This window comes from Folsomia candida, unplaced genomic scaffold (genome assembly GCF_002217175.1).
Source record: "Folsomia candida strain VU population unplaced genomic scaffold, ASM221717v1 Fcan01_Sc002, whole genome shotgun sequence".
NCBI lineage: Eukaryota > Metazoa > Arthropoda > Collembola > Entomobryomorpha > Isotomidae > Folsomia > Folsomia candida.
The window spans coordinates 19198968-19343146 of record NW_019091194.1 but is presented as its reverse complement, the minus strand read 5'-3'; the positions used below and the strand labels follow the sequence as shown (position 1 = coordinate 19343146).

General features: G+C 39.0%; 11 protein-coding genes across 12 annotated transcripts in view; 4 read left to right on the top strand and 7 right to left on the bottom strand.

The window, feature by feature from the left end:
• Positions 1-926, bottom strand: part of LOC110843625 — a 1409-nt gene extending 483 nt beyond the window's left edge. The window contains exons 1-2 of the mRNA XM_022089610.2: positions 728-926; positions 1-600 (exon numbers count right to left, since the gene is read on the bottom strand). The exon at positions 1-600 is cut by the window's left edge and continues 483 nt beyond it. Of these exons, the coding sequence (XP_021945302.1) occupies positions 1-598 (598 nt within the window). The 5' untranslated portion in view covers positions 599-600; positions 728-926. The remainder of the gene's footprint in view (positions 601-727) is intronic.
• Positions 1-22428, bottom strand: part of LOC110843569 (protein sickie) — a 163378-nt gene extending 140950 nt beyond the window's left edge. Inside the window, exons 1-2 of the mRNA XM_035848225.1 lie at positions 21969-22428; positions 14010-14445 (exon numbers count right to left, since the gene is read on the bottom strand). Of these exons, the coding sequence (XP_035704118.1) occupies positions 14010-14078 (69 nt within the window). The 5' untranslated portion in view covers positions 14079-14445; positions 21969-22428. The remainder of the gene's footprint in view (positions 1-14009; positions 14446-21968) is intronic.
• A 1996-nt stretch (positions 22429-24424) lies between these two features.
• Positions 24425-28737, bottom strand: LOC110844240 (zinc finger protein 320). Of its 2 annotated transcripts, none has more exons than XM_022090394.2 (10): positions 28387-28737; positions 28266-28314; positions 27845-27995; positions 27520-27763; positions 27353-27436; positions 26952-27272; positions 26417-26884; positions 25815-26348; positions 25529-25741; positions 24425-24980 (listed from the first exon to the last, which is right to left on the bottom strand). In XM_022090394.2, exons 1-10 carry the CDS (start codon positions 28411-28413, stop codon positions 24846-24848), a joined length of 2226 nt encoding a protein of 741 aa, XP_021946086.1. In that variant the 5' UTR covers positions 28414-28737; the 3' UTR covers positions 24425-24845. The 2 variants fall into 2 exon arrangements, with proteins under 2 accessions (XP_021946086.1, XP_035703919.1); XM_035848026.1 differs by having other exon boundaries at positions 27368-27436; positions 28387-28639.
• A 6389-nt stretch (positions 28738-35126) lies between these two features.
• Positions 35127-69969, top strand: LOC118434382. Its single transcript, XM_035847748.1, has 11 exons — positions 35127-35306; positions 35401-36620; positions 36709-36886; positions 57144-57635; positions 57753-59659; positions 60113-60221; positions 60573-60724; positions 64042-64257; positions 64397-64510; positions 66929-67219; positions 69043-69969. The coding sequence occupies exons 4-11, from the start codon at positions 57182-57184 to the stop codon at positions 69292-69294; spliced, it is 3495 nt and encodes a 1164-aa protein (XP_035703641.1). The 5' UTR covers positions 35127-35306; positions 35401-36620; positions 36709-36886; positions 57144-57181; the 3' UTR covers positions 69295-69969.
• On the bottom strand, positions 49136-51114 carry LOC118434383. The gene is made up of 2 exons (XM_035847749.1): positions 50450-51114; positions 49136-50367 (listed from the first exon to the last, which is right to left on the bottom strand). The coding sequence occupies exon 2, from the start codon at positions 50343-50345 to the stop codon at positions 49461-49463; it is 885 nt and encodes a 294-aa protein (XP_035703642.1). The 5' UTR covers positions 50346-50367; positions 50450-51114; the 3' UTR covers positions 49136-49460.
• LOC110843912 (E3 ubiquitin-protein ligase MARCH3) lies at positions 61402-63320 on the bottom strand. The gene is made up of 4 exons (XM_022089970.2): positions 62804-63320; positions 62485-62687; positions 61861-62078; positions 61402-61751 (listed from the first exon to the last, which is right to left on the bottom strand). The coding sequence occupies exons 1-4, from the start codon at positions 63048-63050 to the stop codon at positions 61652-61654; spliced, it is 768 nt and encodes a 255-aa protein (XP_021945662.1). The 5' UTR covers positions 63051-63320; the 3' UTR covers positions 61402-61651.
• A 1453-nt stretch (positions 69970-71422) lies between the features above and the next one.
• Positions 71423-74807, top strand: LOC110843751 (thymidine phosphorylase). Its single transcript, XM_022089782.2, has 8 exons — positions 71423-71697; positions 71819-71899; positions 72591-72667; positions 72871-73144; positions 73239-73357; positions 73688-73850; positions 73968-74189; positions 74282-74807. The coding sequence occupies exons 1-8, from the start codon at positions 71553-71555 to the stop codon at positions 74560-74562; spliced, it is 1362 nt and encodes a 453-aa protein (XP_021945474.1). The 5' UTR covers positions 71423-71552; the 3' UTR covers positions 74563-74807.
• On the bottom strand, positions 74808-123808 carry LOC110843999 (uncharacterized protein DDB_G0283357). Its single transcript, XM_035847396.1, has 11 exons — positions 123670-123808; positions 110062-113277; positions 85075-85266; positions 78908-79114; positions 77749-77973; positions 77397-77661; positions 76912-77014; positions 76620-76794; positions 76286-76531; positions 76085-76205; positions 74808-75968 (listed from the first exon to the last, which is right to left on the bottom strand). Exons 2-11 carry the CDS (start codon positions 113275-113277, stop codon positions 75814-75816), a joined length of 4905 nt encoding a protein of 1634 aa, XP_035703289.1. The 5' UTR covers positions 123670-123808; the 3' UTR covers positions 74808-75813.
• A 2863-nt stretch (positions 123809-126671) lies between these two features.
• On the top strand, positions 126672-127986 carry LOC110844210 (mediator of RNA polymerase II transcription subunit 7). Its single transcript, XM_022090360.2, has 3 exons — positions 126672-127039; positions 127276-127479; positions 127560-127986. Exons 1-3 carry the CDS (start codon positions 126797-126799, stop codon positions 127809-127811), a joined length of 699 nt encoding a protein of 232 aa, XP_021946052.1. The 5' UTR covers positions 126672-126796; the 3' UTR covers positions 127812-127986.
• Positions 127807-131356, bottom strand: LOC110844209 (apoptosis inhibitor 5). Its single transcript, XM_022090359.2, has 10 exons — positions 131208-131356; positions 130855-131021; positions 130541-130702; positions 130280-130445; positions 130033-130193; positions 129749-129946; positions 129463-129663; positions 129117-129377; positions 128724-128997; positions 127807-128637 (listed from the first exon to the last, which is right to left on the bottom strand). Exons 2-10 carry the CDS (start codon positions 130999-131001, stop codon positions 128510-128512), a joined length of 1698 nt encoding a protein of 565 aa, XP_021946051.1. The 5' UTR covers positions 131002-131021; positions 131208-131356; the 3' UTR covers positions 127807-128509.
• Positions 131357-131757: 401 nt separating this feature from the next.
• Positions 131758-133296, top strand: LOC110843831 (extracellular exo-alpha-(1->5)-L-arabinofuranosidase). The gene is made up of 3 exons (XM_022089876.2): positions 131758-132380; positions 132455-132897; positions 132974-133296. The coding sequence occupies exons 1-3, from the start codon at positions 131953-131955 to the stop codon at positions 133138-133140; spliced, it is 1038 nt and encodes a 345-aa protein (XP_021945568.1). The 5' UTR covers positions 131758-131952; the 3' UTR covers positions 133141-133296.
• Positions 133297-144179: the final 10883 nt, after the last annotated feature.

Below are 144179 nucleotides of genomic sequence, written 5' to 3'. Positions count from 1 at the left end.
CAAAATAAAAGCTAGTCGGACAAATCACTCCCCACATGGCGCAATTGTTCTCGTCTCGCACGTAGCTCACTTCCGTGGGCTTCTTGTTGAACTGGTACTTTCTGAAGGAATACAGTACCGTTCCCTTTCCGCCATCTTCCCGGCTCGTCTTGGCAAATCCAACGACTCCAAACATAAGGTCGCCATCTTCCCGAATGTGAACGGTCTGGAATATCTTTTTGTAAAGGTTGGCCGAAGCAACCAGGGTTTTCTGTTCCTCTGCCGAGTCAGATGAAATGACGGAACGTTCGTGCCAATTGTCCACTATCTGCTTCAATTGGTCGGGGGTTGCGTCGCTAATTGCTCCGCTGATGCCGCCATCTGCAGAGTCGGACGATTTGAGAGTTGCGAACAAGTTGGAGCCAGCCGTGACGGCGTCTTGGTCGGATGGCGTCTGGTACTTGGTGAAAGTCTGGATGAACGTACTTGTAATCCACTTTTGAACGGCGACGTTTTGGTAGTTGACTGCATTGTGTCCTTGTGGGGCGGCCCGTCCTCTTGGGAGTAGGATTAGGAGGGAGGACAGAAGTAATGCAGAAAAAGTTAGTGATTTAGCCATTTCTGAAAATTTAAGGAAAGAGTTTTGAAAAATTAAAATCTTGGCATAGAAATTCATGCGTTGGTAAAAATTTAACTGCTAAATATTATTGATTGATATTTGTATAACTATGAATTTTGGTAGACATACCTCTTTATTAGTGGGTGGTGAAATGAAGAAAGCTGTGTTGTGCAGAAGGACTCCAAAGTATTTGAGAAGATTTTCTCTGCGACTGGACAACTGAGAGGTTCAAGCAGGACTGAAGGGATCGAGGGTTTCAAACGAATTATTTAGTTAATTCCAGTGACCTGGACTTTTGTAGCTTTTTACAAAAATAAAGAAGGACCGGACTGCCCCAAGGGTTTGATTATCCTTGAACTTGCCCTATTATCCTTGTTCAGGTAACTGAAGTTGACCTATGACTGGTAACCCCAGTTATATAGTGATGGTTAGTAAGGCAAATTTTATCTAAATACATTGGAAAATACGTCATTCCCATTTGGGTCATTCCAAGAATGGGATCATTTTTCTCATTTGCTTAATATATTTAATATCATTTATGATTATCATGCATTTGTTTGTGCTAAGCATTAACCAAATATCAGAAATTAACCACTCATCCTTAGTTTACAGTCAACCGTGCACGCACTACATGCCCAAACCACAAAAGATTTCTTGTACCATTCCCGAGACGGATTAGACACGAACAAATGACTGGTGGATGTCCATTACATCTCGGTTTTATAACTCTCGAGGGAGCGTTCTTCGCAGTCGCTTGGTTTATGGTCTGTCTACCTGCCTTCCCGAAGGTTCTGCCATTTAACTCATTTCTTAAAAGCAATAATGCCCACCAAGTACATGGATATTTTTGCTCAACTCGTACAAAAATAGGTAGATGATTATCGTCAGATGCAACCCATCAGCACAAACATTGTTATTCCATATTAAAAATTATTTTATTCCGTAAGAACCAGCGAAACTGCAGTCGTCGTCGTGGACTCACTCAGTCACTGCGAAGCTTCCACTTGTCACCAGTGATTAACTCGGTCTCTTAAAATTCTATGACGCTGCAAATGTCTCCCGAAAGACTTGTTTTACGACGAACTAGCATTTTACGGAGTAATTAAATGTGAAGCTCCATTAATCAGAGAGATGGAGAGCAATAGGATAATGCAGTGGGGATGTAATGACTTCTTGCAATAAGAAACTTGCAATTCATTCACCTCCGTGAATAAAATGGAGGGAGACAGCAGCAGAAGAAGAAGAATACGTTTATTTATACCCCCACACTCGCAAAGTGCAATAAATTTTTATCGACTTTTACAAACTTTTAAAGAAAATATTCGCTTAAGTCTTGTAAAAGGACGGCACAAAATATTCGAAAAAGTATGATTTTTTGGGGGGGTGGAAGCCCAGTAAAGATACATATGTCATCTTCATAACGGGTACGAAAGACAAGTCACGTCATACGTACAGGAATGCATACACACTTGTAAGAATAATAATACATATGACCATTTGTCAAGATATTATTAAAGGAAGTACAAAAAATGAAATGGAAAACATGTAATATTTCGAAGTACATACATAAGTACGTTCGTATACCTAAGTTGTGTTTCTGAGATTGAAAACCCATGGAAAATTCCTGCACATTGGTGAACTAAACGGGAGGTTTCTAGTAGGAGAGAAGGAGGGAGAGAGAGAGAGCATCTCAATTTGGGGGAACAAATTAAGTGTGATTTGTACAGGGTACGGGGTGCCTCTGGGGCAAATGAAATTGAAAATTACCTCATTTTCCCTCTGCAAGGATGAAAAGTAGTCGCGAGGGTTAGACCACTTTCGCAAGAATTGCCTCACATTCGGAGAAGGAATAAGATCAAGATTTATACAAAATAAGTTTGTGTAGCCATAAATATTCTGGAAGAAATAGGAGAGATCACTCCATCTTGACGAGGCAATAATACGGCGAGCCTTAACAGGAGCAAATTATCTGGTAGCGTTCATTACATCAAGTATTCTTTCCCAGAGAAAGAGAGCAGCTACACTCGGCTTACCCTTGATCTATACGAATTAAGAAAAGGGATTCATTTCCCGAGGCGTTAATCTCATCTTTTCCCATTTATTCTGAAAGAAAGTGGAAAAGGCGCATCTGCTTTATCCATAATTCACAAACGAACCAAGACGATTTCAAAGAAAAAGAGTGTGCACTCACTCCTTTTAATTTGAACACTGATTCGAAGCAGCAGCTCAAATAGATTCTTCTTGCTTTCACTACATCCATACGTAAAAGAAAAGTGTAGGTATATATAAATACTCGCATTTTCTCAACTTTTCATTTTAAAATCATTTAGGAAATAGGCTTTTGTATTGTTCTTGAGAGACGAAGAGGGGCAAATCCATCTGACAAACACGTTCCTTCGTTCAGCACCATGTTTCCATGAGAGTATCGCCGTAGTGATGCTCGGAACTAATTAATTGATATCTTATTACAATGAAGACGAGACCACCCAGCCACGCACCTCTCGAGGCAGACTTACAACCGAGCAAATTAGTCGGAGAAAGTGGAAGATCAACTCGTTCAGAGGAAAATTTCTGGCGAAGAAAAGAGGGGAGAAAGGAAATGGAGAACTTCTTTCGCCTTTTCTCAGGGTTAATAAGGAGCCAAGATGTGATGGGTGGGTGGGGGAGAAGGCGACGGTGATGCCTAATGCCAAGTATGGATTGCATTGTATTAGAAGTTATGGCATCACTGACATCATCACTTTTCATTAGAAGGAATAAAATAAGATTTTTTGAATCTGAAGGAATTGCAGTTTTGCTGTAGAAAGACTGAAGAAAGTCAAAAGTTGATTGCGAAGTGTGTGAGAAAAAAGTAAATTGAGACGAAGCCGTGTCAATAATATTTGTCTAGTAAAAGTGTGTATGTGTGTGTGTACGGGTGTTGAACTAATAAGAAATTATTATGCCATTTATTTCACCAAGTTCAGATGGGAATACGACGTGTTTACTCCGTTTTATAAAAGAGAACAGTAGATTTTAGCAGAATATCTAATTCAACACTAGTTATTTCCATTAAATAAGTAAATATTTCCCATTTATACACAAGTCCTTAAGCCAAAATCACGTCTGAAATAATTACCCTTACCTTTTCCGCCTGTGTTTCTTCCAACTGGAGAAATTCTCCAATGTTCACTTGAGACTTGCCTGGCTCAGATTCTGGCATCGTAACGGTATCAAATGACATACAACAATCACGGTCACTGTATCTTGTCTCGTGGTAATGACCATCGTTACCAGGAAGCTTATTAACACCAGCATTGCTCACGATGCCGAAATCCCGTTGTTTTCCTCGCCTGGGAGACGAGTGACACTTGGAGCCATGCAAATCTGACATTATGAGGAGAGAATTATTAATCTGGGGATTTGCGTGGGTGTCCGCATTGTGAAACGGACTGGTGGTGAAAGCAGACTCGGGTTCATCCCAAGATCCACATGCACATCCATCGCGGAAGTAATTTAAGCCTGTGTGTGGCGGATCTGTTTGCTCATTAGCGGATATTGAGCAGGAATGAGGAGCAGTGTGAGGAGCGAGATCATGGAGGAAATCATCGCCCAAAATTGAATTAGCATCCACCCCGAATTTTGCATTGGCGTCACCAACTCCTCCATAAACTGAATCATCATCTGTCGCTTTCAAATTGTCCTTTTTGCCCAGACTCGACTCCTCAATATTGTCGGGATTGACGTCTGGAGAAGAATTTGTGATGACTTTTTCATCCACATTTGAAATTGCGTAGAAGCCTGGAGCCGTCATTCTCCTAACGTTTTCATTAAATTGAAGTGGAACAGGCTGCTTGGGCTGGATGTGGTTTTTTTTAATATGCACCTTCACGGGTGGAATTGGTTGAAAAAGCTTTTTCTGAATGGGGCCAACAACTCCAATTTCTTTGGGTCGGCTCAATTTCTTCCTGTGGGAATAAGCCACCCAAGGTTTTGAAGGTGGTGGTGGTGGAATATTTCCTGTGGAAGAACACCAATTTTTAAATCCAGAGAGAGACGAATCTGCCTTTTTCTTCTCTAAAGTTTCGTCAAGGGTTGGAGAAGAAGTGGCGTTGCCCATATTTCTCTTCGCACCGTGCAACTTTTCCGGTCGGATTTCAGCCACGACGGAAGAGAAATGAGCGTCGAAACCCTCATTTTTCGGTGATGTGCTGTCAAAATTGTTTGGTTTGGGGTGTTGCTGCTGAGATCTGTTAACCCCGGAAGAAGAAGAAGTATAGCTGTTGAGGTGTTGCTGTTGATGTTTTTGTTTGTTGGTGGAGGAGGAAGGAGAAGTAGTTTTGGGCTTGTTTTGTGAGGAGACTTGAATGTCATGGTCTCCGTTGATTGTTATTTTTGAAGGTCTCCGTTTCACAGTTCCGGTCTTTCCGGACGGACCATCCCATAAATCGCTGGGTGTTGGGTCGTCTGGTAGTGTAATTAATTTTCTCTCAAGACTTGAACTCTCCGTAATAATTTCCGCTTCTTGGACACTTTTGGTCTGGCAGGGTTGTAAAGCATTGGGCTCGGAAGACTCATTGGGTTGGTGGTTCCGTTCCTCGCAAAATGACCCACGGTGGCAATTATGGGCTTCATCCGGGACTACGTAAATCCTGTTATTGCGTGGACGACTTAGCAAAGGTCTCCTCTTGGAGGAGGAGAAGGTGGAAGTGCCGCTATTAGCAGTGCTGCTCTTGGGTTTCGGCACCGATAAATTCGTGGGGCCAATTACTATCAATGGACGAACTACGACTTGCAGTTGGGAGAGCTGGCTGCTTCCTTTCCCCGTTGGAATTGAAGAGGTTTTGGAACGCGTTCTACTACTTTCTTGAGACATTTTCATTATCTTCGCATCACACTTGAAGGAAAACCACCTTAAATGTTTGTCTTGTTTATTGTTACAAACCTTGCAGGTATCAAGTAACTGCTTTTTGCTTATGTTTGTCAAACATGATAAGTGAGTAGCTCAATTATACAAGTTCAACAAGTCTGGTTTGATTCCGTATTTGAATAAAAGTTCGAGTAGTAGCCACATAACTCATCAGATTTCTAGATTAAGATTATTTCTAGGCACCTGACCGAGCTGGGTTTTTAATCTACCAACAATATCATACATATGTATCAGCTCGCACATAAATCCTGACGCTGGAATGCACTTAGGAAGAAGTCGGGTACATACCATACATAAGCACTAATGCACTCTTAAGTAGAATCTCACCAAGAAATACTTTCTCCGCTCTCCGCAGATAATTTACCAACCCAACTTTCACCACTTTCTTGGAAGATCACACGAACAAAAGAAGCTCGCTCGCGTTGGGGAAGAGTGGTTAAAGTCGTAAATTACACACTCCAATTAAATAACTGCGCCTACTTTCGACCACGCATTGTTTCCTCTCGAGCTAGCTTATCCCTTATTCCTTCCGAGGATGCAATTAAGTTCAAATTAGACAAGAAAAAGTTTAGAGTAATTTACACCTTGCTTTTCTGGCACACTTGATAAATTATTCCAATAAAGTTTACAGGTTCACTTTCTTGCACTTCTGTCTTGGAATGCAGCCACACAGAATTTCCGAGCACGCCAAAAACCACGGAGAATAATGATGTAAATCACTTTATGAGTGCATAGTACTTATTAATTGGTTTTGATTTAAACCTTGTCTGAATTTCACAAATTACATCGGTAAATCGACACGATTCTACATACGACAAAGCCAAGCAAGCCTCTCCTCCAAGCCGACACTAGCGGAGACAAGCCCTGTTTTGCGTCCACTCACTCACGCAGAATGATTCCAAGTGAAATGAATCCAGTTAAAAGAAGATGAAATCCTTAATATGATTCAGACCGCCCAGCCCATAAAACGTATTGATGCTTCTCGCACAGTACGCACCCCCCGAAAAGGAATATTAAGAAGGACGAAACAGGTTACGTCATCGCTTTCAGCAAAACCCATTACATTTCGATACACAAAACTTTCCCCATCGCATTTCTCCTACTCATCATCGTGTGTACCATGTGCCGTGGCGGTGGTGGTGGTGTGACTCGTCATCCCATTCGGAGGAGAGAGCACAATAGTAAAAGCAAGTGTAATCGCTGCTTCCAATAATGGAAAATGAGATCCCCTGCCGAATAAATAACACCACCATTCATTCATTTCACTCCTCTTCTCCCACAACAACCGACACCAGATACCAACCAACCAACCGATGGCAGAAAGCATAAAATTGTAGCAGCAACAGCAGCAGCTACAAGTGCTTCGCCAAACTTGTGTCCACAAGAGTGATCATTGCGTTATGTTATTCGTTTGCTTTCCTTAGGAACCTGGCTTTGTGTGTGAAATATGTGCCCCATTAAGTTTGTCATTGTCAAGAAGAATCTCGTCATGATTTCGGTGAATGCAAGGATGAAATTGATAAGAACATGGAACTTGCTGCACAATGTGTAAGAAGAAGTGTTGGAGGACAACGAACCAATCATTCAAGGGAGAACGACGGAGGGAGAACAAGAAGGAAACTGGGTTGTGTCGAACAATCATGTATGTTAATGTGGCCCCGAAATCGTCCCCTTCTTCATCCCTTTTATTGGTTTCGTTATTTCCAGGATAGGTCGCAATGTCAGAAATCTGATTGCATTACTGTTTCGGTTTGGTGGTGCTTACATACAGCATTGAATTCCAACAGAAAATATAATTTGAAGAAATAATTATTTCAGGATTCAACCAAACTTTTAAACAGTTTGGGATCCCACAGTAAATTTACACGAGTAAATGTGTAGCTGATAATAAGTGTGAGTGAGAAGGAGAATTTTGGAGGGTGCCGTTTTCCAATCTCCGAAAGTAAATGATGAGGAGATGAATGAAATTGTTTAGGGATTTGGCCGGACTATGGAATAAAATCATTATAAACATGGATAAGAATCAACCAAGTCAAAGAAATGGTAAATCATGGTGATTCCCTTCCTCTCTCAGCTACGTACATACTCGTGCCTGATTTTAGAACCCATTTTACCAGCAAAGCCATCTGAATTTTAATGTCCTCCGCTACCAATTTCCTGAAAAGCTTGATTTTGACGTAAAGTGACTCATTTTTAATTTGTATGTTACTCAAATCTATTCTGCTCCATATGTACATGAGACAATAAAATTTTCTAACCCGATTTCTATCCATATTTATTATGGGGCACAATTGAATTTAATTTGATGTATGCAACAATCTGCCCCAATCAAGTCTACGTATGTACGTCCACCTGCCTCATTTCACCGTAATGAAGGCATAAATATGAATAACATTTCCTTAATTGTAGGTTAATAGACGAAACATGGGGGAAGGAAGGCAGAGACACACTCTACAAATGGACATACATACCCAAACCGACAGGAGAGTTACCCTCTCCTACGAATAAATCGTACGTATCACGACCCTTCCACCAGTTCCTGCCCGACATCGTCCCTTCACTCGGTAATTTCCTATTTGCGTTAAACCGGAAAAACAGACAAGGGCAATAATTGCATCAATGAGGAGGAAGGGCTCTACGGACGGAGACTCTGACCTGCCTTTCCCTGTCTCATATCTCATAATTAACCATCCCTTCTCTCTCTCGGACTTGCATTTATTCCCTGTCAACCGAAATTAAGAGCAATTTATTGCAACCAACTCCTCCGTGGCCCCCATGTACACGATGTTTCTGGGGTCCTCCGAATCTCGCTGGATTTCTGTCCTCCACTGCATCTTATAAACCTTTAGTTGGTTTGGTAGTTATCAGAAGTCCTGTTTATCACGGGAAGACAAAGTTAATGGGCGGGGACCATATTTACCTTTCGAGCTCCCCCCATTGATCTTGTGTCTGGTTGGCTCCTTCTTTTCTAATGGAGACATTACAGGTTGAGCTGAAATTGATGCGGCATTTATTAGCGTGTGTGTGTGTAGCCTGGGATGAGATGAGATGAAGAAAGTGAGAGTGCATTAAGACGGTAATGGAATGGAGGAGGGTGCGTGGCTGGTATTGAGCACTTTGACTGCAGAAAGAACGCCGTTTAGACGACCAAACCAAGCCAAGAAGAAGGTATAAGAAGCTGAAATAGTTCCACCAAAATTTCTAAATCGCATTTTACCACGATCAATACTACACCAAGTTTTATCTCATTGTTTTCAAATTGATTCATTTTTTTATCGTGTTGCTATTGATTTCCAACTTATTCAAATTGTTTGAATGCACATTCGACCCCATGGAAAAAGGTTGCTTTACGGGTTAAGGTTACGTATTTACGTAGGTATCTTTATTTCAGGAAGGAAACAGGAAAAGTCGACCTATAAAACTACCCAACAATCCATCTCGATGCACTTTTATCTTTATTCATCCCCTCCACACCACCACCTCATTCGCTCCCTTTGTTTCAGGTGGGTGCAGTTTCCCAACCGAAATAAAAAAACGACTGGTTTGCCGGTCGGGTGCAAAGTTTTTTTTTCTTACTTTGTGTGTGAATAAAAGTTTTTTTTCCTTGGCAGAGAAAAACTGGTCGGGTGGTGGTGGATGATAGTTGATGCTGACTTTTTCCATGCAGCCCCAAGTTCAACTTTGTTTGCCTTTGCCTAGAATTTGTGTCAGGTTGTGCATCCAAATGTGCAGCTGTGGACGCAGTTTGGATGCATTGCCACAAAAAAAGTTGGGGAAAGACAAGTGCAACGGACGGAAGTAGGAACGAACAACTTTCACCAGTTTGGGGAATTTTGTTTACTCGTCGTTGACTCAGCTGTGGTTAAATTGTCAATTTCTTCCTCGCTTTTCTTAACTTTTATGTCTAAACATTTATTTAACCTCGTGTTTACAAGGGGAAGGGGTGGCTCTTTGATTTCCTCGTTTGAATCCATCCACCAGCCAAAGAGGAAGAGTTGGATGGATATGTATTCGAGTGAGTATTTGAGAGAGAAAGTTGGGAATCGGAACTGGAACAGATGCGACCAAAACTTTACTGACTTAAATGGACCGTGAGATTCCACGACACAAAATCACTTTCTCTGAGAATAAAGTGAAACTCGAATATCCAAATATTGGAAATCATCCATCTTACGGAATAAAATGGGAAAGGCAGTAAAAGAAACTTAAATTTACAATGATTCTTTGTCGGGAAAAGCTTCAACTGTTTGCTTTCTGAATTTTGGTCTGCCTTCCGCCATACAAATATGCCTGACAACATCTGTATTTACCAGTTTTCCGAATATCCGTTACATATTCATCGAATTTAAATTAAAGACGGATTGAGATTCAGAGCAGCCACGTGGTTGCATAATAATGCAGCGGTGAAGGAGTGCTTAACAAGTACGTAGGTACGTTTGTAGGTAAGTCGTCGCACTATTCTGGTTGTTGTTATTCTTGTTGTCGCTGAACAACAATAAATAATCAAAATCAAGCCAAGCACTGGTAACAGTCGTCCCACGGGAGGGAAAGTGTTGGGATTCTGCATAAGATATTTGGAATAAGAGAATACCGCCCCCACCTCATCCATGAAACTGTAAAGTGAAAGTCTTGAAATGCAACAACCTCAACATCCTCGTTTTGGTTAAACATGAACGTTACGTCTAACTGCACTTATTTACATGCAACGAGAAGAGCTGGATGAAATGTAAAATTCGGCAATTTTTCTAAAGCCGAAATGGAAGAAGAAAGAGCAAAAGTATTCAAAATTCACATATTTAAGCTCCTTTTTTCTCTCCTCCTTCCAACAAGAGTCACATCCTTCGACGAATACGGAACTTGTTTAAATTGTGTCCACGTTTCCAATATTGCACGGCTCGCATAAAAAGGAAAGTAAAACAGGGAAGAATGCACCGGAAGGAAATGGGATTTGGCAATAGTAATGGCGAGGAGAGAGAGAGAGAGAAAATAAAGAAAGTACTGAGGTGGTCGTGCGTATTTCCTCGTATGCGTCGCATTAGTGTACACGGGGCACACGCAACCTGGGGGGTTATACGCGGATGGGGGCATTTCGTGGCGGAATGGTGTTGCTGGATGGAGAAGTAATGGACATTATTGGTTGTGTGGTCGGTTGGTGGAGAAAGTGCACCCGTAAACGTGTTCTCACTGCTTTCTTTTCCATCCGTCTCAAATATCTCTCTATTTATGACGCTGTAAAGACAAATTTGCTATCTGTCAGTTATTTCCTGCTTTGTATGCAGCCCGTACAGCGCTGTTTTGTCTTCATTCGCAGCTTGACTTGAGTTTGGAGAAATCTGAGAAGAGCAACTGGCTCGAATTTGGTAGCTTGTTTCTGACTGATATATTTTTTAAATTTGATTTTATTTCACCAGTCCAAGTAGGAAGGAGGAATCCCGTTTTTTCTCGGTACATACCTTTCCTTCCTTCCCAAAAGGTCAACTTGTCCATATTTTTTTCCGACTAGGACAGAGATGGTGATTCCATGCAATGCTTCATACTCTTGCAGAATGCGGATGAGAAGGAAGACGAAGGAAAAGGTTGAGTTGGTGTGCTTTATATTTCTCAGGGGAAATTCCTTCCTTGGGCTGAAATAGACGGAGTGACTTTAATGTGCGCGATCTACCTCGCTCGGCTCTCAAGACGTTCTTCCTCCTCCTTGATCTTGAACCTCACCCACAACCGAGAAAAGACGCACAGAATCCACCACGTCCGCCGTCGTCGTCTTCTCTTTCGTGTCTTGTCTTTCTCGGACTGGGTTGACTGAAAATTCGGTGGGGGAGAGCCAGCAGATCTACCTCGTAAGTATGTACGTAGCATTTGGTGTTATGCAACATGGACCAAAATGCAACGAAAGTCAAGACAGATAAATACAAGAATCTGGGAACTACGCAAAATCAGGAGTCAGGAATTTACAATGTTTTAAATGGATACCATGTTACTTTAAATGCAATAAACATATTAATCCTAAGCAGTGCACTGCTCGGGTTAATTTATGTACAATTTCGAAAAAAATAATAGGTTACGTTGTTTTAAGACCAACTCCATCCCCGTCACCCGAAGACGACGAGGATGCGTTGTGGAAAAATTTTTGGTATGTTACACACACCACAATTTCAAGGAAGAAAGAACAAGCACCAACCAACCAAACCGAAGCACCCACAACATTCCAGTACTCAGAGTAACGCATTTTTACATGTGATACAATGTTGGCGAGGGGTAAATATGCATCGTATAGGAAGAAAGGGTTTCCTCTTTCCTTGGGTTATTATTGGTCCTAAAAATAAAATCTGGTGACACGGCGTGTCATGCTTTGTTACAATAGTTAATATCCGTGTCACGACGTATAGAGGATTTTGTACATATGTGTGTTTTAAATCTGAACATGAAATTTCACCCGTGCGTACAAAATCAGTAGTCGCAGAAATAATAATAATTACTCGGCAAGTTTTAAAAAAATGCTGTGCCATTGGATATTTGAAATTTAATAAAGTGCTGACTTGTTCCATTTGTTGCGAATGTTGGCAAGTTTTTTGACTCCTGATAAATGCCGTTTCTTCCTATTCTCCCCTGGTTTGTGCAGGGGAGAAGGAAGGAATGCACTCAAATGCATCTCAACTTGCATATCCATCGCCGTCACAGAACTGATTTGGGATTTCAAAGTCGTCTTTGCCAAAAAGGACTTTTAAACATCCTGTTTACAATTCTGAGCTTGCTCTTTTCTTTACTTTTCCATGCACGTTGCTACAAATATTGCCGTCTCCGTTGTTCCTGTGAGGGTTTACTTTGGATCTCTGATTCAGAATCATAATAAAATTACATTCAAGTTTCTTGGAAAAACATGAATCAACTGGATGCACGTAAATTCAAGGAAATCCGATTCTTCTTAAAAAGAGCATAAATATGCGGCGAATTGGCTCTTATATGAAGGACTTGTCTCATGTTCTTTAACTAATCAGTCAGGGAACCAAATCAAACAGTAAAGTTGATATTGTGCCCGGAAATGAATATTAAATCCGATCTTTGCCATATTTTGTAAACATATCAGCCTTGTTACATGTGAGGAGAGAAAACACAATGCAGGCAGAAACCGATTCAAGTGATTTCTCAACGCATACATCATTTTCAACCCTTTTTTCCCCAGCTTTTTCCGAATCCCTGATCAGATACGTGCCATTGCTTACTTCTGGCTGGCCTTTTCTTCAGGCCATAAATACCCGTAAGCCTGGCCTGTCATTGGACGCCTGAGATAAACTGAGAGCCCGAGTCTATTCATCTCATCACTCGAGTTAATAATTCATCTCTTCTCAGAAAAGAAGCCGCACGGAGGCCAAAATGTTGTAAATCTGTGATATGCGAGCGAGGGCGTGGGGCGAGCTATGTAGTAGCCCAGTTTAAATAAGATGTGCTTTATGTGAAGATTTACAGTTTTTTCTAAGAAATATATAAGCCAGACAGTCCGATAAGTCGGATGAAGAGCGTCGTGGTGAGTTGTGGTGGGAACAAGAATGCTGCGAAAAGTCTCATAAATTATTTCACAAGCTTCTTTATCACGTCTAGAGTAACAAATATATTTCATTCAGGAATAAAGTGCAGGAGGACACCCACAAGGTTGCAGGAGATAAAGAAAGCGTCAATAAATATGAATTTCAACTCGGTCTTAAATTCAACTAGAGCAAAATATTTGGTAGAAAGGGTATGCACATGTATTTACGCACATGTGTAGATGAATTGACCGATTACTGACCAAAGAAGTGACCGATATTACACAGTAGCACATCCCAAATTATCGCAAAACACAAACACGTAAGTAGTATCAGTATGTACAAAAGGCTTATCCTTAGTCCGACATATCGGTCTTTTGCAGAATACATAACGCATAACTCTATCTTTAAGAAATTTATTCCGCAATGTCCAGTTTCGTACTGAAACAATATTTTATTTTTATTTTGCCCATCTTTTTTCGGTAGACTTGAGACCTTTGCGACGTTGCCTACCCTTCATTCAATGTCTGCTAAAGTTGAATTAATAAAGAGAAATAAATATCGTGTAATGGACACTTCGTAAGTGCATTTAATGATAATGCAGCCATCTGTTTCGGGCCATTTCCTCCACACGGTCACATCGTATAACATACATTCACAGCCTCCTCTCCCACACAGGCTCAGTCAAAAAAAACGAAAAATGGAAGGACGGCAGGCAATTTGTTCGGAATGATTCTTGATCTCCAGTCAGTTCAACTTGAACTTGTTTTAGTAAATTGGGTGCAATTTGGTTGGTCCAAAATGTAATTTAAGTAAACTTTGTTTTTTGCATGAGTGTGATAAAAACTAAAACTCAGAGTGCACACACACTCAGTTTTAATGTGCTTCTATGATCACTTTCGAGTCGTCCGATAAGATAATAAGTGGTGGTTTGAGTTATGAAATTACGATGCATGAAATAAAAATTGACATTAAATCTCACCTGTATTGTCTCCTGGGCCGTGTATTTCCGCGAGTGAGTCGCCCCATCTACTTCCGGAGCAAACATCATCTTATTGGTACTCTCTGAATTTAGCTAGCGTTGGTTTCCTCCTATTGTTCCCATTTTCGTTGGAAATTTGCTTTCTGGTTAAGAATTTAGTTTGTTATCTTCCAGCAGACACGTCAGGTTGAGAAAGGGTGATAATTCTTGTCCTTCTTCTCCGTACCCGACACAACTTCAATTCAGAATTTATGGGAGTCTTGTTAGGTTTAGCTTGAGCATTGAACTTGAACAAGATGAGCATGCGGTGGACTTGAACAACAAATTTCTCCCAAGAAAGAACCAACTCGTTTTCCGTTTACTTCCTCTTGTAAATTAACTTAATTGGATTGTCGATCAGAGTGAGAAGAGACGAGGTTAAGCGGGTGTTTGTGACCTGAAATGGAAAACATTAAAGGAAAATGAGAGTTTTTCATTCATACGTAAATTTCATTGCATTTTCAGAATGTGTGTATCTTCCTGGAGGAAGAAAAGGCTTTCACAAAATCCTGGAAGAAGCAGCATTACATTGTCCACACGACGACAAAGTGAAGGCAATCAGATTAACCCGAGTGTGAGTGGGTGCAGGTCCTTTTGTTCCTTTCAACGAGTCTCATTTATCATGGCATCATTTTAGTTGGTGAGAGCTGGTGGCAGCTAAGCTACGGAAATTCCTGGAAGTAGATATGTATAATTTGGGAAGTATGCTGTGTGTCAAGTTGGCCAGGTGTGGTTGTGATGCAAATTACTTGCTATAACTAAATACGTATGGACTCTACTCGGTTTTACACATGTCCGTGAGACGGACTTCACTGATGAGTTTCCAAGATTTTACGAATTGTACTAAAAACTAATGAACCACTAATTTGTACTGAGAGCGGTGTAAATAAGTACGTATCCCCTCCAATTGTCGAAAATTAGTCAGAACCTATAACCGAGAAGAGTTAGATAACTGAACAAATTTGTACTCATACATATTTGTTGACACGATTTGGAAAAAAAAATAGTTTTTTATGTGCACGCCGGGATCTAAAAATAATTTGCCAAAGTAATGACTCGAAGGAAAAGTCATGAATTAAAGAAACGTGCGACACTCCCATCACAAAGCCGACAGTCAGTCAGACCGAACAACAAACAACCGCACATTAAAGCCATTAGATTGCATTAGTAATCTTGGTTTCCCCATTTCCAGGTCTAAAAGAAATCCTGAAATCCAGGTCGTAAATTCGGAAGAGTCGATCTCTGACTCCTCCAAGTCATTCGTTGTAATGATGATCCGTAAAAAAAGTGAGGTGCTCCTTCCTTGCTTTCGTTCATTGGCATATAAACGCGAGTTCGGAAGTAAGGTTCAGAATTGCAGAGTTGTACACTTTTGAGTGTCTCGCAGCCACCGCCATTTTCACCAGTAAAAGTCGAAAGTATTCGTAATGTGCGTTTAAAAGTTGGACGAAAGACAATTCGACACTATGAAACTTCCTAAAATTGAGAAGTAAAACCTCCAACGAGTCAGAAGATTACCCATAACAAAAACCGATGAGAGTGTGATGGGGCTAAAAGCGAACCAGTGTTATTTTCTGGTCGGATATGTAAAACCTATTCGCATTTAGCTGGAATCATAGATCTACATACGTAGGCAGGAAATGTACCTTAAAAAGTGTACTAAACGCACATTGTCGCACATATCTTTGTACATACTTTGTCTATTCAATGAGATCCTCCTCAATGACTACGAAATTAGTGTCTGTTAGCGGTTGTGTAATATGTAACTTTTAATTAAAGAGTAGTTCATTTGTAAATTAACATGAATTGGTGGACAAAATGATACCCAGTGCGTCTATGTAAGTGATACTTTTCCCCCGGAAAATACTTGGTCTAAAATACCAACCACTTTTTTGCCATGTTTATTTCTAAATTTGTGCCACACACAGCAACCGACTCCGGACTCGTGACCCTTGTCCATTCATTACGCCCATGACTTAGGTAAAGTCTCGGAATGACATTTATGAGTTCATTAAATCGAACCCTTCTCTAGTTTCGTACTTTATTGCATACTACGCACTCCCGACCACCACCATAACAAGCCACGGAAGGGATTATCCTGCGACGCGGTGGGGGATGTCACTTTCATGTTTCATCTTCATTTTCTCCAGTTCGAAAAATTCGGGTGGAAATAAACAGAATCTTCTCTTCTTCACCTTTACTACACCACCGAAAAACATGATACTCTGAACGATCCAACCACCCCAAGTTTGGTCGGAAATTGCAATAAATTCGCATTTATAATAATGCACATGGACCTTTCCCTCCTCCTCCTCGAGGAATAATCACACTTTATTTTATTGCGTTCGTAAACATTTCCAAATATAATATTCGTCCCTTTCTTTCTCTCATAAAATAAATCAGGCAGCCCGGTCAGCCAAGTTATTCATACTCCAATCAAACCGTTGGTGTTGATAGCAATATTCATAAAATATACAACTACTTTGCGGATGTGAAACGACGTTGCATGCATATTTCCCATAGAGTTGAACGAGGCCAACCACTTCCGCTCCCCAATCGAGGAAACAATTGGCCAAAATTTATAGAAATTTGTTCAAAAATTATTCTTTACCTACGCCAATTTCATGTCCGGTGGAGGAGGAATAGCTTTGTAAATTAAACCAATATACTTTCAATCGCTCGGCAGCTGCCATCCATCGTCGCGTCGCAATGTCCAAAAACTAGTTTGTAAATACGTAACTAAACGCTACACATGCAAATGTTGCATGCATGATTCGTTGGTTGGTGCGTGTATGTTCACCATCTGCCAATCTGTTGCAAGTTAATTACTCACCAGTGCAAAATTTTCGGCTGTTGCAATTTCATGCATGAGATGACCACATTATTTCCCCACTTGTATGAGCATTTGAGGAAAAATTATATACGGCTACATCTAAATTAATATTTTGTCTTTGTTTGAGCAATAAATAATCCCACCATTTAAAACAATGCGTAAGTACGTCTTTGAGAGTTATACCGCAGAGTGAATTTGTAGGATGGTACATAAAATTTCAAATGGAGCGATCCTCTTCAGATCGAGTTGATGAAATCTGAGAATAAATCATGATAAACATCTCGATTCATGCTCAGCAATGACTTATCGTTTCATTCATGAGAAACACTGGTAGGCTTGTTCGAGCGCAATATGTTTTTTTTCTATTTAAAAAAGCCATTTCTTGCTTTTTGGCTGCTCAATGTCTGTCTCTATCTACAAAATATGTATGTATCGATGCAAGTGTGAGTGCGGCCTTTTAATTTCTTTACATTACATTTATAGAGATGTGCTTGATCTAGGATTTGAATCTTACGTACAGCACATTACTTTCTCCCTTTATGGGTACGGTAATAATCCGCCTTATCAATTTTGTTATCGTTAATGCTGGAATGTAAAGGGAAATATCTATGTAAAATCCGAAATGTAAAGTTTATGGATAAAATTGTTTCAAAATTATTGTCTGACTTATTTAAGTGCGATTTTTTAAAACAAAAAATCTGATCTTGTCACTTGCAAACTTTGTGCATTTTCGGAAATTGAGAAAAACTGCATATTATTTTTGTAACTGGAAATGCCTTATTGCAAATGCCGCTGTTTAAAATTCAGTTATTATCAGTTATCATTAACTGGAGCGTAAGGTGAAATACGTAAAATATAGCATGTAAAATTTATGGAAAAAAAAATTGTTTCAAAAATTATCGTCCGACTTATTTAAGTGTGAGTTTTAAAAAACAAAAACCCAGAACTTGTCACTTGCCAACCTTGTACATTTTCGGGAAGGGAGAAAAGTTGCGTTTTATTTTTGTACACAGTTGGAAAGTGCGTCCCTGGCAAAAGTCGCTGTTTAAAATTCCGCTCACACGGGACAAACGGCACTGTTGCGAGCATCCTCCTCCTCCCTCTTTCGAGTCTGGAGGATCCTTGGTTTTTGGAGAGGCGAGACGAGAGAAAGAAAAGTTTTCAAGGTTATAACAAGAATTAGGAGATGAGATGCGTCGGTGTCCTTGTCAACTAAACTCCTCACCAATCCCCCCAACCAACACTGCACTCTTGCTTCTACAACTTTCCACGGAATTGGTTGACTGGCTGGACGAGCGAGTTAAAAGATTCTCTGGGGACGTGGTCAAAAGACTGACGGAGAGAAAGACGGGGGCTGGTCATGCATACCAAAGTAAATGAAAAGTAAAAGTACTTAGAGGAAGAGTGAAAGTGCGTGTGGATTCATTATTTCCAGTGCAAGATGAGACGGCTCGAAATGCTGGAAGAGCTGACATCACAAGTTGGATATTATTCTCCCGTAAAGAAATTGATCAAGCGGATCGTGGCATTTCTTCAGGTTTGGGTGACAACTTTGTAGATGGTTGGTCCGATTATTCGGTTAATTATTTTCTGAATTTTAACCAGCAGACGAAATGTACGCACTTTATGAGTCGTCATTTAATTACTTAATTTATGACTGACACATTCTTTAAATTTCTGGTAAATCAATACTTTTCAGCATACTTGTATATATGCAGACAGTATTCTTATTCCCCTGCTTATCAAATACGAGTCATCTCAAATTTGGAAGCACTCTAGAATAATTTGCACCTGGACGTACGTTCTCTTTTCATTCACTCCCAGGTGAAACTCTGTCACGAAATAAAAACTTTCATCTCGACATTTCATCCCGGATTAAAAAGATTCTTCTCTTTTTTGTGACAAATGGAAGCGGATAAGTTCACCTCATACTTGGCGAGATTGGAGCATAAAAAGAAAGGAACAACGAGATGAGACCTCGTTGACACTGATGAAGCTCGTGTTTAAACGAGGACGTAATTTTATTACGAGAAAGGCAGAGACACATGCCAATCTGGAGCAAAATATGAAACATGTTAAATCCGATGAGAGTTATGTTGCGTAATCTGTTTGAACTTTACAGAAGGAGAAAAAGTTTGAGGATGTAATCTTATTAAAAACTGAGCTTTTTTCTTCTTCTGCTCGAACAGAGTTGGTTTAAGACTTATTAATGTGGTGCTGCTGGTGCTGTGACAAAGTCCTCATTTTGCATCTTCTTCTTCTCGAGCGAATTCAAGTTCAAGATCGGACGGGAAGCATTTGCACCCACCGTTTTTTTTTGAGACGGTGGATGAAAGAGAACTTTTTTTTATTGGGAGATCTCGCATACGGATTTGTTTAGAGTTGGTTGCAATTTTGACTCGGTTTTGTTGATGTATCGCGTTGCATTGCGCCATTGAGTTTAAAAACGATTTTATAAACTTGTGTATAATACTTTTGGTGAGTAATATCTCGTCGCATTTCATGTGTCGGATAGCCTTGAGTTTTTGAAATATATTTGTGCATGCATGTACAAGAGGTGCATAAGTATACTTACTTACATGTGTATGTTTTATGCAAAGTCAGCATTTTTAAAAAGTTGTACATTTCCCCAGTTTATTTGTACTCTCATCCATCGTGACAACGTAACATAACAAAGTAATGTGTTGGGGTGGGTGCAGGGCGAAAATTAAAGGTTTTATGACCATCCTGCTACCATGCAGGCAGCAGTTCAAAAACTATGCGTATGTAATAAGACAAAGTTGCATAAACAAATAGACGAGCCGAGCCTGCTGCTGCATGTTGGCTAAATGTGCATAATATGCAGCATAAGTATTGCTGCTGTTGTTGGATATAATGCAAGAATTCGAAACGGTGTGTATACCACGAAGCTACATATGTGTTTGTACGGGTTAAAGGAGTTGAATGCTAAAAATAAAATATGGAGAGACTCAACTGCAAAAAGGTTTCACTTTTAGATGAAAACCACGAAAGGAATTGTTCTTCGTTCGTGAAAGAAAACACTTCTTTGAAAATATTGTCACCATTATGTCCCCATGATATTCAGCCAATGAACAAGCAATAAACTAATCACAATAATTGGTTTAAGCCATCCAACCCAAGTACATGTATTGTATTAGAAAGATGAGAATTTGTGCGTGTACTTTTGTATATATTTTTGGACTGACTCTGGTTAAGTATGTATGCATTCCTTTTGTTTGTTATTAGAAAAACACAACAATTAAACCAAACCAAAGACCAAAAGTTGGAACTGAATACCTTTCAAGACTCCAAATAAGCCTGAATAAGTTGCAGATAACAAATTAATACTGTTCAGAATGTAACCAGTAATTCCTCCTTCTCCATTTATGAGACTCCAACCGATAGAAATATTCCCCGTATAGAAATATTCCTCTTCCTCATGGACTTGGACCAAGTAATAAGTTTACATCATATTTTGATTTGAGATTTTCCCCAGTTCGTTTGACATCATCATGACTGGAGGATGAGAGAGAGGCAGAGTTCTCGTACATATAAGGGCATCATGGATGGAGGACTTAACTACTGATTCTTAAGAAGAAGAACAGCAGGTAGCACGTTTAAACCAAGCACAAGAACACAATGAGCTTTTGACTTTTGACTCGCTTTTCATTGTAAAATGTATCCAAGTTTCTTCTCTCTTGTAATAGCTTATCATCACTGCTTTCAAATTAATCTTGGCTTCCTTGCTTGGTGAGTGAGTGCCAGAGTGGAGAAGAATAATATGGCACTGGCTGCTGCAACGTTGCGTGTGTCTACTCGAGGTGCAACTATTTTCAATTTCTTTTATCTTTCTGAGTAGTGAGTGAAGGCTGGTATGGAAATAATCCCGTGATAGCGATGAGGACGATATGTACGCACCAAATATTTCGAGTCAAATATTGTCAACTCCTCGTTTACAGAGACGCACGCACCCATGAGCAAATTCATAAAGTTTTCAAGAAAGACGCGTGTTTTCCTACAAATAAGGCAGCGAGGAATTCGGAGAGATTTATTAAGAAAAGTTGTAATCTCTCTTGAATTTTATGTCCGTACAGGTGTTACGGATGGAGCTCCGAAAAAATTAGTTGAAATCCGATACTAATCCGGCATTGCGTATGAAGAGGGACAGCTAAATATTTTATAAACTGGACCACGTAAAATTGTAAGTTGTCATAAGTCCTTCTTATTTATTGAGTTTATGTACGAGCAGATGATCAGAAGAGGGAACACCCAGCCCAGAGCCATGGGGCAAAATATGTACGAGAGAGAGATTATTGTTCGTCGTCCACCTTCTTTACAAATGAAAAATGATTACTTCATTCCAAGACTAAACACGAGTCTGCTCAAGGGTGTAAGGTTGCAGGTTTTAAACTACAAAGTTTCAAGTTTACATTGTTATGACATGGAAAAAGAAATCGACAGCTTCTGGATACGATCTGTAAAAATAGTTCTTCTTCCGGAGGTTACAGCAAACTCAGTGCCGACTTATTTTGCTGGTCTGTTTAAGGTTTCTGTGTTGTGAGATGACATCATCACATTGGCCAAAGTTTACATATGTGGAAAAGTGCATGAGTTTTTTTTACTTGCAAGCAGTAGTACCAGATTGGTGATCGTTTGCAGTGATTCGTTCATGGTTTTCAGGTTGTTGGATTTCAAGTTAATCTTTATATTTATGACTAAAGATCATTGGAAGCTAGCAATTTTCAAATAAAATCAAGTAGATTATCCCCGAATACTGCAGAGATGTCTGACTATTAATAAATACTTGGTACATAATTGTGAAAGCGTGGTTTAATTAAATTTACTAAATATTTAGCATAATGAACAAAATCAGTGCCAGTCTCACTTAACACAACTAATAATAGCCATTGACTGGAGGAATTTAAATCAGGGGGTTCTCATCTACATAATTTTTCTAGTTCTAGTAATTGGACATTCTTGCCTGTACAAATGATCGCATGCCAATCGTGATCAGTTCAGTCGTCTTGTTAACTAACGAGGCAATAGGTGCTAATTTTTCATGGGCTCAGCATGAAAACGAGACTCACCTTGAACGTGACTGGCACAATTGCTGATGGAGAATTTGAGACTGATTTAGTTCACAAATTACACAGGTTTCTCAAGTCTCACCAGAACTGCGACAAGGTAAACGTATAATATTTCGCTTAATTAGTCCGATTTCACTTGTGGAGTTCCTTATTCCAGATTTTGCTCACATTTCCGAAATGCATGTTAACTATTTCAAAGCTATGTATTCACTCTCTCCAGTAAAATTTCCTTCCGTGGTGGTGGTTAACGTTTTACAATTAAGCTCTGCATGCCCAAGATTCATTCCGACTCCACCCACCCGACCAGAGCACAAAAGAACAATTGAAGTCTACACATTGTTGTTGTTGGTGATAAATGAGAACCACAAAACTCACCCGTTTTGTATAATGGACGACGAGTCTGAGTCTCACTCAGTCCAAATAAAGTATAAAACACAATTTGACCAAATTGACTTTTTACCAGTCCACCACCCGCCCGGAACCTTATCACAAGCACGGACTAAGCAACACTGAATCATAAACTGCATTGCATGGTGGATGCAATTGGATGGTTGAGAGTATTACACTAAAAGTTGACCCAGAGATCAAGTATTGTGGGCGATGAGACGAGACACGCACATATTCACCATTGCTTCGTAGTCCACATGCATACTGCACACCTGGACTGAACCGTATTGGTCGATTATTATTATTGTAAGTTGCCCTCACCGGTGTTATTCGACATTGGTATGAAATATATGCTCACTGCATATGTAACACGAGCGGTTGGCTGACTGGTGATGCTGTTACAGAGAGATTTGAAATTCCGAGAGATATTTGACACTAATAACTTTTGCACTCTTCACGAATTTCATGAAAACTGATATGTAGCCGGCATGAAGTTGAACGAATTTGATTACGGTTGCCGATTGGATTATCTGTAGTCTATGAATTTGTAATATGCACTTCTAATTGTCTTGTGAGTAAGAAACATGTAAAAAAGTAAGTTGTGTATTGGATTCTGGGAAAGGGAGAAATCTTGTGATGTTGGTACAACAAAGCTCAATTTCAGACTAAGAGTTCACGGTGGGAAGACGAAGAAAACAGAAAACCCGGGTGTTGGTTGTTGGTGGTGTAAAAACAAGGAGAGCATGGAGGATTTCATCTTGCTCTAGCCTGACCCAACAATTCTCTATTTCCTTCCTTCCTTCCTACACATAGGTATGAGTTGCATGGTGGATAATTCTTGGCCGAGATGCAACAACTATATCATCCACATTATGAAAGTGTGAGAATTACAAGTGCCAAAAGCGCAACACGTTTCCCAGATTTGACTTATGAGATGGGAGTCGAAATCTTGGAGGTTTTTTTTTGCTCAGCAAAGCACCATCATCAAGACCAACCGCTTTGAAGAGAGGTCCAAGTATGCATGTACACGAATCAGGAACTCTTTTGGTTTAAATAATTGTTATGTATGCCGTTTTTTTTAAATTGAAGGATTTTTTGTACTTTGTAAATATCTTCAAATAGGTGAAGAATAGCACTCAAGGGGAAAAAATATCACTGGCGACCCCACCCAGGTTTAATCTCCAATTAGCAAAAAATATGAAAAGCACGACCAATAAATTTTAATGATATAAGTTAATTTATGTAGAAAAATTGTATTGATTAAAATCATCAAGAATGCCTTGGCTACGCAAAACGAATGGGTATTCCGACCTGGCTTTTAATGGGTTTTAATGGGTTTTAATGGGTTGTAAATGAATAAAACCCACTGGGTTTTACCATGTTAAGTGGGTTTTATTAGGGTTTTAATGGGTTTTATTGGGTTTTAATGGAGTTTTACCTTATAAAACTATATTCTAAAAGTTAAATACATCTCCTATGCGTTAGAAGACGTTATCTCAATTCATTCTAAAGCAGTTTATTTCATTACTATCATAATATATGAAAATTCGGAACAAAGCAACAATTGACTCCATTCTTTAGCATCACAGATTTCAAGTGTTGTAAAACAAAAATAATTTCCGAATAGATACAAATTCCGAATAATTTTTGTTAAATTATTACTTAAAACTATTAAAACCCAATATAACCCATTTAAACCCAATAAAACCCATTAAAACCCAAATAAAACCCAATTAACATGGTAAAACTCATTAAAACCCATTAAAACCCAAATAAAACCCAATTAACATGGTAAAACCCATTAAAACCCATGGGTTTTATAATTTTTGATTAAAACCCTGGGTTTTACCGAACCCTGCGAATGATGTGTCCCCAATGGATTTTATGTGATTAGGGGCCATAATTGGCATAATTGATGGCATTTGTCAATTGTCTCTGGAGTATGTATGACAATTTTTGAGACTCATTACACGAATGGATGGAAAAGAGGTTATTTTTATTTATTTATTTATTCTACTCGTTGGCCCTTTGATTTATTCTATGATGAGCAAGAAATAAGACATCATCCATTTAATTTTTCATTTGAATGCGTTTGGTATATTCGTTTTTTAGATAACAATTACCCATATCACATTTGAAATGGTATGCTAATCGTACATATTAAAATATAAATTTGTGTATAAAGTTGGAAGAAGTCATTATTATGTCAGTTTGTGGACTGTCCGTAAATTGCGTAAAACGTTACGCCTACCTCGAATTACTAAATGTGTACATTATATTGTGTAACGTTTACGGACAGCCAATAGCTTAATATAATTTGAATTTAATTCTACAATAGTGAATTTATAGAAAATGGTAAAATACAGTTGATGTGAAGGCATTATATGTATTTAGCAATAAAGTTAACAAGATCTCAAAATTATTTAACATTAATAACTGTAACTTGGTAGAAGTTGTTTCAAACATTCTTTACTTGATAAGATTTTGTCTTTAATTCATAAATACGGGCCAGACGTACAACGTTCCTGTTGAACTCTCCCGTAAGGTTACCGTTTCCATCTGTCCGTCTCGATTTTGATAAATTACACCTTCCGGTAAATCCTGGAGAGTCGCTACCGCAGCCACCTTCAACGTGCAACACTTTATGAAACATTACCGTTGACCGGAAGACAGGAAAATGTATGTGCAAATAACAAAGTAAATGGGAAATCAACTACATAATTCATTTTACAATAATAATTACAAAGCAGTGTATAGTTTAGTAATCCATTGAAAAAATATACATAAAATGCAAAGAATAAAATAGTAAATAGAATAAATAGCTTAGAACAGAATTAGAAAATATAGCAAAGGCATTTCAAAGAAACTACGTACCAAGTACGATTTTTATCCAAAAGCACATTAAAGCGATAAAGTAAGTAATTTATTCGAAAGATAGAATAATAACATTAAATAAAAACTATGAAACTTAATTACCAAAAATAGAGTAACAAAAGAAAATATGTATGTGTGTAATCTAGTTTTTGAAATCTCTAAACCGCAGTTAAATTTAAAACAGATTAAACTGAACATGAGTAAGAAACAATAGCCCAAAGTTGAAGCAGTGTAGAAAATATATTCTCATAATTTTAGTATTGTGTAACAAATAAAATGTACGTATTTGCATCACTTACGCTGAGATCAGCCGAAGAACCACCTTGGCTCAAAGTTATATTGATTGGAGTTGCATCACCGAGATCTGAATTAATCAGTTCGTCATTGGACTGCTGGACTTCGTATTGAATAATTTGTGTTTGCGAAGGGCCAACAGTACGGATTGTTCCAGAAGAACTCGCATCAACCCCACTTATGGCTAGATGTTGAGTAATTGGGGTCGAGTTTATGATCTAGAATAGAAATTTAATGGTTATCTTTGAATCTTTAAACAGTTGAATTTTTTATGCTCGTATAAAAAAGCACCTGGCCACTTGGAGAATTTGTTCCGACAGCAACTATAGTAGATCCTGCAGGAATGGACGATCTCGATGTTGTAGCAACGGACACGGTAGTGGTCGCAGTAGTAGTCGTAGTATTATTTGATGACGTAGAATTGTTTGTAGAAGAGGATGTAGCTGGAAGATTTGAATTTTCACGATTGTGAGAAGACATGTGGCGTTTCATGTCCGATCGAACTCGAAATGGCTTTCCACAGATATTACAAGAATGTGGTTTCTCTCCCGTATGAATTCTTCTGTGATTCTGGAGATAACTGGCAGCTCGAAATGTCTTATCGCAAAAATCGCATTGGTAATTCCTTTCTCCAGTGTGAATTCTTCGATGGACGATCAAACTGTACTTGCGAGCAAAGTCTTTTCCGCAAAATTCACATTGATATTGTCTTATGTCTGAGTGAATTGAGATAACATGGTATTTGAGATCACCCCATTGCCGGAAACTTCGACCACAGTGCTCACATTTATATGGTTTTTCTCCAGAGTGAAGTCTCATGTGCACCTAATCACACAAAATTTAGCAATTTATAAGGAAAATGCACACAATATATATAGTTAAATTAAGTATACCTTTAAAGCGGAAGTAGCGAAAAAACTTTTTCCACATTGCTCACATTGGTGAGGACGTTCGCCAGTGTGACTTCTCATATGATAAACCATGGAGTTGCGATGATTGAATATTCGATCACAAACGGCACACTTGAGAACTTCCTGTTTCCGCTGACCCGTGGGCGACCTTTTCTTCTTATTTCCACCTTTATTCTCAATTGATGCAAGCTCCATTGCCAAATCAGGATGTAATTTCTTCACGTGTGCTTCCAATTTGGATCTAGTAGCAAATAGCTTATCACAGCTTGGACAAAGATTCTCATCTCCTAAGATATATTCGTCTTCATCATCAAACTCCAATTCTGCATCACTTGGAATAGCAGTGGCTTCCTTTTCGATTTCAATATCTTGGAAAGACTCGTCAAAATATTTCTCAGTCTTTAACACATCCAACTTTATTACAGGTTCATTTCTCTTTTGCTTTTTAGCCTGAAATACCCAGTACAAAAAAATTATAAATGTTGTAAAGTATAAAAATTGTAAGAACTTCACTTACCAAATTTCTTTGGACACAGGCACGTTTTTTTCGAGAACTCGGCTTCTCACAGGGAACTGCAGGGGATGAATGCATAGCTTTGATATGAGCTTCCAACTTTGATATGGTGATGAAATGCTTGTCGCAGTCGGTGCAAATATTTTCATCCTCTGTCAGAGAAGACTTTTCTTCTTCATCCCCGTCAAATTGTACCTCTGTTTCGCTTTCTACAATGGTAGCAAGTGATTTGCTACCAATTTCTAACCCTGGCAGAGATTCTGTTACTGTATTATTCTCAGTCTGTGGAAGGACGTCTTTTTCATTTTTTGGGGGTTTCTTCACCTGGGACGAAAAGAAGAATAGAATAAGCACTTTGAATCCAATTTTAACCCTCATTAAAAATAACAAATAATAATCAATACTTTTCCGTCTTGCACCTTTCCAAGAAAATTTGAGCAAATCTCTTTGAGCAAGTTTCCTAGATCACTACGCACACAGTATAGCTCCTGAAAATCAAAAGAAAACAATGTAATGTAATATGAACAACATCGTATCAGGGCATAATGTTAATTCTGTATATTTAACCCACTGGATTGTACTTCAACGTAGTGACATATATTTTGATAGCTTGATCCATTTCTCCTACAGCGATCAAAGTGCCAGCAAGATTTACGCAGCCATCAATAAACTCTGGTTTTAGTCTGATGGCGTGTCGATAATTTTCTAGGGCTTCTTGTAATTGGCCCTTCTCCCTGTAAACGCTCCCAAGATTTGAATAGGCTTCCGCCAAATGTGGATTCTGCTTTATTGCCATATTACTGTAGGATGCAGACCTGCAAAAAAGAGTATAATCAGCCCTCAGTGTTCGAATGAATACGTAATACTTCATTTTCCCTTTATAAATGTACCCTTACTTGTCTAATCGACGGCACTGGAAATGAATGGAAGATAAAAGGAGAAGCATGGACGTATTTGTCGGCTCTTGTCGCCATAATTCCATACAATGTAGCTCAGCATTTTCGTAATCTCCAGTTTGATACGCACGATGAGCTAATTCCAGCAACCCTGAAATATTCATTTGAAACGACTTTAACCAATTTGCCAAAAACAAAAACTAATATCGTCTAATGCTTGGATTTGACTAAAATTGAATCGAATTTGTGATACGCATTGTCACACAAACAGTTTAGCAGACTAAAGTAGTTAACCTCAATCAATTACATTGTTCTTACTCAACTTCCTGAACAACAATGATGGAAATTAAATATAAAACCTCTACCCACTTCGCACATTCACAAGTTCGATCGTCGTCGACATTACTCTAAATTATCTTACCCAACTTTGCGACAGGGGGCTCGAGCATGTTTATTTGGAGCTGAACATCCTGGAATAAAATAACAATTGAAATTTACACAAATCAAATTCTTCTCACGAAAAATACATAAAAAATAATTACCTTTGCCTGACAAAGGAGTTTCTTCATCTGAACTAAACTTGCACCCCACTTCTATTTTGACCAAATATAAAGGCAACACCACTTCTTAAAACGTACTGTCCACAATTTGTAAGAACTACCATCAGTAATTCACAATTTCAAGGGGGAATTCGTCCTTTAATGACAAAATTTTTGTAGCACAAGCATTATCTTCCTCCCAATTTTTTTGCACCTTCATAATAATTTAATTCTCTTCATTTTAAATTTTGGTGACCTGGAAAAGCCAGAAATAAAAAATTTTGAATTTAATCAGGAATATTGTTATTAATCTATAGTGGTAGTGAGCATAGGTTAGTGGGTGTCGTGTGTTTATTGTTACCAAAAAAAACTACTGTCCAAAGGACTGATACATGGTTTCTCACTCGAGGTTGCCAGTTGGGCGGAAGGGGAGCTTGCGAGAAGTGCCGAGGGTGGGCGAATACTGGCAACTGCGCGCACTGCATTTAGTACATTATTCAGTGGTGCAGGCATTTTCATCGCATGGTTTTCAGGGTTGAGGCCAGACTGCTGAATTTCTGAGCAGTTCAAAACCATTTCCTGGATCGATGTGATTATGGCATGGCACACAAAAAAACGGGTGAAAATGACACCCAAAGACGACTGCAGCGTTTTCATCATCCTTGATTAAATCCTGTTAAATAATGTATTGGTGGAAAATTGTATTTGAACATTGACGACAATGGCGACAGATGAGATTTTACCAAAATATAGACGTCTGAGATTGTTGGAATGGCGCATGGGGTAGGTATTCTCATACCCAGGAGGAATTATGCTTCTGGGGGTTTCAAAGCGTTACCGGTCCCATATAAATATTCTTTGAGAATGGGATTGTTATTCAGGTCCGGTCTGATTGAGGGGGGCGATAAGTTGTGACAAGCCATCCTGTGAGGAATGATTCGTAAATGCTTTTAATAATAAAGTATACAATTAAAACTAATAATAAATAATTGTTTGATTGATAAATTGTTGATGAATCAAACACAGCGCATTAATTATTACTTTCTTCAATACCTTCACCATTCCGTTGACTTAATTGTTGTGGTAAATTACTTGATATTACCCGGAAATTCAAATCTGATCAATTCATATCTTGGCCCTCAGTTCTGTAGTACTCTGCGCCCTCCACCTGTTATGACCATCAAAAGGTTCAACGATTCAACGAATAATTATGATTGAAACCAAAACAAAGTACTTAAATTACTAGAAACCAGTAACCACCTTACCAAATTGCTTGATTATTATTGCTGACAATAAAAGGATTGTCGCGGAAAATAATCGTAAGCATATTTTGCCAAAAAGTTGACCGTCGACGTGGGGTGGATTAAATTTCAAAAACTGACGACTGTTGTTATTTTCCGTAGGCTGCACACACGCACGTGGTGAGTGAGATGAGATTTTACAATTTCGATGCATGACAAACTTCACGCCTTTTTGAATGAAATTTGATATGTGTGAGGCGTACATGAAATGAAATTTAAATAGATTTTTCTGTCCCAGCAAGTTTTCAACTGGAAATAAATTCCTCCACTACCAAATTCATTCAGCTTATTCCTTCCTTCGTCGGTTTGACGCGATGTGTTGAGAGTGAGCGAGTGGTGGCTGAGGATGAGAGCAAGAAGTGTGAATTGAAACTCAGGAGGAGAGGTTCGGAGGTTGGCAATACCCATTTTTATTGTTTTTGAATATTTTCTAAAATTTCCTGACCAGATCTTCGAAAAAATCAAAACTTCTAAAAAGCTGGTTTGATATTGGACATGATAAGCTCATATCTACGATCAAGGAAATACAAAACTTTCAAAATTCGACTAATATTGTTTGGGGAAAAACAAGGCTTTTTCATGTTTTCCGTTCCTTTTAGTGGGTGTGGCTGGCGTAAATTGGGTCATAGAGTAAGATCAGTTTTAGTACATTCATCAGCTAACATATCCAAAGGGCATCAAAATCGGGTATTGTCAACCTCGCAACCTCTCCTCCTCAGCAGCACAAGGCGTCTCAAGTTCTCAAGTTCCATGGTGTTGTCTTGTCCCACCTCGTCTTGAAAAGTGACACTGCTGAAAAGAGATCGATCGGCTTTCTCCTCATCCAACACTACCAGCAACATGGCAATTTCGAACTGCAAAATCATACCATTTTCTATTTCTACTTAACTTTACTACCAAGGAGCAGCACTGCCCCAGGAGAAGGACCACGCATACATGCGGCTTTTGTATTACTCCTCCAAGGTTCAGACCAAATTCTGCTTTCACTAATTTTGACATGTTCCAAAATGCTGAAGGATCAATGTGACTCGCAAGACTCGATCCCTATGTCTTTCATCGATAGACGTATAAATTTCAAAATACTGAGAAGAAGGAGAAAAAAACTGTACTATTTCCAGGACCGTCTGTCATCATCATTCTTGGTTTCTGCTGCAGCTGCCTTTCCCCAGATTTCTTTTTTTCCTTCCCGACAAAAAATCTCGGTATTCCAAATCATATTTGGTTCTTCAAAATGCTTTCACCTCCCATACATTCATGGTGTGATGATGTTAATAATAAAATGCTCCTTATTTTTTTTACACAAGAATGGGTACGAGAAACAAGGCTGGCTGGTGGAGGTGATGATGTAAAAAGGAGTTCGTATGTATGTATGTATGTATGTGCTTAACAGGAGAATAGAAATGGGAGCTCATGCACTTTTCATGAATTTCATCCTCTCTTCTTCTTCGTCGACTAGGTATTTTGGGAAACGTTGAGTTCACTGGGTTTAAACGACAAGGTTTTTTTTGCTCGGATATCCTTTGAAAATCAACATCATCCTTCCTCTCACGATAAGAATGAATTTCTTCAAATATTTAATTCCGTAGATGGATAAACGAAATTATAATCTTTTTTTGTCTTCTAGTTTACGTAACCATGATAAAACTAGGAATAAAACTTTATTTTGAAAAATAAGAGACGAAATAAAACTCCCATTTAAGAAAACATAACGCCTTTTACTCATAAAAAATATATTTCCTTTCACCAAAACAAGAGCTATCTTATACTTTCCCTAATTTAATCGTAAACAGCTCTGACGCATGCAGTGATCAAAGAATAAAATAAATCTCAAGATAAAGAAGGCAGAAAGCGCTTTAACGAACTTTCTTTTTAGGCTTATTACAAAATAGAAATGTTGGTTGTGTGCCATCATTGTGCAATAATTTTGAATGCAGACTTTTGAGTGTGTTTGCATTCGTAGAGTAATTCATTCACACACAAGGAGATATGTACACATGTTGTGTTAGATGAGAAAACTACCCGTACTACATGAAAGGATCTCTCGTTTTATTAAACAAGTAAAAAGCAGTTTACTTTCCACCAGCTAGAACTTGCCTGGATCAGAATCAGACACGTTTTCAATTGAATAATAATAATGCCAACTCAGCCTTGCTTTCACTAAGCAACGTGTCATGTACAGGATTCAGCAACTGGTATTGTTTGGCCGCAATAAATAAGGCTTTATGTATATGTACCTGCATATTCATCCCGTTACAATAAGAAGCAATTTACTACTGATTTCGGTAAAGAAATCAAACCCTGACATTTATTCGGTTACGTCTGAGCTGCTCGGGAGACATGATTGAGTTTGGAAGTATCAACCTCAAGAATAGATTGGCAACTCGCTCGATTGACAAACATATTTCATTCACCAGTTTGCGTAATAATAAGTCTATTTACATTACAATGGGGGCGTTACACGTTGTAAATTGGATTTTACCTTGGGTTGTTGTTGCTTATTTATTATTAGTATACTTTGGAATTGGTGTGGATTTTATCACTTCCACTTCGTACCTGGCTTATTCGTAAGTGAATATGCTATAAAAAGGATTGGGAATTTGGTGATGAATCAATACCATCATCGTTTTCCATTCGAGAACACATTAAATATTTAGAACTGACTGTCAACATTTCCAAATTCGGGATATCGGTGACTCTTGCAGTGTACGAGACATGATGCAAAAACCTATTTCATCCAATTTTCACTTCAAAAGGAAATTCCAATAAATGTTTGCACTCACTAAATTTTGCATTGCATGAATGATAAATTGGAGTGCAAAGCGGCTTCTGCTGCTCTCAATTTTGAATGAGATATCTACAAAAGAATTTTGCAAGTCGGGATTGATTGTGGTGGTGATGGAATATTATTGACCCAGCGGAAATTGACGGGGGAGAAAGCAAGATGATGGTTGACGGTTAAATGGACTATATAATTTCAACCAGCAGGATTTCAACCAACGACATAAGCAGAAGAATGTTTCGCTGATGGCTGAATTATCTATGATAACATCTCCTGGAAACACTGTTATTTTTGCAGGCTTATAACGGAAAATATGTATCTGGGTGATTGACGTTTCAAAATTTGTCGACCTGAGAATACGGATAACACAACCATAATGCTGCAATTCCGCTAAAACTATTGCTAACAGAGGCCGTCTATATTTGGAATTTCTAAAACAAATTCATTAGTGGATTTTCGCAGGATTGAAGCCAAAAGGTGCGAAAGCATTTGTTTATTTATTTGTGCTATGAATATTCCTCATTCAACATTTGTTTGACGTAGCAGCACCGGTTGCACCAGGTTCAATCTCGTGTAAATAAACTTACTGAAAAGTGATCTACGTAAGAAGGCAAGGATTGCAGGCAGCGTTGTGCAAATTAACATTCATTCAGTTCTGTACATACATAGTTAAAAGATTGATCGAGTTTCACCAACAAATTATGAGCATGTACCCACGTTCGTCACCCTGCAAGGATACTGATCAATAATTTATACTTAGGAGTAATGTTTAGTTAGAAAGTTGGATAACGTACATAATTGCTCCTGAATACTTAAACATTTCAGACTCTGAGTGTTTGTTTTTGTGGAAATGTGATGTGGTATGTGTGTTGATGTGGTATGCGGCAGAAAATGAAGTTGCTAGAGGTTAGCAGGCAAAGAGGGTGTAACAAGGTTAATTAAACAACATGACAAACTCGTCGACTGTAAATTCGACTGCGAGACGTGGTAATATTCCAGACGTGCCACACGAACGACAAGAGGAGAGTTTTGATAGTCAAAGAAGAAGAAGACGTGCAAAACTTGGGGTGGTAGTAATGCATAGATTTCACTAGATTATACTCATTTCCTGATATGCAGAGATGAACATCAAAGGAAATGAGCCATTTAAAAAGTTGGGGTTTACACAAAAAGAATGGAAAAGTGTCGGTGACAACAATGGAATTTTTATTCTACGTTTCCTAAATCCTAGTACTGACTGAGCTACATACATTAAGTTTTATTTCAGAAGAAGAGGCATTTGGAAATGTATAGGAAACAGAGAGGGATCAGAAGAAGGTTCCATTACACGAAACCAAAAATGTCCTAAAGCTCTTTGAAATGAGGGAATAAAAGTTTAAAACAAAAAAATAATTGCTATTATTCAATTTGCATAGAATTAGCATTATTTATATAGTGATTTAGTGAATCACGAATAGTGATTAGAACTACGCTACTCCATTATTAATCTCCACCCGTCGAATATTACAAGCTTGTTAACTAATGTAGGGCAACATATATACTCGACATAAGTAAATAATGCTTTCCTATCTACATAATATGTACTCATCTTCATAAATTTTCAAAATAACTTTCCATGCAAGGACCGTGAATTTCTACATAAACTGGGAATATCATCCTTGCATAAGCACATACTTATCTAGTTAGTTAGCAGGGGTGACATGTGAATGTGACATGACATGGGGACAAATAAATTCCGAGTCACAAACTAATCTCATCGTTACATGATGCAGAGAGACGAATTACTCTAAACGACGACGACGACACTCTCAAAATTCGAGACTCACCCACGTGGAGCCGTATGTAGTAAATACAAATACATAACTTGGAGCCGTAGAAAGTAATCGGCAATGACGACGAGGATGGAAACGACCACATAACCACCACCACCACGTCGCAGCAGTGTCAGTACGATGTACGATCAATCAAACCAAAGAGAAGAAGATCTCTCCTGTAATTCTCGTAAAAATATCCACCCAGAAATGAAATTCTGGTCTCAAAGCGTCTCTTGGAATTGGTGATGGCAAATTGCTCCTTTTTACTCCCTCGTTTATAAAGGATGATTTAGACTCCGGGATTACCAAGATGAATGAAAGTAAAACAATTAGTTTGCATCAAAGAGGGAAAATTATACTAATCCGAAGGAAATTATGGATGATTACAGAGCAGTTTTTTTTATACTCTTTCCCCTCTATATCCACACATGCTCGTGTGGTTTGGTTAGTTAGTTTTGTGATCACGTATCAAAGAGAAAGTGCAAAGTTTCACTTGAAAATCCAAAACCAAAGAGAACAAAACAGAGAACGGAACAATCGGGACGGGGTGCGGTGATATCAGAGGAAAAGATATTGAACCACTTTCACCCAGCAGAAAACAGTATGCATTTACATTTTGGGCGGACTGACACATGGCTCTCGCTCTGGATGTACGAGTCTATGTCGTTGTGTTGTAGTTTAGTTGTACACGTTGCTGCATGGGTTGAGTGCTTTCTCTCTCTCTCTTTCGCGTACATAAAATTCTGCAGCGACGTTTGGTGCTTCCTCCTCAGCGGAGAATTGGTATTATATGGTCTGCTGGTTGTTGGCTGGTGGCGATATATAACCCAACCGACTCGTTTTCCCCGACCGGAGTTTCCTTTTGCCTCTTGGTCGACTCACATCTCATCGCTCGTCCTCTCTCAACTTTCTCCGCGATCACCACTTCCAAGCCAGATACGTAATCGTTCCCATTCCAATCGAAAAATAGGCTCTTTACGACGACAAATCTCTCTTCTAAATGTGACATTTTGTGAGTCGCAGTCAGAGGTAAGCATTATTACTTGAATAGTTCCCACATTATGAAAACAAAGACGAGACGAGTTTCTGGTTGACTTATCGCAATTAAACCGTCCCCATCCAGAGTCGACGCTACTTGAGAAAGCGAACCTTTACTTGAACAAGCGACGACGACGACCACGAGTACGAGGTGGTACAATCCGAAAGAATTTGCAGAAAACCAGCCAATAATACAAACACAGCGGTGGAGGAAGTGAGCTCATTAAGGTTTGCGAGGTGGGCAGCAGTACTTTTGTGGAGTCTCAACCTGGATAACTTTCTCCACTTGAGACTAATCATACCAAACCGAACCAAACCAACCAACTAGCCAGTCGACTACCCGGATTTATTCCCTCAACGCTGCTCCTCCTGTATTGTTGTGTGGCGAATTAAGGAAGGCGATCTCAAGGAGGTAAAGTTTCCACTCATCTGCAAAGAAGTCGCATTGATAGCGGTGCTACTCTTCGTAGTGCCACTACCCCACTTTACTTGACACCCTCCTGTTTCGACACCCACCACTTCGAGGACAAAAGACCTCGAGTGATTTGAACAATATCTCGCATTGCGGACGTTAACGAGTAGAGGAGTAGCGTGTGTGACTTGTCAACTTTATCGCGTAAGTGCATCCAAGGAGAGAACATATTCTGCAGGAATACAGTAAGCCACGCTTTCATTATCTTCCATCACGCCTATTAATACCCCACTTCTTCGACGACCACGGTTTCATACATAAATAGTTGAAAAACAGAGTGGATTTTAGCCACTGCACTGGATCACTGCCCGACTAATAAATACGTGAAGAGAAACTCGGACAAACTGCAAACTTTCTCCTCACTCGAGGTGGGTTGGTTTGGTAATCTGCAGAGTTAACTGGGAAACAAAATCTGGGCAAGTTTAAGTCAGTCAGAACTACTCGTACCACGACTCACTCAAGGAACAAAGTATCACAAAGCCAAGCACGCTATCTGTACATCGCCACCAGGCAGGAATACTGTAGCATAATCGCGACAAAGTGGACGGGTGGAGATGAAGGGACAAGAAGAAGTGTGCAAGGCTGCTTTCTGCTAAATAAATAGGCACAATATACATACGGACGTACGTCGTGTGAGTCACAGAACTGAGAAAGAAAGTCTTTTCATGTCAACGAGGACTACTGTATGTGTGCACACTTTTGGAATGGACTCACTCGTGCTGCTGGTCTTGCTTTCGCCTGGTAAAAGATAGGCAGCCAATCTATTGATTTTGAGTGTTTTGAGCAGCAGAAGAAGCAGAAAAAGAAGAAGAGGGAGTCTTATACCTAAAAAAGTAAGTTAGCTTTTTTGACACTGACTGAGCAGCCTTATTGACCGAGTTGGCATTGGATTTCGTCTCACTCAATATTCACTTTTGATAGGAAGAGCAGGACCAAACAGGAAGATTAACATTCACAACTTTGTCTAAACCCAATCCGAACTGGATCTTTATTTCATAGTGGAAAATTCCAAAACGGGAGGAAAGTCCGACAAAACGAGTCCCATTCAATATTTACAAGAGGGGAGCGAGGAGGAAAATGGTCTCGATCTGAATTTAAGGTATGTACAGGTTGTCCATTTTTTCTCTCCGGCATGAAACTGATTTCCTTTCTTCTTGGCTACGCGGAAAGAGATTTGATTCCGTCTACGACTCAGATGTGGTCGCTTCTTAAGTGTTTGGTTGATGCTAAATTGCAAGGGAAGGATAAACTTTATGTGTATGTCCTGCTGCCATTATCCCCGAGTGTTTACTTTATGCTATGCAGCATGAATAAAATTCTAGAAATTGTACGGTTTTCTTCGACGGATCGTAACGAAATGCACTACGCACTCATATCTACTTGAAGCATGGTAATATTATACACACATCGCGTTGGTCGGAACATGCATTAATTTCTCGAGTTTCACGCAAGTTCTTCCCAAGTTGCACATTTCGCAGAGTCCCAAAATATGCTACACATACTTCCACCAACCCACCAACGAACTAGAGGCGAAATCCCATAGCAAAATTTAAGGTGAACGCATTCCAGTCTGCACGTTGGTGGCGGATTTGTATAATGACGAGGCTGGAGAAAGTGAAGTGCAAATGGTAAATAGAGAATGAGTCCGGACACAAACTCGTGATTCCAACTACTGCTCGATATATACGTACCAGCACTTTTGGCGAGGTTGGATTAAATCCAATGTGAAGGTAGAGAAAGTCCCATTTCAAAATCAGTATTATTCCGAGGCCTTGTTTTGCTTTGTTTTATGGTCTCCTTGCAAGGAATGCGTTTTATGGAGGAGAATAAAATGTAAGGGATCGTTGTAATCGTCATTGGACATTGTTATGGTCGATATTGTTACTCAAATTTGCTGACAAATCACAATTTCCTTCCTTTCCTTAAGTCCAACCGGGTAGAAAGCTAGGCTCTTTGGGTGAGCAGACCAATTATTGCGAATTTTTAAGCGCAGTTTTAAATGCCAGACTGCATAACTAAATAGTTCTTAGTCTGTTAAAAATTGGGATGCATTTGATTATTCATTCACCCCAAGTCGGGTTTTCTCGCCCTATTGAACACATATTTTGTGCTGGAGAGAAAGCTGCAAATTGTTCCTGGGAGACTATTACTTTCACTTACCCAAATTTATGAAGAGAAAACTGTGTGCACTGCACTCTTGCACGTCCACCAAAATAGTCTGGAATATGTACATACAGCTTCACTAATAAGTCTGCCAACAGCAGGGTACTCTTGGCGGATTGCTGAGCAATAAATGCAGCAGACGGCAAAAAGAAAAGCATCTTTAGTGTATTTACTTTCTCCCTCTCGTCGTCGGAAGGAATGGCTTGCGTGAAAGTTGTGAACCCATTCATTCACATTTCCTTGTTTCTCTCTGTATACATATATTGGGGATCTATTGATCTTGGGAACAAGTGATTTTTTAGGCTTGATGGGAGGATTGGAATCGGCTTAGATTGAGAGCAGGCTCATTCTTCTCGCTAATGGCAAAAAATGTGAGAATTACTGCGAAGAAATTGCAGCACGACCTCGATTGTCCTTATCTCGAGAGAGTAATGGAAGCAAGCAGTGTGCTTCGTGACGTGGTTCGCTCACTCTGAATGAAATATTCATATTTTCCATATTTCCTCCGGATGATTGCTACTTGTGATAGTTTCTATCCGCAAATGTTGCCCGTTGATATTTTTACACGGCACGGAAGATTTTTTTCTTTACGATGTGATGTGGAAATCTTAAGTGAAACTTGCTGCAAATTTATCAACCATTAAGAATCGCACTTTAGGTAATGTACACTCGGGTGCTTTTATGTAGAATGTTGAGGTGAAAGTGTGTGCATATGTACATCCGCGTCATGTATTTTCTCTCTTCACGACCAGCCAATCAGCCGCCATCCATTCACTTCAAAAGGAGTCTGTAACTAAACTACTGTGTGTCCTGTAACATGTCCAAAAACCACATTAGTCAACAAAGAGAATCACTAAGAGAAGAAGAGAGATTGCTAATTTGGGCCAAGTATGTATAGCAAGGCGACATCTCATTACGTCCGAAGACGCCGGATCTGGTTTAATGACACACTGTTGCCCGTGTAGTCTTCTTTGTGGTGGGTGATGCAGGCTATCGGGTGGTAGTCGTCGTTCCTGGTGTGAATGTGTAATTTGGTTATCTTTATCTTCCACTATAATCTCCGAGAAAAGTGGCCATTCTCCTTAAACTAGACAGCTCGCATAAACAAAAAAAACAGAGAAAGACTGCTTGTTGAGCTGAGAAGGAGGAGGAGGGGAAAAAAAAGAAGGAAAAGGATGTCTGTGCATGTTGTTCATTTTGTTATACAACGTGTTATTTTGTCTCATCATATTATCCACGTGAACAGGATATTCATGTAGAATTTTATTTTACGAGATTGTTCAGATTTGTGTTCAAGACAATGTTTTGTGTGCGTGGAATGACAAATTTATTAAGTTCCTGCCAGTCTCGATACCTTGAGAAATTTATATTCTTTCTATTTCCCGTCTGGTGCGAAAATATGTCAAGTATTCGTTCGTTGAATAAATAATATGTCTACTCAAGGTTATGGATGGCTTATTCTGCTGCTTGCCTTTGAATTGGAAGCCCCTTTCATTATCGGGATAATTTATAACGTGTGCCAAATTTGCAAATACTGTATAATTTACGATACATACATAATCAAACAGAGCTGCGTATGTATGTAAGTAAGTAGCAAGAAGATAGTTATGGAACGTGGTGCTGCACAGATATGTTGGGGCTGATCCTCATTAATTTGTTAATTATGCCTAGATTAGCGAAACCAATACTCATGCAACTCGATTCATTAAAATGTTAGTAGCAAATTGCTGCTTTTTGGCTTGTTTATCCATTTCAATAACTGAGACAGTACGGAATAATGGACTACGGACTTTAACTTTGTTTCTTTGTGTGGAAACGACAGGGGAAATAATTGGAAAAGAAATACTTATTTCTCAGCCCTTGGTTGTTGTCGAGTCCAATTGTAAACGTGTTTTTACCTCGAGAGAGGACTGACTGCGTAACTTCATACTATTTTTACCCGGCGTATGTATTGTCTTCTCGAAATTTAGTAGTGGAATCACAAAAGAAACTTAATCCACCATATTCCTCTTCAGTCAAAAAAAAGGGGAAAAAGTTGCTGGATGTGTATTATGAAGGATGGAGTGAAATGGAATCGCGAATACTTTTGCGAGAGGGATGAGAAGAGGAGAAAATAATGTCTTGCAGAATTTTGCTTCCCGTCCAACTTTCAATTAATGGTTTTATCCCTTGTTTCAGGAAACTCCATTTCCATCCATCCAACTTTCTCACTCGAGTGTTTTTACTTATTTGCAATTTCAGTAAGTAGACCACTTCTTCTTTATTTTTTCTCCATTCTCCAACAAATTTACATCACAACGCACTTGTTCTGCTCGGTGAGTTTTGTTCTGAGAAAAAGGCATATGGATGGAGGGAGGATTGCACACATGTAAGGTCTGCCAACAGGATGGTTATAGTCATATTTTGGGTTCATACATATAAGTAAGAAAGGTGGGATCAACATGTGTAAACTTTTACTAAACGGCTGAATGAATGACTAACTTCTTGGTAAAGAAAATGGGGAAAGTTATTGCTGGCTTGTTCGTCTTCTTGGACGAGGTGTTTAAAAAGTGTTAATTTATTCGACTCCAAGTCAAGTTTTTCTCATATCATGAAATATCTGTGAAATATCGGCTACGTGTATTCATACATTTAGATTTTGCCATTTCATTGGAAATTTATAGACACACGTTTTCCACTAATTATCCAAAAGCACTGCAACGATGTAGATAAGCTTGTCCCGCGAGACATATTTAGCAACTTTGTTTCCGCCATGATCACTTTGCGAGTTGAAAAAATGTTTTCATTTAGAAAAAGCTTTTGCATATAGAGAGCTTTGAACAATGGGATGGATGATGGAAGGCCAGAAAGAAGGCAAGTTTGTATACGTATGTCTGTGCAGGTGTCTATATCAGATATGCTTTCTAATAGTCAAGTTGCGAGGTTTCTGAGAATTGACATTTTCCCATCACCTTTAGCCAGACGAAAAAAAATCCTCTTTTCTCTCATTCTACTTCTCGCTGTATGAGCCATCTTTCAAAGCTCCTCACAGGTTGAGATCTCCTTGTACAACATATTCGCCATTTCTCCAGACACGACCGAGTCAAAATGGCGAAAGGCAAAAAGTGACGAAGAGTCGGATTATAGAGAGCAAAGTTAACTTAAGCAAAGGTTGCGGATTTTAAGGTGAGCCCCAAAAAAGTTGGATGCCTTATCACCACCAAAATATGGACTGGGTTGTGTCCCTCGTCAACCTGTGAATGCGAAAATAATCTTTTTATGATAACAAAAAACATGAACTATACAAGTCTGGCTTTCGTATGGCTCCCTTTTCTTGATGGGTGCTTACCTTACATTACGTGGTTTAAAAGTCGTTAGTCCTTCATGAAAATTTGCGAGGCTTCTTTGTCCGTCATTTAAAAAAGAGTAAGTTTCCAAGTGTGGTGGTTCAAATCCGAATCAAAAAATGTCATCAAAAGTAGGCAAGTAATCCGTCCTTAGCTTGGCAGGTACTAGGTTTTGATGTCTCAATTGTTCGCGAGTTGCAAACTGCCCAGCGATGTGATCACGTTTGAGTTTACGATTCCCAGAGTCAAGCACAATGAAGGGAAAGAAAGGTAAATTTAATACGAGACGGCTTTTGTAAGGAAACTTTACGTCTTCGCCACCACAAGTAAATTTTTCTACCCTTCTTCTTCTTCAGTCAATGTGCGTCATTGAGTGTTGAACAACTTATTACTTTCTCTCTTCTCCGGACTAAAGAGCTACATTTGTACAACTTTAAAATCCTTACGGTTTTATTGAATCCTATCCTGCTTGGTTACCCAATTCTAGTGTTTCTCACGGGTTCGGGTTCTTACTTCGGGTTTCGGGTTCGGATTCGGGTTCGGATTCGGGTTCGGATTCGAAATTTCAGAACCCGAAACTTTCGGGTTCGGGTTCGGGTCCGAAAAATCTGATCCCAAAATTTCGGGTTCGGGTCGGGTTCGGGTTCCGACTAACAACCCGAAACCCGAATCAACAAGAATTTTTTGCCACAACGAACGCGAAAAAGTTAAAAAAGAAAATTAAAGTGTTAACCACACTTGCCAAGACGGTTATGCTGCCGTGATTCAGCAAACAATTCAAATTTTTAATTGTCGTGGCTCATTCCATTGGTAAGCAACACGTTTGATCGAGTCCCAGGAAATAGAGGTGCTAAACCCTGCTCGCTGGTGGTGGTTGCCTGGCCATGTATTTTTCTCTCTTTTGCAAGAGAACACTACACAACTCACACTTTGTCAATGTTCCCGGCCACGTAGGAACACAGAATTATTTACTACTGTCTACACAAGCAGCCCATGTTAATTTTACCTTTTCGAAAAATTGCCAAAACTCCAAGACGGACAAAAATCGCGTGGGGTTTTAAACTTTTTTGTTTCCTCAGGCCCAAAGGCATCGATTGGCTTATCTCTCAATGAGCGATTCCTGTCCGTCTTCTCGATAATCGAGTTTTTAAATGCATTTCAAATTTCAGATTTTTTTGAATTTTTGAATTTTTTAAAATTTTTCATAGCAAAGAATGATCAATGAATGAAATCTGTAAATGTAACCTACCCCTTTGAACCAACACTTTCGTGACGAAAGCATGTTCAATGCATTTACAAATTTTTTTAACTGCTGTATCTTTGCGAAAAAAATTAATTTTCAAATTTTGATTTTTATGATATGTTTTATTTTATATTATGCATCTATGATATGATTGTGGACAAGATACCAAATATGGGTGCGACGACGATCGTGTGGGTTCAGATGGAATGAGCCTCGTAACTTCTTTTCACAAGTGTCTTCAATTAGTGTTATGATTTGAATATTAAAATAAAATATATTTTTTAATAAAAATTTGCTAACTAGTTAGTTTGAGCATACTTTAATATTGGAAACTTGAAACTGAAAATCATTTTCAGTTTTCAACTAATTTACAAATTTCTGAATGTCACGGAAAGCCATTATTAAAGGTCGATTTTTTGAGATTGCATTATTGTGGTCGAGGAATTAAAATTCAGCACATTTTAAAATGCATTATATTTATGCAGAAATGTGCTTAATTATAATTCCTTGGCTATATTTACAGATAGTATTGTTGCTTTGAAAGCTTCCAAAGAATTTTTAGCTAAAAATTCAGCCCACCCATTAAAATTAAAATATATTCGGGTTTTCGGGTTCGGGTTTCGGATTTGATCTGCTAGTTCGGGTTCGGGTTCGGGTCCTTGCAAACGGGTTTCGGGTTCTTCGGGTTCGGGTTGCCCTCGGGTTTCGGATCAGTGGTATCGGGTTCGGGTTTCGGATTTGCAAGAACCCGACCCGTGAGAAACACTACCCAATTCAAGGTTTCAGAATCCGCATTTTTTCGGTTCCCCCGTCATTGTTATCATTCTTGGAAAAAGTACGAGTTATGTTCCCGAGAAAGGAGACGATATTAGATTTTGAGGTGCATGTTCAGGTAATACATACAAGTTTGAGCGAGGATGTGAGAAACCCCTCCTCCTTGTACACACACGTATTATTATTGTGTTACAAGAAAAAAGGTTCAATGCAGGCTGGTTTTGCCGTGAAGAAAGAAAAAGTTTATGTCCCGGCACTCACTCACTCATGCGTAAAGTCATTGTACATACATTGAATTTCTGAAAACGATAAAAGAGAAAGTTGCATGCCTGCCGAAATCTTCACCATGATCGCCACCACCACTACACTTTTGCAAGGCGAGCAAGTTGCTTATCTGCAAGAGTAAATATGCAAGAAGAGTATTACACATTGGGCGGGCATGCAATATGTACAAGGAACCAAGTCGTGCTGCTGTTAGTACAAGAAGAAGGACTGGAAAATTGGAATAAGGAAGGTCGGGAGGAGGAGCTCATATTCGTCAAATAAGTATATTTCTTACTTTATATACTTCACCCGTGTAATAATAACAGCTCCGAACACAATACTCCGACTACGCCCAACAATGCACGCCAAACACAATATGGCGAATGAGTGGCTGCTATAGCGAATAATAAGCAGTATGAGTAATAAGTCGTCGGTACTGGAAAGTGGAAATAAATGCGGAAAAGAGCCATAAAGTGTAGCTATATGGATCATTGCTGCATAATGTAGAAATTTTACCACTTCATAACTTATGGATGTTGCGAACAGGGGCAGGAAGACATTAATAAATGAAGAGATACGCTTGGCGAAAGTTTGTTTACTTTTTTCCCAATCGATGGCAATATATTGTGGATCGTTATGACAGATGGGCGTAAGTTTTTTCCTCTCGGTGCACTACATCAATGGAGAAGTAAAAGTGGTCGAATTCCACTCCACCGTTATTAATGCATGATTTGGCAAGATTGAAAAGTTGTTAAATACTTTCACCTTATCGTTTTGTTCTTGTTTCTTCTTTTCACCGCCCCACCACGACGAGCAGGATGACAGGTATTGATAAGCTGATCACATCTACTTCGGACGAGGCCCAGAGGAGCTTGATCCGATGGAAATCTTAATAAGGGAAGAAGCGCGGACGGAATTATGGGAATGGTGGGAGGAGGAAAGGAAGCAAGAAAGTAATGGGATTTACTCTTCACTCCCAAAACTACGACCAGACTTCTTTGCAACACACAATGACGCAAACAGCAAATTCGTTGGGCAAACCACTACTTAAAACAGTAGTGTTCTTCTGTTCCCATCTCCACCGACGAGATGGGAAGAATGGTGAAGAAATAAATGAATGAAGGCGTCTGTGTGAAGAATAGTTCTTCACTCGAGCAGTTCCCACAGTGCTCGTGGAGAACAACAGATTTTAAATAAACATAATCAGTCTTACGTACGAGTGAACTTTTAAATTTGTATTTATTTTAGATGAAATCTAATTGTGCATTCTGCTTCTCTGGGGACCAGACCGAGCAGCAAATTCCTTCTGGTCCGTCGTCCTTCTCCTAATCGAATGAAGGTGGTACAAGTTTGGAGAAAACACGCAAAGAAGCAGAAGCATGGGGGGCACAACATGGCGTGTAAATAAGCAGGAGAGCTTTATTGGATGAGAAAAAGTGATTCAATTTCGACCAGGAAAGCAGCATCGGACGTGCATGAATTTTTAATAGAGACCAACACAACACTTTTGAATCATACGCATGCTAGAGCGAGATGTGGGGAGGCCGTCGTCGTCCTGGGTGGGAGATGGACTTCCAATAAGGGGAACAAATTGCGAGCGAGTTTCAAAGAGCGGTGCGTGGAGGTATCCAGTTAGTTGGATGGGGATGTGTGGGTGGTGGGTGGGTAGGTGGGAACGGCGACATTATTTATTACTGCCCGACCGACTTCCATCCACTCAATGAATTTGTAGTAAATAATTTAACTCGTGCGACGACGGCATGGGGCTGCGTCGGTGGAGCGGAAAGACAACAATAATGAGTACACAAATAGCTAGAGTAGAAAACCAGGAGTTGAAATTAATCAAGGAGTCGTCTTCTTCACAAAAACTAAATATTTGCTTTATGCCATGTTGCTTTTGCTGGGGAGAAGCAAGCACAAGCCTCGAGGGCGTGTTGGAATTTTGGAATGTGCACGGGCAAAACGTGACCTTTCGTCGGAACGGTGCATTAATTTATTCTCGTCTCCTAAAAGAAAGTACCGCCGCTGTAGCCCAAAGTCTTTTTAAAGTTGAAATAATACCGGTGAAATTAGTCATGAGCAAAAAAAAACAGGGAGGAGAAGGATAGATTATTATGAAAGTTGGAGAGGCAGCTGGGGCAGGTACGTCTCATTATTATTATTAGTCTACCTCCCTCCTACCTGTTTCAGACTCCAATTAATGAAAACCTGGGAAGAAAGTTTGTCGATGCATCAAAAAAGCGAAGGTTTTGTTGTCTTCTTCTTCTTCTCCAGAGTCGGCCACACGTTAGCTGGCTTTTTCTTCTTCCTGTGGAATTATGTAATGCCCGAGAGCTCTTAAAGTCGTGACATATTGAATGGACTTTATGTGCTCACCTCTGTGCTGGTCGTTATCTAGTCGTGTGATGCTTTCCCGTGCTACTTTATCTATGCCGTCTTCTCGAGAGATGTTCCGTGAGGTAAATAAATGTAAGACGGGGAATAAGCTGCACGTTTTCCGAACTACGTACAGTACTTAACGGGCTTGGTATCATGTTGCAATTGCCATAAATATTACAAAACTCGGAGGAACGCTGTTGTGGCATATCACGAAGCACTTTAATTACTCGAATGCACATTCCGGGTGGACGTCTAGGTATTCAAAGTCTGGAAATATTTTTATATTGGAGAAATTATGAAAGTTCAAGAATTTTTTTGGGGAAATATGTATATTGATTCCAAATTAATGTCTGGCAGAATTGACCATAAACATAGTAAAACCGTACTTGCATCAAGCCTTATGTATATGCGTGTGACGTATAAAAATCTAGTAATTCCAAAAATACCAAACATTTAGGTGCTGAATTGAGTTCCTTGTCGTAATCAAGACTTGGCAAGCCATCCGACAACGTGGGCACATTTATTGTGTATGTACATACATTAAAAAATGGTTTTATATAATATCCCACACTCGGAAAGATCCTGTATAACGTTGTCATCGTCAAGTGCATAAATGTTTTGCTGTTACCAAACAAGTTCTGGAACTGTCATCTTGTTAAATTCGGTTTCTGACAGAAATTAGTTATCCTGTCCACTCTCCGACATTCCACTTCAAATTCCAGCCCAACAATGCTGTCAACTAGCCTTTCACAACTTCTAGTGCTTATCTGCATAAGGACATGCATGACAGGCGACTATGAGATTTATGGTTTAAATAGTGACTACATTTTTCCAGAGACAATTGTCAAATTACTGAATTTGCAATAAAAATGTATATTTCGTATTAAAAATACATTAGTTTATAGTATAAGTTGTATAACTTGGTATGTATAACTGCTCGTCAGCACTTTCCTTTCCTGCCGAGGCGATTGTTCGCTATCTTTTTATCCGAAACACAAAATTACTTTTTTTTGGTATATTTCTGATTAACTTAGAAAAGTTTGTTGGTATCTTGCTCCAGGGAGAATTAGTTCTAAATTGAATGTTTTCCGAAAGTTAGTACATACCGAGGCTGAAGCACGTTTCGGCTCTGCGTCCACCAGGAACATTTTACGATTTGCGACCAAAAAGTAGTCCAGAGATTGCACGGTATCCAGATAAATGATGATTTGTCTAGAATTTCCTATGCTGCTGGTCGCAGAGGAAAGAAAGCTGCATGCATTTGATATCAACCAAGTTTTATTTTTGCCTTTCCTTTCCTGGTAGTGACCTTCTTCCCATCGCAATTTGACAAAGGGACTCGGTTTCACTAATGTCTGCCAGTGCCAAAAGTCAATGGGATAACTGCCAAAAAGTATGGAGCCCAAATTTGACTCATGTAGTAAAATGGCAATAAAATTCTACTTAAAACATTACATTTCTCATATAATTTTTCAGTTGGGGATTTATTGCCACTTACGCGCAACACAAGTACATCCTTGATATATAGCTTCGCCAATTTTTGTTTCTTTTTGGACACAGTCATGTCGATTTTATGAGTAGTGGCTAAAAAGCATGGGTTTAGTGTCCGTCTTTTGTCAGTGATGTCTGTATTTGCACCGTTTGTTAAGTACGCCAAGCTGTGCGCTTCAACAGTGAAACATGGGTGATTCAGCTAAACTTGGAAAATTAACATTTACCACTGCAATCTATAAATATGGTGATAACCGTGAAAGTTTAATAAACTGAGTACCAAACGCGTCAGCCAAGACATAATTGCGTCATAATTCTGTTAAGAGGAGTGATGGACAACACATCTTTAAGTGAGGTTACTTATATACAATTTACCATTCCACTTTTCTGGATACCATAAAAATGTAAGGTCGTTTTTGAGTGATACTTTCCACACTAATTTCCCCACTGATGTGATACCCATGTCCGTGATATCTATGTGACAGTGCATATCTGCACCTACTGGTTGACAGTCGTCCGTTTTTTTTTCTCTCCGGAAGACTAAAGACACTTTCTCCATCAGCAGAGGAGACAGAGCAGAAAGGGCTTAGCCATCTAATCGCATATAAATAAATAAACCGTTGTAACCAGTGCTTGATTGCTTGAACCTTTCGACATTTCTTGCAGTAGTGCAAGAAATGCAAGAAATAAGCGTCACCTAATGGCTTACCCTTTGTTCAATAGGGATTATCCTCCAGATGGCCCTTACTTCTCGCATTTCTTGCACTACTGCAAGAAATTATGCCTACAAAAAAAACAATTTCTTGCAGGTGCTTTTTTTCACGCCTCACACTGGTGGTAACTTAAGCTCGGCCCGTACTACTTATTGAGAGAAGAAGGAAATGTTTCTGAATGAGGAGTAAAGTGAACGTGAACTTGATGAGGAAAATCGATACTTATGCTTTGCTGACTACTTTGCCTCCAAGTTTTCCCTTCCTCTGACCTGTTCTGCACCACATCGTGTGTCATAGGGTACTAACCTCCGTGCTACTGCTTCACACGGCACAGCTCGTCTTATTTTTCAGACCTTGTGCGTTAGGATTGGATGCTTTTAGCTCGTTCCTCCTGTTTCATTTCTATTTCCAACTTGTCTGTTTGCTGGTCTCTTCTTCTTGTCCTGGTTACGTACGGCCGTATTCTTCCATGGATGGAGTGAGTGCAAATGTTTTGTGTGTACATGTCTGACTGGCGAGAGTACAAGGGAAGCAGATAAGGCTGTCATCATCACTGCTAAACTCGACACCATCACGTCCAATTTCTAAAGGTGATTGCCAGCGATAAGAGTTGCTGCCGAGGAGTTGAAGTATTATTGAGGAGAGAATTGATTGTCGCCTTGTTTTCTCTCTTTCTCCACCCACCCACGAATTAAATGAAAAGTTATACACGGGCTCATGAAAAGGTCTGAAATGTGCGAAGGTTGGTGCATGCAGCGTGTAATTAGGCAGCCATTCTCTCTCACAACATTTGGACTTGGATGAATAATTTTAAATTAGTCGGTCGTGTAATTCTGTACACGGTATTTGCCAACTTTTGTTACGTACACGTTTAGTCGGTGGACAATATCTATTCGTGAAGTTGCATTTTTCTACTATACACAACTTTATTAATGGGAAACTTTTTTGGTAATTATTTTCAGAAATTCTCGCTGCGAAATCACACTCTAGCTTAACATTTCAGACACGTAAATAAAACATAAATCGTTTTTATTTCAGTTTGAATAAAATTCGTACCAATGAAGGACATGCTTTTAAAAAAGTTTGTATTTTATTATTGTTCATTGCATGAAATCATTTTACATATGTTTATTTCGAAAAAGCTAAACGACTAGCGCCGTACATTAGGGTCCCTATCTGAATATTAAAAAATCTTCCAATTTAAAAAATGCATCGTGAATATCTTTATCTTTATCTTTATAGTTTCAGCACAATATTATGATAATAATATGATAATAATATAATAATTATAAGATAAAATACAATTTCGTATCAGTTCCATTATGGCGAATCCTCTTTCTTTTTATTCATGCGGAGACTTTCATAACTCTCCGAAGAGTTACTGTTCCCATTGGTGTCGTCCTGTTGGAGGGCACTGGCCGCGCGGAGGGCGGCCCGCTTTCTCGTCACTCTTTCGCGATCCTTCCTTCTCTGCTCGGCTTTCTGTTCTTCAGTCATCCGGCTCCGAAAGCGCATTACGCGCAGGGTCGATAACGACACAGGTTTGCCGTTCCACATGGGCGGTATGTTATTCTTGACAGGTTTAGGTTTCTCAACGATAGGAGTTTCGTCAATGTTTCTGATTTGAAGAATTTGCTTTCTTCGTCCAATAGAATTCGGAGGTTCTTCCTCTTGGACAGGATGCATGTCATATTCATATTCTGGGGGCGACGTTCCTATTTCATCTGAATATTCATCGTCGTATCCCTCTTCGACTTCCTCCATTTCATTCGGGAGGAGGTCTTCGTCTTCTTCGTCCTCCTCCTCCGATGCCACCACTGCCTCCATTTCGAGCTCTTCCGTTTTTACTTTATATCCGGCTGGAAATTTGTAACCGTTTGTTCTTATCGCCTCGATAAGGGTGCCCTGCTGCGGCTTTTTATCACTCTCGATAACGTCGTCATGATAACCCTTTGGATCCCCGTCACCTTCTTGGTACGGGTTCAATTTGACCTGCAGACTTATCACGTTCGAGGCGAAGGAGGACATTTGACCCACAAATTTGGGTAAGGCTTCTTTTAAGTTTAAACCCTCGCTGCTATCTAAATCAACTCCATTTTCAGTTTCCAGGAAATCTTCAATAAGTTGGCTCGTCTCGATGAGATGATTGTGCAACAGTTTGAGTTGGTTGCTCAACTCGAGTTTCATAATAATTGAAGCCGTCATGGTAATCGCTTGTAGTTTAAAACTGTATTTTAAGTTGTAATTAAAATATTTTAGATTCAAAAACATCACCGTTTTTAACTGTAGCCAAATTAGATATTACTTACCATAAAGTCACCTACGTGATAAAAAAATCATGAAACAGTTCCGGGATATGATTATTAACTTAAAAAAATTCTAATTTCTGGTAAATTTCAGACACGATAATTAAAAAGTTTCTCCGTTAACTCACACGGACCAGATGACTGACTGGACACGAAGAAAGTGTCTAAATAGCTCAACAGCAAAAACGTCGCGCACTCACGTGTCCTAATCCGAAGGCGAAAAAGTAAAAATGTGACAGTCAAATGTTTTTTAATTTTTAATTTTAGACTTAATAGTTTCGAGTTTCTCTTATTTGCGTTGCTGTTGCGAGCTGTGATTAATCCTGGCATTCGTACACACATAGTTTCGCGCTGTTTGAGGTTTGACCGAGATTCGGGGCCAGTGGGGGCGGAAGTTGGGGGGACATTAGCATTGTGGGATAGGAGAAGGTGGGACTTATTAACATGGGAAAGATACGATTTTGCTAAATTTCTGGGGGGCAATGTCTCCCTGTCCCCCTGGTTCCGCCCATGGATGACTGAAGAAGCTACGCTTATAGAGATTGGTATTTCATGGGTTCCGCCGCCACTGTTCGGGCAAACTCAAATCTCGACCCACTTGTTACGGGGCGGCGAGATACATGAGGTATTTACATATATATGTAAATGTATATGCATACATACGTAAACGCCATTGGATTGTGCATTTGGTAGTTGGAATTTGAAAAGATGTGACTCATTGTAGACTTAAATTGGGGGAAAGTAATTGAAATGTACACAATAATAATAATCAAGAAAATCAAATCAAGTTAAACTGTGTGCATTTAATTAAATAGACACGTTCCAAAGATCAAAGGGAAACGGATTGATGGAGATTGGGTCGCGGAAACTGGAGCAATTGAGGGTTGAGAATGCTATGCAGAGCAACTTTGACGATAAATGTATGTATGTACGTACATGCATTCATATATCCGCTCGGGTGAGCAAGATTCTGGGGTCTGAGGGTTTGTTGGGACAAGAAATAAATTACAAAGTTATACATGATACACACATTGTTTATTTTATTTCACCTCATTTACCTTTCCGCTTATGTTGGGAGAAAGTACTTTGTGTGGTATGGTCGAAGCGTAGGTGGTAATATGTCACCTGCTTCGGCGGTGGATGATGACTTTCACTCCGTCCACGCCACGGTATGTATGTACGACTTCATTAAAGCCAGTGGAGCGAGAATGGAAATTGAGACTAATATGTAAATAAGTAAGCTAGTCAAACGGAATCGAAGAATAGATAATCAACCGTACTTATCATGACAATCTGTAAATAAGGTCGTGGGAGGTAATTGGAATTAAGTGGGTAGCCATTTATTAAAACCCAACGTGAACTTATTCCATTCCATTTAACTGTTAGACTAACTAACTATGAGATAATGATAGTAGAAAAATTAGGCTGGCACCAAATTTGTTCCCTGATTTTGGAAAATTGGTTGCAATCAAGTAAAGACAGGGATATTTTGATGGATGTGGCGTCATAAATTTGATGGTACTTTCCACTGCAATTTTGAAACAGCCATAAAATTTGCAGTGGGTAATTTTACTTGAAAAAGAAGTAAATAAATCGTCAATGATACTGCTTATCCCCTGATTTAGTAGCATATGAAGTAAAATAAGTAAATAAATAAATAAGAGTAGCTTACGTACACATGGCTGAAAGTAAAGTCATAAAGCGTGGACGGAACTTATTGCTTTAGTATTTTCTCATAAAGCCAACTTAAATCTTTTCCGGGCGTCTGTATGACAAAGGTGATTTTCATCTTCCTTTTTATACGTCGACGGAAATGGTTTTAAAGCTGGAGGAGCGGAAACGTGTACACACAAAATAAGTACAAAGACAGTAAAGTCTTTACAGCAATGCCACTTTATCACCAACGTGCCACAAAATGAAATTCTAATAAGAAAACGCCAACCAGAGGGAATCTGCATAAAGTTTGTCGGGCAATAAAAGCTGCTACTCGTACATATGTGAGTGCATGTACTTCTTGTTTTGGGGGAAATCCTGGTGGTACATTTGCGTGACACTTTATACTCGTTATATAATGCCCAGAAATCTAGTTTTAATTTCGTCCCTCGAGCCCACGCGGCTGGATCTTGTTTTGGGTAATAAAACGAGCACACACCAAAACAAAACAACCATGAGTGGAGGAGTGAGTATGGATTTCGTAATTACGATAGTGCCAAGTTGGACGTGATAAATTTGGTATTTTCATGCAGATATGACGCCTCACGGAGGTAGAGCACAATCCGAGAACGGCGATGATATATTCGTATCAATTAATCACGTTTCGCCAATAGATTCAAAGCGTTGTCATTTAATAAATACTATTTCCTTTGAGAGATTAGTTTGAATTGTCTCATTAACTCAACCTTGAATTTAAACGAGGAACTTCAATCATCATAAATACCTCTTAAAATTGTCATGCGATGAAGGACAAAACATTTATTAACTGGATGCCGTATCCTGAAAAAAGCTTATGTTTATGACCAATAAATCGCGTATTTTTAACTAGATTATAAATACAATATGATTTTGTCACCAGTAAGGACTTATGTATACCTACTACGCAGCAGTATATATTTACATATGGGCGTTCCGGGTGGACGAAAAACAGGCGACATTGGGTACGTTTATTTTCATCCCTATTAAATGATAAGAACATCCAACAATTGCTTTCGGTTGATAGCTCACTAGCTCACGATTACGTGACGCTGTTGCATCAATGGTTTTACGATAGGATAAAAGGCCAGCCAAACTGCCCCCTCGATTGGTCCACCATCAACATAAGATTGCCGATAATTAAATGTGAAGTTAGAGTCCAGTCGTAAAATCAAGATCAAATTGCTCTCTCTCCTCCCAGTTGTTCTTCTCCTCCGTAATGGTTACAAAAGCCCAACATCTTGTCCCCCTCCTCTGCTCGACCATCTGCAATGCAAACACTCACAACGCGTCGTACTATGTAGACGACGACGGGATTCCCGTTATGAGTCTGATCTCCACTTTTTAATGGACGTGAGAGACGGAAGAGCGGATAAAGTGTGATGAGAGGAAGGAAGGAAGAAAGTAAGCGACGGGCGGAAGAGTAAGCAAACCAAACCCGATCGCTCCTTTCAATCAGATTTTCTCAACGTTTCTTTTGTTCTTCCTTGTCCTGCAATGCGCCATTTCTTGGTTGGGATTGGAGAGGAAAGACAAAAAGTGAACGGGACTTTCTCCACGGAGGGAAGAAGAAGAAGAATGGAAAAAAACTGGAAAGCTATGGTCATGATTTTCTCATATCACTCTCTTCGCACGTTTGAAGACGGGAGAAAGAGACGGATCGGAGAGGGGGAGCATGTGCGCGTGGTGAAGATACATGTGCGAGGCGAGTAGTACGAGGTGGGCAGAGAAAGTACAAGTTTGACTTGACCATATTGCGAAACGAGTGAGTATTAGTCGTCGTCGTGAGGAAAGTGAAGCCATAAATCTCAAACTTGTGGATGGGTTATTATCCTCTTATAATTTAGGCAAGGAGTGATATTGTGATAGAGGAGGAAAAGGAAATCTGGTCTTCACTACTCCGATCCGCTCCAGAAATTCCATCCGACCCACGAACGAACAATCGACCAACGAAGCAAGAAGGAACCACGGTGAGGAGAAAAACGGGGTACTTTCGCGAATTTATACAAGTCATCTTCCCGACTTGCTGCATTAACACGGCGGCTTCTCGTCGTGGTGGGACCACCTTAAATAAATGTTGTTGAGGTTGATCGGACTGACAGGACTTTCTCCGGAAAGCAAGTATCCTAAAAGACCCAAAATAAATATCTCGGTGACAGTGGATAATGTCACGCCATTATTCACGAATGGGGAAGAATTGACAGATTGGTTGTCGTCCTTGCTGGGAGAAGGGTTGTACACTCGGAAATAAAACAGCGGTGGAGAATTTTATTGGGCAGGTCGATAATAAATATTCCTGAGAAGAGTAAACTTTACTTAATTATGGACACCCTCCAAGTTTAATGAGCTTTGTTGATAATTCAATACTGCTCTTCCAGCGGTAACGGGAAGAAACCCTGGTTTAATTAAATGCAAGCTAATCTTCTTACCGTGGCAGTATTATAATTTAAATCCTATCATGCTTTGACACAAGGCACGGAAGAAGGCTTGTTCCCATCAACAGCTTCGAACCTTCCGCAAATTCGTGTCTACTTATCTTCGTCTCCAATACAGTTTTCATCTTCGTCGGCCAGAAATCTCCAGCCCAGAAATGTACGTTCAGACCAAACCAGAGACCGCATCATCATCATCTTATTCGTGGATAGTCGTCATCCTCCCAGGTTGAAAAGATGAGTTAATTTAAGGGTCAGGTTGAGTAACAAGGTTTCCCAGAAATTGATTGATTTACTTCACCTTTCGTTTATTAAAAGCGAAATTGGAAACGGTATGAAAAATTGCCGTCGTCGACCTTTACATCCAGAAATTGGATTAGAGTTAAAATGAAGAGTCTTAAATAAAATGAACCGTTCACTCCAACTTTCACCACGAAACGTGCTCCTTATTACCAAAAATTGGAGGAAAGTAAGTACAAATATCGCAATTATTGTACATAATGAAGGTAAAACCGTAATGAAGGTTAAACTGATAAAGTAATGAACCCATTCATTGGACCGTTTAATTCAACGCTCTTAAATTAAGCTCCCACCTTACTTATTCAGATCCTTATGATGCTTATAATGGAAAAGAAACTGTGTGAGTGAGACTTTAATTAAAGTCATTAGTTTCAGTTATAGAGTTTGCTAAATTTTCCCCGTTAAGCACGTTCCTTGAGTAAACTTGGAACAAAAGGCGACCGTCTGTTCTTCTTCTTCTTGGCTTGGCTTGGCGGTGCGGTGCTGGTTATGTGGTTGGTTGGTGATTTCACTAGTTTTGTCGCCATACAAAGTTTTAATGCGAATGTCGGGTGCAGGAAATGAGGTCCTATGGGAAAACGGAGACTCGCAAGAATCCTTTCAATAACAAACAGAGAAAAATATGTTGATTACTTCCATATCTCGAAAAAACCGGGGAAATGGTGACACAAGGTCTTTTTGATTTGGGTCATTTCTCTTAATGAGTTTGGCTCGAGTTGGTTATGTTTTTCCCTTAATAATTGTAACTGCCTCGTAATTTCGTCTTTATTGCTACCGACAAAAATTACATTTCCTTCCTCATTTTTTTTCCACCCAAATCAAATAAGTAAGCACTTAATTTATTTTCATTTTCGTTTACAAGCTTAATGAACTAAATAAATACGAAAGCCACCTCTCTCACCGAGCAAGTAGGACCATCAATCAAGTGACTTTCTCCCCGTCTCTGTTTGTGACGTCCTTTGTGCTGCTGGTTGTTATAAGGAAGAGAATCAAGCCATCCTTACGTATTGATTGACTAGTTTGGTCCTTTCTTTCTCCCAAAAGTATAAAAGTTGTGAGAAAAAGATGACTCTTTTGGACTAGGACTATCGTCCTTTTTCCCCTCTCTCGAGACCTACGGAGAGAGAGTTGACAAACAAAGTCTCCCAAGTCAGACCAAGATTTCCTTTGATGTGATGTGGCAAACCTAAATTAAGCCCGTTCCCATCTTTAATTACTCATCCATGTCCAAATTACTACCTCGCTTGGGTGCAGATACTTAGATAAATCCGGCGGCTGGCTTAGCAGAATGGTTGAAATGCTCAGTTTGTCAAATGCAGACGATTTGAGATTGTCGGGATGGCCTGAAGGAGAATAAAGTTGGAGCTTCTTTTCCTACAAAAGAATCATCAATGACATTTGATCAGTCGGTGCGAATATAGGTCGGAGAGGATGGAGAGCGAGCCAGTGAACTGGTCTCTCTCTCTCTCGTACATAAAGACGACCATGGCCTTCCATTGTTTAATGGGATTCTCTCTCTCTCTCTGAGCGATGATTACGGTGCACGAAATAAGAGAAGGATGAGGAGAACCATGATGATAACGTGTTCATGCCAATGAAAGGTTTCGTGGAATAATAATCTCCCTCGGGTACAATTCTCTCTGCTGTTGTTGTTGTGAGAATTGGACCTTTCTCTCCACATCCACCTTGCTGGATGGATGATGATGAAGCTGGAATTTCCGTTGTCGTTGAATAAATGGGACAGTGAGGGCTCATAACACGCACATGCACGGCAACTGATTATGTGGTTAGTTTGGCTTGGTCGACACCGAGGAGGAGCATTTGTTAAATTTGGTCGCGGGTGTCCATGTCACTAGTTGAGTTGAATGTAATTAAACAAATGATCATCGAACCGAACCGTCAGAGTTTGTGCTTTCTCTGCTAAAGCTCGGCTTTCACGTGCTGCAGGAATATGCACGTAGCAGCACGAATGGTACGAGATTACCGTAAATACTTGTACACACGCCACCATGCAACTCGTCCGGTTGGCCTGCATCAGGCTGGATTGAGGTTAAAACCACGTGCACCATGTTATTGGACGTGAGTAATACGTTTGTTATTAATATTAAGCCAGCCGCAATTTAATTTAATTTCAACGACCATTATTAATTGAAGCTACCACAACCAACGAAGAGTATGTACGGTTGGTTGGGCAGGATAACGGAATCGCTCTCTCAGCGTAATAATTATGAAAGCCAACAATGAGTTTCCTTCCTGAAACATTGTTATGATTGCAGATCCGGCGTGAATAATGGAGGCAATGCATAGTTGAGGCATGGTGAGTGGACGGACGCAGGATGGAGAACAAATGACAATCCGACGACTTCCAGCCATTAAGAGCCAGTCGTCCATCTCTATCCCCACTGCGTACCACTACTACTACCCACCCGTCGGAGGTGAGGGTTTCCACCCCTCCGCCGCCATCAGTGTCGCTGCCCCGTTCGAAGTTGGGGGTGTGGTTTCTCGAGAGCAGCAAACACAACAACCGCGTCGACGTCCACTTGGTCCTGGTCATTATCAGAGAACCCTGTCCTCCTCGTCCCTGCTTACCAATAAGGCTTCCGTGTCCAAGAGTCGGAGTGACTACTGCGGCGTGGGAAGGGGACCGCCGTCACCGCAGAATTTTAGAGAAAGGCCGATTGTTGGGTCTGGCAGCAGTTCAAACATTGTCTACATTGATCGCGGTTTGAACGGGCTTGAACTCGGGGGGAATTATGGTCTTGGAGGAGGTGAGTCGATTTTAACTGTTTGACATATGCAGTTTGATGCATGGTGGGAATTCTGGAGAAAAAATGGTTAGCGAGCAGTCACTATAATTTTATTCCTCACGGATTTGATAATGGCAGGTTGTTCTACCAATTTTGGAGGCGTAGGGCTACCCTCATCGTCCACCACGAGTGGGAACAATGGCAGAGAATTCCGAGAACGGAGACTGATTCGCGAGTCATCCCAACCAATAATTGTTCATGTTCCAATCACCGCCCCAAAAGCGACGGCCACCACACTTTCAAGGGCCACGTCACCACCCCCACCTCAATATTTATCCAGTCTCGCGGCTGCGTCCTCCTCCTCCGCCACCTGCTCCTCCTCAAGCCCCAAGAAGAAATGTAGACCCAAACCACCCGAATTTTTGAAGAAACTCGGCCGCAGGAAGGACCCCAATGAAGACGACGACAACGACACCAACTCGTCAGAAACGGACGTAGAGGAGATCAAGAACGAGCTTAAACCTGGGGTGAGCAGTACTACGCAGAGGAAAACGATCACAGGTGGTGATCAGACAGCACTAATCCTGGACGAGGAGAAAAACTCCCCAAAGGTCGTCGTACCTGCCCATTTGGCCAAATACGCGAGGAATGCTCCCCTGCGGAAGGTGAACCATCCTCTCGAAGAGAATATCTTCTCCAGCCTCATAATTACTCTGGTCGCCGTGGGACTGGCCCTTATCATTGGAATTCCTGTTTTGTTCTTCACCGGAACCTTGCTCGTCGTTGCGATCGTTCTTCGCTACTCACTCTTCCTCCTTCACGGTGTTTACTCATATTTACGCTTCATTTGCTCAAATCGCGGTCACCTCTCTTCCACTGCCCGGTCCACGACTCCTCCCATAATCTTCCCTCGGGACAGGCTTGCTTTCTCGAATGATGTGAGATGGTTGGGACGACGGGGACGGAGGGAGGCTCAGGCAATTCTACAAACCTTGCTCGTCTTCGATGGGAGTCTGGATCTTGGGAGTTTGAGACATTTGATCCTCACCAGAGTGGTTCATGCAGAGACGCCCGAAGGTGAATTGGCCTACCCACGACTAATGCAGAAAGTAAGCCCCTTCCCGGCAGGGTACAGGTGGGAGCTGGATGTTGCTTTTGACATTCAAAACCACGTCATTGCGGGTCCGAGCTATATCCGAAATGAGAAGGAGATCCAGGAGTATTTGAGTCTTCTTTTGACGGAGCGGTTGTCACTGGCCAAGCCGCTGTGGGAGATCAGAGTCATTACCAATTACGGCGTTCAAAAGGATACAATCGCAATTTTGAGGGTACACCAATGTTTAGCGGATGGGATGACTTTGGTCCGAATTTTGAGCCACTCACTGGCAGACCAGGCACAGATGCATATTCCTCAAAGACCTCACTTTGCCGGACTTAGTTTTGGCTTTAACGTTATTCGTTCACTGATTGTGGGGCCACTGACGTTTTTCATGTGGTTGCTCACGACCTTCAGAGATGCCAATCTGTTCTCAGTCCCGCTCAGGTGGGGAAGAAAGTCTTGGTGGCCGATGTGGAGGAGGAGGAGACAAACTGCGAATGATGAAGAAAGCGGCGGCGGTGGTGGCGGTGGGAGAAAGCAATCGCCCACTAATTGTGGTAGGAGACTGGCGAGCGACGTGGAGGAAAGCAGTGCTGCTGGGACCAATGGGGAACAAGTCACAAACAGCAGCAGCAGTCCGTTATCTTTTCCCAGAGAAAGCAAACCCACGCCACAAAAGAAAGTTGTTGCGATGAAAAACAAAGGATCAACAGTGACTACTAAAAAATGTAGAAGGCAACAGCAGCCAAAGAAGAATAGCGGCGGTGGACCCAGGCGGGCTTCTCCGTGGAATGTGGTGTGGTCTGCTCCGGTCTCCGTCCCCAAAGTGGCCAGGGTCAAACAAATCATGAGGAGTTCTTTGAACGACGTCCTTCTCACCGCGGCTGCTGGCAGTGTTCGCTCCTACCTCCAAAAATTAGGGATTCCTTGTCCCGATGACGTAAAGGTAGGTATCTTACCATCCTCTAATTCTTAGGTTATCCGACTTCTTCGTTTGCGTCACGTTTTAAAAGTGGGTGCAACCCGTGACAAGTGAAGAGATATGTCAGACTGATAATGTCAGGCTACGTGTATGGCACATGTGGATTTCTTTAGACTCTTATGCATAAATTTTGAATCAGAAAACTACTATTTATGTACATTGGGTAAAAAAAGACTTGAGAAAAATGGGGGATCGAATTTTAATAAATTGCTGCAAATGTAATATTGAAATGTACAATTATCACGGCAGTACCTTTGTAAAACCTGGTCTGGCGAGGCCAGGATTTGTCTCTAGTGCCACAAACAAAGTGAATTAATCTTCGTTCTGTCCTTCATTCCACTGATTGAGCGACACGACCGGATCTTCTTTCCCCTGCCTCCTTACTTATCTCACTAACTTGACTCTCACCACTTTTAGGTGGTTATTCCCATCGATCTTCGAAATGACATCACATCCCCAAAGTCATCCACGAAATTGGGCTGCAAAGTGGCATCCGTCTTGGCCACGATTCCTTCCGGAATGGAAGGTAAGAATTATTTGAAGCTTTAATTTAAAAACAAACATTGGGCACAAATATGTACATGTTGGCGACATAATTTATAATCGTAACACTTGTTGGGAGATGTTCCCTTCCTCCTCAAATTTGACGAGCGGATACGCCCAACTTTTTTGAAATTGAGACACTTGTTTGTTATGTAACATTTTCATTCCATTTTCTATTCTTCCTGTTCTGTGACACAGCGTTAAATTATAGAGAAGTAGCAAAACACCTTTTTTAGTCGCCCACACATAAATAAAATTACCTATTTTAATAACCGCTATTTTTCAATGGCCTAACACGACGAGGCATTGACCTGTATTTTTGCCCCTGTAAAAGGAGCCATTCCTCGCATGTGGGCTACACGACATCGCCTGGACGAGTTGAAGGCATCGGCTGACCCGGTCGTGGCGTATGGTGCGACCACCGTCCTCATGAACATTCTCCCCCATCCTCTCGGGGTCGCGCTGCTGGACAATATTACCAACAAGGTAAAAGAGATTTCAATTGTCGCCATTTATTCCCATTTGTCCACAAAATTCTGCTTGGTAGAGGTGGTCTGAATGGATATTTATTTATATGCGCCACACCGAATGCAACAGACGACAAGATCTCTCAGAGAAAGTTCTTTCTTCGAATGATGACGATGGTAATGGTCGTACTGCTTCTTGTGCTCCATGGTTTGTGATTTATTACCTTCGCAGTCTGATTTTACCTGTCAAGGGAAATTTATTCCGCACCGGGACCCGTGTGTCTGTATCGAAATCGATCGTGATGTCTTTGCCATTGAGTGGTGGAATGGAATTGGATTCAGTGTAACGTGCATAACGCAGGAGGAGGTTTTACGTACGATGTGTGATGTAAACCACGGCCGTAAAATAGGTTTTCATTCACCAACTAGTAGATAATAACGTGGGGAGGAGAAATAAGAGGATAAGAGGAAAGCGTATCAAGGATGCACGAGAGCGAGAGATTCTTTGCTGTCAAATAAGCAAAATAAATTGTTTTCTGTCATGCCATGCAGAGGAGTGTCACATCAAAACCCATCCAACGTAATGAGACGTGTGGACTGGCTCATTATTAGATAATCTCAGGAAATTGAAGAAAGTGGTTACACATACTTATCACAAAAACATGTATCTATTCTATCATATCATAAAACAGCATGTTGCTCGATCGATTGTATCAAATTTATTTGTTAATATTGCAGTAAAACCTTTGACACATATTTCTTCCGTTTATTCTATCTACTGATATATACTTTAAAACACGTTTTTCACAGTGTGTACTAATTTTATCTACGAGTCTACACAATTTTAAAAAATAAATCCCTTCCTTTTCACTATAATTTTAAAACTACTTTTAGATTGTAGGAAACCAATAGCATCCAAGCCCGACATTTTCTCTCCCCATTATCATCATTGCGATTCGCCTTGGTTGCCACTGCCAGTGGTGTCGATATTCACGCGGACTTGCTGATTGGTCCTCTGCCAAGATCGCCACACGCTGGAGTGGTACCTTTGACAATGGGGAAGAAGATAACAAGATGAGGATAAATTTAATTTCGACCAGATTGGTTGTACTTTTACATATGTATGAAATGGATGCAAATTGGGAATTGACCTACTTTATGGTGACATGACACCAAGCGAAGTAGACTCCGAGAAGGAAAAGACTTAAAATGATGAGTCCCACAGCCTCCCAACGCTCCTGCATGAAATATTGATTGGCTCCCAGGACACAGAGATAAGTGGAGACGATTAGCAATGGAGTGAGCAGCATAAAGCAGACGATATCCGCGATCAAGTTTCGCACATTGAATTGGTTGCTTCGATCTCGCAGATACTGTACACACCCAAACAAAAATATTCTCAGGAATGGCTCAATATGCAAATCCGCCTCGAAATGAAGTAAATTAGAGTAGAATGGGGAGCAGAGGCAGACACATGGCGAAATTGCAAAGGGATTTAGGCTAACTAGATCAAAAGAGTTACTTTCAACATTAATCAAGTCATATCCTCCTGAATTCAAACCTCTCTCTTTAACCTAACCTATGCAGAGGCCTAAACTCTCCCTCTCTCTTTATACTTCTCCGACGTTTAAAGCTGGGAGAGAGAGAGAGAAAGACGACGTAAGAGGGTTTCAAGCTGTTCAGAATTTGACATTACTTATTTCAAGTGGTTCGGTTGGGTGGTGGGCGAAACGACATTTTGGCCTCCAATCGGTGTGGTTGGTATCAGTAATTAATTACCTCGTTGCAAGTTCGTGGAACACGAGTAGTGGTGTAAACATACTGGCAAATCTCGCATCGGTCCGTGTTGGACGATGTGAGCCAATGTTCCAAGCAGGACAAGTGGATGAGGGCCACCGTTCCAGTACATTTACACGGCGCAATCAAGGACTCTCGCATGGATATCGTACTGTTGGGCGAACCCGATGAATAGTTTCCATCCCCTGGGAAAAAATGAAATCAAGAGCACAATAAAAAATTAGTTAGATTTAGCTAATTACTAATTAACACCCAAAGAGAAAATCGTTGGGAGGAGTGAATACGAAACTTTTTTCCATACCATCGTGGCAAATTCGACAGAACTGGTAACTTTTCTGGCTGTGGGTTGATGATGTTGCTGGCGAATCCACTTGCACCACGGTTTGAAGTTGGAGAGGAGAATTGTTGTTGTTGTTGTTATTACTGGCCAACTTTTCCTTTAATTTCGCCACACCACAACTTCTCCCACCACTGGTTGATTTATTATTTGGCGAAATTAAGGCACAATTAATAAGGTCGGCAGAGTTTGGGTCATGTTGACGATGCATGTTGACCTCCCAGCTGAAGTTTTATGAAGTGTGTGTCTCTATACCATTGGGTTTAACTACTATTCGCGGTCAGAGAGATCTATAAATGGTAATGGAATTGTATGACTAGTTTACCGAAATGGTAATAGAACTAAAATTTGAAACTTTTAAAATTAACTGTGGAGCAACAACGTAATGGGGACGAGAAGTTTGCCGGGTTGGATTGGACTTTTAGATTAATTCATTACGGAGGAGCTCGTCTGAGGCTGCTGTTGCCGTGGTTGACGCATTTCATTGAATTAGCTCGTTTCGTGGAGATAAGCAAATTACAAATTTTGACAGGGCAGACTGTTTCTGAATGCAAACTATACATGTCTTGTAACTAACTGATTCAGATGCAGATTTGTGGACGAGCATCACATAATAATGTTCACATTTCCCTATATGCAACAGCAGCCGGTATGCAGGCATTCTTCTCAATTGCTCCAGGTCATGCATAGAATCAATAAAATACCATCAACAACACTTGTGAAATTGTTAACAAAGTGAGGCCTAGTTACTGCGAACGGATTTGTCCGTCTGTCCATCTGTCAGCAGGATAACTTTGGAATGAATCTAGTTTTTTTAAATTCTGCTTTCGAATGTCGACATTTAATTTTTAAAATGAAGGAGAGAGAGTTCGTCAACTGACTTTATGAAAGGTCAAATATGTAGATTTTTTTTTGTCTTGACGGGTTTAGAAGTATTTTCAGAAATCACCGTCATTTCGATGTACATCCATCTGATAAACGTGGTCAAAGGTCATAAAATGCCAAACTTTCCAAGCAAATGATGCATCTCGAGTACGCATCTCAATGCACTCCGTTTCCGCGAGTTTATCATTATCACACATACATATTTATTGTTGGAGTTCATGTCTGCATATATTTATGATGTCTGAATTCCGAAACAGTGCACGACACACATATTTCTGATATGTGTAATAATAATGCGAATTTCTGAATTTCCACAGGCTTCCCTCCAGTTTAGCAACCTCCCAGGCCCGACACACACTTTGGTTGTGGGGGGATTTCCACTCAAAGGCATTTATCCCATTTATCCACCTTCGGGCAAGATCCGAGTGGGAATTTCTGCATTTTCATATGCTGACCAAGTCCATCTCACCGTAGTTTCACACCGGTCGCTACCGAATGCAGGACCCTCTCTGCTTCAAGGGATCACGGCCCAGGTAGGAATGAACAGTGTGGCTTTGACATGTCAGTTATTTTTGAACTTTATGACGATGACAGTCCAGAACTAAGCGTGTATGAGGCTGCATACTTAAATCTCTTGTTAAAACTTTTCTTTTGTTCCTGCCTCCTTAAAAGGTGGACCAACTCTCGAAACAACTTTCTCAGCGTCGTGTTCCTGGGGAGAGTCGAAGATCTGCGAGACATTCTTCCCTCAACAATCCGGAAATGACGAAACCTCCGACCAGACAAGTAAGAATGAATTTGTTTTTACTTTTAAGTTCTAATACTTACAAGTTGTATGAATATGAAGCATGCGGTTTGTACTCGGCTGAAACTTCTGAAAAGTGCTGGATACTACATACCTGAATAAAATTAATGGACTCTGTTCGCAGAATTCACTCCTGGAATCATTTTACAATCCTTAGATTACGAATCGTTTCGGGATTGAATTGAACATTCCAATCCATTTATTATTGATTTTTTTTCATTCTCGTTTCGCATGATATGACTTTCGATAGAATTTTTCAAAAGAAATAAACCAACTTGTTATTTTTCCTTTTTGCCCATTCAACCATTTCCTAAAGTGACCACAGAGGAAATGTTAAATAATACAAGAACACAGGAACTTTCTCTTTTCCAGACTTCTCTCAGGAACGTCTATATTTTACTGCTTTTTCCAACACTGCTCTGTTACAGGGAAAGTACAGGGCGAGTAGAGTTGATAAAAATGGTGTATCATTGAATGGAGAGAAGAAGAAAGATACCCTCAAAGGACATCAACCACCGGCTGCCGTGTATATAAAAAATATACGTATATCCTGCGAAAATGGACACTAACTATATAACTAACTAACCCTTAGAAAAAGAAGACAAACGAAATTTTGAAGCTTTATTATAAAAGAGAACTAGTCGGGCTTGCCAACTTGTTTGCAAAGTTCAGTTTAGAAACTTTTTGTCCTCCTGCAAGCTGCTACTTTCTACCTGCGTGTATATATATTTACAAGGAAAGTAAAGTGAATTGTCACTGCCAAGTCGCACGTGTTTTCTTAAATTTCCTACTTATTTCCTGACTTTTTCTAACCCGTGTTATAAAAATCTACTGGTTTTATCGAGCTTGCCAAGCTCTCTTGGACCATATTTATTTAGTTGTATAGCACCGTGAGAGGAAGGAGAATGCCATGAGAAAATTTGGAGGTGCTTTCATCATAAAACTGATTTACAGGTGCACGTGTACCAGCTCTTACCTGACGGACAGAAGTGGTGGTAGCTTGAAAGGGATTACATGATTATGAATGAATGGGTGCGTTCAGTTGAGGGTTTTCACCCAAAAAGCGAGGTCACGTTTTGTTGGTCATTCATTCGTAAAGTAAAGTGCGGGTTGGGAAAGAGGAAGCAAATTCGTCCCAAGTATGTTTATTCATAACCACCCCGACTGAATCTAGAATTCCTCAAAAAATTAGAATCTTTCAGCTGAAAAGAAACCATAGGCTTGAAAACTCGAGGTTGCTCTCTCATGTAAAAAATGAAGTGGTTGGCATCCCAGAGAAAAATCATTTCGTGTGAATAGAAATCCCAATTTATATTTCACATGATTTAACTTTTCCACTAAATCTGTTCTTGAACTATTCCAACTTGTATTCTGTTATCTTGGGTTATATTATGTTTGGTTGTTGGGCGAAAGATAAGGAGGACAGGTTATCAGTAAGTGGCTCATCTGGAATGAGGAAGACGAGGCTGAGATAGCAGTGGGCGAAAGAAAGAAGAGTGGAAAAGATGGCATTGAGAGAGGGAGAAGTTCCAAGTCGTCGTCGTCGTCGTTTCTTGGTCGTCGTATGTCGTGTGTAGTGTAAGAAGTCAGATCAGAAAATGGAGACGAGAAGAAGAATCAGCAGATTCGGAATTCTCATCCTCATCTCATCCATTCGTTTCGTTCCCTGCTGCGGTTTTGGGCATACTTTTGCGAGGAAATGAAAATGTAATGGTGTGGAAATATTTGGGCTCCAAAGGGAAATTGAGTTGAGTCGAGTTCTTCTTCATATCAAAATTTGTTGGAGATGGTTAGTCGGCTCTTCTGTCGTGGATGGACGGAAGTGAGACTCCACGGCAGTAGTAATCAGTTAGTATACTCACATCCACGTATCTAGCTGGAGGCATTCAAATGTTTTGAACTGTGTAGCCCCATTTTTAAGCCGTTTGATTTTTGCCAGTCTCCAGCTTGACGATGAAAGCAAGTCCAACTGCGATGTGAATGTCCCCCAGGAAGGAAATTCCCAAAGAGTATTTATTTTCTTTGTGCTTGTATCATTGCTCTTGGAGTGATTGTGGTTTACTTTAGAGACGACTTTTCCACTATATTTTTTCTCTTGCTCGCAACTTATCCCGTTTGTCCACTCTTGACTTTCGACTTTGGAGAATTTATTTTTATGCTTTTCTTTCTCCCAGCCCCGTTCGCAAAGCAAAGGTTAGTCGACTGGATCAATCTCAGAGGGGAAAGAATTAAATCAATGGTGCCATGAATGCCAATCAAATTATTACTTATCAAGTTTGAAAAAAAAGAATTTCACTAGTTTCATGTATGTGAAAGCAGGCGCCTGCTTTTTGGAGGAAAAGTCTGCAGGGAAATGATCCCGTGATTTTATTTGATTCCGATTTTATTACATTTTTCAGATCCACATGCAGCTTCAAGTGGTGCAGGAAGAGCTTCAACAGTTGAGCCATCGTCTGGACACGCCGAAAATGGGAGTGGTGTTGAGTGCGGGGTCGGACGCTGGTGAGGAGAATTTGCACTCATCCGACGACGAGTCTCTTGGGGGTGGGGTGTCAATGTCTTCGCGTTCTCCGGCCGACCAAGCTCAGCTCCGCACCCGGCTGAAAACACTCAAGACCGAGTTTAGCGAGCTTATTGGAGAACTTCGACGTCGTTCTTCCATCGTCGAGGGGGTTCCCATGTCATTCGAGGTGAGACTCGTATATACTCTCTCTCAACCCTATTTATTTTTCTTCTTTCTTGCAAATACAAAGGAGAGAAAGTATTGATGTGGGTGGGTGGATAACGATCTCACTGCTGGAACACAGATGGTGCTGAAAAATGGCGTGTTGTGCATATATACATTTATATTTTCAGTAATTGCCCTTTGACTTTTCTGATTGTTCAGACCCAATTGTCGCCATTGGTGCAAATCCTCACAGAGATGTGAAAAGTGCCAGGACAGCGAAAAGCTGTTGTTTCTCTTTAAATAAACTTCTTCCCTTCTTCTCGTGCATATACAACTTTCACCTTAGCCGTCCCTACTTTCTTTTTCATGTGCAAACAACTCTCGCACCATGAGGTAACCCAACTCGAGAAAGAAAGAAAGACTAAACACACGGAGGTTTTCTTGCCTCATCTTTCTCTCAAAAATTATTTATGCACACAAATAAATCCCTGGCTTTTTTCCCTTCTGAAGTGAAGATCCTTGTTTTCTAAAGTTTTTTCGTGTACATTTTGATGTTTGGGCTCTCGTCGTGTTTAAAATATTGGTTGTTTTGCATACATACGTGTACACAAGTTTGGCCATAAATTATCCTCACAACATTCATGATCTGCACGAGGACTGAGGAAAAAGACGCAGAATAAGAAATGCATCCTTCTCACTTACATATTATTAGCCAAACTAAAGGTTTGTTTGCGAAACCTGGCTGGCAGGTTTCCTCCTTCGTCTCCTTTAATTATACGGTGAGCGAGATTACTTACAGCAGGCAGGGATGGAAATAGACTTCATTATTTGCACTTGTTCCGTATTCATCAAGCATAAATAAGGCATTATTATTCGTTTGCTCCCTCCTCGCCTCGCCTACTTTTCACTCGAATGAAGAAAGAAAACTTCTCTCTGGGCTGCGGCTTGGCGAGGAGTGTCCCGAGGCTGAAAGGAGAAAAGAAAGTTGGAGAAACCTTGTATATGTCGAAGGAGCCAATTAATTTAATGGAAAGTGGAACCAAATGTGCAAGTTGTTGAAAGTCGCTTGTTCGCTCCTTCCCTCGTTTTTTGTTATTATTACTACAATGAGAAATGAAATTAGCAAATTTTGCTTTTCATTGGATTTTGTTTGTAATTTACATGCAATTTCCCAACTATAATAACCCTTTAGCCAATTAGGGCTGGGCTTTTGTTGCTGCGATAAGGCTTAAATACAGGTTTATTGGAGTTAATCATACTCACGAGCTATCAACAAGAGGAGCTATCAGCTTTGTTCCCTTGATAGATTTATCGTTTTGCATTATGACCTCGGTATTAATGGCATAATGGGCTTAGGAGTCAAGTGATCACTACATTTCGTCAGAAGAGCTGTCTCACTCGTTTCAGAGAAAGGTTTATATTTAAAAAAGTTAAATAGAAAACATTTTCATGGTATGAATTAGGATTCGTGCAGAATAAAATAGCAGTTTTTTTCGCCGAGGCCTCCGAGGGCTTGTTAGGCAATCGAGTTTGAAGCATGTACTCGACTTATTTGCTATACTTGCAAAATATGCAATAATTAATACGGCATTTATAAAATGCTTTGCCAAACTCTCGAGGGAGCAATTTTATCGAAACTATTTTATTCCTTGGTAATGGATACGCGTAGAGTGCGAGCAGTCGCTTCGGCTAATAAGTGAAAGTTTGGGTTTACTGCAGGCGGCGGGGCATATTTGCTATTAATAAAATAGCTTTGGTCCACGTGTTGCGAGAACTAAAAAGTTTTGCACTCAATTATGAAACCCAGTCTGGAGCTAAAAGTTTGACAAAAATCTCTCCTTGCAGGACGAAGAATGCGAGGATGACTATCGCAAGCCGAGGAAACGAGCTTTATCCGTCGTGTCGATGTCCATGTCTCGAAGGAACAGCATTTTTTCGGGAAGGTCTCTGACGACCCCGGAGTCATCGGGGTGCTACTCCTCCTCCGACGATGATGACCACCCATCCAGCCCGTCCCACGAGGTTCGGATGTTCAACCCCAACGCGGCCAACAATATGCGCTTGTCTTCTTCCCCCATCCGAACCACTGCGGTTTAAGTATGATAGATAAGCTGTGTGTATGATAAGCTATGATAACTCCATGGCTTATCTTCCTTTCATCATCTTCCCACTTGTCAATCTTCCCTGTCGTGAATAGAACGATGACTGTGTATCAATCAGAAAACCATTAGTGTAAGTACTTTCTCCCCCCTCTTACGTCCTTCTTCACCCCGACAAAATTTATTCTACTGGAATATTTGATACTCCACCAAGTGAACGAAACAATAAGAATGTAGTTGTAAGAAAGCAGTGAAAATCATACCCTTTACAAATTTTGGAACGCTTTAAATATTTAAATAATTTGCATTTTTGTGTCTCTAAGCATATTTACATACATATGTAACTTAACTCTTGTTAAACTAATGATGTATGACTACTAAATATTTCATATTCGCAATTTGCCAAAGTTGGAAATCTCAATGTGTTTTGAAAGGTGTTCTGGCAGCGTGTGGGATTATTTTTCCTCCAAAAATATGCAACCTATGTGACATCTACTGCGTGTAATTGCCATGTGATAAATATATAAATACTTCTATCTATGTGTGCTAGATAAATAGAATCAATGTGAAATCAACTGTGTTAAATTTTAAAAAGGAACAAAAACTGAAATCTGTGTATGTATCTGGTCATGAATCAAGTGAAAAAGAAATAAAGTCTGTAATTGAAAGGTTACATAAGGCTCATGGACTTTGATTTAAAAGTCTGATCAGTAATGATCACTCACACAATTTCGATCCATCCATCCATACAGCGGAATGAATGCATACTAAAATCATGTCTTTGTCTCAACTGGAAACTTTTTTGCGTCAAAGTAATAAAGTAGATTATTAAGCTCAAAGTTTCACATGCATACGTCGTACGTAACGTTCCACTCATTTCGCAATTTCATCCTCGTAATAAATTCTGCCAGTGATATCATGTTCATCGACTAATGGATCCCTATCATCCCGTTGTAAAAGGTGATCTCAAAGTAAACCCCAGTAAAAGGAAAAGGGCCGAGGGACTGAGCTCCTATAGGTACTCACACATCTTTAAACTTTGGGCTCCTCCAACTATACAAATTGACTCGTACGTACATCTGCACATGGTGAGAATATCGCGTTAATTCATTCTCGAGCTGTTGAGTGCATCAGAAATTCATGAAATTAAAAGGGTGTCGTGTCTCCCAATCGAGGTTAGGGATCAAAGAGTAAAAATTAAAAGCTCGTGCAATTTGTGCCATGCATTGATTTATTCGAGGACGAGGAATGACTCACTCCTACAGATACGTACATCATTCTTTTCTGCACATAAGTTGCCTCCGATAAAATTGACTGCATAATAATTCGCCAGTAAAAGAAGGTAAACGGGCAAGTAAAAGTTTTTTATTGCAAAGTTTTGTTGTTTCTTTGCCGATCAATCGGAGGATCGCAAAAAGTTTGTTTTCTTGCCGGATTTTTAATATATTTACTACATAAAAATATTCGAGATTATGTACTTTTTGGATTTGTGACCCGGTTGGGATTCAGTGGAGGGGAGCCAATAAGAGAGAGTTATGAGACCCGCATGGAATGCTAATGTTTACGACGACGAGACAGAAAGTACACGTCTTGTACATTTTCATTGGACAAGAGGAATCATAAAATATAGGTTGAGAATGACAAGCCATGGTTTTCTTGGGGCTATGCTTCGTCATTAATAATTCATCCAATAGTGCTTTAATTTCGTCTAGGTCGTGCCTCTTCAACCCACCAAACCCACCAACCAACCAATCCACTAGATAAACTCGTCTTAATGAAGAGTGTAATTGCAGGGGAGATACGTAATATTTTTATTATCCGGCTGCCTCGTTCACTAATAGTCCAGACAAAGGAGGCCATTCAAGAAGCTCTTGAAATGTCCAGTTGATAAGATTCAAGATGTTCACCATGCACTCAGTCACCAAATTACATGGCGTTGCTTGACGTAAAAAATGTCCCAGCAACACTTACTTGACAGGAACAGTCTTAACCCACTCGTTTATCAAAATATGTCACTAGGAAAGCCTAAAAAGTGTTTGGGTTAATTTTAATGGTTCACATTGTCAAGTTCGGGTCATGGTCGATATATTATTTATCATCAATGTCTACACTTGTCCGTTGGAAAAGTAGTCTAGTTAATGACCAGACGTTACCAAGAACGTACATCTCGGTCAGCTTTCCAATTGCGGAAAATTGTTAGCTGAAGATTCGGTGAATCCGTCTAATTTCGAAATAATTTCCGGTCCACATTTTGCCATGTCAGAATCGAACAACTTTTCCGTTCCGAACATAATCCGGAAAAAGAGGGACAAGGAGGAGCTGGACGATGCCGAAATTCGCTACATCATTGACAAAATAATCGCTCCCTCAGCAGAAGAGAGGATTCACGATGCTCAAATCGGTAAAAACGGAGTGTATCTCCTCGTAAAAATTTTACACTTTAAGACAACCCCGAATTAAATGGAGTCCATCACGAAACACTGCACATTTATATCCTTTATTTTATTTTCGCGAAATTGTAGGAGCCTTTTTAATGGCCTCGTATCTCAACGGACTGTCACCGACGGAAACTGTGTCTCTGGTGAAAGCCATGACATTCTCGGGTAAGTTTTGCTTCTTCATCCACCACTCAGCACGGACGAGGCGACAACAATGGAGGAAAAATAGGTTCTTAAAGAACAACAAAGTTTCCTAATTTGGAAGAAATGTGCATGGCTTCACAGTTACGTGCGTATATACTGTTACATAGGGAGGCATATGTATGTACATGTAGTTGCATTTATTCCATATATATGTACATCTCCTAAATCCACACGGAGAAGTTTTTGAACAACATGCACTTCACTTAAGCTTTAAATTCTTAATAGAGACAAAGAGATGGAAATTTAATGCTGGCAGATAACAGGCATTCTCCATTACGAGCGGTTTTTTTAGAAAATGATAATTGTTTTTAGGGATATAGATTTAGAGATGTGTAATCTTCATTCTGGTGAAGTTGAGGCTTGGCTAAATCTAGCTCTGTAAAAAAACAGGGCCTTCTTATCGCCTCAAAATCATGTGAATGACGAACATGTGCATTAAATCAAGTCGTGTACTTATGTACAATTGTGGTATTTATACAAGAAAGAAGCTGGATTTATTTTCTCGCCAATAACCACCAGGCGAACGACAGAATTCCACCCGAACGACAGAATTTGATCTGATATGCGAGACTCTGCATGTATGCAGCTTGAAATTGAAGACGAAGAAGATTGCTTTCACTCGTCCATTCATTACTTATCTTATTCCCTACAGGCTTTCAATTTAATTGGCCTGAAGGATGGAAAGGCACCGTGGTTGACAAACATAGCACGGGCGGAGTCGGGGACAAAGTAAGTATGCGAATGAATTGTGGATCAACTTTAATTAAACCTTTTCATCTCAGCCTCACCAACCCATGAGATTCCAATCAAAGTTGTTGATGGAATTATTTGTGAACTCTCTCTCCGTATTTCCCAATTAATGATTTTTCTTGGGGGCAAACTTGTAAAGCGGTCAATTATATAAATGGTCGAATTGATTGGTTTGACGACAGATTTCCCTCATCCTCGCTCCTGCCTTGGCCGCTTGTGGGCTGAAAGTTCCCATGATTTCGGGACGAGGGTTGGGATTCACGGGTGGCACTTTGGACAAATTGGAAGCTATTCCTGGCTACTCCGTCTCCTTGAGGAAGGAACAGTTTGTGGAGGTCTTGGAGAAAGTTGGGTGTTGCATTATGGGACAGACGAGTGACATTGCACCAGCAGATAAAATCATCTATTCCATTCGGGACACGACCAGCACTGTGGATTACGACAGTCTTATCGTGGGTGAGCATAATATGTGCATGCATGAGGACATGTGACAGTTCGACACGCCGTAATTAAATTAGAAGGAGAAAGTATAATGCCGTCAAATCCTTAGCCTCAATCATTTCCAAGAAGGCGGCCGAAGGGTTGGACGCTCTCGTTCTGGATGTCAAAGTGGGGAAGGGAGCCATGATGAAAAATTTCGCGGACGCGGAAAACCTTGCAGAAAAATTGGTGAGTTTTATTCATTTTGCAGCTTTATGCCGTCAGTCGGAGTTTACGTGATGCTGATGAGACTAAAACTGACACTGGAAAAAATTGCAGTAATTAAAAGGGAAAAAGTGAAATTGACAAGTTCCGCTTAGCTGCAGCGGAATATCATGTCTGAATTCGTTCTAATATAAAATGCTACTTTTGCATAAACAAAATCAGACTTTCCCTCGCAATTTGGCGTCTCTCGCATAAATATTTGCACAAATTATGCTCAACATCACATTAAAAAAATGGCAAAATAAAAAATCGGAGGTGAAAAGGGTAAAAAAGCGAAACTTTGCTTCTCTCCAGGTGAGTGCTGGGAACTTGTTCGGGATGAAAGTGTCTGCCCTCATCACGGACATGAATGACCCGTTGGGGAGAGCGGTAGGAAATGCTCTCGAAGTGGCAGAGTCAATCCAATCTCTGAAAAATCAGGGACCCGAGGATTTGATTGAGTTGACTTGTGTGCTTGGTAAATACAATTTTTTTCTTCTCTCCGACAAATCCTTCCAGACAGACGGGCAGCAGACGAGAGAGAAATTGCAAAAGTTTCCACTTCAATAATTTGTGTATCTCTCTCGGCGTGTAGGAGGCCAGTTGTTGTACACGTTGGGGAAGACGGGCTCATTAGAAGAGGGCAAGGAAGAGATCAGGGAAACACTTTTGAGTGGAACTGCTCTTAAAAAGTTTAAAGACATGTTGGTGAGTCAGGGAACGAAGGAGAGCGTGGCGCACGACCTGTGTCACGGAGACATGTGGAAACACTTACCCAAGGCGGAGAAAGTTGTGGAAATCCTTTCGCCCACTGCAGGTTTGCAATGAACAGCACTTTGGAGAAAGTGGAGCGAGGAGATAAATGAGTATAATTGCTGTCTCCTCTTTCCCCTCTTGGTATAATTGCAGGCTATGTGAAAGACATTGACGCGTTGGGGATCGCCACATTGTGTCACAGGCTCGGATGTGGGAGAACTTGTCCAGGAAGTCCGGTGAAATTTGAGCCGGGAGTCATCCTTCTGAAGAAGCCGGGGGAGAGAGTGGCGGAGAAGGAGGTTCTCCTTCAAGTACACTTACCAAATGACTACTCGGATAATCCCGTGCTCTGGAGTGAAGACCAAGTCCTCGATATGTTCACGTTTCACCCCGATGAACCCGCTCCTAAGCCACTCGTCGTCAAAATGTTGTAGACAAATGGACGTAACAATAATTGAAGGTGACGAAAAGGGTGCTTGAGATGTTAAAGTATTTAGAAATAAAGAATTTCCAGGAAAACATTCGATATGGATTTGATGATTTGTGACGACAACTACTTAAATACGGATTTAATGATTTGTGACTGCTTACTTGTGATGGGTTGGATGTTACATATTCGTAATTTATTGTGGGTTGGAGTAAAAATGAGTACGATATTAAAGGAACAAAGTAGCCGAGATATTTTGTATTTTGCATTTTTATTCAGTATTGCAAATATGTATAACAATTTGACTTAATGCATAACGAGTTGGTTGCAATTGACAATAACCAAGTAATGAAGGCTATTATGTACACCGTGTCGTGTCAGTTCATCTGTTTTTGTGTCTCAACAGTTTACTTACACTTACTATTGAATGGCTATATGGAAAAGACCTCGTTGGAAGAAAGACTACATAACTTGGTTATTGTTTTACAGCGGTTGTGATTCCATAGTTCTTACCAACTTGATAAAGTTGAACGATAAGTTCACAAGGAACCGAAGTAATATTATATACTTTATTATCCAAATATGTAGATTAATCTAACCGAAAAATGATTATACAAGACATTTTATAAAAATATTTGGCAAATCAGTAGACTAAAAAAAATCATAAACTTTAACAATGAACGTACAAGTAATAAAGAGAGAAAGGCAGAACAAGGCTTTAGCAGTAATTCATATATATATATATTTATTTATATAATTAATAAACATCAAAGACATGTCCTTGCCTATGATTGTTCAGTTTGAGTTTGTACTACTTCAAAAAAGTTGAAGACATTTGTATTCCAGTTGTTGTTGCGAGATTCAATATTTACGTGGAATTTTTATCATCTGTGTATCTATGCATATAGTAAACTGTTTTCTCTAATTGACTATTGTTCAGTTATTTTAAATATTACTATTGCATGTATTTAGTAGCGGAGGTTGAACAATTAGGGATTGTACAATCTATTTTGTGTGAAGGTGGGAATTATTTAAAACTATTGTGTAGCTAGACTTACAAAGTAGAGTTGCTAGCTACGTATGTATGTATACTTATTAGCAATTATGAATCTCCTTCCGCTGACAGGAATTTTGACGCGACGACTTGTGCAATACTCTACCTAACTAAAGTATAGTTAATTGTAGCTTTACTTATATAATCAACTGCAATAATTTTGTTTTGGATATTTGGCATCTGATGAGTTTGAAGTTACGACGACTACTTAACGAAAGCTTCTTTCAGCCAGTTCCCAAAGGGTCGAGTTCGGTTCATGAAAAGTTTGGCGTTCTTAAACGAAAGCGGAGTCCCACCACTTGCAGCATGTTGACTTTGGTTTTGCTCATATTGTTCCATCACACGTTGCTCGAATAAACCTGCACAAACATTAATCAGAGTCTCAACATTGTTCAGTGATGATTCACAGGTACCCAAACTGGTCAGCCAGCGAAATCATTATAATAATTGAAAGAAAGACAAATAATTTGCATACCATGTTGATGTGTGTTCCTTAACCGCAACTGTGTAAACTCGTGAAACATTGAGGTTTCTGAAAACCACTCCAAGAAATTTTGCACAGCTTTTGAATCACATGACTTGACGAAGGATTCTCTCTGCAAGTTATGAAATTGAAATAGCTTAAATATTTCTACGATATGCATGCATAGTTCCTGCAATCTGTAAATAAGGGTACCTCAAATATCTTCATCCCATCTTGCTGGACTACAAGGTGATGAGCATGATGGCCCATGGTTTCCACAAACATTCGAATAAAGCATTCACTGATGAGAACATTTTTCGTAGATTCCTTTTGGTCAGTTAGATTCAACACCAATTGTAAAGCATCTCGTAATTTCCGGTGGATCCGTTTGGGTAGAATGGTGCCCTCATCTCCAACACAGCTAATGATTTTATTTTGATCAAGATCCACCACGATGCCCTTGTGGAATAGACAACATTTCGGTTTATTAGTCATCAGCTTAAGTACGGAACGCGATAACAGAATGCGGGCGGTGAGCTCGGTTTACCTCATCCAAGGTTTTATCCCAAGGAGTTTGAGAGCTTCGAAGTACTCCAATTAGAAATGGTGCAGGTGCATCCAGGACATCAGTCATGTTCAAGGGAAGAATTGGAACAAATGTGTGTTGCCAACTAAAAGGGTAGACCATGGATTCCAGCGCTTCCACACACAGGGATAAAGTACTGCAAACACATGCAACGTAATGCCATGAGCAAATACATAAGTAGGCAAACACAAAGTATTGTGTTTCACAAGAACCAATCTCACACCACTACAAAGCAGTGGAACAAGAGTAATACCTTAAAGCTCGACTAATGACGACCACTTTCCTTTCCAAAAGCAAAGAACCGAATATCTTGATCACTATCCCCGAATCCACAGTGGTCAGCAGTGTGACGAGATCTATAATTCAATCAATAAAAGTTAAACTAGTTGTTACGGGGAATGTTGGCCAACATTTCGCCAACCAACTTTTTATATCGGGGTTTATCATCTGAATATGCATAATTTTCACGCGATAAAAGACTTGGGTACCATAAAAACGCTCGCAATTTTATACGTCTCAAATTTGTAATAACATACAACTGCATGCCACAATGCGTCTAATTGTAAAGAACCAGCCGAATTTTAACTTCCAACACTTTCTATTACAAAACTACTCATAGTTCAACCTAATGGACTTTGAGTTTATTTTCACCACAATATTTTCATCACCATTCATTTTATAAATGTATTATCTGAATTATTCCGAATTTACAAATAATAATAACATATCTCATCTCACCTATTTCATCCAAACGGTGATCCACTCGTCGTTTTATGCTCACTGTCTTGGTAGGAGACAGGGAAAAGTTGTTGTAGCAGTTGGTGATTACGGTAGAATCATGGCCTTGATGATGGTGTTGAGATTGATATAAATCTTCCACGGTGGGCTCGGTGATTGTGATATTTCCACCCGTGAGCGGAAACTGTTTTTTGTACAGTTCCTCCATCCAAAAGCGCTTCTGATATTCACTGTACCCATGTCGGAGTGTGATTTCCCTCAAGACCTGGACACATCATACGTGAGAATGAAGGGTCCGAAAAATTGGCAAACGTTACAAATAAGAAAGGTTTATTTATTTAATTAAACGCACCTCTCTGTAAAATCCGATGGCTCGGTGTGAGCTGATGACACAGTAAGTGATTGGAATACAGATATTCGCCCCCTCGGGCAGGATCCGATAACAACACCCAAACTTTCTCGACCCTCTTTGATCGGTTATTGCCAGGGTGTAAAACTGAGCAGAGGTTCCCTCGTGACACGGCCATTCCAGTGAATCAGGAAAGCAAAATTGTTCCACGCCCGATGGAAGTTTGGCCTGGGAAAGGAGGAAACTTGTGTTACGTCAATTCACCCGAAACCAATTTAATAGTAAAATGATCCGTGAGCATTTGATGTAATTTTGACAAATTAGGTTATCCTCGTAAATATGTAACACTCATCATCCAACTATGTCTACACCATTTGATTAGCTTTGTACTTATCATCAACTATAAACATAACGTAGCTACCAACTATGGAACCCTTCTTCCATCAAATAACACAAAGGTTGAGAAGTAGAACCTGTCGTCCACCTCATATTATCATCATCATCATCATAACCATCATCATTTTTTGATGATCAACACCCTCTTGAAATCCCAGAGGGGTAAAAAGGTCTGGGCTGATATGTACCTAGATGCATACATGCACTGCTTGTCATGTCATTTCCATCTTGTCAAACAGCCCATCGACCCGAACTCACTAAATCTACGAGAGCATCATCATCATCATCTTGTGGGTAACAATTCTATTGAAAGATTTTTGTGGACGATGATATTGTGATGTGGTTGAAAGGTCAGAACGTATCTTGGTTTGTTACACAACAGGAATGTTAATCCCTATAAATCACCTGAGACGATTTTAATAAGCGTAATCTCTCCACCTACTTATGTAGAATACGGCACAGAACACCGATTTCTGTGTGTGTGTAGTCAATGCCCAATAGGTAACACAACTGTCATGACGTGTCATCTCTCTTTCCAAGCTTGCTTGACTTGAACCTAACAATTGAAGTGATGCGTAATCTAAACAGCCACGCCTACAAAAAAACGACAACCTTGCAGCCGTAAGTTTAATCCAAATAATCGTCTACACGGATTGGAATTTTTGAACTTTCGACACAAAACCAATGTTTCGTAATCTTTACAAGTCTGTAAAATACTCACAATGGAATGGTTCGGATTATAATTTTGTCAGAGTAAAAATCTTACATTTGGTGGAAACTTGTCTCGAATGTACGAGTGATATACGCCCGTGTAAGGATCACGATTTAATCCAACGACCAGTAGACATTCAAACAATGGTTCTGTGGAGTGAGGCTTCTTGCTATTTTGAATCAGTCTGTTCAGGGAGGCACCCAATTCTTGAACTCGGATGCTGGATACTCGACGCACGTATCCTTTACGGGCTTCGACCACCTGAAAAAAAATAAAAATAAGGCATAAATAATATGAACTATGTATTACTTAATTGTAACTAATAACCAAAATTGTAACCAATATCTGCAAATATGTACAACTAAACAGTCTATTTCGACCTTCTGAACGATCGAAATCGCTAAAATCACGTCTCATCATCCATATTTCCAATACGCTAACCTTTGCAAATTCTGCAAACGTATGATACAGTCAAGTCCTCGTCCATGTGCTGATTTGAGTGATCAAACAATCGAATCACGAAAACTAAAATTAAACCTTCATCATTTCAGATTTCATCTCCAACTGCAAAATAGAAACCATCCTCCTCTCCATCCGACATGAATAAGCTGATTTTCTGTCGAATGTTCTATGAAGCAATTTGATCTCGGTTTCGAGGCTTCGAGGTATAAACAAAATAGTCGAATGAAAACCACTTTCCAAAGATTGTGTAGTTACGTAAAGCAGGCTATTGCATTAAAGTATTAAATATATCTCTCCCTGGGTTTAAACCCATTGAAGAGCTTACACTCACTGTGTACCCTTAACAGCCCATTGTGCATTGTCAGTTTAATCCGTCCGTCCTGCTCTTCCAGACTCTGCTCCGACTATGAGTAACGGTTTGACAACACGTAGGCAGGCACTGGTATATCGAGATGAAAGCGGAACAGGAAATGGTGGGTAAAAGTAAAGTGATAATTTACCGAACGCACCTTATGGTTTCTGCAACAATGGCTAAAAAATATTCTGCCGTTGTTGTTGTAATCGAGATGCGCTTCAATACATCATTCAGTGCTCGCTCCTTTGAAAAGATAGCATCTCGTATACTCTCATTCTTAATAGATTTCCTTTCACAGCCACAACAGGTCAAAGTTCTGCACGCACAGATCGTACTGAAACTGAAATCATGCCCCATCCATCCATGAGCCTACCTGCCTGCCTACCACCTCACCTTGCCAATTCGATCAACAACATTAATAACAATAATAATAGAAAGAGTAATGGTGAACAGCGAGAGGTTAAATGCCAGCAGCACAGCAAATATGGGATAGCACGTACACTAATAATAAGCGATTCCATCCACCCGTGCAAAACGAAAGGAACATTGAGACTGGAGATTGAGAAGATAAGCATGTAAAATCACGGACCAAAGGACAACATGGGCACCTCGTATTGTTAAAAAAGATGGGATATGAGAGGAATACGCCACGTGATGTGAAAATCTATTCATCGTAGCCCAAAAATAGACGATAGTGATTACAATTTGCTTCACGTTTGCAATCGTCCCACACTCGTAGCAAGTGATGAGCTGTCAAATGCAGATTGTAGCCTTTGAAGAGCATCTTCTCCTCTGCACACGTGATGACCAGTTCCATCAATAAATACGTTACAGTGTCTGAAACACATTGTTCGAAACAGCATTTTCTACAAATTCGCAGCAGTGAAAGTAAACCCTACGAATATTCGCACATAGCCATTATTCTCCCATCATAATTACCAATGTCATGAAATTGTCAGCCCTGGCATCATCGTATCATCACACAATGTCAACTTTGTTCTATTGGAATGTTCTTTTGGAAGTTGAGATCTAAAGATGATTATCTCATTTCGTAGCGTAAAACCAAAACCAGCATATTATTGTATGAACTTGCGTATGTACATATTCTTCCAGATGCAGATGTCTGGTTAGCATAATAATAATAATTCTGAGCTCTCTCATGACGGGATGACATGTCGGTCTTCCCATTGCAGCGAGCTCGTCAGCCATAAAATAAAACTGAAAGCTCCCTTCGTTCGACGAGTCACTCATGCATCTCAAGCAGAAGAAAATAAAAATAGGAACGACGTGCTAAGCTATAAACCCGTTAGTTATGGCTGCGAAAATAAAAATGATGTTTCATGGTCCGGTACAAACAATAAATAGAGGAATTGTAAAAAACTGTTAGTTTTAAAGCAAGAAATGTGTGTGTGTGTGTGTGTGTCCGTCTATATGCATCCGTCCGTCCATCAATCTGAAATCTTTGGGGTTTGCATGCATAACTTATCCCGTACCTGTTTCACCTTCGGATTGATGATGTTTTTTGAGAGTTATTACTTGGATGAATCTACGAAATCATACGTTATTTCCCACATCTCAACTGAAAACTCAATTTGTCGTCATTAGGAAAATTCTGTCCAAGTGAAAATTACAGGTTGTATGAACAACTGCCATAGCGAGCCAGTCAGGCAGGAAGATAAATAAATGCGGAATAAATAGCAAAAGATATCATCAGGGTCAGTTAGCCCGTTGCAAACGCTGTGTTTGCGTGTGTGTGTGTGAGCAGCCCGAGTTTCTTGTCTTGCTAACGATGTGTGTTATCATCCCAAAACGTAGATTCAAGCCCGATCTGGATTTTTATGTAATTTAATAAATTAGTTTACATTCATTCTTCAAGATTTCTCTAGCCTGCATTTAAACGAATGCAAGTCAACCTGATTTGCATTTAAGTACATGCAAATTTTAGGAGGAGATCCACATTCGAACGTGTTTATTATTGCCAATATAATACGTCGAATGAGTGCAGGCAGGCAGACAAAAAAAGGTGAGAATTTGACGCCAAAAAGAACTCTGTTCGTGTAAGAATTTGCACGGATTTTACCATTTTTACCAGAGATTTTTATAAACCCTTGGCCCGGTTTTGGAAAAAAATGGCGTGGCTGCTTTATATAATTTGCGGATTTAATGCATAGATCATTAAACCGCAACGAAGCGATCAGACCGTGTTGTAAGCCAGCTTCCTGTTCATACACGTTTGTCATCATCGTCATTCATCAATCAGCTAAACTTGTGTACACATGAGAACGCAAATGGAAACTTATATTCATCATGATCAACCAAGTGGATGCAATCAACAAGCTTTTTTCCACCATTATTACTACCAAATTTTAGTGACAGAAGTGGAATAAAAGTGCGAAATCATCTCACATCAAATAAAGCCAGGCCGGATTTGGAATGGGGTAGGCACGTAATAAATAACAGGAAACACGGGGACTCTCGCCAACATGAATATATCCCAGGAATAACTCCTCCAAAACTAATCCATCTCAAACAATGGAATTACGAGTGACTGGCTGTTTACAGTCCTTCATGAAATGCATGATGGACACTACAATATGGGAAAAGAAGTGTAAAAGTGGCGAAATATTTATTAATTTTCTAAGAAAAAGTAACAGATGCAAAACCAAACAAGTCGAGTTTTACTGAAGCATTAATACATATATGTCAGCATAACGGTCAGTTATTTAACCCTGATTTCTAATTTATAAAAATTCCACAAATATGAGAATTAGCAAAATGAAATGAACTGACAACAATGAGATGCAGTTAAATCGCTAGGAAATGCCTGTCATAAAAATTTGAATGTAATTTTTCCTGTATTTTTTATTGTACTACCCAAATTTATTTGTTTTACTTTTTATTATATTGGATTCCATAATCCGTTGTGGTCTTATGGGATACCCAAATTCGACAACTTGCACAATTTCGGAATTGCTGATGTAATAGGAATCTTGTAATAATTCTACGTTAAATAATTTTACGATGGAGTAAAACCACTCTTTAGACGCCAAGCAAAACAAAACAAAACTGCCAATTGAAATTCTTTACGGCAGACACCGTAATAACGAGGTAATTTAATTTACTTAATGAAAATTTACTCAATCAGCAAGTACTTATCGGCAAGATAACGATATATAAATTATGAAATTAGTGGTCTCGACAAATCCTCAAGTTATTAAAATTAGCCGTATTTTATTACACGCAATAAGCCACGTACATATTTTCCTGTCAATTTACCATGTACCATTCCGATTTCTATTATTTGACCATATCAATAAATCACGCTGAGTAACATCAACACATACGTTTTAGAAATCATTAACGTTACCAGTAAATTTAGAGGTTTAGAGGTTATGCATTCCAACCAAAGTCGTAAAATTTTGCCACGCAATCTGCATCAATCAATTCATTAATTGTCACTTATTGTTTTAAAAGAATGCGTCGCATTTCAATTAGTGGAATGTTTTGTAAACCATACAACAATTACTTTTAGCCGCCCGTCCAGTCGACTAGAAAGTAATCGACAATTTATTGTACGCCTAAACACAATTGTTATATCATGAAATCAGTCAAGTTGTTGATGCCAGTTCAGGAATGTGCTGTAGGAAAAAATGCGTGTTGACTCGCTGTACGTGTATTATGTCGGTTGATGAAAGGCGTAACTTTTGTCCAACACGCGTAATGTAATAATAATTCAGAGTAGAAAAAAAGATCCAGTTCTGACACTTGTTTTGGTTTTTATTTCATCGAAGGTTGCCTAAGTTCCTGGTTCGTTTTTTTCTTATTAAACAGGCCCACCTCCACCTTTACCTACCCCATCATCATTACTTATTTTGCCACGACTCCTCCACTGCAGTCTGAGATCATTAAGTGATAAGTATGGAGCAGCAGACGGAATGATAATAAATGGCGTAAAGTGCACTAAATCATTCATTATTATTTCCACTCCTCACCAGCCACAGTAGTACTCGCATTAGGGGAGACAATAAGCAGTTGTAAAAGTCAGGCTATGATTTTAGGCTGTTAGTAAACCTTCCTAATCACAATAATTTATGCTTGAACGGTGTCCATCGATAGTTGAAGAGGGAAGAAAATGATGTAAAATTAGTTAAAAACTAATTAATTAGTATGACTATCCATTTGACAGGCTGCTTGTTGTTGGCAAGAATACGGATGAGGGAGAGCTTTTTGTCTACGGTAAAGTAGATACATGGATAACAATACCATCAACGGGATAAAAAGTGACCGTGATACTTGTTAATTTCATCATGTCATGAATTCAGGGGTGGTGATCGACTTGACGATGCAGGCTCACGACGAGCCGTATTTTTGTGTTCATTATGTTTAACTTTAAGGATTTTCAGGTGAGGATGTACATCGTTCGTGTAGCAGTTTAATTCGTTGTTTTTTAGAAACTTGTGACTCGTCAAGAATGTAATAATACTACTTATTAGTTCCGTGAAGCTATTATTCGCATTCCAGCAAAAATAATTTTGATTCATGGTGAATCAAGGTACGTTCATTAGATGAATAACTATCATCATCACTTTGCAACAGAGTTGCAAATGTACAAATATATAAGCATTTTCATTATTGATCCATGTAGAGGCCAGTCAGAAAAAAAATTCCAAAACAAAGAACTCGCTCGTTGAGAGATTTCTGAGATTTCTTCCCAAATCATACATACACAATAATAAACTACTCTTCGAAAACCTGTGATTATCATTCTTGAGGCATGAGTCGTATTCCTCAACTTGAATCAGATGAATCATTATTAGATGTGTGTACGGCCGTCATCGAAAATCAGCAAAAAAAGGTGTTTGCTGACTCGCCAATGCAACAATAAGGTGGTTAACGAGAATGTAGTGTAGGAATGAGAAATAACGGTATAGTGCAAAAATTTGGTGACCCCGGTCTCCATCGAAGGAAACATTTCCCGGTATAGCCCCAGACGTACTCCTTTGTACTACGCGACCACCATATCAATGCACCCGTCAAATCTCACTCATACTTTTCTTCCCCACAGTAGAGATCTCAATACGTTGTTTTACCAGACCTTGCCTCAAGTGCATGTGTGTGACTTGGAGCAATTTTGGTATAAATCATTTTCCGTCTACCAACTTTCAGCATATTCATCTCCTGGTAAATACTGACTAAATAGCAGACAAATCTATGTACTGCTTGACCAGTCATAATAACAGAACGTGAGATATGACGACAAAAATACAAGTAGGAAGGACAACCATTCTTAGGACTCCTTATCAAAAATGGATTACAGAATTTCTAATTACGACTAATGGAGAACCACCTCCATCTGCGAATTCATCTTCTCTCTCACTCAAGTAAATATTTTAATTAATCTCACCTGTCTCGCTGTATTTATAGTTTCGCCATCATTTTCACAGTCCGAGTCGCCAGTGTCTGTGGTGGAGTCACCAACAGGTGTGTCACAGGACGACAGACTCTCAGACCCCAATTGAATACCAGAGTCTGTACTAGAAGTGGCATCCTTTATTGTGGACGAGGCCGAAAATAGTTGATTCACCAGGTTCTGAATCTGTCAAACAAACAAACAAACAAATCACAATTAGTTTCATCCGGTTGTTGAATCATCAAATAAATACCAACACACTATCTGTTACTACTTCAATCACAAACGTAATTGAGATCAGGGTGGTCTCTCGCAATAAATAAATGACGTCGAATTCAACAACGAATAAATTCACGGCAACACATCTGAAATCTATCGTTACATTATGTTATGCGTTATCTACGATACGTGTAATGCCCACGCTTTGAAAGTTGATTGATATGTAAGCAACAATCATGAGAGTCACTGCATTTATTTTTATTTGGAACAAGTGACTTTGACGAAATCATTGGTCGCTAGAAATCAATAGTTGAGGAATGAAAGATCCAAACATAATCTTGAGATGTCACCAATCGTAATGATTTCGTGTTTTTCTATGCACTCTCAAAAGTCACCTTGTGACCTTGCCAGCACCAACTAGGCACTGTTTAGTTATGCTTTCCAACATTTGAATATGCTGAACAATTAAATCCGACTCGAGAGATTTAGTTCGCCTTTGAATGCAATTTACTAGAATAATTTACGACTCATTTAATCCGGTTGTCAAACTATCCACCATCAACAACAGCATTTATTTTTTCCTACTTACATCGTGCATGTAAGCCATCAATTTAGCGAGTGAGATACGGTTTCAATAATGGGTTTAGTTATTGATTTTATTGCTCTACAAGTCTAACTAAACCAGCATTATTCATTTGTCGTCAGCTCTATTGCTGCGACCGCAACGAACATAAAGTAATTCTAAGACTTATTATTACACAAAAAATGCAATGTTAAACTTGACACAAGGAAAACTTTGCTTAAGATGAACTCTCCAAATAAATAGGACCAAGCCAATTTAATGACTTATCGCTTGTAAACCTACAAAACGTTAATTTGAACTCACCCAGGACAAATAGCAAAAGGGTTAAAATTTACGACAATAATTCGTCATTGCATTCTGCATCATTACTGTTTCCACTACAAAAATATGTATAACGTTTCATTTGCAAATCAGCAAATCTCCTAAGACAACGTCCCGTACAAGAAAATGCTGGTAGATATGATTTCCGTATACATATTTGATTAGCAGTGTTAACATCGTCCAAGTTGGCGTCAGTCAGTCAGTCAGGCAGTCCCGTAACAGATAAATTGCTGTGATGCTATAAGTCGTGTGGGTTTGGTTCATTGAGGCTGTGACTATTTTTGGGATTCATTACCATTTATATTTTATTTTACTTCTTGTCGCTGATTGAGATAGGTGTTGTTAGTTACGTTGGGACGAGATCAGTCTGGTGGTCGAGACTAGATAAGAGGTGTATTAATACAAGTAACGGCATGTGCAGGCAAAAGACACACAAAACTATTGCTTGCCATTATGTCTGCAGTTTTTTTTCCATTCACTCCTCTTCTCCTCAACAATGGTGAGGCAACGGAGTCGTCACATCGCATTTCTTACTGGGTGGGTGGTTCCCATCTCAGTCTGATTAGATTAGTGGATTACAACCAAGTGATGATGCATCGCTTTCCCGACTCGAGGAGACACAACGTCATAAATAAAAATTTAACGCCTTCTAGGAAATAATTTATTTTCCCACTAGTTGCGAAAACTAGAAAGCAATTATTGTATATATTTTTTCCCCTCTACTTAATTGCGATATCTCAGTCATCTCTTTTACAGATTATCAACAACTGCAATTATGTCCTACGTAAGAAAGCAATATACAATCTCTTCTCAAAAACTACCGCATTTATTGACACTACTTTAAAGTGTTTTTTGTACGCGTACTACTACTCTTCTTATCCCATGAATGCACACACACAGCAGATAAGAGACAAGTCAGCGCAACAAAGAGAGTGATGTAATGAAATGACGATACGATATTATAAGTACCGTTTGTACTTAAAGATTTGAAACGTCAAAAATTGCAGGTGAAAAAGCAGGTGCTTCTGCTCGTAGATTTTTTTTTGCCGTCAATGGAATCACATCACTTGCGGTATCATTTTAGTCCGCAGGAGAGAGAGAATCCACATGTCCTGTACTTTTTTATTATTATCATCTGACTGAACTGCTGCCGTACTCATATTCGATTCCTCCTCTTCGTACATGTGACCAACATCTCGAAACTCATCTAATCTTCTGGCATAACAAATGCTTCATTTCATTCGGCAAATAAGAAAAATTTATCTCGTACCATCTTTAAGCAGCGGAGATTAACTGCGTCCTGCAACATTCAGTGAGTACCACGGAGCACAAAGCAATAACGTATATAACCAAGTTTTGTAAAGGAAATTCGGTTCGGATATTATTGAATGAAAAATTGTGAGCAGAAATGAAACGGGATTGCATGGTTGAATTGTTGAGGAAAATATTTACTGTTGACTGTTATAACTAAACTCGAAAGGAATGCAATAAGTCATTTATTACGGAAAAAAATTCACCCGAATGTAGAATAATGTAATGATCACCATCATCATAACACAGCATGTTGATTGTTGGTGATGAGAGAGACCACACAAAGTCTGGCCGAGAAGATCACCAATCACGGAGGTGGCAATGAGACAAATGCAGATTGCGGACAGACAGACAATAACTTGTAAAAAGTGCTGGAGGGAAATAATACCGTCATTCATTCATCGGGTACCAGCATGGTTTTACTTTTCACGTTTCTCGCATCTGAGTGAATAGTGATCATCAATAAAGCCACGGGATCATTTATCAGTTTCATCCTTGGACCAAGATGAGACAACGAGTATTAATAATTGCTTAAGTACACGTATTAAAAATCATACCATTTACTTATGCATGGTAGAATTTCGTACATTTGAGAATATTTGCTTTGTGTGTCGATGTATAACGGGAAATTAAAATATGCAGCAAATACGTAACCTCTCCTCTCCGCCTCTGGGGTCGACCATTCAAATTAAAACTCTCTTAATCATAAATTATTGAGTTGAAATTAAAGAAAGAAAGAAATTCACTTTCGTTCAGTCATGCCTATTTTTACGACTGAGTACGCATCTAAAGTAGATTTTATTCTAATTACGTCACTCAATCACTATTTCAATTCCTTGGTTGCAATGTGAAGTTAACTAGAATCCAAGTAAGTAACAACTGTTCACAAAAGAACAAAGGACTTTCAATTCATAGTTTAGTTTATGTTATTGACTTGACAAATTTGGCCCGTTTTCTGTATTGTTATAAATTAAGGTTGCAAATATATGCGTGTATGAGAAGGAATTCCAAGTCACGTGGTATCGCACATACGTGAGTGAGTGAGTGAGTGAGTGAATGAAAGCATGAATGAATAAATTCCCTTAAGGCTCTGACTGACTGACTGTAATCGAAAGAAAAGAAACGCACGTTGTCTACCTGTTCAACGGACAGGCCGAGTAATAAACAATCTTCCTTCTGCTCAACTTATTTTGTGCTTAAAACACCTCTGAAAGAAAGCCTGTCGTTCTTCCTCCTCCTCCTCCTCAGACTAAAGTAAGGCAAAAGTGGTTCATTTATTCGCGTTTCCTCGGGTTGTGCTTTCTTCTTGTCACAACTGAATAAGATTAATGAGACGGCGTTGTTGTTGTGGTGCTATCTTCAACAAAATCTGCACAACTCGTCGTCTTCTTCCTCTGAGAACCTTCACTTGCCACAATTTCACTTCACTTTTGTAATTCGTGAATCATGTACTTTTTTTTGGATGAGATGGGATGAGGAGGTGAATCAGAGTATTAAATCGTAATAGTGGGCAAATAATATGCAAATATGGTTAAAAAATCCTTTGATCCCAGTCAACAAAAATGAGTTTGGGGTTGAACACCAAAATCAAGATCCAGCAGAGAGAAGAGCATAAAGAATCGAAAGGCCTCAAGCAAACAAATCGTGGTGTTATCTTCATTGACTGTGGGTTAAATTATGCTGATAAACGGGCGTAATCTGTGCAGATACGAACAAGAAATTTTACTTTTTAACCAGTTTATCAAAAAAGGAACAAAAACGTGCTGCACTTGACAGAAAACGCTTAAAGACAAATGAAGCGAAATTAAGTACAAGTTTAAAACTTGGTTTGTTATGAGAAGTCACTTTCCTTATCGTCCAGGTCTGTACTTCATCGACTTTTATTTCATAAACCAGACGAGTAATAGTGCGTAAACGGTAAGATTATGCTGAGAAGGAGTTTAGCAAGATTCTAATGCGTATTTTCTTGTAAATCGCATAACATATTTATTTCATTTTACTGATGAGTGAACAAATTTCCATTTCCAACGGAAATTTAAAATACAGTTAAGCAAGTAAAGAAGGTTGTCATTTGTTACGCTAGGGCGTAATCAATTTTTACGAATAAATTGAGAACACCACAAAGATTCGCCACCCATCTTGCACCTCCACATTCTAAATATAGCCTGAAAAGATATTACGGCATGCAAGTTAAAAATAACGAAATCAATTTGCACCATACATCGTTGACACCGGTGTTTAAAGTTTCTTCTAAACAAACAAATGTCTCATCATAAAACGAGACGCAATCCTTAGAACCTGCTGCATACGCCGACAGACCGGAAACCACGTAAAGGTTGGCTCTGTGCAAATTAAATAAAATTCTACAATAACCAAACCCGTGGAAAACAGTGGTTTCACTCGACAGCTCTCGTCGTAAAGCAGGGAGTAAGTAATAGACGGTTTGTTTCTGTTAAATAAATGCAAACAGAATGACAGCAAACTGTCAAAAAGCTTTCATACGCTCGTATTACATGTTTAACTCCATTTTGAAATTAATCCGTCTGTCCGTCGTTGTCTGTGAGGTGGTCGTGTTGAAGACAATAATAATTTTATCTCGAGTCTGCATTACGCCAGTCAGGGCAATTTTTGTGCAAAATGTCTAAATGCTGAAATGATAGAAAGGGAAACTTAGTTGAATATTTAATTGTACTTTCGAAAATTAAGTGCAGTTCACAAAATTAGTCGGTACAAAGGAATTCCTTCTATGTGCGTCGGCTTTAATTTAGCAGGCGACCGAGACAAGAAGACAAGGAGGAGATTGTACATAATTTGTATGGGTCTATGCAGTATTTGTAGCAGTCAGGTGGTGGGCAAGGCGTGCTAAAGTATGTCTCAAAAATGAACAAAATTCATCCAAGTAAGTATGTATGTCACACCAACAATATGAGATTCCTCTCTCTCTCTCCACATGTTTAATATCGTAAAGGAACCTACTCACTCTTCACGTGCATGTAGAACCATTTTAGGATTTTTTCTAAAAGCATTTCATAATTTGGAAGCGTTTCGATTCATTCATCTTTTTTTCGTGGAAATTGTGTACGTACATATGCAAAGTGTACTTGGAAGGGAGACTCAGGCAGGCAGGCAAAGAGTGTGTGTTGCAATCCGTCCGCTCCAAACGCTGAAGGGCATGACCAGACAAAAAATGAACAAAATTAAAAGGGCTTTTAGAGAGACAACAGCTATAAAGCTCTGTCAAGAAAAGCGCATGACACGTGATACGATGTAGACTCCATAACATGTGATTAATGCTGTAATATATGATCGCAATTAATTTAAATCTCAGCAAAGATCAGCATGAGAACACACACGCAAGTGAATTCAGATCATTATTTAATAATTTTTGTACTCTGGCTCTTTTAGTAGAGCAGACGAGAGAAGGTTTCCCCCAACACTTTGGGGAAATGAGGGTCATTTCGTCATTTTCGAGACGATTCGTTTTGATTTCGTGGCTAATTTCTGGCTGTAAATCTGAAACTTGTTCGGACTTTCGATTAGACTTGTAAAATTTGAGCACGCTTCTCTCGAAAAGTTTTCGGCTTAGTTAGCACTGACTGACTGCGAGTGACAGGGACGCCGCCGAAGATGTAAAATAAGAAGAGGAAGATGACGACTGAGTACGGCGGGGGTAGATATGCAGAGGTGTTTTAAGGAGAGAGGAATACGGTGCAGGTTTATGGGCTGGCTGTGAAACGGAAGGCTTTACGTGATTAGAAACTGTTTTGTTATCTAACCATCAAAAACACCATGAAGAATTTGGAGGAATGTTGCACAAAGAAAAACAGAAGACGAGAAGCATTGCGTTGCGTTGCGTTGGCGAGAAGAACGCCTCAAAATTACTGATGAGATGCTAGGATTCATAATGGAATTCCGTGTTGCGCATTTTAATGAAGGTTTAAGATTCATATGATTGTCGGTTGTCGTCTCTCCCGGACGAGAGAAAGATGGGTTGGGCGATTCCAATAACAATTAATCGCTAATCACTCCCCTGCCATTGCTGAACAGTTTCTTAAGCTACTTTATCACTATATGACCGTCGTCCCTTCATGTACAACTGCTGGATTACTGCTGCCACTGACTGACTACTATTTAAAGCATGAAAATGTGTCATTTTAAATGCATCCTCGTAAAGCTACATCCAAAAGGTAAAACATTGTAAATGAGAGAAATACAAGTACACGCTGCCCTTTGAAATATGCAAATTCAGTTAAAAATTACAGGTACATTCCTCGCTCATAGAAAATATTCGGTTAATTAAAAGAGGAATTTTAATTTCAGAAAACTCGTGTGCAGTACCCAGTTAATTTATTTTCCAAAAATATGAAATTGACTCACTGCATAAAATTATAGGAGGCTGATTAAGCTCATACATAAAATTCTGTAATTGCATGCATATGCAATGTTATTGATCATTATAAGGAATCAATGGTCAATTAATTATCAGTAGTGCACACGTGTTTGCATCAAAATATGCAGTACTCTTCCCCTCCTGTCACTACATTTATAATAAACATGTAAGTACGCGAAAATATATTCGATGATAACGTATAAATGCAAATATTTTGCAGTTTAAACAAATTCGTGAAACAAGGCAACATTCATTTACGAGAGTACCCTAACCAGTTCACGACTAGTGGAAGTATACAAAACCGATCTGCACGTTATAATCGCACGTTCACAGAATCCTCTCCTCGTAAGCATATTCCTCTTCTCTTGAAACAATCTTGGTCGTCGTCGTCGTGCCACATTTCCAACGTTGCTGCGAGGAATCAAATCACTTTCTTTTCCATCAACATTGATCAACACGATTTGATATTCTATTCCACCCTTCGTACATGCATAGCTGGCTGCGGTTATGGCTCATCTACACGAGAAACATGCGACGCAGCAACCAGTCATTAAAGGTAACAAGCCGAATTGAAACTCGATAAATGCATGTTTCGTTCGATAGAGTAGATCAGAAAATCGAACTTGAAATTCTGCCTTGCCAATAAAATTGAGATGCTAATGTGATGTACGTAATTGTTGATTGAAAATGGGGTTAAACGTGAGTGTCGATGGCATCAATTGTCATAAAGGCAAATGCAAATTTAAGTAGCCACTGAAGTAGTGGTAACATGGCGCTAAATTTAGAGAAAACAAACTGACTGAGGAGTATACACCGCTTATCAGGAGAAGATATTACAAATTGGTGATATTAAGAGAAAGGGACATCAATTGTCAACCATGTCTTTGGCTTCTTAAACCAACACCATTAAAGAAAATGTATGCAAATAAACCCAAACTTACAACTTTATTCTTGGTTCTTGCCAACCATGTAAGAAATATGAGAATGAATAATAATAACGGCTCAAGTTTGTCGAGCCACATTGTTATTGTTCTATTTATGGACTGCAATTATTCTAACTTTTTTGCGAATACTGATGAACGAGCAATAAAACCAGATCTCAGTAACATACACGAATACATAAGTATCTAGTTAACGCACTTCAACACAAAGCAGTGTAATCGTCATACATTCAACATTACTAAATAAACCATGCAAGTTGCCAACAATTCTCTTGCTCTACTTGTGGAGTAAAAAAAATCAGAATCGTTGTTTCTTTTTGTAATGCAAAAATGTAAACTGAATGTCCATTCAATTTCAGATGAATCCAATGATTTCTTCAACATGAGGGTTAAACGGATTTAAACTCGCATTTTCCAACGTCACCAAAAATTTAAATCTACCCAAAGTAAGCCGGTGATGCATAATGTAGATATTCTTAATTTTAAATCATGGCTAAAGTTGAATGTGCTCATACACACGGGGAGTGTGCAGCTAACGAAGTAGCGTCGTTAAAACATTACACTAAGAAAGCACCTTTTTTCATTTGCATGAATAAACATTTGGAAGGTTCGCATATAATAATATTCGAGAAATAAAAATGCAGCAGCAACAACAACAATTTAGCTGCGGTTCTACGTATCACTTATTTAGTTTGTCACCCAGCGGAACAATTTAGTGGGCGACCGTCAAACGCCGTGGCGGGGCTGCTGCATACGTAAAACGTAAATAATCTTGTCCTAAAATTTACACTAATTTGTAATTTGCAAGACGAATCAGGATATAATTATCTGGGCACCACCTATGACGAGGTTCCTGTGACATGCAATTTACAAAATGGAACACAAGTCTGGCCCAAAGTTGAATAAGTAAGTAAGTAAGTAAATCTGTGTTAAATAATCAACTTATTATGAAAATAACGTCATCTGCTTTAAATTTATCGCATTTCTAAATTTCCACTAATTTAGAACTTTGACTAAATCAGATTTTATCTTTCGCAATCATCATCAGCCTTATTAAATCCACTAATTCTGAGAGTACGAGTGACTATAATCCTTTAAACAGTTGCGGAAACAAGGGATTAAGGGCATGATGGTTTATTGTGGTAAAAGTAGGTTCATTTTATATTTGAACATTTCAACAAAGCTCAAGCCTCTGGTGCAGTTGGTCATAATCCATCATCCATCCTGGTCATCAAATTATTCGCGTTAGTTACCACTTCAATACCTGACAAAGCCCAACCATTATTAGAACAATATTTTTAACGACATGAACGCATACTTTCGTAAATGATGTGCTACAAACTTTTGCAAGAATTGAAATTGCTAACAGCTGCTAACTAACTATTTATTGATTGCATCTTTTTGGTTCCATAACTTGATTTTACTTACACACACTGCTACGTTGGTTGGTTGCCTTCTGTCAAGAAAAACACGTGCATTTTTGCTACTGGTACTAGAGTAGATTAATAATAGCGAGGATGATGTCCTCACACGCAGATAAAGTAAAGTTTCAAATCGAGTGTCCACTGATCAGAGGAATAAGTAAAAGGACGGACACCACATTTCCTTTGCACACATACACATACGATCTACACAGTTAGAAACATTGGCCTATTTAATGTGGCCATTAACCATTTGTTGCAGTATTCATCGCGACCCTCCTGCAGTGATCTTGACAAGACAAGCAAACCATTCGACTACTACTATCTACCAGCTAAATAGTTTTTGCACTTACTCACGCTTATGTACCATTGGCCGTTCAAATGACCATCTATCATGTGTGAATGCATGTATACTCACACCAACGGGAGGAATGCTATGAAACTGCAGAAATTAAAATGACTCCAACAGTAGCGTCCAAATGCACACACGGTATGATGAATAACTCGAGCCGAGTGAGTGAGTGGCAGGTAAAAAACAACGTATCAAATGAGCAAAACACAATCAATAAGAACAACATTAGCTCTGGCATCATGGTTCAAAATCTAATGAAGTTGTTTACTGTGAAGGCAAATATATAAATTGATTTTGATTTGGTCCCATGTCCACCCTTTTTTAGTAGAAAAAAGTCCAACATTACTTATTAGTAATCACCTCGCCTAACAAGCACGTGGTGGTGGAACCTACCTACCTTTTACTAATATTTGAGCAATACGTCCAACCTGCTTCTGCTGAGTCAGATATTATTATGATTGCTGTAAAATACCTTCGCAAATTCGACATCTAATTAACTTAACCTCCAATTAGGTGGTGGTGGTGGTGGTGTGTTATCACTACTGGTTTGTTATCTGAAGGGAAATATATTTTACAAGGGTGTAATGGAAGCCATTCATTTTTTGTTTCGCTATGTCCGTCTCTATAATTGGGACGAATTTTATGCTAAAATTGAATATCAAACCATTTTGATAAAATGTTTCTCACTATCCAAATATTTTTTATGTAAGTCATTCATAATGGTTTCGAATCTTTATTTCCCCTATTCTCTTAAAAGTACTACGTATGTATGGGCATAATTTGGCTACTTCTTTACTAAATAAGTGGTTCTTAAGCAGCTAGTAGTTTTTGCAGTATTTTGTGTCGTAGATTTTCCGCAGTTAGTAGAGAATGAGAGAGTGAGTAGATTTCAAAACTGAATGGTAAGTGTAAAGTGAGTAATTTGACCCTGGCTAATCCAACGAAGGCAAAGAAACAATTACTTGCAAAGTCTTATAATCGTATAAGACTGTAATAATGTCTGAAATTTATGGCTTTTAACTTTGCACCTTTCCAAAGAAAAGCCAGACTGTCTGGGAGAGGAGACGTGAATTCGCAGAAGCAGACAAATATTATGTCCGCTCCGAGCTAAAGTGCAAAGAACAAGTGTGTGTAATAACATGGTGTAATAATTTCACGACAAAAACCAACTGTTTGTCCTGAAAACTACAAGAGAGAGATTAGTAACATGGAACATTGTAAGACTTTTTAGTCTGCAATGAAACTATGAAAATTAAGCGGCTCTTAAAAAACTCGTGTGCATGCATGACACAAATTTTATAACTTTTTCTACGTAGAGGTAAAATGAGTTCAATTTCTTGTACGCCGTCTGGCCGTCGTCATAAGTTTAAATAAATTGGCAAAAACCTTGCACGATTGACAGATGATGATGACGACGACGACGATATAAAAAATGGTCCTAAAGAGATTAAACAATAAAACAATAAATGTTGGTGTTTAGGCTAAAGTGACAATTACCCCATCTCTCTCATTGACCATAACAGACTGCAGCCCATTTTTAGTCGATTTCTCTGTCAAGTTTACTCTGCGTCTGACTTTTACAAATTCATCTATTTAAATCCTTTCGACATTGGAAAAGTACGAACACAGCTTCATTGTTTTGTCGCTGTCGCCTTAAATGGGCTCAAACACGGGAATGGTGTGGACGTTTCTCTTGTCTACTCAAGATTCGCGTAGTCCCAGCGTCGTCTATAATTTCATTGCTTGCATATATATTTGTATTACTTATACTTGCATATTCGACATGTACATAATTCTAACGTGTTAATATATGCCGATCGGGATGAGTTGTCCAAAAATGCAAATGGTTCCTGTATTCTCTTTCGTGACGTGACGAAACAGAAAGACCAATGACATCTCGGTGTCATTTGCAACTCATTTTAAAGACAAACTATTACTTATTGGTAAAAAGAGTCGAACTCGTCATTATTACGCTGATTACGCAGATAAAGAATAATCAATCACTACGCACATCGTCTGAAAATATGTTTCGCTTTAAGCAGCCATTAAGACTATATTGAATATTATGCTTGCTTGTTATCTGTTGTGCATATACCCTCAACATAGGCAAGAAATGTCATAAAACACTCCAACAAATCCCATCACAGCATGAGCTCGCCAATTATAACCAAAAAGAGCTACTTATTAAATTGAAGGTATCTAATAGGACTCCAAAATTATTACGGCACGTATTTGCGAATTAGTAAAATCTGTGCGAGCTCAAACAACCATGCCGCGCACATAATTTTTTCACCTCTCTCCGACAATAATTTTTAATCAGTTACGAATTGCGTAATAATTCGTATAAATCAAGCAAACCCAATCAACTCCTGTGGCTGATAGTTAGTCGACATTATTAATATACAACAACGCCATCAATTTTTAAACTAGGAAAATTTATTATTTCTCTCCTGTCCTCGTGCTTACATGTAAAATGCAACGATCTGCTCTTTCTTTTATGATTGTTGAGCTTAATAAAAGAAATGAAATGAGGTAGCAGGCAAAAACAAGATAAGTGATCGTCTCTTCTTCCATCCGCATTTTTTTACAATTAGTGTTTATTACACTCTAAGCTAACTAGAAGCTGCTACTGCAATTATAAATAAACAAATGGTAAGTATTACGGCATAGTGAGTGATCATCATTCTTCTTCTTCATCATCTAGTTGGCTGGCTGGCATCAACAAATGTTTAATTCTACTCTCAGAGTCATTAATTGCCATCCATTCGCTGCCATGGTATACATAACCTCGTAAAATTTCAAGATTATCGAGTTGGACTGCTGCTTCACGGTAAATAATTTTTATTCTTCTCCTTATCCTGTTTCCTTGCACTTTTAGTATTGCATTTATTTTTCGAAAATACAACGTTGACGCCTTGCACCAAAAACAATTCGTCATGAACAGGATATCACATAGCTTTTACTGCACAGGCCAAGCTCACCTAATGACAACCATTACTACTGCATGTGTACATATGTACATACCTACATGTGTACACATACGACGAAAAAAACAACGTAATACCTTGAGCAATGACAAACGAGTTGACTTAAAAAAGGAAGAAGCTGATGCACTTTCCTCGTAAGACTTGCAACTAAATACTGTATAATCAATCGTACATCTTTTTTATCTTTTGGTGTTATCGAATAAAGTTGCAGAAATGAAAATAAAATGATGTTAATCAATGGTGGTGGAATTCTCTGTGACATGGTGAGCCTTCAATAAATCATTTCTCATGTGTCGCAATTCATAAATAACATGCATAAATGTCACTGCGACAATATAGACGGTAAGTATTTGTGATTTATTAAGTAAGTATTTATAATATTAAATGGTTCAGATGGGACGTAACTCGTCTCACCTACCACGACGGAAAATATACGGAAATTGTCATCTTGTTGGGTACGACAGAGTATTTTATGTATTGTTCAGACAATAATTTCTCTTTTCCCTTTTTCTGCTAAAAGTAAGTAGAATTCGAGACAAATCTGTAACACGTCTTAATACACGTCTATTCTTGGGAAGTTAAGAGTTTGTCCATTTAATTCAAAACAGCATCAGCAACCCATTACTCGTCCAACGATAACGATGGAGAGTAGCAGAATAATAATGACAATTTTATTTATATAATTGTGCACCCAGGAGAATATGAGAAATTGAGCTGTCCTACAGGAGCAAAAAAAAACATGGCAAAATTGCAAGTTCAATGTTCAAACAGGGAAGATTCCACTGTTATCAGATTACCACCATCAGAATCTCAGCATTATGGTCAGAGACACTGAATAATAAAAAACGACGGAATAAATTGTCATCCAATTAAATCCCTCTTCTTCACCAACCAACCAGCCAACCAACTTATTAGATGCAGCAAATTCTTGCAACTCCCATAATTGCGTCTTCTTCTTGTCAAGCGGAGGAACAGAGATAGTGCCTAAAATTGAAAGTGACAGATTGGACGTTGCTCCGTGCTGTATGCATGCATCATCTCGAAATTAGCCTTTCTTTAGCATTAAAATCACCACAACATGCCCACTTTTGGGATATCTCGTTAACTCTACTCATTCAACCAAACAATGCAAATCGCTATAGCACATCAAATAAATTAACCTCGTTTTACTAATCGATTGAAATTATTTTGGCAGGATGGAAGAGGAGAAGAAAGTGAACTTGTTGGATTCGTCAACTTATTAAGTAGCTTCAGCTACTTTATGTGAAGACTTTGTCTGTCTGTCTGTCTGTCTGTCCGTCTGTCTGTCCGTCTGTCTGTCAGCAGGATATCAGGAGAACGGATCGAGATAATCGAAATCGGTTTTCGCCATCATACATAGGACCCCAGGGGGAGGATCCTATCAACTTTTGGGGGCAACCGGACCACACCCCCTTTGGCGACAGGGGGTGTGGTCGGGGCAAAATGAGATTTTTAGTGCAATTTAATCTATAGGTGAAATAGAGTAAAATTATGTGTTCCGGAGTTGTGCCACACCCCCTCGGCGCCAGGGGGTGTGGTTGGGGCAAAATGAGATTTTTAGTGCAATTTAATCTATGGGTAAAATTAGGTGAAATTGAGTGAAATTAAATGAAATTAAGTGAAATTAAGTGAAATTAAGTGCTTCCCCGATTGTGCCACACCCCCTCGGCCCCAGGGGGTGTGGTTGGGGCAAAATGAGATTTTTAGTGCAATTTATTCCATGGGTAAAATTAAGTGAAATTGAGTGAAATTAAATGAAATTAAGTGAAATTAAGTGAAATTGAGTGTTTCCCCGGTTGGGGCAAAATGAGATTTTTAGTGCAATTTAATCTATAGGTGAAATAGAGTAAAATTATGTGTTCCGGAGTTGTGCCACACCCCCTCGGCGCCAGGGGGTGTGGTTGGGGCAAAATGAGATTTTTAGTGCAATTTAATCTATGGGTAAAATTAGGTGAAATTGAGTGAAATTAAATGAAATTAAGTGAAATTAAGTGAAATTAAGTGTTCCCGAGTTGTTCCACACCCCCTCGTCGCCAGGGGGTGTGGTCGGGGCAAAATGAGATTTTTACAAAAAATTAATCTATAGGTGAAATAGAGTGAAATTAAGTGTTCCCGAGTTGTGGTGGGACCGTTTGGGGTGAAGTACGTCTGAAGCTACTTCCGTATGCGCGTTTGCGACGGTTTATTTAAGTTGTTGCTGAGTGAGTGAGACACAGTTTACAATTCAGTTGATTAAATCAGCGAATTATTGATTGAGTTTGATGTAAAAAGGAGAAAAAAAGCCGCCTGTACTTTTACACTGCCTTCACCTCCAAATAATCGTGAGGCATTGTTCCATTTAGTCTGAGTATTTTATTTCCTATTCAGAACGGCATGAAATCCTTCCTGGCAGGCAGGAGTAGTCGTACGCGTTAATTTTCATTGCTTCATTTTCATTTATTCCTTCATTCACGATTCAACTCATGTCTTACTTTCTTCAGGAGCGTATAATTGATTTTGAATTGCTATAGGTTTTGATTCTTGAATGGGAGAGGGAGGGAGGAATAACACAGCAACAATGCGGAGCAAGAAGGAACCAACGTTAAAATTTAAATTGATTCTTTGGAGGATAGGAGAAATAGAATGATTTCCATTTCTGCAGGATTTCACAGAACAACAGGTGGTGGTGGTGGTGCCATAAGTTTCTCAATCTAATAAAGCTATACAAATGTCAAGGCGAAAGTACAGAAATAAAAATATTCCATCCTCCTCAATCATTTGCAAATTTGAGTCACACTCAATCAACTTCATTAAATTCGATATAACAGAATGGACAGGTAACACTCTTGAATAATTTGTTCTCTCTCTCTCCACGAATTAAGATAGGAAGTTCACATAATTTTAGAAATGGAATTTGTCGACCATTTGCCTTCGTCTCAATTCACTTGGTTCCCCTTACCTGACAACGACAACGACGACGACGACACGAAGAATGCATACGTATACATGTATCCCATTGTTGTTTTAGACCAATTGCCATAAGCATGCATGCGACCCTCGTCGCATGATATGTTAATGTTATGTCCAATTTTGTACATTCAATTCACTCACTAATTTGTAAAATTCACTTCTCTCTCTCGATCTCCTCTCCTTGAATTGTTGTGAACAGGATTATTACTCTGTGGCAAAGATATGTACGTATGGAGGAGCAGGGAATAGTTGGTGAGGCATTATTACAGGCACCCATAAAACTACCTTTAAGTTATGCCGAATATGTGCACAACAATAAATAACTTTGGAGATGACAGTTTCTCAAACTTTTGCTTGGCTCATTCACGGACAGAAAACAACGCATTCGTTCTGGTGTCCTTGTCAGGCATGATATAGCAAAATTATCGATACGCAATATTGCAGTAATGTTGTTGCGAATTCTAGTGAAACTGAATAAATAAACAAAGGAAAACATTAAACTAAAAACTCTTTAGACCCACGACGAGTGTGATGATACGTAATAAAATGAGTACGTGCATAAAGATGTACTTACATACGTACTCATGTATGTAGGCATGTATAGGACAGGATAAAACTTCAATGCTCTAAATTTTATGTACGTTAAATCAGCATGTGCAAAATAAATAGAAAAAATGGGAGTCTAATTATTTCTGGTTTGACAATGGCAGAGTCAACAACAACGTTACAATTCCCACACGACGGGGACAAGTACGCTGAGGACGAAAATACGGGTAATGTAACAAGACGATTAAAATTCCAAATTCAGGTTAAATTGGCTACTGATAAGAGATAAAAGAAACCGCAAAGGGAATTCGTCTCTCCATTAAAATTGCTTGGATGGTGTGATGGCAAGTTGTCTCAACATTAGAAAACACTGCGGTTAGTCCTTGCTGAACTGGCTGAGTAAAGTGAATCAATCTTCTTGGGCCACGTACGTTTGTGCGATGGTTGGCCCATGCAAAAATCTTTTTGCGGTTTTACATTACATTCCAAATGGATGGTTGGATCGTGATAAGTTGTGCAAGTCTGTGGCAACGTGTTGGTTGGGGTAGACGCAAAGTAGAGTCATTGCCTTTTGCCTTGCATTTTCAAATGCATGAATGCAATTTTATGGATACAAACTACTTTAAAATCCACTATGGCTGGGGTTATCAATAAAATCAGTAGAAATTTAATTCACTCTCAAGTAAAATGTTCTAGCTTTGTCTGACATTTCTACGCATAATCTGTAGTTTGGATCTATAATAATAAATATGGGGTGCGCATCGTGGTAATGCAACTTGTCTGCCTGTATAATTCAAGTGAAACCCCCAAATTTTCAATATTTCACCCAGTCGGAGAAATCAAAATGGCTCTTTATTTTCTTCTTTGTAGAATTATGGCGAGTCACAACGTGACAAGATTAACATCATAAAAACCTAATGGAGACAAGTACCTACGATAATAGTGGTAATATTACAAAATCCGTGTGAATTTCTAGCTCGAATGTCTGAGCAATATTTGGTAATTTCAAATGTTCGAAATATTAAATTGTCGTGTCGTTGGAAAAATCCTTTTAAGAAAACTTTCTTGTCTCAATTTTATAAGAAAAAAAATGTTTAAAAATGTGAACAAACTTTGTAACGCGGACAAACTTTTACTCACGACAGTTTGCAGTTTATTATATGTGCATAAGTACATATGTATGTAGAAGATGCCCCGGTGTAAACTACCAGCAGCAACAAGAAGCCAAGTAAATGCATCACTTTGCCATTATCAATTATCAAGTCCAACCAGCAGCATGAGAGACAAGTCACATCACAGCATCTCTCACTAATCCAAAATGAGGTCACTCTCGTTGACTTTTATTCACAAGGAGTTGAATCTCGGTTAAAAGATGTTTATTTCATATCCAACCCTGAATTGAGACAGAATTCATCCAAGTTTTGGACCAACAAATAAATAACTGAGGCAAATGATTCCTCTCTGGTAGGAAAAAAAGTAGGGGCAGTGGCAAAGAAATTTCTCACATGAATACACCAGCAATTACCTACTTTCTCATTAGTAGGAACGTCGTTGATGCTGTCATTATCACTTGTGGTAACATTAACACAACCAACAACACAAAAGGTAGTCCTAGTCGTGTGGTCAAGCTCACATGCCTAGTGTTTTGATATAAAGTGAAATGTTGCAGAGATAAAATCCACTGCGACCAACAACGTGCTACTAACTAACTAACCAGTACTTTGTGCAGCACTGAATGACACATCTGAGGCTGATGATCGAGATAATATCTTGAGAATTCTTACTTTCGCAAAAACCCTGCAAAATAAAATGACACCCGGTGTAATGAAAAAAAGAGGTAAAAAAATCTAGCCACCACTATTATTATTTTCAAGTCATTATCAGCAATGCTCTTGAACTTGAAAAGTTAAATAGTGGGATGAAAAATGTGCATCTCGAATCAGAAGTGACCACATAATTTACTCACCCGTGTTTGTTTCAATTTCTCACTACATAGATAACCAACTATGCATTATTATTACAATCATCATCTTATCTTCTCATGCAATTGATTAAGAAAACATTTTTCAATTCCGCAAAGCACACATTCTGTTTGGGTTATTATTATGGAGCTTAATAGTATTTAAACTGGTGCATGATAGAACGCCAGACAATTGCAGAGTAGAGTTTTCAACTAGTCGTCCCATGTATTCTTGATTAAATTGATAAAACATAAGAAGTCCTCAATTATCTGCGTATGTATGTACACTTCTTGTACTAACAACACAGTCAGCCATCCATCCCAAGAACATCAAGAACAATCACAGCCACAAACCAGTAATTTCTAAATCCTTGAATAGAATCTAGTTCATTTTTTAGTCAGATTGTGAATGGTTGCCAGTTCAATTGGCAAACTGCACTACTACTGCAAATAAAAAATGACATGTTTATCTGCACTTAATAAACTATCACATCTTCACAATAAGTAAGATAACATTTTGTGTCTTGACTTGTTTCTACGAGTATCTCATCTCCCCATCCATCTATCTACGTACGTATTTATCACTGCTGCTGTGGAACCCATGCATGCATGCTCTCTTGCATTTGTTCTATTTAGTATTTAAATGTATCCCACTGGTTGGGTTAAAATCTAATAATCATCATAATTGAACTAGAGAGTAGATTATTAGCAACCAACTTTCCTGTGTCTGACTAACTAATTTACCAAACTCGTCTAAATGATTAATGAACCAAATCAACTTAAATCTTATCACTACTGGATGCGGTAGAATTATCGAGTGAAAATCTCAAATTGTTTTGGTGCTATTTCATCCGCAAAAATTCTCATGCTCGTTCTCAATGCATACTTTTGTCAACCAGAAATACGTATAAATATCCCTTATCTCCTCCTCAGGCTAATGATACATGTATGATTTTAGTGCTGTGGTCGTTCGTGGCAGAATTATGCAGAGTTGTGATTGAAACCAGAACCGCAGAAAGCTGTTTAATTGAACTTTTGAATCGGAAACAACAGAAACTTTCCAAACGCACCTCAAGAACCACGAAATTATTCCAAACTCAAAAGGTTGACTGGCATTTGAACAAATGACCCACCAAAGTTATTAGTTTGGACGTACTTCATTTGTTCGTTTCTTTTGTTTGTGGTTTCAAATTAGAGGCGACAATTTCGTTATTCTTTAATTAAACTGTGACTAGAAAAATTAAGTGTCATGCAGTCAAATGATGATGGTGACACCGGCCAAGAACAACATGCATAAACCATAAGCAAGTCATGATTTTAAAAGAAAAGTTGGTAAAAAGTGAGTCTGGTTTATTTACACGAGGAGGGTATATGACCAGCATCAGGTCTGCTCAAACATGCAAGACTTGAAGAAGAAGGAAGAAGAAGCAAAAACACTTGACTGGCTATGACTTTAGCTGGTGTTGAGTTTGAGTTGAAAAGTGAAACATGTTGATTAATTGCGTATTTTGACATGTACTCAGACCACGCCACGACTCCGCAACAACAATGAACAATTCACTGTGATTAATAAACTTTTAATAATCTCACCCACCAAGCGAATATGTCGAGAAAATAAATCAATACCACCATAACATTTCTTCAGACTCAATATTTGGTCTTTGATCGGTATTATTTTTGGACCCATTCATTTTGCTCATTCCATATTTCCGTTAACATATAATACGGCACATATTAAAAAATAAGTCCTTATCCTAATCATAATAGTGATGCGCGCACGTAACGATTTCATCGCGTATCGAGAAATTAATAAATCATTTATAACAAAATCGCCAAGTATTTACCTGAGGATGAATCACCACACCTGTCCTCACCCGATGTGGCAGTGGAGGCAGTGGCTTGTGCCCCCCTCCAGAAATTTTCACTTCAAAATGTTGAGTTTTCTGAGCCATTATAAAATTAGGAAGAAGTTCTTGAATGAAACTTATCAAATATCGTATAAACCACACACTGGCACTATTAAAATTAATTAATCATGTACTCTCATCCTCGCGAAAAGATGGATGGGTTTTATCAGTGACTTATCTGCTCGCTACATGGTCATCATATGGATGGACACCAAGCAACCTTATAAATTTCTGGTGGCATGTAGTATAACCAGTCATCAAACTACATGCCCTGTTGTCGAGTTGGCTCAAACCACACTTTGAGTACAGTAATATATGCACGGCTAATAATAAAATATTCTAACCTCATCTTCCTCGATGACGTAATTTGGAGTGGTTTCTTCATTGTTAAATACTTTCACGTAATTCTCATTAGATATACAAACAGCCAAAATAAATATGTATACAGCTTGCACTTAACGAATTGAATTTACCAAGTCACTCCTGTACACATAAATTGCGTACCTATTAATTACTGCCAAAAAATATTAAGACTCTGAGCTGCTGCACCTCCGAGAAGTAGACGAACCGAACTGGCAGCCGTTCAAATGAAGATCCTGAAGAAATCTTGCTTTGCATGACAATTTGTAGATCAATGAAATTCAATCAGCCTAAAACGGCAGGGTCCATCGAGAGACTAACCGATTTTCTCAATTATCTCGATGATTATGCTAGCGAGCGTTTCTTCACAAATAATTATTCCTCGTCAGCATTTACTACAGATTGTTATTTATGGAGTAATAATTTTTAGGGCTAATTTCATAACATGGAACCATTGTCCTTGTCTGATTGATCCGTAGTAAATATTACCCCTCACGACGACACAATAATTTGCAACGAGTGGCATTGAGCACTAAATATATTTAACAAGGAGCGAGTGACATGGATTCCGAAATACCAGCAGAACAAAAGCACAGTTACATCTAATTACCCATTTTTTATAAATAGGTTTCAATAAGGTGTACGTATCGGGTTGGGATTAGCGATGGGTCTCTGCTAACGTCGCTGGGATGTATATTTATAATAGCAATTAACCTTAATTCAATCCTAAACAACAACAAAAAGATGACACTACCATTAGCTTACCTCCTGCCTTGTGCTTGTTCATCTGCAAGCCAGGCCACCTGCTAAAAGGAATGATACAGGAGGCAGTCTCAAATTAAAAAAAAGTGCAACAGATGCGTCTTCTTATTCAAATCGAGTCATAAAAACATCGGTGCACCGTACTCGTACATAAGTACCTCGCGTTTTATGTCGCCTGCCTGCTTCCCAAGTTGGTATTGGACCGATATTATTACGATATTACGATCAGTTCATGTTGTTGGATGGAACCGACAGAAGAAAAAACTTTCTTTGTAAAAATTGTCAAATTCATTGCCCGTAAAAGCCGACTACTACTTGACTCGATTGTGAAAGGAAATAACGGTTTTCCTTGACAGTGGACAACCCACCCAAACTAGGTATGATAACCGTTCGCGATAACCTCTTCCCCTCTCTTTCTTCCTTGCCTCCCTGTAATATAGGAGACTACTGCATATTTCATGATGGGCGATAAACATAACGGAACTCGTGTCATAAACTCAAGTGTCAATCGGAATTTCTTGTATGGCAAATAATTTAAATCAAACAATGATGCCTTCTGGATAGCGAGAAGAATGGTTCGACTCCATTGAAAAAAAGTAATAATCAGATCAAGTCATCATTTATATTATTGTAACCGTTTATTGTTCGTCCAAGTTTCTTGGAAAACTGCACGTCTTTTGCGGATGGCCTGCTTTGTGAATAAGTACAATGCGTATAAAGTAGACCAACATTTGGGAGTGACACCGTGATGATGAAGAACAAAACTGCGTGTGGCGCATTGGGTCAGAAATTGGATTGAGGAATACGTCAATAGTCTTAAAACATGTATTAAAGAAAGAGTGTGGTACAATTCAGCTCGTCATCTAGAGTCTGCTGAATTTCAGGCAGAGCACCGTGTTAAGAGGTTGACACGAACAAACTTCAAAATGCAACACTGCTACACCCATTAGCACCACCACCACTGAACAGATTATGGTGGTGTTCTACTCGAAAATAGCTAATAAGTTTCATAACAGTTATGTCAATACTTAACATTTGCCATGTCATTCATTCGCCTACTGAAGGAATTCACACCGTCAACCGTGGCTCTTGGCTTAATTATTTCCGGAGCCCTGATGAAACCAAGGCGTCTTTCAGCTCACGTGGTTACATACTGCTGTCTGCATACGTACATAAGTGAAGGAAACCCAAATTACAATTTATTTAGTGTCTTCTTGCGGTCCAACGTGGGCACCACTTATCTCGTTAACCAGATTTGATGTGATCTCAGTTGTTGTCATGTTTGCAAGTGATGCGAATTAATTTCCCCATTGTTTCAGCCTCCGTCTACTCAGAGTTCATCTGTGCAATAATAATGACGAAGGTCTGAGAACAAAAGCTTAAAACCTCAGCCCCCAGAGTTGATGCATTTGCTAACAACCATAAAAGCCAACGGAACAAATGGAATGTGAATGTGAAACTAAATCAAACCACAAACCAGCAGCAGAAGCATTAAGTGAACAAGATGAGACAACTAAACAACAACGGCCACCAAACAAAAGGAAGAAGAGCCAAATTAATCCCAAGAGCAAGAGCCACACAAAACGAGGAGACCACCATTTCGCTGAATGGATGAATAACTATACATCTACTAAATTTCATCCAGCAGGATGGCAAAATCCAAAAACTAAACCAATTACAACATCCATAAGTGAATTTGGGGGACTAGAATCTCACTGAATAAATGTTTACGTAGCTTTACCCCTGTTCCTCTAAAACCCTGTTCTAATAGACGGAATTTAGCATATGGAGTAGTAGCTCTGCCTATAAAATAAATAGGATGTTAAAAACAGGTGGACAGAAACAGAAACACTCATTTATTAAAGTAGAATAATTTTTTTTCAGACTTGCCAAAAAAATTAGCAAATACATTTTCATGTAAATTTAAATGCACCGTTTCAGCACAGAGACGACACAACACGACCACATCTCATTCATCATATAAACAATGCGCAATGTGACAAATAATTCTATCTTGAGTAAGCAAATAGAACACGAGACCAAATTCTTGAATGGTACACAAGCCTGGCTTTGAGTACAGGCAAGAAGATTTTGCAACAAGTGACATCTTCCAATCTATTATTCATTCTATAGCTTAGCGTCCTGATTTCAGGTGAAAAGACCATTCAGTCATTATTACATGGCTTATTTCGCTAATAAAAAAACGCTCTACTCGAGTACGTACGTGTATCTGTGGTCATAAAATGGTAAATAGATGATAGAAAGAATTTCCTATATAATGAAATAAGTAGTCAGTCGCCAATACATTGGTGTGGAGTGGAGAGCGAGAAAAGTACCAACATTTGTCCTTCGTGTTCAGAGACACTTAAAAGATCAAGCATGCAATTTGCAGTTTGTACAAAAAGTACAAAAATGAACATGTTTTTAGGTTTACTACTTTACTTTTTAAAATAAAGTGAAAAACGCTGGTGGACTTGTATTCGTACGTATATCCACTTTTCGTAACAAAGAAATAGTTTTAACATTTAACTCATCAAAGAAAACCTTGTTTGCCACCAACCACGACGACGACGACGACGAGTAAATCACAAAATGAGCCAGTATTGCAACAAGTTACGAAATCAAGAAAGCTGTTAAAAACTCTCCCCGGTCACTGGTTAGTTTTCATCCCTGTAAATCACTTTCCTGAAAGCCCTACCCCAAATCAAATAAAACTTTCTTGTCATCTCCTCAGATTCTAATATTTATGAAATCGTAAATAGAGGGAAAACGACCCTCGGAGTACGTGTGATCGGTTTCATAAGTTATTATTTTACATTTACTGTCCACCCAATTCGTTTGCATCCAAGGACATTACGAGATTTTATAACCATTTGTAATCTTATTCTCAAGTTCAGTCTTTTCCTGATTCTTTGACCTGATGTACATGTCGCCGTCTCAATTATACAAATATTTTATCTTACTTAATATGTACTTCTCAATTTTACCTTTTCTAATTGTATGAAAGGACAAAATACCGATATGATAACATAATGTGTCTCCTTACTTCTTATCAAATTATCCTAATTCAATTAACCTTCAAAATGTAATTTAACCAATGCTCAACCAATATTCTTTGCCACTCTTCTCAAGCTTACCTTACGAGCCACATCAGCCCAATTCATTTTAAGTTCTAACCATTTTTATGTATGACAAGGCTTGTTTTTTTTAAACTGAAGTAAAACACATTGAGCAAAATTAACTTAACAAGCTGTCCGAGAACTCTTAATTTCCTAAAAAGTCTGTCCTTCTCAAAACCACGCCATCATCATCACAAAATCTTCCATCCTCAAATCACACCCACATCAACGTGAATGCTCGTTCTTTGTGCATATCTTATGCGGCATAGAAGACGTCACCCCTTCTACGCATTATTATTATCAGGAGGATATTACCAAAATCATCCAAACTAGTTCTTGATGCTCCATGCCTTGCCTGCTACACAATTCATCCATCCATCCATCCACTACCCGCAACAGTTAAGGTCATAAATGGACGTGTTCATCTAACGTTTTAAATATTTATCACCATCTGCGACCAATTTAAGCTGACAGCCGCAATGGTTTGAAAAGTGAACATTTGCATAAAAATCAGAATATTGCACAACCCGCAGTTCGCCCTGTGAGCAGTTACTAATTCGCCAAAGTGATTTAGAAATAAAAAAAAGTTATTCATACAAGCGGCTATTGCAGTTAGATATTAGAGTTCAAGGTACTTTTTGCAATTTGCAATCTGTGTAATACTCCTACCACCACATACATAGTCCAACCAGAGTCCTTTTTTGACAATGAATAAAATTAACGAGGAATTAAAATCACGCTTGTTTTTTTTTATGGGAATGATATCCACACCGAAATTAAACAATGAAGAGTAATTAGAGAACAATAAAAATTACTTTAACTTGATGCTTACCGACTGTTGAATCCCAGGACGTTTATTGTTATTGTTATTTGTGGCGCTATTGTTGGGATGTGGTTGCGTCGTTAGAGAGGAGACGTTTGAGGAAGCGGTAGATTCAAGGCTTGGGTGACCGGTGCTGTTTCCCCCTCCGGTCGTAGTCGTGGTCGAGGTCACGCTGACCGTATTTCTCCGACCCGCTGCTGTTCCCATCATCCCCATCGCGTGGATGGCGGAACGAGGAGCGGCGAGGACGGCGGAATTATTAGCATTTTGTGCTTGGTGGTGATAATGGCTTAAAGTCCACTCGGACTTTGATCGTTCACACAGCCTGTCATCACTCGAACACCGGTTCACATTCACACTTTTGCTAATAACTGAATCGTTATGATTATTATTTATGCTATTATTATTATTATTATTATTATTATTCCCCTCTGCGGATTTATTCTCTCTGCTGCGTTTCAAGCCCTCCAGGTCAATGTCTGTCATGTAGATGAGAGAATTGCTCCTATGGTCATGGATGTGGGGATGACGATGGTGATTGTGACTTGGGTAAACGTGGGGGTAGCGGGCATTGTTGTTCGCGGGGGGCAGGCCATGTTCGTGATCCTTCCATGGTGTCGTTGTCGTCGAGGAGGATTGATACAGACCGGGATTGGAGGGATACCGGTTGTTGTATTTTAGCAGATTCGTCGAACTTCTGTACTGCGGTAGGCCATCGTAGAGGCGATGATTATTGAGCAGGTTTTGTGACTGGTGATGATGTGGGGGAGAATAGTAATTATTGCTGTTCCGATTGCCTTTAATTGTCGCGGTGGTGGTGGCGGCGGCGGCGGCGGCGGTGGAATTGGCATTACTGGGATGAAATGGTGTTGCATTTGCATTATTGGCCAAGGTTTTATATCCGTAGTCGTAATTGCTCATTGTGAGAGTTGAAGGATTATGATGGTTTCCACCACTAATGGACTCTGAGTCTACGGACGTTGCGTTGGGGTAGTTCCAATTACTCTTACTTTTTACGATGAGCTGAGATTCAGTTTTTGACCGAACCAATGGTGGATGGTGGTTTGGGGCTATGGAATAAACAACGGGGAGTTCCGCTCCCCTCTTGGAAACAATAATATTATTGTTATTGTTGTTGGCACCGTTACTACTGTGGGGATTTTCATTAGCATGAACTGTAGCTGCCGTGAAGACTGACATGGATGCGGCTATTGTTGTGGCGAGTTTTGATTTCTGAGTGGTATCAGCAGCACTGCTATTGCTGTCACCATTGTTCATCATTTGACTCTGATTTTTATTCAGCAGATTGGAACTTGATTTATTTGTTTGCCGAACTGTAGCAGTCGAGACGGAGATATTTCCTCGACCACTTTGTGGCTGTTTGTAGCTCGTCGTGGAAGAGGTTAAGGTGGATGAGGAAGATGACGAGGAATATTGACGCTTTGGGTTCGCATTACTACCACCATTGTTGGCATTATTCGTCTGGCTTTGATTGGCATTTCGATTCGAAGGAGTTGCTGTAAAAGAGTTTGAGTTATTTCCATCTGTCAGGGCCCCAGCTACCACCACAGACTTGTTCATAGTTTCCATGTAAAGCTCGTGATTACTATTAGTGCTACTATTATTGGACTTGTTGTTAGTTACGTGTGCAGCGGCTCGTTGCTGCTTTTGGGGCATAACAGTCTGTTGTCGATGATCCGTCAAAATGTCGTAGAGGAATGTGCGTGGCGGCTTATCCGGCGGTAGGCCCTTGGTGGAAGGTGTACTATTCATGGACCTGCAACTTGCACTCTCACTGCTGCTATTTGGATCGACGCCACCGGTCGACATTTTCATCTTAATCTCTTGGGACTGACCTTGACCCTGACTACTGCTCCCAATCTCTTCATAGGACAAATGTTTTGGTTGAAGGAAAGAATATCCGGAGTCAGAACCAGGTAATCCGATGTGGTGTTGTTGTTGGTCCTTGCTCCCTACGGCTGAGGGTGGATAGTTTTGCGGAGGTGGAGGAATCTTTGGGGGTGAAATTGGTGTCTGTCTCAGCCCATTGTTGCGAAGTTGGGTGTTATTCCTCGTAATAATGGGGACTGCGTACTCTACCTCCTGTGGTGGCTTATTCCTCCCAGTTTGTGCAGACTGTAGAGACCCTTTTCGAATCTGGGTATAAATATCCGAAACTTGGTACGGGGTGACAATATTTACTGCCTTTGTAACTTGGGCAGTAGACGACGACTGGGTTTTTACATAAATTTGAGACGACGACTGACTTGGGCGAAGACAAACACTCGTAGCTCGTTGGGCAGGAATCCCTTTCTCATTATTGTTGAGATGGGAAATACTACCACTTCCACTCAGATCGCTATTATTACAGTTGGATGACCCAGTTTGATTACCTGACGACGACGTATCCAGCGACTTTACTCTCTCCAACACTAATTTTGCCTTTGAACGAGAGTCATTATTGGCAGCAGCAGCTTTAGCAGGGTTGTTATTACCATTTGGCGTGGTGGGGACAGACGAGGTGTCCTTCGCTCTGAAGGCATTGCTCCGTTTGACTTTCCCATAACCGGAACCGGACGAGGCGGAGGAAGAATTCGACGTCGGAGTGAGGGCTTGAGGTTGACAGTCAATTTCTTTCGTCACATCCCCAACCACACAGGTTGGATTGTTTATCAAATTGACACATGTAGAGCTGCTGCTGCTCGTTATGCTCAAATCGTCACCACCATTGCTCACATTTTTACTATTCGGGTGACAATCTTCCATTTCATCGATAAAGCCGTCATTGTCACACTGATGCAGATCAAGGACCATTGGTCTCCTCTTCAAAGAGGGAGGAATAATGCATGCTGGCGATGTCTTTGCCGATGCTTGATTTTGTCTCTGCTCGTTTGACTGATGCTGCTGTTGGAAATCGGTGGAGGAAAGGGTGATGGAATTGCTTACGTAAATACCATTCCGTCGAACATCTTCCACCACAATAGGAGAATTATTTGTCAGATTCGCAGCCACCTCAAGAATGTCGTTCTTCAGATTTGTAGAAGAGGGACGATGGTCAATCAGCTCGGCTGATTTATTACTGTTTTTCGTGGGAGACCTGAGAATTGATGAGGGGTACTTGTTAAGTGTGAGCCCTGTGGCATTCTCAACTTGTTCCGCCTTCTCATAGTTCTTCTGCTCAAACTGTTGACGAAGTGTTTGCACTTTATTGCTGTTGGCGTCCATCTGCAGAGAAAATACGAAATGGAAAATCAATCTTTATTGTCAAAGTAATTATCATCGGACTATAATATAGCGCAGGCAGAGTAACCAATATTATATGTATATTGTATACACAAGGTGTGTGCAAAGTGAATGTGTTAATGTCATAAATCATACAATAAATACACCGCAATCTTTACTTTTGCTCTGGTCGTAAGGTCACAAACTTATAGGCTTTGGAGAGGAATTAACACTAAAAGTTACCAAATTGTGTATAATAACGCTGTTCTGCAGTGGGAAGATGCAACCTCACGTGTGTCTGCGGATGTACATATTGGTCGATGATGCAAACATAAAGAGAAGAAAAAAAGTCGTGTTATTGCATTATCGTAGCAGCAGACGTGATATGTATGTAATGAACACGACGTTTTATGATAATCAAGGATGACAAACGCTGGGCCTTTAAATTATAGGGTATGCAACCTTTTTTTGAGGTATGTAAACTTACGCACATTTGCATTTCAATACAATAATAATGGCTGTGAAAAGTACCAAAAATTGTGTTTAATATTCTCAAGCTTACATAACTTAATTCGTAGTTTAAAACAATTACTGAGCTATTCGAGATACTCCAAATTCTGATGAATCGCATCATCTCGAGATTTCTCTCGTAGTCGTAAATTTTATTGTCAATGAGGTGAGTGAGAGGTAATGAACCCAGTCGTCGTGGTATGTAAGTACATATTTACATTATACTATTATCCACTCTGTAGTGATGAGTGTGTATGTACATATTTTGCTCTTTGGCTGGGCGAGAATGGAAAAATTATCCACAAGTAAATTTATTTTTTAACGTGCCGTTAACACAAGTTGTACCCTGGAGCTATATGTGCCTAAGTTGGACAAAGACATGGATACAAGGACAAGGCAGCAACAACAACTGGATAGATTTGTACCTCTGGCTGGCTGGAAAATAATGCTTAAAAAACTCTCACGCTCTCGTCAATAGTTCTTATCTATTTCTGACAGAGGTTATGATGAGACGTGGTCAGAATCAACTCGTAATTCAAAAGTAAGTACGTGATCACAACCTAAATCTCCATCACAATACGTATTCTCTCATTATTCGGATGGCTTGCACTGTTAGCATACATAGATTTCTGTGTCACTTAATAATTCTTTGTAAATTGTATTATATTCATTTCATAATTCAACATATGTTAATCCAAAGGGCATGACAGAAAGGAGATGTAGAAGATAAGGGCATATCAACGAAAGGTCAGTGAGTCTTCTTTTCTACAAATTGGAATGACAATCACTGACCTGAATGAAGAAATCATCAGCAGAAAATTACCCTTTGTGGTAATAAGGTTTCAAAAAAAACTGTTTCGATTTGTTCCTCCACACTGCTACCAAGCAAGCGTTGCAAAATCACCCAACTAAATTAGCACCATCTTCGCCGCTGCAGCCGCCGCCGCTGTCGCCGTCGTCGTAGGCAGGAGGCAGGAGGCGAAGACGCCCAAACAAACAATTTGTAAGTGAGGTGATAAACTAGATTACCGAGCTTCGCCACAATACTTATATGCACGATGATGCCACACAGCACAAGTAAATTTCAGACGTTTGATCACCATCCGTCAAACTCGTAACTTCACAACGTACATAATTTATCCGTATCGTGAGCATTTAGACTATTTGCAGAAGCAAGTGGAATGCACATGCATGACCGACTGGCGGAGGGCTGCCTGTACAAATGTAGGGATGGGTGATGAGCTCTTTTTGTTGGTATACATTTTCCTGATTAACCTCTTTCGTACTACTGATTTTTAAATAAAATTTCCCTTCGGTACGATTTTGATTTCATAATTATACCTGATAGCAACCAATTAAAATTTTCCACCAGTTTGCAATATTCGAGTTTTTGACGAAAAATACGAAAAAACCATTTTTTAACATTGGTCGGTATAGGGAAAATTCCAAAATTTTGGGTGAAAAATATCGAAAAAAATCCACTTTTCACCATCGAGTTTTCCACAAAATACCGAAGAAATATTCTTTTTTTACAGAAATTTTGGTGTCAAGGAAATTTCTGCAGTACACACATTTGTGTATTTCGTCGTCAACGGAAAAATAAAATACTACACAAATTTGTGTACTTCGCCGTGAACGGAAAATAAAATAACTACACAAATGTGTGTACTTCGCCGTTAAGAGGTTAACCAACATGACATAAAAGTTATGTGAAATATCTAGTCGCATATACGACGACGACGACGACCCACCGACCGGATTAGCTGCAGTAGCTTGCATACAACGAAGAACTCAAAAAATGAAGCTCCATTTCCGTTCCCACGTAATACCTTTTGCTTAACAAGCTGTCGTAATTACTTATCTCCGGACGCGGGGTATGTTTCTACCTAAAACAGAGGAATATTGGCAAGTCTATGTTATGGGAATTTGTATCATTTGAATTGATGAGAGATGTAGATTGCACATAATAAAAGGATTTTACTCGGCTGAGGTTGATGATGAGAGGAGTAACAAAAGACTGAGTAACAAACCCAACTTGATTTTGTAAATTATTAGTTCAAAGTTGCAATTTTACGACGAGTGTAATTTGAGGTTATCAAAAGTAGCATAAATAAAATAAAGTATGCACTTGACGATATGTAGATGATTTTAAGAATCATCGTTCATCCGGTGCAGCAATTTTTATATTATTACAACATTTATAAATACTATAATATTTATGCACAAAGACGATAATACGAAATTGTATTTGTTTTTCGTATCATGCAATTAGAATTAGGAAATCACTGCCTAATTAATTAGCATCAAGTCTATTTTACATCCGATCCTACTATAAAATACGCCATGTTCCCATTAGAAGTCATGAACGTAGAGTAGAACGTACGTAGTTCAACACTAATTTTTTTTGCTCCTCTAGTTTGCCGTGCTTCTCGATAAGAGAAAATACGCCAAAAAACAGATTGATTTATCAAACGCAGAGTCAATAATTCGCGACGGAGTGAGCTGCACGAATGTTTTAGAGTTTTCAAAGTTGATCCACTTTCACAAAAGCAAAATAAAACAAATTGCCTTTAAATTGACACCCGTGTCAAAATTTTTAATGAAAGAATTTAAAACAAACTTTCAGCTCATAAATATCAAGTTATATGAGGTTAGACATACATGTATTTAGCAGTTAATCTATTAAACTACTGGCTTATGTACATGGGCAGATTAATTTTAAAGCCTCTCTCTCTCTCTCTCTACTCTGTCTACAGAGCATAAATTTGTACACAAAAAAGACAAATTATCGCACACCGTAACAGCATGTTTAATTTTTTGGCTTAAATTAATTCCACTGTACGTATTTAGCATATGCGTAGGAAACATACGAACGAGCCCTGCATCATGAGACTGTTTTTGCTTCGTAAAAGTAATCAAATCCCAATTTAGGTTTTACTTTAACAACTTGTACGCAAATGCCTGTTGCATAAATGTCTAACCTCAGGAACCTGAGGAATTCAAGATTAGTAGCAGTTACACATGTATAAGAATAAATAACAAAAGAAGAACCACGTGAACTTATAAATACAAAAAGGTCTCCAACTTTTCAGTTCCAGAGTTATATAACCAACCACTTATTATTTACAAGGTTGTTGTTTGTTAGTGAGCAAGAAACGATCTCGTCTTGGAAAAAAACTAATTTATTTCGTCGCCATTGTTGCATTGTGGAAAATAAATGAAACTCGGCTCTGCTTCCACACCCACTTTTACACCTGCTGCTGCTGCTGCCAGATGATATAATACATTTAATTTTACTGACCTGTCCAAAAATCAGTTTAACCAAAGCACCACCAAACGCAGAGGATGGAAATGGGTGAGAAAGTGACAGATACTGAAAATTATTACGAGCCGAGGTGTATGCCCTTCACACGAACAAAAGGGCTGACTTCGCCTCCACCTTATTTTAATAATAGTGAAAATATAGAACAAAGCAGTTTTGCTCTTAAATCTGTCAAAAGTTGAGAGTATTATGCATGCTAAGTTCTTACCGTCCCCAGAACAGATTGCATCTCATTGAGCTACGATTATGCACATATGTACGTATCTTCCCATCGAAAGATAAGATCATCATCATCCATTTCAATTTTTACAAGGATACGAGAAGATTTAACCTCAAGGAAGAAGAGGGTCGCACACTCTAACTCATAATCCATCTTACTTTGCATTGCTTCATTTCAAAGGCTGAATTTTTTAATACATTTGATTTATTCATGTCACTCAGGACTCACTCCTCAGCCAGCCAGCCACTCACATGGCACAACCATGGAATTAGATATTGCTAGTTGCACTATACCACACAACCCACCAACGAGACTATTTCAATCAATTATTGAGAAGGTGAACTGAATACAAATTAGCTGACAAATCATCCATCGTACTAATAAATGATTTGATTGTGTGATAAGACATACTTTGACTTGATTCTGCTCGATGGAGCGAATGAACAGAGGCGAACAGAGGAGAGGTGAAGAGGTGATGTGACCAAGAAAGGACCAAAACAAGGGAAAGAACGACAACAGTGCAGTGACAATGAAATCTATGTACGGCACTCACCCAACAATAAACAGAGATCTATCTGTTAATAAAATGAAATAAGAGTTAAGTCATCCATAATTGTTCTTGGCAAGAAGGATGAATGTGCGCGAGGAATGTGCGATGGATGGATGGGACTCTCAAGCCGCACTCCGTCATACTTGCCACTTACGCGAATGGCAATAGCCTTCATCTTCAAATTCTCATCATAATCTTAATAAGTTCAAATCTGCAAAGATTATTTCTGCGTTAGGATTGATTACGAGTTTCTTTACGCTCTGTTGATTCTCGATTTGAAATGACGGTTTGATATGCGATAAGATCAGCATCATGCATGTACATCAGGAGATATGTACATATAGCAGGTGTCTGCTTATTAGTCTTACATACATACCCCATCTAAATATCATCCAGTGTGCACTGTGCATACATACGTATGTGTGCAAATCTAGGAAAAATATTAGGAAAATATCGTCGGGAAAAACATACTGATTTGCAACAACACTATGTACTTTGCAATTTCATGTATTTGATCGTGGGTTGGAAACGCAATAAGAAAAATATTTGTGAGGATTACCAGGTCCACATCATCAACCTTTGTGGATGAATGGATGGATGGATTATTTGCGCTGAACAGACGAAACATGGCAGTGATAATATTTTTCACACAAGTTTTCTAAATTAAATCCTTGTTAGCAAGTAATTTGATGTTAAATTGCTAACCCGGCGGCCCCGATTGAAACTCGCAATCTCTGCGTATTGTTGTTCCATATAACCAAACTACCACTCTCAAAAATATATGTTTGGATTATTCAAAATTCAATTATGGGAATTGGCAGATTTCAGTATTGCATTGAATTTACACGACATGTACATATGTACGCATCATCAGCTAACCAAATGTGCAAATTATTTGCAAACCAATTTCTCTTTTCTAGTTGTAAATTCTGATACCAAATTTGCGACATGTTCATAATGGAATTAAGGCTCGTAAGGTGTACCTACCTACAAATTTTTTATGTGGCTAGAGCACACGCGTTTAATGTAATTGACATTTTTTTATACATTTTACTTTTTTTTTACTTTGGTTGTTTAAAGAAAATTGCTGAGTTGATCAGATAAATTTCGTAAATTAAGTCTTTGTAATGCCAATCTATCAAACATAGCGTAGAAAAAATACCTTTCAGTCTGAAACTAATTTTCCCTGCCAAGGTCACTCTTCGAGCATGAGGACTTAATTTATCTTGTTCAACGTTCAACCGCAGCAGCAGCAGCAGCAGCAGCCGCCGCGTTGCTGTGCTAATTTACTATTAATTGTGAACATATTACGTTTCAAGCACGCTACACTTATATTGCCGTTATTACAGATACCTCTCATCATGCACGGCATACCTGTACATGCAGATACATGATAGTCGAGCCTCCCATTACTGCAATTATTCTTCACCATCGACATGCAAGCAATCACTTCACTGCAACATGGTTGACAATCCTCAATCTTTCGATAAAAATGTGAGTTATGAAATGAAGAAATGTTAGCAAAAATTTGGCGAATATTATTCCTACAACTACCTACTCTACAAGTTATATAATTACCACTTCTGTTGGTTACTCACTTCTTTATATAACAATGCGCAATTTTATTTGGCAAAAAAAATTGTGATTTTTTAGCACAACAAAAATTATATATGCCAAATAAGATATGGGGCTATTATGGGGTTCATTCAAACGTTGATTGCTGATTGATGGGCTATAGATCAAGTATCGCAGTAATTGAATTACACGTAGTCATCGTCAAAATTGCACATTATTCCTCAGCATATGTTTACACCCTTGCGAAACTCTCATTTCAAAGTGACGGGAAATATGTGCATATACTCACTTGTGCCGTAAGACTTTAATTTTGTTTGATTTTTTAGATGTCTGTATGCAAATCAGAATACTATACGCTGTGCTAACTTTGAGCAAATATCTCATCTTTCTGCCTCAACATATATGCATCCATCTGGTTACGTAGTCATAAAAAAAGATTTATTTTGGAAATAAATCCTATCCGAGTACCGACCCAGTCACAACAACGGCCATTGAAGAACAGAGAAGCAAAGTAGTTTACTTTTTGCATATAAGTATGTTTCTCACTCTTATTATTCTATTTAGATACAATATATTATGCACACCTATCGTAAAATTTTAAGAATGCACGACTCGAATTTCAGAGAATACTTACATATAAAGTCTGCTGGCAGTAATTTAATGGTGTGGTTCATCAATTGTTGGCCAGATAGATTGTCGTGTTTGTCTTTCTTTCCTAATTTATTTTTTTATCCGTGTATTTATGCAGCCTTATTAAGCATGAAGCTTTCATGTTTATGCCCCTTCTTTGTGGCTAAATAAGAATTATAAGATATATTTTATACAGGTAAGCATGTATAGGAGGATGACATCCCTTATCACATCGAAAGTCATGTATATGCAACACCTCGAGAAGCAGAAATGCATACACATGTATTAAGAATTAGTAGCTGGTTGGTAGTAGCCCAGCCACGTTGGGCTGATAATTTAATACCACAAGAGATTTAAGCGAAACCTGTTTGTGGATGAGATTCAAATTGCAAATTACAATCCGTAAATTTTTGCAACTTTACTATATACTCGTTAATCGTGACGATGTTTGGTTACATTTAAACTATAACCTTTTGTAGACTTTGCACACTTGCCCAGAGCATATGCATAGCATAATAGGTATGAAAATCAAGAAGGGGAAACATTGTTGAGAAGAAATAAGCTAGAGTTAGTGCTAATCTGCACGGGAGGGAGGGATGAAGAGGATTACGTGCACATGTGTACCTATGATGGCAGGTAGGACTAGATATACATATATTACCTGCCTTATTATTGCTACCTGTGACGGTTTTATATGTTGCAAGCCAAACAGCCAAATAGCTACGTAAACCATCCATCCATAATTATTTTATTTTATCTCTTGCCCTACCTGCGCTGGAATTCGTCTGGTTTTTGTCCAATTTAAATACCTGGAAGGTTTCAGCAGCAGCATTCTCACTCCTTCTCTACATCCAGCTAACAATACCAACAACTTCAATGTCACTTTATGCATCTCTCTTGTACGTACGTACGCATATCATTTTTTTAGATGAGATTTTACTTTTAATTTCGCTCAGCCAGAAAAACCAGCCCGCTAGAGATAAGCCACATAATCAATCGAGAACCTCCCCTGCTGGTTAAACTGCATATTCAAGTTGATAATTTGAGATATTCTTATTATATTTGCAACATAATAAAAAGAATGTTGTTGTATGTACGCAGGAGAAGTTCTTCTAAGACGACGACGAGGAATGGAATGAAGAACCGACCATTTTTGTTTAATTTTTAATTTGTGCCTCGAGTAAAAGGGTAGTCTGGCTGAGCTGAGCAAAGTTAGTTATTGCTTTAATTTTCACGAACGAATTGTAGAAAAGGTAAATTATGGACTTGATTAAGTTGTGATGTAAAGAAACCTTGGGTGGAAAAAACTCGACTGAACTGAACCTAAAGATGTTTTACAGGTAATTGAATTGAAAATTGAAAGTGTACTTTGGACAATGGTGTTATCCGTGTACATAGAAAAACATCAAGCGAATTTTGTTAAGGAATGCGTAAAATAAAGATCCTAACTGGTAGCAGACACGAACACGTAATAATAATAATAATGAAAAAAATTATAATTAGTGTCAATAAGTAATAAAAACAGGAATGGGTAAAAGGTGAACGTGGATTAATAAAAATTCCGTGTTCAAGTAAAAACAACTTTATTATAACAATAGTGGTTAACAAAGAAAAAAAAGAACGTTGTGCTTTTTTTATACAAAAATGTATCGATTTGAATGCGTATGAAAAAGTTTGTCGATCAAATAATTTAATCAAATTGCACCATTTTCCAAATGGATTCATACACTTTATGCTTCTTTTGATTCGCCAAGTACAATATACAATCAAATCACGAAACTACTCATGCTGGCAACTCCCCTTCATTTGTCATGAGAGGAAATAGTTATTAGCAACTTGCCATTTCTTATTGGCGCAACCCCCACTACTTTACTACACGCTCCTATGACAAAAGGTCTTTATTAACGTGGGCATTTTTCTTCCAAAGTAATTTTGTGAGATTATTACTTTCCGTGTGTGTATATATAAAATAGCAAATATTAGCGAAAAGGTGGAAATATTCAAAATGGTGCTCCATCCATCGTCCAACCTACACACACAGGTTGAGTATTATATGCTAATTGTGTGTGCCAACTTGCTATTATCAAGAAAATGAATGAATTAATAAATTAACACACAAGTATTGGCACACTTAAATAAAAAACGAAAATGTTTCAGACATTGAGATGAAAATTGCATGATTTGATATCAAAGTGGTCATCATTATCATTTTAAGGAGTAGTATTAATTTTCAGCAAAACGCTTTTTAGGCGGATAAATTATGTTATCATAAGCAAATAGTGGATAAAGTAAAACCTGCTGACTTAATCAGCACGATCTAGATAATTTGTTAAGGATGATTTCTCTAATTCCAAAGAGGAGTCACTCTTTTCTGTAAGATCAAGATACAAGATCTCAAATTTGCTGAATTGTTTTACACGTGTGAGTACATGCGTACTTATTACAACAAAGTGTTTATGTCTGACTAAAGGGAAAATTGATTTCCTACATGCACAAAGTATCACTGCATGGTCGCAAGATTTGAATTGAAGTCCATATAATAATAATGGTCCATTTTAAAATTTATAGTTCCACTAGAAACACCACCAAAAACCTCTCATGATTTGGTTGAATGGAAACCGTGTGGTTTATAGGTTTTTCTTTTTGCATGGTTGCATAGTCCTCTTTTGAAAAAAGTAGTTGCCAACTTCCTTCTAAAAACAACATCTGTATATAAAAATTGACGCAGCAGACGTTTTAGTTTCTTGCTTTCTTTCCCATCATTCTGGGCGGAGGCTGTTTCTTTGAAACGCAGACTGAGTTTGAGTTATGGCTCATTGCTTAAATTGTTAATGAATGAGATTTCCATTTTAATATTTCATCACAGCCCATTACCTGCCTACTACAAAGTCGCCCAGCACACGGCACATTTTCATTGCATTGTTGATTGTATCATATTTCTATTGGAGTTTGCTTTTTGGATGAGTATCTCCTTTAAAGTTAAGCACAAATGGTAAGAGAGCAAAATTATTGCGTACGGCGAATTTGGTTTCCATTGTTTTCCTCCATTTAAACCTAACAATTGGTGGCTTGCTTAAATAAATCCATGGTTTTGACTAATTTACTTACTCAAGAACAACACCAGGCAAAAGGAGTATGTGTATGTATGAAGAGGACTATCATCGTTTTAATTTTTAACTATTCAAATCGACCTCACTCACTCAGTCCAAAAGGACAATAACTATTTATTGTATTTTCCATTATAAATTAACACGTCATAATAATGAGTACCAATAATAACCAAAGCCTACGCATGTTTTCTCTCTCTCTGAATAATTATTGTCCGCATTTCCATGCAGTAACACTTCATAAAATCCAAAGTGGTGTAAAACCAATTAAAATTTTAATTGAGATGCTTTCATGCACTTCAAACTCATACCTATGCATGAGTTTGAATTATGTCGATCCACACTGACTTTTGTAGACAAATAACTAGACCAACCACATCAATATAGACAATCACAATCTTCCGTTCCTTCCTTCCGCTATTGGACTTATAAATAAATAACTAACGAAACGATAAGCCAAATGACCAAAAAAAAATCTCACCTTTATTCCGATTACGCTGTCACTGCTTTCCTCAAACTCGGACCCGGGCACATTTCCACCATCCGCAGTGATGATTCCTTCAAACCGGATGGAGTAGAGAATTCTAATAACACTCACTTTTTTGGGGGGTCACTTTCACTTCACATACAATTTTAGTCGGGACACATTCTTCTTCCTCCAAAGTAAGTAAATATAGCAAACTTTTTAGATTTATCCACTGTTTAACAGATAATATTTTTGACAATCGAAATCACACGTTGTTGTTGAAGTAGATTGACAGTAATTAATATCCTACAACTCAAAGGTTCTTGGTGATGCAGTATAATCAGTGATTCCGCCTGTAAATAGAAACAATTGAATAATAAAACTGTTAATGACATATATTTATATACTCGTCGATATACATCCTGTCCTAACTGTCTTCGTTTCACAAAAAAATGACTAACTTCGGAATTTTAATCGCAATCATTGTCACATTATTACAATGACATGATAACGTATTGCTTAACTGTAAACTCAGTTTGCTTAACAATCCAGATAAAGAATAGTCAATATTTTAAATAGAAATTAGCTGGAAAGACCATTGTCAATTTTGTCATAACATACTATACACACGTAAACAACATAATCGAGCGACATTGTCATGAATTTCAAATTATGACACAATTTTAAACATAGTACATTGTTTAAAATTGTTAAGCTACCTACATTAAATTGTAAATTTTACCAATTCAAACTACACAAAACCATTGCATTGCACTTAACACGAATAACATTGAAATCAACAGCCGGAGTGTAAAAAAGTACGTCTGTTGATTATACATATTTACCTCTGAAAAACTTGTTCAAATAAATATTTAGTAGATACCCACCTCAATTTAAAAGTATCGACGATCACCAACCACGAAACACCTCTCCTGATCAAATATCTGGCTGAAGGAATGAGCATTTTGCACTTCAGAGAGGAAACCCAGTCCAGTAGCGGACTTGATAATTTGGGTAAAATGTAGCCAATAATGTTATCGCTTTGCACGGAAATGAAATGAATGAATCATTCGACATAATTCTTTCTCTCGATAAATTCAACACATTCACTTCACCAACCACTCGGCTCACTCACTATTCACACGTTGCTCTATAAAATTCTTGAAAATGTTGTGCCATTGGAAACCATAACACAACAGAGGACAACTTGTCGAGCCAGCAGGAACAACCTTTTGCTGCTGCAACCAAGAAACTGGCAAACTTCTGTAACCAACATTCTGCTATTGCTGCCATCCATCCCTTTACTTACCACCATCATCCTCATCATCAACATCTCTCCTATGATGATGATGATTCACTAAATACTCACCTTAACTAACTAACTAACCATACTTGCACATATACAACTCCCAACAAACGTGGTACCACATTATGATAGCGTTGGAAGATCGGCTGATGAATATGGATGGAATCAAGCAGCAACAACTTGCTAGAAGCGTTCATGACCACTGTTTCGTGCTCGGAAATTGGAGTTTTAGCCCCAAAATGGACCCATCATTAATATCTAGGAGAGGATTATGGATTAAACTATGGATTAAACAATTCCACCCAATTTGACCAATGGGGGACAGTTATCATGAAAGAATGACGCCACAAAGTTTGTGCATCTACACTTTATCCATTTAAAAATACAATGTCGTCGTCGTCTGACTAGGGAGGCATGCACGGCGTAGTTTAATACATTGAAAGAATTATTCCTATACGAAGAGGAAAAGGGCATTTTATTCTTCTTGCGTAGTTGTTTGTTGAGACGACGATGGAGTAATTGACGCTTAAGGGAACTCCACCACATTGCCTCCTCCAACAATCTCACTCGTTTCCCTCCAACATTCATCCCTCCTCCGCGTCGTTCATTTCATTTCATGGAACTTTTTTTACCAAGAATATTTTTTGACGGAGGTTTCTTCTCTCAAAAGTTGTTTACCTTCATTTCATCCTATTCAACAAACTCCGTAGTCCGTAGTCTTCCTTGGTGTGCAACAAGTTCAAGGGATTTATATATTCCTACTCCATCCAACAAGAAGAATTCGCCTCCTTGATGATAATACATCTCCATTCCACTTCATTTATCTCCATTATTCCATTTCATACGCACTGTGCCTTCAAGTCATTAACATTACTTGTTACGTAAACCAACCAGGGAGAAGAAGCGGAGACCTTGGTGCTCTCTGATGATGACCTGACCTGCAGCCATACATAAGCATACATAAACATAATAATGAGAAATATGCCATCATTACAAAACAGACACTCTAAAATAATAGTGATAATAATAGTAATAATAGTTAGAGCATCTATGTACCAAAAGGAGGACGCATCACTACTTGAAAAAGGTGATCTGCACTGGAGAAGGAGAAGAAGATTCTTTTTATCTGAAGGATCATGTTACATGAGTACTACATTCAACATGATATTACAACAAATTACATGACACTCACGAAGGAAGGTTCATTATCTGGTTTCGGTGATATTTTTTTTTTCCTCGTGGAGTGTATGTGACATGGTACTGGACCCCTTTAAAGCACGACGACATGATTTCACACACTGGCAGTAAAGTAGTCGTAGCATGATGATGAAATAGGGGATTTAATGGCGATGTTCGTTTGGAAAGGGAATTAGAGACAGTCTAATAATAAAGGGAGACCAATTTAGTCTTGAATGTAAAATACTGACCCTGGAAAATCGGTACCTACTTTCGAATTACAGTTCCATATTCGAACAAACTTCTTACAGCAGCACAATATTTATTTAGACTAAGATTCGAGTCATGAATGGAATAAAACTATGCACCCTACCGAGAAATTTTACAGAATATGAAACAATGATATTTTTCATGTAAAATTTAGAATTTATATTCTTAATTAATAAATTGAGACAAAATTGTCTCAAAAGGCCTCGAAATTCCTGACAAAAACCTTCTCCTCAAAAAAAATCCTCGCCTTCCCCTGACTCTGGCGGTCGATTTGTGTCGTGTTTTGGCAGCCGCTTTCCGTCGGCTCACGGATTTAATTTACTGAAAGAGTAAATTAATTTGCAATTGGATAAGTTCTTTAAGACTGGGAACCTGAGGAGGATTTAAAGCATGTCGACGGGAGGGAGCCAGACGCCGAACAGCAGTGTGGGGGGTCTGCCTCCCATCGGGTCAGAAACTCAGAGCTCGCTCCCACTTCCACCCCAAGCCTACGTCACCCTCTACTCGGATGAGAACGTGAAGAGAGGCCGTGCTCCAAAACCACCCCCACCACCCGCCTCCCACGAGACCTACATGGTCTTTGGCATCACCTATCATGCCGATGATGCCATCATTCGCCCCTTGGAGAGCCAGGTAACGTTTTATAGTGGATAAAATACTCATTCATGTTACGGAGATTAAAACCTATTTAAAAATACGTTAAGCTGCATTTGTACTCGGCTCCGTGCTACTTGCGCCTTGGTTAAACTATGGCATTGACGCAAGTTGCTAACGAGCGAAATATAATGACACCTTTACTGTTTAAATACTATATATATTATATTGTGGTCATGCGATATGATGCTAATTGATGACTATGTATCTTTCAGGGGATCCGTCGTCTCTACCCACAAAACTTTGACCATAGAAGAGAACTTAAAAAGATGAACCATTCCGTGCTAGTTAACTTTTTGGATTTACTCGATATTTTAATACACTGCCCAGACTCTGGAAAAAGACAAGAAAAGATTGATGATATTAGTTTACTTTTTATACATATGCATCATCTTATTAATGAATTTCGACCCCATCAGGTAATTAACCTTCTAACCAAGAATCGTATTAAATTCATTGATTGGAGATTTGTATTACAAAACAAGTATTATTTGTCCAGGCACGCGAGACACTTCGAGTAATGATGGAAGTTCAAAAACGTCAAACGCTAGAAACCTGCGACAGATTCCAGAAACATTTAGAAATGAGTGTCGAAGTAATTAAGCAAGCACTCAACAATCTTCCAGAACATTTAGAGGTGGACAATAAACTTTTTTCTATGACGGAAACAACGCGGACAAAACCAATTGAAAAACAACCCGTTGTTAGCAGTCAGGATCAAATGATGTGCGACATTGCAGACTCGATTTAAAATTCTATGTGTATAGTTTATTCTTTGAATTCGTAATTTATCAACCAAAAGTTTTCTAACGGCTACGCTGTGTGTATTAATAATAATATATAATAATCATGTGAGTGACTTACAAACTATGTTTGAATAAAAAAACGGAGAGGTTGGTTTTACTAACCTTTGCATAGATAATTTATCTCGGATCTGATGTTCCGTTACTTTATATTTACTTTAATAAGGGAGAAACATTTGTACTACGCCTCCATACATAAAGAACAATACACCACCAGGCTCCGACTAAATATAACCACAAAATTACAGTGCATGTTGAATGCATACAAGTGGAGTAACATTTTAAAGCAATTTATTTTTATACTTGCATACAACAACTCTAATTAGTCGGTAAGTGAACAAGTGAAGTAAGAAAAACAAATTATGACAGTATTAGTATTTTTAACAAGAATGTCAGTTTACAATGTAATAATAATTCATCTATGGCATATGTTTGCTTATGAAAACGGAACAAAAACAATTTAGGAAACAACAAATTATCCCAGTGGGGTCATAATCAAAATCTTAAAAGATCAACAATAACATAAGCAAATCATCATAAAAAGATGTTCACCAGTAGCACAAACATAATAATAACCGTAATGATAACATGGACCCGAAATTTTTGCCATGTGGTTTGATCATGATAAAACTTCAATGTGATCGTATTAATAACGACCCCTACCCCCACGAATATTATTTCCTCCTCGACGACCATTGAAACCACCACCACCTGGAAAAGCCATTCCACCACGCGGTCTAATCCCTCCTCTAAGAACACGAGGTCCTGCTGTCGCTGCAAACAAATAATTAAGAAATTCAGTCGCCTATTAAAATATTGAAACACAATATACTCTTACAGAGAAAATGCGTGCAACTTACCGTAGGTTCCTGCACGAGCAGAAAACTTTCCACTTGGTGGTTGGTAGAGTGCTCCCCTGTTTTCGTTACGAGATTGCTTAGGATTTGATGGTGACGAAACTTCTGCAACACCTCGATTGTTGTTAGGTGTTAGAGCTGGAGTCTCTCCGGCACGTTTTGCTCTGAGTCCATATGGACGCCAGGAGAGACCAACAACAGATTTGTAGCTTGGAGGAGTGTGGAACAAATCTTTAATGACAGCGCTGATGTTTGAGGTAAGCTTCAAAGCTTGAATCTGTATAAAAATATATAAATTAATACACACTTACACATCTACATCTGCATACCGTTACCAGGATCTCATTCGCTCATAATAATAAAGTATAAGAAAATTGTTATTCTTAAGTTTCTTACCTTCTTCATGGTCTCGTCATTTCGTAGCTCAGGTCCACGTTTTCCATCGAGATCTTCACGAAGCAGTTTCATGTAGGTTTGAGTTCCTCGGGCCAGATATTGCAAACGAGCGCGAAATTCTTTTAGGCGATCGGGTTGTTCGTTGAGAAATTCTGGATAAAAACCTCCCAATTTGTGAAATGTAAACAACAAAGGTTCGATAAGGCTAAATTCAAATTTGGGATTTAATTCATCTTCCTCTGGAGGAGTAGGCATAAGATCCTGAATAAAATTTAATAATAATAATAAATTAGAATCACCTGTTCAGTGCAATATGTTTTAAATAATACTATTCATATGTCCTTACCACTAAGTGCTTGTATACTTGTTCCAAACATAACTTTGCTTGTGTAGGGTCGAATTGAGCTGCGTGAAACCCTACATCGGCTAACATTCTAAGCGCCTCAAGTTTCAAATGTCCCCCATCTTGAAGCACAACTGAATCCTCCAAGTTTGGCAATACTTTTGTACAGTAGTAAACTAAATAGGCAGAAGAACTAACTTGTTTCTAGAAAAGAATACATTCATTAATTTGTTAGTTAACCTACTACAATAGAACCACGTCATAAATAATATGACTGATAGTGACATACCGAAAATGATGATAAGGAGGATTTGGTGCATAGTAATAACTTGTCAAAATTTTCAGCTTCAGAAGCATCAAACTGTTTATCCATCTCCAAAATTTCGGCAATCAAATCTACCATGACCTGCTGCCCCGACACTGTTTGTAAAGTCTTTGTATTCATGAGAAGACGGTGGAAATGGTTAAAATGTTCTCCACTGAGTTTCTAAATTAATCGAATAATTCATATATTTTATATAAGACTTATTGTTACTTAATCATCAGAATTTTATAGTTACAATATCTTCTTACCGGGGCACATTTTCGAGCTTCAGAAATCAAACATTTCTCAAACTCGGGACTCACAATTTCTGGGCTCAAACCTTTAAGCTCCGTGGCCAAAAACTTCAGACATCTATCACGCACCGTATCGTCACCGTTTCCCACTTGGGAAAATATTCCAACAACGGCAGCTACTCGTATTAAATGTTAAATAAAGTTGAAACTATTAGTACAAATAACAGAGAATCACTTTAATCCTTAATCAATTTCAACCTACCTTGTGCATCAATGTGGAACAAGCTCACCAAACAACGCTCTAACCCAGCTTGCTCTGCAGTATCGTCGGTTTGGATCAACTGAGAGAAAACATCTGCGATCTTTGGAACAAACGTTGGAACCTTCTTACAAACTGTGACCAAGTCCTTCACCACCTGTTTTCGAATCTATTCAAAACAAAACAAAACAATCGTAAAAATTAAACCAAAGTTTATCATGATCAACATAATTTGTTAAAAATACACAATATTTAAAAACTTACAACAACATCGTCATCCTCACACAAATCCAGCATTGCATTAATGGCATCATCGTACAAGAGTGGAAAAAATTCAAGAAACCGAGTAATAAACATGGAAGCGAGCCTTTTTTCCTTGTCTGATCTCTTCACAGCCTCCAACAATTCCTTGAAATCACCCTCCAACTAAAAAACAAATAATTCATGAGCATAATTCATCACTCAATTAAAAAATGTGAAGAGTTCTATAATCTTTAGCATCTGATCTTGTATCGATGTAGCAAGTAAATATTACCAGACTTTTTACAATTAAATATTCATTCCGAAATAAAACTCACGGTCGTCTTTTCAGTTGCAGAACTCAATTTTTCATAAATCTTGTACATTTTATCGATCCCTTTATTCACAGCGTCCTGGTCTGCTGAGACCGGTTGCCCACCACCACCCGCCGGTTCGCCCTTCGTCTCCCCGCGGTGTCCTGGCATCTTATCCTGCTCCACGATATCTGAAACATAAATGATAACCACATTTGTCAAACAATTATACCCAAGAGAATAAAAAATGCATCTTTTTATATAGGTTCCAGATATTTTGTCTTTTTGATCTCCAGCCGTCATCAAAATGAGAAGAATGAACAACACTTTAACTTCAACTGTTAAAAAAATTACCAAGGAACTTGATAAGGACTTACCTTCACACAAAATTTTTACCCTTTTACAATCAAGAGCCTGGAAATATTGTATTTTTATCGGTTTTTTATGCTGTGGACGCGCTGAGGAACTGGAGAAGTAAAGAATTTTTTGATTTCGTGCCTTATTCAATCAAAAAACAGCGGCGTATGCGGCCCATAAGAAAAGTGGTTCGTTTTGATGATTTTGCCCAGTTTTCGACGGCACTGATGATCGCTGAAAAGTTGGGCAAAGTTGATGAGATGGACAGTAGAGGACGCAGAGAGGCTGGAAACGGACAACGAAGTGGTTTTATTTTATTGAGTTATCAATATATGCAAAGTTACAATGATAAGTTGTTGTTTTTGGTATTATTAGATAACCCAAATTGGTAACACGATACGATTAGGAAAGTGAAAACAATGAGACTCGTCACCACCACTTGATGTAAATATAACAGAATGCACTTAAATCGTACGATTAAACGAGGTGATACTGTGTGAGATACATTGAAATTTGAGACTTGTACTTTTGATATGGATGATTGATATAAAAATTAAATGACATTCACACTATTGCATGACAGTCAGTGGGTGTTTATACCAATAACCAATGTCAAGTGCTGCTTAAGTGTTAGATTTGGCGAAAGTGCAGATTACAAACCAATATATCATTAGTTAGTTGCATAACATAAATTTTATTACCATATAAACCACAGAACAGAATTTATCCAGAAAATTGAACCAGTTGAGTGAAGTATCTGGTAAAATGTGGTCCGAGACCAAATTTGCGATCCTCGTCGTCGTCGTCCTCGTTTCCGTCTGTGGGGCGAAAGATATCGGTGGGAGGAATACGACGGCCCTGTTTCAAAATCCTATTTGGGACACTAGGTGGCCGGACCCTTACTGTTACCTCCATACGGATGGCTATTACTACATGCCTAGATCGGAGAACGGCCGAGAGATCCTTCTGGTCAGGTCGCGAATCCTTCACAATTGGAGAGAGGCTGAAAGTGTGACGGTCTATGTTGCTCCGCCAGGTCTAGAAAATTTATGGGCACCAGAAATTTTCTATATTGGAGGAAACTGGTACATGTATTTTGCTCTGGACAATGGAGACAACGCCAATCACAGAATGTATGTAGTTCGTGCATTGAACGCGGATAACCCAATGGGAGCTTGGTCGGCGGAGAGGAGGTGAGCAGATAATCAAATGCTGACGATAAGTTATTCGGATCATACGCATAATCATTTCTTATTATATTAAAAAGAATGAGTATGCCGGGAGATGATTTTTGGGCGATTGATGGGACCGTCTTAGAATATGGAAATGGACGGTTGTACTTCATTTGGTCGGGGTGGCCCACAATTGATGCTGGATTCCCACAAAATTTATACATTGCTCCAATGTCAGACCCTGAAACCATTTCGGGACCCAGAGTTTTAATCAACTGGCCAAGTTATCCGTGGCAGCAGCATGGCGCATCGTTGTTAGAAGGCCCTCAAATTCTGGTAAATGCTGGAAGAACTTTCGTAGTTTATTCCGCCTCTGGAAGTTGGACTGCAGATTATCAACTTGGGTTCATGGGAATTGATAACATGGCTGATCCCCTGATTTCAACAAATTGGTGGAGATATGACCAACCCGTGTTCTGGAGGAATGACGCCGAAGGTGTGTATGGGGTGGGACATGCCTCCTTCACTAGGTCAATAGGTCAGTTAATATATATACTACTAGTAATAATAGTACATTGGGTATGGACAATTTTTACTTTAACTTCAAATTACAGACGGTACTGAGCCTTGGATTGTGTATCACGCTATGGCTGATCCTGATGCGGGATGGGATGGACGAACGGCAAGGGTGCAGAAATTCGGATGGAATCCGGACAATTCTCCTGCCTTTCCGAGGCCTTCAGGATTTGAAGCCCTTTTGGAAACACCAAGTGGAGAATAAATTAAAATTGAAAACTTGTACATTCACAACCTTAGTAAAAATGTATGATTCATGATTTGATTTATTTCACACAATAGATTATCATTGTATTAATTGTATTATACATTTGTAATCGAATAAATCATTGCAATTTGGCATCTCCCTAAACACAATTAACGCAACACAAAATTTTATCATTTGTAAAAATCAAAGATTTATTTGTATAATTAAGTATTAATTTGTCAACGCTAACTCACAAACGAATTGAATCGCCGCCAGGTCCAGAGTAGAGGGGGGAATGATAAGCCGTCTTCACCTGCGTTGTATATGCGCGACAGGCCTGTCCGGGCGGCCCCAATAAAGACTGGTTTCAAAATGCCGTGATCACGACTAATTAAAACACAGTCTTTATTGGAACAGCTCGGAACGGCCCATGCACAGTCTTCCTCAGGTAACCGGTCACTCGGGGGATTCGTCTCCAGTCCACTAGTTGACCGTAGGGCTATTAGTTTGATACTCTTCGGGGATGAGTTGCAATTTCTAGCTCATTCCTAAAGAGAATCAAACTAAAAACCCAACTTGGAAAGCCGTCTTCTCTCGTGTCGTCTGTGTACGAAAGGCAGCCGTCTGTCCTTCGCACCAAGACTGGTTTCAAAATTCCGTCTATGACCCATCAGGACCATTCGGAACAGTCTTGGAGAAAAGGCCAAGCGACGGCCCACGCACAGTCGTCCTCATTGGGAGGGAAGACTGGAGAAAACTGAAGGATTGACCACTCGGACTGAGAAAGAGGCAGAATGGCAGAAAATGGCACGGTGCATCACTCCAGTCCGCCTGAGAAATTTAACGAGGCGAGGAAGAAGGGTGTGAGGGGTAAAATAAAATTTTGCAGCAAAACTCAAAATGTAAATTTCTCAATTTCCCCAATTAGTTGATTTTAATCGATACTCTTATCGCTGAAAATGAGCATTGTGAAACTACTCCTGTATTGAAGCGAGATGACAGCTATTAATAGACAAACTATTGTACATGCATACCTTGGAACCAGCAGTATGTGATAACAAAATATCCTGTAGAAATCGAAATTATGAGATTTGAGTATTCTATAAATTAAACATTTAAAAAGTGACGATAATAAAAATAGTTTCAGCTTTAGCGTTATCATATTATACTTAGCAGTGTTGGTTAATATGCTGTCAGCAACTTGTAAGTTCACCTTAATTAAATTACTTATTAATTGATAATAATATTAAAGGATTGTATACGTTAAGTCAAGTATACTGTTACAAACAATGCATGTTCATACCGAAACACGCCTAAAAATAAAGGCAAAAATTGTGCTCATCATTTTTCCAAGAACTAAAATGGAATACGAGAGAAGCAATTTGTTCTGTAAAATCACTCATAATCGTTTCTGGTTGCTTCTAATATCGTGGTTCTCATCTTTCCTACTGCGAAATCTCATGCCGATTCATGCAAATACGAAATCTACTTAATTGAAGTACGAGCAAGTAATCTCGAGATGATTGAATTTCTCAGAATAACTTTATTTATAAGAACATACATGAAGCATTGCTGATTTTTGTAACAAAACCTGTGAAACCAATGGCTGAAAATTTGCATCTTCTCATCAGTTTTTGTTTTATAATCAGTATGAAACAATATTCATTGAACTGTGGTCTATTTTGTTCAAAAAATCTCCGAGGGTGGCACAAGTACAGCTTTTCCAGCTCAATCTTCTTTGGATTGGTTACAGACAGTTGGTTGCGTTCGCCTTGTTTTGATCACCTTTAACAAACACACCTGCCATTCATCTTTCTCAACATATATCGGATCCACAGGACCGACCGGGGACCTTTATTTGGACTGATTGTGGGAGACATTCACAACAACGGTGTGCGTAGCATGTGTACCAAAGCAATCACTCAATACCTGGAAGAAGGGTTTAAGAGATGTCTAGATTTTGGATGAAAATCTCAAAAATTCATAGAGGTGCTGGCTGTTTATCGTTATGGATTTTGAGAGGCTATGCAAAAATTTGTCTCAGCAAAGCAATAAACATCTGTCACATTGATAACTTCATTTTTGTCTCTCAAACTACCTACAGCTTTAGTTTTCAGTGTTTCAGGACTGGCTGATTTTTTCATCAGTATTTGCATGCATTATGCATATGAAGATTCCACTAATAGCACAACATGTCCACTAATAAGTAACATGTTAATCCAAATTTGTAGACTGAATAAACCTGGCCATAATTTATTTTCTCTGTAAAACGGCCCTGATTAGCCGAGAACTATTAAAATTACATCCTTCTGTATGTATGTACATATGTATGTCCATAAAATCTGGATGAGAAATCTGGCCTAGTCCAGGTCAGGTAAAGAAGAAGAAGATTTTTCGGTGGTAAATAGAGAAGCAGATGCGTTTTGCTTATATGTATTTGTGGTCGTATTAAGGAATCGTAATGCGGGGCTGATTCATGCAGGTGTGTGCTGTCATGTTTATTCTTCTGTACTTACCTTTCCACTCGTCTTCGTCTTAACTCTTTTCCATCCAACTGATTGCCTTGCCTCGCCATTCAAGTCACTTTGGGCACACTTCGTCCATTCCAGTCTACAATGTACTTACATTACACGTACAAAGCAGTCGCCAAATCACACCAGTCCTGCTGAATTGTCACCATCATTTGATAGTCTGACGGTGTAATTGCACCATAAACCATATGCAAATGAGGTTCACCGACGTGGTACGTACGTAAATACGTGCGTATTCTCGATAATAATGGCGCAAAACAAGTCTTGTGCAAAATACTTTTAATGAAATTCTGCAATGGAGTCCATGCGATGGGCGCAACAGTCAGAAGACAAAGCTGACCTGAAGCGATGAGATTCTCCATTGTTTATGACAAAAGTCTGAATGTTTTAACCGATAAAGTACAACAAACAGCGCTTGTAAAATTTGCATACATTTAAATTCAGATTAACATGACAGCATCTTGCTACCAACTTTCCTCTAATACATACATAAATAATCAATACACGAAGAAAGACGGCGACTGATTTCTTGTTAACCAGGATGTAGCGTAGGGAAAACAAGGTCTGATCGTCTGTTAAAAAAATCGACGGTAAAAATTGTAATTCCGGTAAGGATCGATTGCAATTAGTACTTACAACTTAAAAATATTTCACCACAATCATACATTGAACATGTAATGTGCTCAATTTGTACCCCGACCTATTAGTTATCGAATCCTAAGTGCTTTACCTCTACTGCACCGTGCGCCCAACTAATTAATCATACGCACTTAAATATCGAAGGTGTAAAATATTTCCGCGGAGGAAAAAAGAGATGATAAAGTTAATAATAATTTGAAACGCCGTCTCTAATTTCCTGTCGGGCACTCCATTCCGAAAGGATGGAAATTGGTGTTAATCCCCATAATGTGCCCCTTAAAGATTACCCTTTTCATTTAGCAATTTGACCTAACACACCTCGACCGGCAGCAGTAATTCCTCTCCTGCCTCCTCAAAGTAGCAGCGATTGATGTGGAAAGACGTGAACCCAAGAGAAGCGTACATATTTAGTAAATATGTTTCTGCTGGCAAAAGGGTTATTTTTAAGGAAAAGGACTAAATGCAATATCAAAATACTCATTATTTTATTATCCGGTCACTCCATTCTCTCCTCTTCTTCCTGCTATTCTCTCGTGATTTATGATTTTCCAGGTTGGATCAGTTACAGGCCGAGAAACAAAGCCGTTTTTACTTTTTATTGGCTTTAATAGCTTCCAAATTATGTCAAGAAGACCTTTTCCACATAAGCGCGGTAGTAATTGCAGTAAATCAAGCTAGGGAATGTGTTTCTTCCGATTTCTCAAGCATTTATTCGCTGCATGAGATTTATGGGCATGTTGCCTTCAGGTTAACTGCATTATTACAATGTTTCGTGGGTATTTACAAACTTTTGTCATTTACATAACACTCTGATTTCTTCACACTTAGCGAATCCGAGATTCTTAAATGATGGAGTTATATGATGATGAAAGCGTGGAGATTTATAATGGGACAAAATAGGCCATAAATAATCTCAAACAATGGTGAACAAGGCAATAAATTTCCATTTGGTTTGGATGTGACATGATCCAGTTTAATTAATGAAAGGAGGTCCCCACCACCTCTGCCTAACTGCGTACCCACCACTTCGCCCGAGTGAATGCAAAGGGCGGTGATACAATTATGATGAAACCTGACCCAGAGAACAACTTTTAGATATTTGCAACTGGGAAAAAAGTTGCTCTTGTCCAGTCTTTTGTTTGGAGAGACGGATGGAGATTACATTTTCCCAGAAATTACAAGGGGAAATCTTGTGTGAACAAGTATCACACGTTTATAAATGTATTGACCTTATGTTATATAAGAGATCGCAAGAGGAAGACTGATTATCAAAAATGACAGGTTCAGCTAAGCTTTAGATGCACTTGAAATTACTTGTGTGATGCACCCTTTCTCGCTTAAAGAGATGAGAAATACCCAGAATTTACAGAGACTCTGGTCCGACGGGGTTTACTATTTGTGATCTTTGTAAAGATTTTAGAATGCGTGCTATATTTTCACAAACATGGTGAAGCTTGATTAATTTTTTCTGAAAACTAGCTAAAAAAATTGACTGAAATACACAAAATAATCCTATTAAACAATGCAATAAGTAAAAGACTGCCTCAAATGCTGGTTGAAACTGTGTACCGATAATAACAACAATTTTATCCAGTACCGACCCACTCACTCCCCGTTACATAATCAGAGGATAATTTATGTTGATGCCCTCGGCAGGACTCTCATTTTTATTTTACGACTATATTCCAACCTCCAAGAAATCAACAGCTTGTGTGCTCACGGTGCGCACAGTGCATCATCGTCTACATAAACTCATTCATTTTAATTAACGGGAAATTTAGGAAATATTTATACATGTTCCTGGAGTCTGTAAAGAGAGAGAGCCCACTTTTGATTTCATGTTGACTTTTCCACAACAGAAGGTGTGATTATACGGTATGGCTGGCTACCAGGGAAGCGGAAAAGCAGTAAAAGTGAAGATGAAAGATATCCTTAAAACGCCAAGAATTACCGAGTTCTTGAACTTGAACTGATCCAGTTACTCTGTTTTTTATCATTATTATTCCTCTCTTCAAAGGCTTAAAGCACATGATCAACTTCTAATCTCGCCATATGTTCTCGTTTTCTCGAGAGATATCTGACCGAACTGGTGCACCGACGCTAGACAGAAGACGTCCGTACGTACATGCACTCTCGTTTCTTGAAGGAGCATGCGGTGCGAGGGCAAGTACCGCATTCCTTGAAATGATGACCATAAAATGATTGTTTCCTACTGAACATGATTTCCCCACAAAAATTTACATCCAACACATGACACTGTTTTCAAGGCGGTATGATCAGCCAGTTCCCGTTCGCTGACCTTTCACAAGGCCAATGCCTCGCTCAATTTAATTCAATCAGGGAAACGTTTCCTCGGATGACGACACACGATGGTTTAGATAATGGATATTTTCTCGTTAATTAATTCATGTGCGAGGAAAATTTGTGTCATTAAATTTGACGGTGACATTTGAATTGTTACGAGTTTTTAATTGTAAGATATTATGTATTGCAGTTAATAAATCTGAGGTGATTAGTCTGCGTGGTTCTGGCCAAATTCAATTTCCAACAAGATGAAAATATGAGGTGTTCTTCAGTGAACTGGAAATCCAGCCGTTGTGATTCATGACTTGAAAGATTGTAAAGTAGCCAAGCAGTGATAGCAGGCTAGTGTCCCAGCAAACCATATTTTCCTCGTATTGTGTTTAAGATTTAGCAAACAGCTTGAATTTCACTCATTATCATTTATCATCGTTTCAGTTTCAGGTGTCCCTAAAGCCTTCCTTCCTGGCCTGCTGCCATCACTTAATTCCGCCACCATCCATGCCAGAGAATGACATAATATTCATAATCCCAGCATGAAATGAGCTGCTAAAGAAGAGATGTGGCTACTGAGGATGGGTTTAGTTAATATTTGTTGTGCAGTCTACAACCTATGGATTCAACCCTTTACGGCTTTTACCACCTTTGCGGCCCAAATAGCAAAATCCAGCAGGAGACAGATGCAGATTTGTGTGCTTAAAGTTTAACTTGTTCAAACTTGACCTAATTTACTGGCTCAAGTTCATCTGTCTTTCTCCACTGTGGTGCGCACACTTCCAGAAAATGGGAAATGCGTGCGGAATACACAATAACAACAAACGCCAAGATTTTACATAGATCCATGCATGCGTGGCACAAAGGGTTATCTGCGATAGGCAATCTACGGATACTCAAGCACATACGTCTCGAATACTATAGCCGTCTACAAGGTGGGCTTCCATCTGAATAAGTCTCTGACTATATTTATTTATACATTTACAAGTTCTTTACACAAATCTATCAGTAGAAACGACATTTAGTAAAGAGTTGGTTTGAGAGAGATCAATAATTCCACAATGATAAATTATGATTGTTCAGCAACAATGGTGGCAAATTTCTGAACCCGTCATTAAATATCATTTAATCCTGACGAAATGGACACTCGACCTGCTACTCGGAAGAAATAAATAGAAGAACATTTTATAAACAGGAAGTGTAAAAATGATGACTTTTACCTTCTGAGACGTAAACATGCTCTTGAAAACCATTATTATTTTGAATGAGAGAGAAGTCGAGTCGACAAGTCTCAACTTCATTTCACTCATTCTAACACTTTATGAGACGCATCATTTGTCAGTTTTGATATCTTTAGTTCCCTACGCGTTTCTCACTTTTATGTGCTCCTTGGAAGAAGAAAGTTGTTTTGTTTTCGTTGGAAGGAGGTGTATTTCCATCTCCGCATGTGAGTGAATGTGTATAAAGTAACGGGATCTTGGTGTGTGACAACCCTCCAAGAAGAAGAAGAAGGGGCTCAAGGCTCATTCGCCGTCTGTCTCAAAATTCAGACCTTTATCATATCCACATTTTGTAATTATAATGCTTTATTACTATTTCTTACCGTTACTTTCCTCCCTCTTGGCCACGATCTTCTCATCTTCATTAGAAAAAAAAATTATTCCTATGACTAAATAAACTGGGAAGAAGGAGGGCCAGGTTTTCACGTAGAAAAGAAAAAACAAATGTTTTAATTTCAATAGGAATTTTCTAAATTTGGCAGAAATTGAGACTTTTCTTTCATCATCCAGTTGCTATTTTCAGTGGTGGTGGTGTTACGTTATATTTATATTTATGTTTATGGAATTAAGGAAGTTGATGAGATGGGAAAGGCTGTAAGTCCTTCTTCATTCGTGAGTTGATGTTTGCAGGATGAGTCTGCAAATAAATGAGCCCTTTCTACAGCAATTATCACGGAGAGATGATCCAGCTAAAATAGACAAGGAGCTGAAAATAAATAATAAAAATGGACAAAGTGTGAAAATGCACACACAAATCTTTGTGTTAAAAGGGAAGGTGTAGAAGAACGTATCGGACTCATCAAACTACGTATTCATGGAGGTATCCGACTGATGAGGGCAGTTTGAGAATTTTGAAGAAAAAATGTTTTGTATGCTCTTTTTTTTGTAAATGAGCATTTATACACTTCGAGTTGGTCCAAGTACGACGACTCCTTAAAAAATGTCAGAAATGAGAATTGAGACAATTTGTTACACGCATTTCCTTGGTGGGTCAGAGACATTGTGTAACTAATTTGACATTTTACTGACTGGAAGTCACACTAGAAGTGCAGAATCAAATGACACATTTTTCTCCAGGTCATAGAATTTGGTGTCCCACGAGACAAAACAAAGCAGGGAAAGGTGACTTGAAACAAAGCGATAAGAAAAATGAGACAAGTCGACGGACACCTTTTCAAGCGATACTAAAACATTTTCCTGGAAGGAGCAGACTTCTTCAGTGGCAGTGTCGCATCGTACATATTTTCTCGACCTGAAATAGATATCAAGCCAAAATACTGGCAGAAAACATTAAGATAACATCATGTTCAAGTAGCGATCGATTTTTGTCTCTTAATTCTTCCCAACCTCGAGAAAGGTATATTTTTACGTCGAACACGTAATGATGGATGGGACTCATGTCGCAAAGTCAGGAACAAATTTTAGTCAACCGTAGGTCTTGTATTTTATGTAATTAGTTTATTATATTGCCATACTGCTTGTAAATTGGTGTAATTGGTGGTACGAATAATTATTAATGTCTCTTCAGAGCGCGTTTCTATCACGTTTAATGTTTGACTATATGAAAGATTTTAGACTAATTGACTGATAGAAATATTCTTGACATTCAATAGCACTTATTCATTTTGCACGCAAACTTACTAATAAAGCAAAAGTATGCTTTAGCAATATTATCCAAATCTAAATCCTGTCTGTCATCAACCCGTTCTACAAGGGTTTTTTGGCTACAGCTTGTTCTCCTTCGAGACGAGATGAGACTGATGTATGTAAATTACAAACTTTGAACTTGCACATGGCCCCCACCAACCAACCGCAACCATACGTACGTACATGTTTAGTAAATAGTACGCCCTTCAGATTTTAAATCTCATTACGATCAATCCTGAATCAAAGCTACTATCTGGACGTGATAAATTGAAATAAAATGCAGCTGCTGCGGGTGTGATGAGCCTTTTATGTTTATTCACTCCTCCGCACGCGCACAATGATGGAGTAAAATAAAACCGTAAAAATATAAAGGCCGAAAACCCGACGTGTTAATAATAATCGTCCAGCTACTAACTTACTACAAAGTAATAATGGAATGTGTGAAGGTGCACTATGCTCAAACCTAAGAACACATAAAACCTACCCACGCTCATATGCAGCTAATCAGCAAGAAATTGAGAGGGATTTATTTAGTCATCATCATCATCATACGGCTCGAGATGATAACAATAGCAAGTAACGCACCGAGAGAGACTTCTCTCTCTCTAAACGTTCTGTTGGTAACGTTGTAATAATAATGAAACTGTTTCTTCATTGTCTCATAAAATCTGGAAAAGCAATTTGTTGTATTTTGTGGGGAAGAAAAGAACAATTTATTTGTGAGACTGTCTGACTGAAGGGATTGGAGAATACATTCCCAGTTTTTCATTTCAGGAGCAAAGGTATTTATGTATTTCGGGCCTTAACTAACTTTACACACCGTTTTCTTGAGACACTTGCGTCTATTTTTTAGGTCGAAAGGTGTTTTTTAACCAAGGGATTGACACTGATAACCAATCAATCCATCACTTTGTTGTAGGGACTCGGAACAGATCCGCGAATGCCGTTTTGGTTTAGTTATTGTTATCCTGTACATCTTGTCTGCCAAGGATGGTAAACATAACAGGCCCAATTTTAAGAGGGACGATGTAGTTCTTCGCTTCGGACATATGAAAAAGTATAAATGACTTTTTGAAATCATTCCACAAAGCATTTTTTGTTCTAATTTTACACACAAATTTACTAACTTGTGTTAAAAATCGGGTGAAGCTTTCACTACCTTGATTAGCTTAAAGCTGAAATGGATCCGTATCGATTCCCAAATTTGTGTGCATTTGTCCCGTCGTCGTCGTCTCTTGTGTCCATAAGAGAAATGTGTATGTCGGCATGCATGAACCTTCTTCTTTGGTGAAAGAAAGACACGAAATTTTACTTAATGCTGGTGATTGCATGTCCTTCATTTGTTCCCATTACGTTGTTGGTGCAGATGTAATATTATGTATGATCGAGCCGATGTAATACAATTGGTTGGGGGTGGTTGGTGTGTTGGAATGGATGGCTGAGTCCCAGTGTCACTAATAAAATGGGACCGTTGTGTCGTCTCTCGACTAATTTTTTTGAAAGTTGGTAAACACAGGAAATTTGATATGCTTTAAGTGCTCCCTTTTCGTTGTCCCATCACAACAGTTGAGTTTATAAAAATAAAGTCGTGTTATACGTACGTAAGTTTATCTCCTAATTGATTCTCGTTTGTCGATCTCGGTTTGGTTCAGTTATGTTGAGAGAGGTTCGCTCCGCTCTGTACGCATTTGCATTCACAAATTCCATCATGTGTGTGGGGGTAACAATGAAGTCATTCATTTCCAGATGCACTTTGTGTATGTATGTACTTGCTTCCATTAGGATCATTGGTCATCTCGCTCGTCCCACATGCGACCAGGCCCAACCTAAGGCAAGGAATAAGCACTAAGGACATGAAGGAAAGGAGATCGGACAAACAAATACAAATGACACTACAAATGACCATGTTTACTTTTATGTCAACTTGACACTTTAGCGCAATTAAATTAAACTTTAAACGGTGCACATGTGGCTGGTGGTTTAACTTCATTGATGAGAATCGTGAAAGTGAAAATAATGTGTTTGGTATCTATCAAGTACCAATAATAGATGATCCAGAAGGATAATTAGAGCCCTGGTCGAATGGTGAGTGGGATTGCTGCGTAGGTATGGTCAGCAGTCCGCAAAAAAAATCGAATTGTCAAAAAAAGGCTTCAAACGGTTATTGTCAAAAATAAATACTGACAAAGTGCATGTGTCACTGGACAGGAGGACACTTCAAGTACGTGCATTACACACTGGTCAATTTGAGAACAAAGGACAAGAAAACACTGGAAAGCAATATATTTAATGTCGTCTGGCAGAGAGTGCGATTGCATCTTATTTTGGTCTTTAAACAAATAATGGGAGGGCGGACGGATGGATGGAGGACCATGTATTTACCAGCGAAGGTCAAACCTAATAAATTTTACCTCGAGATTACTTGATGGTGGTCAGTTTAGTTTTCATTGGACGAAGCAGATGAGATTGGTGATTTGATCTCCAAATGCGAAAATAGGTCAGTGTGTGCGCAATCAGAATATCTTTAATGTCCGTTCCATTGCTGACCAAGGGTACCAACGAAGAAGACGACGAAGGTAGACAAAAGTCACGATTAAATCTTTCTTAATACTAATGCGTCCTTACATTCGGTAGCCACGAATCAATTAGAAATTTACTATGCATA

Bases quoted from the DNA above. Each gene is read 5' to 3' on its own strand.
- LOC118434382 (XM_035847748.1), top strand. From the start codon at position 57,182: ATGGTGAGTGGACGGACGCAGGATGGAGAACAAATGACAATCCGACGA. The intron at 60,222-60,572 runs GTAAGAATTATT...CCCCTGTAAAAG, and splicing joins GATTCCTTCCGGAATGGAAG to GAGCCATTCCTCGCATGTGG. The intron at 64,258-64,396 runs GTAGGAATGAAC...CCTCCTTAAAAG, and splicing joins TTCAAGGGATCACGGCCCAG to GTGGACCAACTCTCGAAACA.
- LOC118434383 (XM_035847749.1), bottom strand. From the start codon at position 50,345: ATGACGGCTTCAATTATTATGAAACTCGAGTTGAGCAACCAACTCAAA.
- LOC110844240 (XM_022090394.2), bottom strand. From the start codon at position 28,413: ATGAAGAAACTCCTTTGTCAGGCAAAG. The intron at 27,437-27,519 runs GTGGGTTAAATA...TTTGATTTTCAG, and splicing joins CTACGTTGAAGTACAATCCA to GAGCTATACTGTGTGCGTAG. The intron at 25,742-25,814 runs GTGCTTTTTTAT...TTTCTATTCTAG, and splicing joins CAAATTCTCCAAGTGGCCAG to ATCATAAACTCGACCCCAAT.
- LOC110843912 (XM_022089970.2), bottom strand. From the start codon at position 63,050: ATGCATCGTCAACATGACCCAAACTCTGCCGACCTTATTAATTGTGCC. The intron at 62,688-62,803 runs GTATGGAAAAAA...ATTTTTTCCCAG, and splicing joins CTGTCGAATTTGCCACGATG to GGGATGGAAACTATTCATCG. The intron at 61,752-61,860 runs GTAGGTCAATTC...CCATTGTCAAAG, and splicing joins TGGTGTCATGTCACCATAAA to GTACCACTCCAGCGTGTGGC.
- LOC110844209 (XM_022090359.2), bottom strand. From the start codon at position 131,001: ATGCCAGGACACCGCGGGGAGACGAAGGGCGAACCGGCGGGTGGTGGT. The intron at 130,703-130,854 runs GTGAGTTTTATT...TTTGTTTTTTAG, and splicing joins CTGCAACTGAAAAGACGACC to TTGGAGGGTGATTTCAAGGA. The intron at 129,947-130,032 runs GTAAGAAGATAT...CGATTAATTTAG, and splicing joins AAGCTCGAAAATGTGCCCCG to AAACTCAGTGGAGAACATTT.
- LOC110843999 (XM_035847396.1), bottom strand. From the start codon at position 113,277: ATGGACGCCAACAGCAATAAAGTGCAAACACTTCGTCAACAGTTTGAG. The intron at 77,015-77,396 runs GTGAGATGAGAT...ATTGAATTATAG, and splicing joins TCACCGTTTGGATGAAATAG to ATCTCGTCACACTGCTGACC. The intron at 76,532-76,619 runs GTAAACCGAGCT...CTATTCCACAAG, and splicing joins GGGATAAAACCTTGGATGAG to GGCATCGTGGTGGATCTTGA.
- LOC110843831 (XM_022089876.2), top strand. From the start codon at position 131,953: ATGTGGTCCGAGACCAAATTTGCGATCCTCGTCGTCGTCGTCCTCGTT. The intron at 132,381-132,454 runs GTGAGCAGATAA...TATATTAAAAAG, and splicing joins GCTTGGTCGGCGGAGAGGAG to AATGAGTATGCCGGGAGATG. The intron at 132,898-132,973 runs GTCAGTTAATAT...TTCAAATTACAG, and splicing joins CTCCTTCACTAGGTCAATAG to ACGGTACTGAGCCTTGGATT.
- LOC110844210 (XM_022090360.2), top strand. From the start codon at position 126,797: ATGTCGACGGGAGGGAGCCAGACGCCGAACAGCAGTGTGGGGGGTCTG. The intron at 127,040-127,275 runs GTAACGTTTTAT...TGTATCTTTCAG, and splicing joins TTCGCCCCTTGGAGAGCCAG to GGGATCCGTCGTCTCTACCC. The intron at 127,480-127,559 runs GTAATTAACCTT...TTATTTGTCCAG, and splicing joins ATGAATTTCGACCCCATCAG to GCACGCGAGACACTTCGAGT.
- LOC110843751 (XM_022089782.2), top strand. From the start codon at position 71,553: ATGTCAGAATCGAACAACTTTTCCGTTCCGAACATAATCCGGAAAAAG. The intron at 73,358-73,687 runs GTGAGTTTTATT...GCTTCTCTCCAG, and splicing joins AAAACCTTGCAGAAAAATTG to GTGAGTGCTGGGAACTTGTT. The intron at 73,851-73,967 runs GTAAATACAATT...CTCGGCGTGTAG, and splicing joins TGAGTTGACTTGTGTGCTTG to GAGGCCAGTTGTTGTACACG.